The sequence below is a fragment of the Musa acuminata genome, chromosome BXJ1-4 (genome assembly GCF_036884655.1).
Source record: "Musa acuminata AAA Group cultivar baxijiao chromosome BXJ1-4, Cavendish_Baxijiao_AAA, whole genome shotgun sequence".
NCBI lineage: Eukaryota > Viridiplantae > Streptophyta > Magnoliopsida > Zingiberales > Musaceae > Musa > Musa acuminata.
The window spans coordinates 21705001-21847500 of record NC_088330.1 but is presented as its reverse complement, the minus strand read 5'-3'; the positions used below and the strand labels follow the sequence as shown (position 1 = coordinate 21847500).

The window sequence follows — 142500 nt, the reverse complement described above, 5'->3', positions numbered from 1 at the left end:
AATTTGATGTTGGTAGCAAGTCCTTGAACATGATCCTTGCTAATAAGGGCCACGTTCATAGAAGAGGCAGAATCGGATTTGTGAGTAGATCTCACCAAAATCCAACCACCTTTGTTAAAGGCCCTACCTTGCATGCGTCACCCTCCACTAAATGCAACTTTTGTTACAAACTCGGACATGTTGCTTATTAATGTCTATTTAAGAGATATAATCCACACAAATTGATTTGGGTTCTTAAATGAATCGTAAAAATGAATCGTAAAGAACTCTATGCAAAATGATAAGTTGAGTAGATTAATTTTTGAGGCATCCAAGGTAAAATGGGTACCTAAAAGTAAACTCTCTTTCTTGTAGATGTGTCTACAATCACAAGCTATGAGCAAAAATAATACCTTGATAATGGATGCTCAAGACATATGACCGGAGATCCAAAATACCTCATAAAGCTCTCTAACCAAAATAATAAAAAAAAGATCATTATAATTACAACTATCGGTTACAAAGTGATTTTGATTGAAAATGCTTTATGTTTGATGAAATCAATTTTGATGATTTAATTATGTATAATGATGCAATGATGTAATGAAAATATTAAAAGTTTTGGTACCATACTTGATGAATTTATACTATGTATGAGATTTTGAAGTTGCACATAATGATTTTTGTGATTTATGGTTTATTGATCTCAATGGTTTTTATGATAAATCTTATTTTTCAAGTTTAAATGATGATACATGTTTTGATTTGGCATAAAAAGACAAAGGCATGCTTGCATGAAATCAATCACAAAATTTGAAACAAAAAGAACATGAGCTATTTTTAATCTTATAGGAATCTACCTATGTTGCTTACATTGAATTATCTAAAAAGTAATTTTGATGATGATTTTGGATTTCTTTTAATATGATTTGTTTTAATAATGAGATGGAATATCCAATCGAATTATTTATCGATGTTTGCGACTTGAGATGTATTTTATATGAAACATTTTTCTTGATTCTCGTATGATTCACTCTCTTAAGAAAACATTCATCCAAATGAATCATGATTATTCTTTTGATCACAACGTGAAAGTTTTATTATGAATCAAGATTTTTCACAAATTGTCCTTCTATGATTCTATTCGTTATTTACTAAAAGGGAGATTTGTCAAGATGAATCATTCATGAATTGATCTTTTATATTAATATCTTTCATATCATGATTTTTATATGACTCCTTTGTAATTATGATTTGTATATCTCATGATATAATTGAATCATTGATAAAAAAAGGAGAGATTAATGAATATATCTTTTTTTTTGTGAATCTCTTGAAAATGATTTTGATGATTTGACGTTTTTAATTTGGATGAGTTTTATCTAATCATGATTTTTATCTTGATTTCTCGATATGTATAATTTGATATTTATTCTATATGAATCGAGATCTTTTATCTCCTATGTTCTTTTTGCTATTCACTAAAGGGGAGATTTTTTTTTTATCCAAATTAAGATCTTGATTCTTTGATAATTATAACTTAAAATTCCTATGAATCAAGATTGTTTAATATTATTCTTCTTTTCGCTAATTGATTTATCCAAAAGAATCATAATTTGTCTCTTGATATTCACAACTTAAAATTTATTTTCATGAATTGTATATCTTATCACCAAGTTGATTTTTCTTGATATATTTCATGTGATGAATTGAAAAATGATGTAACGAGAAAAGTTTGCACTATTGTAACCATCCCTTCTTTTTGATAATGACAAAGGGAGAGCAAAACTTACTAGCTTGCTCATCTCAAAAGATAAGCAAGAAGTGCTATCTAGCAAATCTCATGAGAAGTAAAGTTTGCTAACTTATAGATTTCAAGAAGATGCAAAAACATGTTATCTAGTACATCTCAAAAAATTAAAAAAAAATTTGCTAATTTTTATATCTCTAAAACTTGCTAAGTTTGCATGTTCTATAGTGAAGTAGAAATTGCATGTTTCAAAAATATACTAGTTGCACTTTTCTCCTTTTTTTGTTGATGACAAAGGGGGAGAAAGGCATGTTGATGATTTGAATCATGCATGATATGATGCACTTTGATTATGTATGCAATACTCATGATAATGATGTACCTTTCAATGTTATGCGCTTTTCAATAATGCACTTCTTGATGATGGTATAATGCATGCAACACTCTAAGAATTATGATAAATCTTTTGAATGCATAAATTCCTTGATACATTCTTTGAATTTGTCGATTTTCCTTTTAAATTGAGAATGTTTTTCTTTCTCGTGATATTTATAGAGAAAAGATTCAACTTTTGGTATTTACAACTTAATGTCTTATTTTTCATGTGATGATTGTTTGCAAAGTTAAGGATGTTAAATTGTCCAAATGCATGAGTTTGTTGTATATTTTTTTCAGACTTTCTCGATTTTTTTATAAATAAAACTTTCATGAAATTATTTTATTTCATAAATAAAGCTTTCATGAAATATGGAATATCAATTTACTTGGTATCAAATTTATTTCATACCCTTGCTCCATCACTTAATGATTTTTTATAGTACTTAGTCCATTCACTCATGTATTTCATTGCAAGAATAATTTCATTGAGAAATACATTTCTCATGGATTTCATTCGTGGATTTTTTATCTTCATTTGATGCTCCTTTCCCATGAATTCTTCTTTACTCTTCTCATAAAAGAAGAATTTTTATGGATGTGATTATCACTTGCAAGAATAAGGATTTGATTTTGTATGGGCATCTTGATCCTTTTAATGAATCCTTTCTCTTTGTTAAAATAGAAGCTTGATTTGATGAAACTCATTTATTGTTTTGGATTTGTCTTGGTTCAAATCCTTTCATAAATTTGGTTCTTGATGAATTCTTCCCTTACTCTTCTTCCTCTTCTTCTTATTTTTTATGACAAAGGAAGAAAGAAACTTCCACATCTCAAGAAAAACCAAAAGCTTTTGCGCATCTAAAGTAAAAATGTTAGCTTATCCGAAAGAAGTTATCATGCACAGTTTTTGCTTAACTTCTCATTTTTGCTAACTTGGATAAATTGGTGTTGAACTTACTTGAATAGTTTTTTTTAAACACTTGTCTTGTTGAATGTTCTCTTTTTTGTTGATGACAAAGGGGGAGAAAATGTGGCAAATTGATGACAAATTAACATTATGAATGTTTGAAATAAATGTGTAAAATGTATCTTATCATAAATGCTTTGCAAATGCTTGAAATATGATTGAAATCGTCAAATACGTCGCAACACATCACAAATACTTAAAACATATCAAAATATATTTCATATGCATCATATGTATCGTAGATACTTGAAATGTTTCATGAATACTTGATAATTGTCTATCATTATGATAAGGTATCATGAGCTTTATTTCCTACTTGCAATTGATATCATGCATGAATTGTCATCTTTAAATTTGAATTTTATTAAATTTTATATTTGAAATTTGTATCATACTTGAAAATGATGATTGTCTATCATCTCTCTATATTGGACTTGATAATGGATGTCATGCCTTGACATCATTTTTATTGAAAAATATGTGGTATCATATTTTGAATTGATAAATCATGATAAGTATCATGATGTGCATGTTGATAAGTTTAAATGAATATAACTTATCGGTTTGATGCTTAAATTCAAAGGCCTTGAATTTAAGGTTAACTCCATCTTTTCTCAAGTATGACATATAGATAGGGGGAGTTAATGTTAACTTCATCTTCAATTGATTGTCATCATCAAAAAGGGGGAGATTATTGAATCTCGAATTTTGATGATGAAATCAATTAGTAAATTATTGGATCAAATCTATACGTTGGGAAAAGTGTGCAGGATTAACTACGATAGCAATCAAGGCATAAAGCAAAACGAAGTGCCGGAGTAAAGATCGAGATTCGTTGGGAATTCGAGAGTTCGTCGGAAGTCCGGACATTCGTCAGAAGTTCTTCCGGAATTGACCGAGAAGTCCAGGGCCAAAGAAGCTTGTCGGAACTCACCAAGAAGATCATTGTGAAGTCCAAGAGCTTGCTGGGAGTCCGCTGGAATATTGCCGAGAGATCGTCGAAAGTTCATTGGAAGCTTGCCGAAAGAAACTTAAACAAACCGGACTTGTTTTGCTTAGTGTATGCCTTAAGAATCATAGTTAGCACGTAATTAAGATTAGGTTTGGGAGGTAATCCTCCACTAACTCTATTAGGGGCCAACTGTAATTGGACTGGTTTGGGTCGGATTCAAGGCCCAACCTGTCACGACCCCTGAATTTACTCCTCATTCAGGAGGTGTGAACCTAACTCAAAATCAATAATATTATAATTTAACAATAATCCAGGATCCAAACATATATTTGAAGCTACTAAGAAAACATTCAAGTCAGAATTCGCCTCTATAATCCACAATTCACAAAACCTGTGGAGTTTATAATCATACACCATATCACTTAATGATGCATAGAATCTAAAGCCAACTCAACTAAACCATAACCACATCATAAATCCATAGTTGTGGGAATCTATAAAATCACAAAAACTAATCTTTACCACATGTTCATATCATTACACAAATTAGTTTAACATTCCCAAAATCCTGATATGATGGGTACTTTTCAAATATTTACAAGATACATCAATCTAGATTTATCGTTGATACACACAAAAGGAAACTTATACAACATCAATTTATCAAGTACAAAAGATTTGCCCCAAAACCTGTTAGGATCGGAGCAGCACTAAGAGGGGGGGGGGGGAATTAGTGTAGCGGATTAAAACTTATAAATTTAAAAATGATTTCATAAATGCTTAGAGATTTCAATTCGTCAATGACTTAGAGAAAGTAGCTCGAGTAAAGTGAGAAGATGAAAACTGAAAGCTTGCTGCTATGTAAATAACGGTTTCAGAAAAGTAAATACTCACACATTCAAGGAACACACCAATTTAAAATGGTTCAATCAAAATGACCTATATCCACTTACGAAGCCTTCTTCAATGAGGCTCCCAACTTCCACTAGTAAATCACTTTGAAGAGGAAGGACAAATACCCCTCTTACAACCTTTTACAAGTGGTTCACACTCTTACAAATTTTCAAAGAGAAAGAGGGAGGTGAACACTCAAGCTATTGAAAACAAAACTTGCTAAAGACTTTGCTTAGGCTTTTATCTCAATCTCTTACTTCTCAAAAGTTGTTCTCTCTGTTGAAAATTGAGGATATTTATAGGCTCCAAGAGGATTCAAATTTGGGCTCCAAATTTGAATTACTTTTGGGTTCCCGGTGTTGGTGGTGCCACCGCCTATCAGTGTTTGACACTGACAGTATACCGGCGGTGCCACCGCCGGACCTCTCGAGTGCTGGGCAGTGCCACTGCCCAATCTGATAGTGTACTGGTGGTGCCACCTCCTGGACTTTTAAGATCACTGGTTGGGCTCCAAACATGGCCCAAACTAGTCCAAATTCGGGCCCAATTGGCCCCTAACCAGATTATAGAATTAACTCTTAATCCTAACCCTAATTACATGCAAACTATAAAATTAAGACATAGTCCTAAGCAGGTTTTTAACCGGCAACGTCGAGTTTCCTTCCGGCGAACTTCCGGCGGACTTCCGATACACCCTCGGATTTCTTCCAGCGGACTCCCAGTAGGCTCCTAGTCTTGTGGCGAGTTCAGCGAGTCTTTGGCAAGTGGCCGAACCTTCTCGATGATCTCTGCGAACCTCCGACGATCTCTCTGGCGGACTTTCGAAAACTTCGGCAAGTCCCCGATTCCTTCTCGGTTGGTTCCGGCAGCACTTCCGATGAATCTTTGGACTTTCGACGGACTCTCGAACACCCATCTAACTTGACTCCGGTAGACTTGCTTTATATCTTCAAGCTATCGTAGTTAATCTTGCACACTTAACTCAATAATATGGATTAGATCAATTAACCCATCAATTGATTTCATCATAAAAATCCGAGATTCAACAAAACCTTCTAGCTTTCCATTGTCGTAGCTCAATTTAAACATTCTAGCGAGTGATAATCTATCTTAAAAAATTTATATAGCAATGGGGTGAGCACATAGAGCTCAGCAAGTGACTAACGATCAATGACAAATAAATCATTTTGGAGCATATCAATGGCATATGAAGCATATCCATGACATATGAAATATTTCAAAGCATATCAAAGACATAAGGAGCATTTTGGATATCAAATACGAAACAGAAGCTCAAACATCATATATGACGTTGCATACATTTCATTCTTATTCAAAGCACAGATAGAAATATATAACCAAAGCTTTGGATATCATATCAAGCAAATAGAAGGTGAAGTGGGATCCCAAATATAATATGGTCCATCCATTTCTGAATGACCACCAAATATAATCTAGAGCATTGTGGGCTCTAAGCACATATCCTTTACCATTACTGGCAAAGGTCCAAATAATCCCTTTATCATTTCTGGCAAAGGTCCATATAATCCCTTTACTATTTCTACCAAAGGTCCAAATAATCCCACAAACACCAGAGTACAAAAGGGTATTGTGAAAAATAAATTAGGATATCGAAAACATATGCGAAACAACGGTATGGATGTGCCTATACGAAATATTACGATACAAACATGAAGTTAAACACATATCGATTGGTTTTATCATCAATAGTACCGCCAAACAGTGTCAGTGTTGCCGCCCAATGTTAGTGCTGCAAGCGGTAATATTGCCCAGCACAAGCGGTGGTACCACCAAGACCTGGGATAAGACATTTTTTTGCTTCAATTTTGAAGCCATTTAGGGTCTATAAATAGCACAGCTATTCCTGCATGGATAAGCAACAAATTAGTGTAGAAAGGGGTTGTTATTTTCAGTTGTAAAATTGCTAAAGTCCTCCTCCTTGCTTTCTAGTTTTAAGATCATTCAAGAGAGGTGTGAGGCTTGTAAGGGTTGTCTCCTAAACCTGTGAAAAGGAAAAAGAGTGTAAAAGGGTAGTTGGTCTTTGCCCATTGAAGGAAGACTGTTAGTAGATACCGGTGGCCTTGACGGAAAAGGAATCAGGAGTGGATATAGGTCATGACGACTGAACCACTATATATCAGTTTTTTTTTCTATTTTGCTGTTTATCTTTATTGCAAACTACTTTACTTCCTTATTACTTTAGCTGCACACTCTTATGAACATTTTTAAATCGAAACGATTTTATCGTATGAAGATATTAGTATCGACCTAATTTTTATGTACGCACTAATTCACCACCCCCCCTCTCTTAGTGCCAACTTGATCCTAATAGTTGGTATCAGAGCTAGTTGATAAGACCCTAAGGTCTTATTATGGAACAAAGGGGAGAAAAGGAAATGATAATGATCGTTTCGAGGGGATCAGCCTCCTACGGTTTGGTCCACAAACTAGAATAATATTTTATTGATTGATTGATTGATTCATTGATTGATTGATTGATTCATTGATTGACTGCCAAAAAGAAAGGGTTACATCACTATTTATAGAGTTCCACCTAGGGTCCACTAGGACTTGGACTCTTAATAATAAATAAATATTAAATAAACCTCTACCTAACTCTAATTGAACTAAACAGACTCAATAAACAACTGGACTAAACAGACTCAATAAATATTATTCAAAGGCTTAGAAAAAGGGTCCTAACAATTCCTCCCTCTTCAAATCAGCCTTGTCCTCAAGGCTGACCAACATCAAACTCAAGGAGCTTCTCTTTCAGTACTTCAACCATAGGCTATCTACAACACATCACAACCTGTTGATCAAGTAAGTATAGTCTCCACTTTTTGAGAGTGTAAGCAATAGGCCTGTCTTTTAGTGTAGTAATCATTGCAAGAAACACTTGGCCTAAATAGATTCAATAAACAATTGGACTAAACAGACTTAATAAATATTATTCAAAGACTCAGAAAAAGGGTTCTAACAATTCCTCTCTCTTCAAATCAGCCTTGTCCTCAAGGCTAAGCAACATTAAACTCAGGGAGCTTCTTTTTTAGTACTTCAGCCATAGGCTATCTATAGCACATCACAACCCGTTGATCAAGTAAGTATGGTCTCCACTTTTTGATAATATAAGCAATAGGCCTGTCTTTCAGTGTAATAATCATTGCAACAAACACTTGGCCCTGTATAATCAATTTTATATTTGAACATTTACTATCATAAGTTAAAATCCATCCATCAGCGATCTTTACTTCGAATTTGTCACAGTCTTCAATGTGGTAAGCTAATCGGGCTACAATTTTCCTATCCAAACAATTATTAGTGCTACCTGTACTAATCAAAATAGTGACAGGTTGATGCTTCAAATTTCCTTCGATTTTCATAGTTTGTGGGTTAGCGTAGCCAACCAATGCATGCACTGTATGTGTGATGGCTTCAATATCGTTATTAGTTTCCACACCTTCATGATCATAGTCTAACTCTTCTGCTTCTAGTTCCTCTTCAATTGGCTCAATCATTAGAAGTTGCCCTTGTTTACATCGGTGCTCCATACTCCACTTTTCATCATCGTACAAACCCTTTGTTGATCTTTCCTTGAGTTCTTCTTGGGTTAGTCTTCGGGTGTCAGGGTTTTGGTTGGGAATAGATGGGGCGGTTGGCTTGTTGACCATCTGGTAGTTGTCACTTCTATTTCCATGATTTTCCCTACTAATTTTTTTCTCATGTAGATGTGTGAATGTGATCATAACTATCATAGTGCGGGGTTGATGAGCCTTAACTTCACACTGGATCTCTAGAATACATAACAGATCAGGTATATAAATACTCATAGGATAAGAGTATACATAAATTTGAAACAATAATGTAAAGCTCAACTAAAGAAAGGATTTTTAACTGAAATCAATTTCCAAAGATACGAAACAGAAATAGGCGAAATCGATCAAAGCTCGATTTTGATAGAATTTGATAGGCACATTGTATAAATTGTTTAGATAATCATTTAGACTCCAATTTATATAAAATATAGGTTATTCGAAAGATGTATCAATCTAGTTTTTGATAACTCAAGTTTTGTATGAATCGAAGTTCCCAACAATGAGTTATAAACAATTTAGAAACAAAAGGTCAGAGAATATTATCTCTGTTTTGCAGAATTCATAGAGTTGATTTGAATAGATGATTCAATAGGTAATTTTGCTCCAAATCTTTCAAATCAGATATGCACAAAAATCATACTTTCCAATAAATCATACTTTGCATAAATTTGAGTTCCACCAGAAAGTTATAAGTAGTTAAGGAACAAGAGGTCAGAAATTACAGTCCCTGTTTTACAGAATCTGTAAGGTTAATTAAAACAAAGTTATAATAGGCATTTCGACTCGAAATCATTCAATCTAGGTATTAAAATAAAGGTCTTTGAGTCTACTTTCAAATGGATTAGGCTTTGCCTAAATCAGAGTTTAGTACTAAAAGTTAGATCCAAAAAAATGCATAGAGATCAAATTACCAAAAAATTATAAATTCATGGCTTTATATCAAAATGAAAGAAATGTCTAGTGCTAAGCTGAAATCTTTCAAAATATGTAGAATTAAAATAAAATCAGAGATCAAGAATTCTGTAGGAAGGAGTTAGAACACATGCCTTAAACAAATTTGAGTCCCAAAAGAAAACATCAAGCCAAAGTAAAGCTTTTTTTTTCTTCTTCTTCTTCTTCTTCTCTTCTTCTTCTTGATCTCAAACCAACGTTGGCTTGATCTCAAACCAACGTTGGCTGCAACTTCTTAAGTTTTCGTCCTTTTATTTCTCCTTTAATGCATTAGATTTAGCTAATATAGGGGTTGCAAGGTGGCAAACATGCATGAAAGGGGCTTAGGTGTCATCCATAGAATAAACATAGGTGACACCATTAGGTTTGCTAGTGACACATGTCCACTATTTTTTTTTTCTTTAACTTAAATCTGAATCTTTCATAAATCATATCAAACTTCTAATATTTACTCTTAGGTCCCTAGCCATAAACTTTTAATATAATATTATTTAATATAAATAATCATTAAATAATCCTCATATTTACTAAATTTTCAAAAATGGGGGATGTTACACAACCAGGTTGCTGGACCCTGTCTGGCAATGGCACCGCTAGACTAGGGTAGTGGAACCACCTATGGAATGGTCTCTCATGTGGTCTATGCGGTGGTACCACCTAGACTGAGTGGTGGAACTACCGGTAGTTATTACCTGCCAAGCGATGGTACCGCCCTGTCAAGCGGTGGTACCGCTAGTGCTTAGTATCCAAGATGAGACACTTTTTGACTCCAATTTTGAAGCCATTGGGGCTTATAAATATCCCACCCTTTTCTGCATGAAAGAGAAACAAAATGAAATCAAAGTATGAAAAGAACTCTAAGTGTTGGGGTGTTAAAAGTATTGTAAAAGTGAGAAGAGTCCTCCTCCTCCCTCTCTTTAGCTTTGTAATCATCCAAGAAGAGGTGTGAGGCTTGTAAGGGTTATCTCCTAAAACCGTGAAAAGGAGAAAGTGTTGTAAAGAGGTTGTTGGTCTTCGGCTATTGAAGGAAGATCATTAGTGGACGCCGGTGACCTCAATGAAGGAAGAATCAGAAGTGGATGTAGGTCACAACGACCAAACCTCTATAAATTTCGGTGTGTTCATTACTTACTATTTAATCTCTTTACTGCATTCAATTTTACTTCATTACAAACTGTCCATTCCGCTCTTCTCTACTCATTCAAGAAAAACAAAACGGTCTTTGTCGGATATATATACATATATATAAATATATACATTACTTCATTACAAACTGTCCAATCCCCCTCCCCCCCCCGCCCCTCTTAATGCCGCTCTTGATCGTAACATTATATATACATGTACATGTATATATATACATATATATAAATATATACATATATATATACATATGTATATATGTATATATGTATATATATATACTTATATATGCATATATATATATATATATATATATATATATATATATATATATACATACATATGTATATATGCATATATATACTTATATATATATATATGTATATATATACATACATGTATATATATACATATATATACGTATATATATATATATATACATATATATATATATATATATATATATATATATAAAGTGAAAAAATTTCATAATGATTATAGCAAAAAAGATTGTGTAGCATGTCACACATGTCATCCCTCACGTGACTGGCTTGTAGGGCACTTGTAACTTGCAACTACCAAGCATAAACAATAAATGACAATATGCTCCAAAAATAATATCTTCAAACCACATCAAATCCTTGATCTTCACTCTATCACTAGCTCTCCACTTGACCATATTGAATCCACAAGCATCACCCAAGTCTAAAAATATTTACATTGGCATAAAACCATGTGTATGGTATACAATACCCTACTCTATAATGTCACATAGACTCTTTTACCACCTCACCTCTAAGAAATTATCATCGGATGTGAGTTGATAATTGAAATTAAATGGAATTCAAATGAATCTATTATAAGATACAAAGCACGCCTAGTGGCCAATGGTTTTCACCAACGATCAAGTGTTGATTTCACATAGACCTTAAACCATTAATAATTTGATTTATCTTCGATTTAACTATCACTTAAAGTTGGTATATATACTAACTAAATATTAATAATACTTTTTTATATTGGATCTTAACTAAAGATATCTTTATATAATAATTCTCTAGCTTCATCCACACTTAATATTCAAACCATGTTTGTAAAGTACGAAAAGATATTTATAGACTTTGCTAAGCTTCAAGAGCTTAGTATATTGAACTTAAATTATTTTATATCAATCAACTTCATCAACTGCAAATTCGACACATCTTTATTCCTACAATAATAAAAAGGATGTCCTATATATCTACTAATCTATGTGGATGGCATTATCTTCATGACTAGTAATTCCATAGAGATTATGCAACTGATAGATCAATTTACATTCACATCTTCTAGACATTTCCTATCTCAAAGAAGTATATTCAAGATCTATTATCAAAGACGAATATACAAAATATGAAAGAAGTCGCCATCTCACTCTCCGCAACTAAGTCATTCAAATTATTTGATGGCAGCCCTACTACAAATCACACAGTACTGGCAAGTACTTGATTCATTACCATATTTATCTCTTATATGTTCAAATATTTTATTTGCAGTCAACAAATTATCATAATTCGTGCATCGACTCTCTACAGCGTATTAGTTTACATTAAAATGTATCCTATGATATCTTAAAGGGACCTGTAATATCGACTTCTTCTTCGTAAATAGTTATCACTTCATTTCCATGCCTTTTGTCAATTCTGATTGCATAGGCAATACTAATGATAAAATATCTACATTAGCCTATATTGTTCTTGGAGCCAATATTATTCTTGGAGCTAATCTAATCAGTTAGAGCTTCAAGAAACCGAATACAATCGTAAGATCCACCATTGAAGCTTAATACTAAGCCATCGCCACTATCGTTGTAAGACTCAATAAGGTCACCAATTTGCTATACGAACTTGGCATCACCCCTCAATCTACTTCTATAATGTGATAATGTTGATACCGTGATAATGTTGATACCACCTATGCTCTAATATGAACTTCCACTCTTGAATGAAATTCATTATAATCAATCTTCATTTTATTAGAGATTAAATTATCATACATCAATTACGTGTTTTTCACATCTATATTTTTGATCAACTAGCTAAGTCCCTCACAAAGCCTCTCACTCAGAATATTTTAGTTGCATCCATCCAAGATTTCCATCCTTGACGAAAGCTTCATATCATGGGAGCATGATGGAATATCATGATAGAGGAAAATATAAAATGATAGTTTTACATTTCTTACATGATTTAATTCTTAATCAATTTATGATTTGAGGATTAATCATAATAATATATATGCATGATTTAAGCATGAAAAATCTTTCTCTCAAATCTATATAAATATATATTATCTCAATAAATGAAATCATCCATTCGATAGTAAATTTTAAGTATGACAAGATCCAATGGCCATGTCCAATGTTGGGGCAAAAAAAAAGTTCCTCTGCTATTCATCTCTCATCTCTTCCCATCTCGAGTTCTTCTTTCACATCTCATCTAATTAAAGAACATAACCTCCTTCCTTGTACTTTTATAAGATTCGTTATGGATTACAGAGGATATTGTTGGGTCTAACCCATATGTGGGCTTAGACATTTGGGTCTTTTGAGCCCAAATCAGTCATTAAAAAGAGACATGCACGGCGTGTGCAGCGAGTGAGGGCAGCGAAGTTTTTTGAGGGCAGCGAACATGAGAGAGAGAAAAAGAATGAGAGCGTGCAGTGAACTGTGGTGGAGTACAGTGAGAGAAAAGGCTGAGAGAGAAAAAATAAGAGAAGAAAAATTAGGACTTTGAGTTTTTTGCTTGACGATCAATGGTCAAATATTGTCAGTTTTGGCCCAAATTTTATGCAAAGAATCCTTGTAGCAAGCTCTACAATCATAATAGTGTTGATCTATAGTTTACCCTCTCTGAGATACTGTCCTGCTATATCCACTTTGTGAGACCTAAAATTCTCTCATGATGAGATCTATCTATGTGATGAAGATATGCTATTCTTGAGCCAAGATACATGATCTTAGTGTTATTTGTTGGGATCGAGAGCACTAAGAGGGGGGGGGGTGAATTAGTGCAGCGGAAATCTTTCAGCGATTAAAAACGAAAGCTGCGTTCGTTCGATAAAAACTATTTTGATGCAAAAGCCGATTCTAAGATTACTTATGATTAAGTGCAGTTTACGTCTAAACACAGTTTGCGTCTAAGTGCAGTTTGCGTCTAAATGCAGTTTGCGTCTAAATGCAGTTTGTGTCTAAATGCAGATTGCGTCTAAGCTCAGATTGCGTCTAAGTGCAGTTTGCGTCTAAGCGCAGTTTGCGTCTAAGCGCAGATTGCGTCTAAGCGCAGTTTGCGTCTAAACACAGTTTGCGTCTAAGCGCAGTTTACGTCTAAGCTCAGATTGCGTCTAAGCGCAGTTTGCAGTTATAAATGGAATCAAAACGTAAACGTAAACTGCAAAGAAACTCGTTCGTAAAAGCGCAGAAGACAGTTTGCAGTTATAAATAGAATCAAAACGTAAACGAAAACTACAAAGAAACTCGTTCGTAGAAGCGCAAAAGACAGTTTGCAGTTATAAATAGAATCAAAACGTAAATGTAAACTGCAATGTAAAGATCGTATGAAAACACCGATTTACGTCTGAATGCAGATTCGAAAAGATCAGAACTTAGAAACTTGTTCGTAAAAGCGCAGAGAGCAGTAGCTATGTAGGAGGTTTGCAGTAATGATAAAGTGCTCAAAATAAAAGCAAACCAGAGATTTAGAGTGGTTCGGTCAGTCTTGACCTACTCCACTTTTGGCTTCCTCCACCGACGAGGTCACCGACGTCAACTAGAGGCCTTCCTTCAATAGGCAAAGGCCAACTGCACTTTTACAGTTTCACTCCTTTTGACGGGCTCAGGAGACAACCCTTACAGAACCTTTCTCTCCTCTCTTTACAACTCAAGACTTGAAGAACAGAAAGATGAGAACTTTTAGACTTTACACAAATTTGAGCTCTTAGAATCACAGAAAAGATCAAGAATTCGGTGTAGGTCTGTATCTTTTCAGTGCTGAATGGGTGGGGTATTTATAGGCCCCAACCCAGTTCAAATTTGGAGCTCAAAACGATCAAATCCCGGAATTCCGGGATCAGGCGGTTGCACCTCCTGACTGGGGTGGTTGCACTGCCTGGCAGAGCTCGAAGACTGAGCCTCTAGGCGGTGCTACCTCTGTCAGGGGTGGTTGCACCTCTCTGCCAGAGCTCGAAGACCGAACTCAGGCGGTTGCACCGCCTGACTGGAGAAGTTGCACCGCCTGGCAGAGCTCGAAACTTGAGCTCTGGCGGTGCTACCTCCTGACAGAGGAGGTTGCACCGCCCAGTCTCGCTCGGAGACTGAGCCCTGGGCGGTTGCACCTCTTGGCTGGGGCGGTTGCACCGCCCAGTCTCGCTGGGAGACATAGCCTGGGCAGTGCTACCTCCCTGCCTGGGCGATTGCACCTCCCACAGCAACCTGGGTCCGAATGGGTTGAACCATTCGACCCAATTTGAGTTCTACAGGGGCCCAATTGCCCCAGGATTAAGCTAATGGGATCACCTCCCATTTCTAACTTAATCAAAGTGCTAACTACGATTATTTCCTAAGACATATTCTGCAGCTTGCTTCGGTGCGTCACTCGCTTCTTCCGGCGAGTTTCCAGCGAACTTCCGTCGATCATCCGATGAACCCTCAGTGATGCTCCTGCGGACTTCCGGCAAACTCCTGGAATGCGACGATCCACTTGGCAAGTTCCGACGAGCTCCTTTGGCAAGCTTCTGGACTTCTCGGATTTGTTCCCGCAAAACCTCCGACGACTGTCCGAACTTCCGTCGAGCTCTCGAACTCCCAACGTGATCATTGTCATGACTCCGGCGCAACTCCTGCTGCATGTCTTACTTTCATCGTAGTTAATCCTGCACACTTATCTCAACACATACATTAGACAACAAATGACAATTGACTTCATCATCAAAATCCGAGATTCAATAATCTCTCCCTTTTTGATGATGACAATCAATTGATAATGGAGTTAACCTTAACTCCCCCTGTCTATATGCCATACTTCTTGAATTTAAAAACTTTATAAATTCAAGAGACATATTCCCATCATGATTCCTATCATAATGTATCTCTTTGAAGATGATGTCAAGGCTTGACATACATTTTCAAATATAACAAGTTTGAATGATGGTTATTGTAGCAATTCATCATATTGTAAGATATCGACATGTAAAGCTGTGAAGCAAGATTTTGATATCATTACATGATGTACACATTTCGAATATTTTAGCAAGTGTAGCATTGCATCACATGGTAAGATATCAGTTCGTACGATGCAAATTTTTGTTTGATATCTTGATACAGGGCATATGGCAATCATATATTTCTTGGTGATGCAAGTATGGCCTAATCATAGCATCAGTGATAGCAACCATATCAACATCAGTAATAGCAACCATATCATTATCAGTGATAACAGGTATGGCCTAATCATAACATCAGTAATAGCAACCATATCAATTCATATTTTTCTCCCCCTTCGTCATCAACAAAAAGCATGGTAGCATTATCAAAAAGCATGGTAGATGTGATTCCAGCAGGTTATCAAGCACATAAAGGAAGGCATGACACATATAATGCTTTGAATATCTCTTCTCCTTGTTATGTTGTAGTTCGTTGCTTGAAGGAGGAAACTCAGTTTTCAAAAAGTTTTCATAAGAGTGTACAGGAAAATCCTATTTTTAGCATTCAAACCGAAAATAAGATGAACTTCTTACATGCATTCGGATATGAGTAAGCTACTGATTTTCAAAAACATTTGTCACATAATTTCCAACATGTTATTTGATCAAGTGATACCAAGGCATGTAATAGTAATCAATAACGTCTGAAAAATAATTTTAACTAGTTTAAGTATTCGGACACATCAACATTCCTAATTCTCTTCTTATGAAATCAAATTGTTCTTCACTTAGAGGTTTTGTAAAGATATCAACTAGTTGATGTTTCGTATCAATGAATTCTATGATTACATCATGATTCGTAACATGATCTCGTATAAAGTGATGTCTGATATCAATATGCTTTGTTTTTTAGTGTTGTATAGGGTTTTTTGTTAGGCATATTGCACTTGTGTTATCACATTTAATGGGAATGTTTTTAAGATGAACTTTATAATCTTCTAAGGTATTTTTCATCCAAACAACTTGTGCACAGCATGCACTTGCTGCAATATATTCAGCTTCGGTTGTTGATAGTGCAACCGAGTTTTGTTTCTTAGATGATCAGGAAACAAGGGCATGTCCTAAGAATTGACATGTTCCTGATGTGCTTTTTCTATCTAATCTACAGCCAGCGAAGTCCGCATCAGCATAAGCAATTAACTCAAGCTTCTCTGATTTTGGGTACTATAATCCTAGATTTGTGGTACCATTAAGATATCTGAGTATTCTTTTAACTGCCTTGAGATGAGATATCTTAGGGTTTGATTGAAATCTAGCACAAAGTCCTACACTGAACATTATGTCTAGTCTAGTTGCAGTGAGGTAAAGTAAACTTCCTATCATACCCCTATAGGTTTTTTGATCGAAGCTTTCTCCACTTTCATCAATTTCTAACTTAGTGGAGGTGCTCATAGGAGTGTTAATAGCTTTTGAGTTATTCATATTAAACTTCTTTAGTAAACTCATAGCATATTTAGTTTGACTAATAAAGATGATATTGCTTAGTTGTTTGATTTGTAGACCTAAGAAGAATGTTAACTCTCCCATTAGACTCATTTCGAATTCAAGACTCATAGTTTTAGCAAAGGATTCACAAAGAGATTCATTCGTAGAACCAAAGATAATATCATCAACATAAATTTGAACAATGAGAAAATTATTTTCAAAGTTCTTGATGAATAATGTAGTATCAACCTTGCATTTTATGAAATTATTTTCAATAAGAAAAGAACTAAGTCTCTCATACCAAGCCCTTGGAGCTTGTTTTAAACCATAGAGAGCTTTAGTTAATCTAAACACATGATTAGGGAGACTATTATTTTCAAATCTAGGAGGTTGTTCAACATAGACTTCTTCGAAAATAAAGCCATTAAGAAAAGCGCTTTTAACATCCATTTGAAATAATTTAAAATTATTACTACTAGCGTAGGCAAGGAGCATTCTTATGGCTTCTAATCGAGCCACAGGAGCGAAGGTTTCTTCATAATCGATACCTTCTTCTTGGTTGAAACCTTTGGCCACTAATCTAGCCTTGTTTCTAACCACGATACCATTTTCATCTTGCTTGTTTCTAAAGACCCATTTAGTACCAATAACTAAATGGTCATTTGGCCTAGGAACAAGCGTCCACACCTCATTTCTCTCAAATTGATTCAATTCATCTTGCATTGCGATAATCCATGAATCATCTTTCATGGCTTCATCAACACATTTGGGTTCAATTTGGGAGAGAAAGGCGGCGTTGCACAAAAATTTTTAAAAGAAGATCGTGTTTGAACCCCCTTTGATGTGTCTCCTAAGATTAGCTCCTTAGGATGAGCATCTACATACTTCCAATCCTTGGGTAAGGAAATCTGGGAAGTGGATGCATCCAAGTTGCTAGTTGGAGACGGGGTTGCGTTTAAATTCAAAGAATCAAAATTAACATCATCGTCAAGATCATTTTTCCTAATTTCGGAAATCTCATTGAAAACAACATGGATGGATTCTTCAATAATTAAAGTTCTTTTATTGAAAATATAAAAAGCTTTAGAAACTGAAGAATAACCAAGAAAGATTCCTTCATCAGATTTAGCATCGAATTTTCCTAAGTTATCCTTTTCATTTAAGATAAAACATTTACACCCAAAGACTTTAAAATATGAGACATTGGGTTTTTTGTTATTCCATAACTCATAAGGAGTTTTGGTGAGTAAGGGTCTTACTAGAACTCTATTCAAAATATAGCATGCAGTGTTTACGGCTTCGGCCCAAAAATATTTGGGTAGGCTATGTTCATTCAACATGGTTCTTGCCATTTCTTGTAGATTTCGATATTTTCTTTCTACTACCCCATTTTGTTGAGGATTTCTTGGAGTAGAGAAGTTATGGTTGTATCCATTGAGTTCACAGAATTCTTGGAAGTCATGGTTTTGAAATTCTCTACCATGATCACTTCTAATTGACGAAATCATAGAACCCTTCTGATTTTGAACAAGTTTACAAAACTTGGTAAAATATTTAAAACATTCATTTTTTTGTTTTAAGAAGTAGGTCCATGTATATCTGCTATAGTCATCAATAATGACAAAGGCGTACTTGCTACCTCCAAGACTCGATGTAGAGATTGGTCCGAATAAGTCCATATGGATCAATTGTAAGGGCCTAGAGGTGCTTATTTGATTCTTAGCTTTGAAACTACCCTTAATTTGTTTACCTAATTGGCAAGCATCACATACATTATCTTTGATGAACTTGATATGAGGAATTCCTCTTACAAGTTCTCTAGATGATATTTGAGTGATTAGTTTCATGCTAGCATGACCTAATCTTCTATGCCATAGCCAAGCATCCTCATTCATAACCGCAAAACACATTTCATCACATAAATCATTGATGTCAATAGTGTATACGTTATTTTGTTTTAATGCAATCATAGACATGTTCTTATGTGGTTTTTCAATGATGCAAGCATTAGATTCGAATTTGACAGTGTATCCTTTATCACATAATTGACTAATGCTCAAGAGGTTATGTTTTAAACCATCAACTAACAAAACATCTTCAATAAAGAAGTTGGATTTGTTACCTATGGTTCCTTTGCCAATGATTTTACCCTTGTTGTTGTCTCCGAAGGTGACATAGCCTTCGTCTATGCTAGTGAGCTTAGAGAATTGAGATGGATCTCCGGTCATATGCCTTGAGCATCCACTATCAAGGTACCATCTCTTGCTCCTAGCTTGCGATGGTGTGGGTTTCTACAAGAAAGGATGATTTTTAGGTACCCATTTGCTTTTGGGTGCCTCAAAGATAGATCTACATTGTTTATCATGTTGCATAGAGTTTATCATGGTTCCTTTAGGAACCCAAATCAATTTGTTTGGACTAATTTTCTTGAATGGACAATAATACGTCTTGTGTCTAATTTTGCAACAAAAGTTACATTTTGCTTGGTGTTGAACATGTAAGATGGGGCCTTTTATAAAGGTGGTTGGATTTAGGTGAGGACTTCTCACAAATCCAATTCCACTTCTTTTTGGAACGTGACCCTTGTTTGCAAGGATCATGTTCAATGACTTGCTACCAACCTCGAATTTCTTCAATGTGTCCTTAAGTAGCAGGTTTTCTTTTTGGAGAGTTTCTAGATCATGACATTTGATACATGAATTTAAACTATCATGATATTCAATTTTTAACTTATCAAAATCACAAGTAAGACTATCATGCTCCTTTTTCAGCAATTTGTATTTTCTATTGATAATCTTGCATTCATCAAATAAGTCATGGAAGGCATTTAATAATTCATCGAAAGATAAATCAGCATCTAATAAATTCGTTACCTCCTCTCCGATGGCCATTAAGGCGTAATGAGCAACTTGCTCGGTGTTAGACTCCTCTTCTTCAGATGCGCTCGAATCATCCCATGTTGCTTTGAGCGCCTTCTTTTTTGTTGTTCTCTTTTTGGCTTGGGGACAATCACTCTTGTAGTGTCCCGGCTTTTTGCACTCATAGCAAATAACTTGGTCTTTCTTGGGTTCAAGTTTACTTTTAGTGTCATTCTTAAACTTGTTTCTTTTAATGAATTTTTTAAATTTCCTTGTTAGAAGTGCCAAGTCATCATCACAGTCCTCATCACTTGAGTTTTCTTTCAAGTGATCTTCCAAAGTTCTAAGTGTCATATCCTTCCTGTTCTTTGGAAGGATGTCTTCTTGCTCTTCATGAGCTTTGCAAGTCATCTCGTAGGTCATTAATGACCCAATTAGTTCTTCAAGAGGGAAGTTGTTTAGATCTTTTGCCTCTTGAATAGCAGTGACTTTAGGATCCCAACTCTTAGGAAGGGATCTTAGAATCTTATTTACGAGCTCAAAATCCGAAAAACTTTTTCCGAGTCCTTTTAGACCGTTGACAACATCCGTGAAACGGGTAAACATGTCGCCAATAGTCTCACTCGGTTTCATCCGAAAAAGTTCGAAAGAGTGTAACAAAAGATTGATTTTTGACTCTTTCACTCTACTTGTGCCTTCATGAGTCACTTCGAGTGTGTGCCAAATATCAAATGCAGTTTCACAAATCGAAACACGATTAAACTCGTTTTTATCAAGTGCGCAAAATAAGGCATTCATAGCCTTTGCATTAAGAGCGAAAGCCTTCTTCTCCGAATCGTTCCAATCGATCATTGGAAGAGAAGACTTTGAAAAACCATTCTCGACAAGATTCCAGAGTTCAACGTCCATAGAAATAAGAAAGATCCTCATTCGGGTCTTCCAATAGGTGTAGTCCGTCCCATTAAACATGGGTGGACGTGTAATGGAATGGCCCTCTTGGTTTCCGGCGTAAGCCATCTCTCTTGGGTTTTAATCCGTTTGAGAGTTAACCGGGCTCTAATACCAAATGTTGGGATCGAGAGCACTAAGAGGGGGGGGGGGGGGGGTGAATTAGTGCAGCGGAAATCTTTCAGCGATTAAAAATGAAAGCTGCGTTCGTTCGATAAAAACTATTTTGATGTAAAAGCCGATTCTAAGATTACTTATGATTAAGTGCAGTTTACGTCTAAACACATTTTGCGTCTAAGCGCAGTTTGCGTCTAAATGCAGTTTGCGTCTAAATGCAGTTTGTGTCTAAATGCAGATTGCGTCTAAGCTTAGATTGCGTCTAAGCGCAGTTTGCGTCTAAGCGCAGATTGCGTCTAAGCGCAGTTTGCGTCTAAACACAGTTTGCGTCTAAGCGCAGTTTACGTCTAAGCTCAGATTGCGTCTAAGTGCAGTTTGCAGTTATAAATGGAATCAAAACGTAAACGTAAACTGCAAAGAAACTCGTTCGTAAAAGCGCAGAAGACAGTTTGCAGTTATAAATAGAATCAAAACGTAAACGAAAACTGCAAAGAAACTCGTTAGTAGAAGCGCAGAAGACAGTTTGCAGTTATAAATAGAATCAAAACGTAAATGTAAACTGCAATGTAAAGATCGTATGAAAACACCGATTTATGTCTAAATACAGATTCGGAAAGATCAGAACTTAGAAACTTGTTCGTAAAAGCGCAGAGAGCAGTAGCTATGTAGGAGGTTTGCAGTAATGATAAAGTGCTCAAAATAAAAGCAAACCAGAGATTTAGAGTGGTCCGGTCAGTCTTGACCTACTCTACTTTTGGCTTCCTCCACCGACGAGGTCACCGACGTCAACTAGAGGCCTTCCTTCAATAGGCGAAGGCCAACTGCCCTTTTACAGTTTCACTCCTTTTGACGGGCTCAGGAGACAACCCTTACAGAACCTTTCTCTCCTCTCTTTACAACTCAAGACTTGAAGAACAGAAAGAGAAGAACTTTTGGACTTTACACAAATTTGAGCTCTTAGAATCACAGAAAAGATCAAGAATTCGGTGGGGTATTTATAGGCCCCAACCCAGTTCAAATTTGGAACTCAAAACGATCAAATCCCGGAATTCCGGGATCAGGCGGTTGCACCTCCTGACTGGGGCGGTTGCACCGCTTGGCAGAGCTCGAAGACTGAGCCTCTGGGCGGTGCTACCTCTGTCAGGGGCGGTTGCACCTCTCTGCCAGAGCTCGAAGACCGAGCTCAGGTGGTTGCACCGCCTTTCTGGAGAGGTTGCACCGCCTGGCAGAGCTCGAAACTTGAGCTATGGCGGTGCTACCTCTTGACAGAGGAGGTTGCACCGCCCAGTCTCGCTCGGAGACTGAGCCCTGGGTGGTTGCACCTCTTGGCTGGGGCAGTTGCACCGCCCAGTCTCGCTGGGAGACATAGCCTGGGCGGTGCTACCTCCTTGCCTGGGCGGTTGCACCTCCCACAGCAACCTGGGTCCGAATGGGTTGAACCATTCGACCCAATTTGAGTTCTACAGGGGCCCAATTGCCCCAGGATTAAGCTAATGGGATCACCTCCCATTTCTAACTTAATCAAAGTGCTAACTACGATTATTTCCTAAGACATATTCTGCAGCTTGCTTCGGTGCGTCACTCGCTTCTTCCGGCGAGTTTCCGGCGAACTTCCGTCGATCATCCGATGAACCCTCGGTGATGCTCCTACGGACTTCCGGCAAACTCCTGGACTGCGACGATCCACTTGGCAAGTTCCGACGAGCTCCTTTGGCAAGCTTCTGGACTTCTCGGATTTGTTCCCGCAGAACCTCCGACGACTGTCCGAACTTCTGTCGAGCTCTCGAACTCCCAACGTGATCATTGTCATGACTCCGGCGCAACTCCTGCCACATGTCTTACTTTCATCGTAGTTAATCCTGCACACTTATCTCAACACATACATTAGACAACAAATGACAATTGACTTCATCATCAAAATCCGAGATTCAACATTATTATGATCCTCTGGTTATTTTAGAGAAGACTTATTATAAACCTATTATCATTATTATTGATAGTGAAAATTTGAGATGGACTACGGTCCAATGGTTTTTCCCGCATTGGGTTTTTCACGTTAAAAATTTGGTCTCACTATGTGATTCATTTACTGCTCTACTGTTTATGCTGCTCTGGTTGATATTTTCATTTTGATATCAAGTTGGTATTTTGATAAGGAACCCATTTTGATACACAAAGAGGGAAAAGAATTATTCCGCTTTAATAGGTTTTTCCAAACAAGTGGTATCAGAGCCAGGTTATTTGGTGCTAGTTTTTCTTGTGTGATTAAAAAGGAGCAATCAGATGGTATGATTAGATTGAACTCATCAACTTATTCCACTTGGAAGCGTATGATGAAAGATTTGCTCTATTATAGAGATTTGTATAAGCCTATCAAGGTTAAAGATAAACCTTCTACTATGGACGATGAAGATGTTAGGATCAAGAGCACTAAGACGGGGGTTGAATTAGTGCTGCGGAAAACTTTCGATAATTAAAACTACATTCGTACGATAAAAGTAATTTTGGTAAGAAAGCCGATTCATAAATCAATTTAACTTGTGATCAAGCGAGATGCAGTTAAAGCAAAGATATAAAGGCAGTTTGCAGTTATGATGGAAATCAGAATGTAAGCGCAAATTGAAATATGATGTTCGTACGATAAAACTGATTTCTGTCTTAACGCCGATTCGGAAAATACTTAACTATGAAACACGTTCGTAAATGAGCAGAAGGTAGTAAGCTACTAAGGAGGTTTGCAGTAAAGATAAGATGCTCAAAGTCAATACAAACCGAAATTTAGAGTGGTTCGATCAATCTTGACCTACATCCATTTTTGGCTTCCTCCTCCGATGAGGTCACCGACGTCCACTAGAGGCCTTTATTCAATAGGCAAAGGCCAATCACCCTTTTATAGTTTCATTCCTTTTGACGGGCTTAGGAGACAACCCTTACATAATTTTCTCTCCTCTCTTGAAAGATCAAAACTTGGAAAAAAGAGGGAGGAGAACTTCTAGCCTTTACAACACTTTTGAGCTCTAAAATCACAAAGTAAGATCAAGCTTACGGTACTTTTGGTTGCCCTTTCATGCAGGAAAGGGTGGGGTTTATATAGGCCTCAAACTGGTTTGAATTTGGAGCTCAAAAATGTCATTTCCCAGATTTCCGGGGTCCTAGCGGTACTACCTCCTGACTAGGGCGGTACAACTGCCTAGCAGCTCAGAGACTGAGCCTCTGGGCAGTGCCACCGCCGACAGGGGCGGATGCACTGCCCAGTCTCGCTCGGAGACTAAGCCCAGGCGGTGCCACCGCTTGACTAGGGCGGTTGCACCACTTGGTAGAGCTCGGAGACCGAACTCAGGCGGTTCCACCACCTGTCAGGGGCGATTGCACCGCCCAGCCTAGCTCGGAGACTGAGCCCTGGGCGGTGCCACCATCGACCCAAGCGGTGCCACCGCTAGCTAAGAAATCTGGGTCCGAATGGGCTGATCCATTCGGCCCAATTTGGGTCTGTCAAGGGCCCAATTGCCCCAAGATTAAGTTAATGGGATCACCTCCCATTTCTAACTTAATCATCGTGCTAACTACGATATTTCTTAAGACATTTACTACAACTTGCTCCGGTGCGTCAATCGCTTCTTCCGGCGAGCTTCCGACGAACTTCCGTCGATCATCCGATGAACCCTCGGTGATGCTCCTACGGACTTCCGGCAAACTCCTAGACTTGCGATCATCCACTTGGCGAGTTCCGACAAGCTTCTTTTGGCAAGCTCCTAGACTTCTCGGATTTGTTCCTGTAGAACCTCCGATGACCGTCCGGACTTCCGTCAAACTCTCGAACTCCCAACGTGATCATAGTCTTGACTTCGTCGCAACTCCTACTGCATGTCTTACTTCCATCATAGTTAATCCTGCACATGTAAAATAAAACTTCGATCGAGACAATTAATCCTAAGTAATTAACCAAGTTGTTCGGCATGTCGTTGGTCCCTCGATGCTTCGTCCGATTATTCGGCGCATCGTCCTCTCTTGCGGCCTATTGCCCAATCGGCCAGTTGACACCGCAACTCTGATATCCTTGGCACAATACCCGCTCTTCTTGGCCCGATGCCCGAGTCCACGACCCGAAGCCTTCTGTTGATACGTCGACCGATCCACCGGCCCGACGTCCAATCTTCTGACATGTTCCTCCGGCACAATATGATTTTTCCTGCTTTAATTGTCTCATCCTGATCGAAGCATCCTGGGTCACTCAAAACGTAGATTAAAACATAAACACAATTATCAATTGGTTTCATCATCAAAATACGAGATTCAACAATCTCCCCCATTTTTATGATGACAACCAATTGATGACGGAGTTAAACTTAACTCCCGGAGTTTAAACAAACTCCCCCTATCAATATGTCATATTGATAGAACCTTGAATTCAAGTCATTGCAATATTCATCATGAATACTTGCAACACGTCATCATGAACTTATGCATAACATCATACTTCTCCCCCTTTGTCATCAACAAAAAGGAGAAGTTCCAACTCTAATGTGTTTGTAGTATTAATTCAACTTATTGCATGAAAAACATAATATCAAGTTTTATCATCATGCAGTTTTGAAGCTAGAAAATTTAGCAAGTGTTACATCATGCTTAGAACATTCAAGCTATCAAGTTTTAGATATGCAAGTTTTATAGCATACAAGATAGCACTTTTGGTAATGTTTAAAATAGCAAGTTCTACATCATGCAAGCTAGCAATGTTACAATATTTTAGAACATACAAGCTAGCAATTTAGAGATGTTCAAGAAAGCAACTCTTGCTTCTTGAAATATACAAGTTTTACAATATACAAGCTAGCAAATTCAAAGATATGAAAGTTGGCATATTTGCTTTTCTTTGCGATAGGTAAGATAGCACTTTTGCTTCTAGAAATATGCAAGTTAGCGATCTTTGATTCTCTTTTGATATGAGCTATTTTTTTGCTTCCTTTGCAAAGTTTGAGCTAGCAATTTTGCTTCCATTGCAAAGTGCAAGTTAGCATGTTTTGCATCTTGAGATAGGCAAGATAGCACATTTTTTCATTTTCTTGAGATTTCAAGCTAGCAATTCTTGGTGATGTTCAAGATAGCAATTTCTTCTATTTTGAGAAGTGTAATTTTTGCTTTCTTCTTGAATTGTGCAAGTTAGCTATCTCCCCCTTTGTCATTGTCAAAAGGAAGGGAAGACCCTTATATCAATTTTCAGATTATGACAAAGGTAAGTATCAATCTTATTTGTGCATCATTATATACATTCAAATTAAAACATGCAAACCTTATTTTTCTTGCACGATATCAAAAAATAAATCAATCATCATTAATGAGCATATCATACATGATACTCAAACATTAAAATTTTTAAGCATTTATCAACATGTTGATCATGATACCAAACATTCATCATTTAAAGCATTCATGATACACATCATATGCAATACATCATGTACATCATTGTCATAAGTATTGCATGCATCATTTCAAATTCATGAATATTTCATCATTGCATGCATCATACCAAATCATAAAATATAAAATCATCATTAATGCATGATTCCAAATCATCGTTTATTTCATATCATGATGGTACCAATTTTGTCAAATTACATCCTACCTTGCATGATCGAAACTTCATATTTGTATACATCAAAACAAATTAATGAATATTTCATGTATTCATATCATCACATAAGGAATATCAAGAAGAATTATTAGGTGACGAGATGTATTTCATTCATTCAAAGAATTTTACATAACAAAATTTAAGTCATAAGCCTTAAAAGATGTCATGAGAGAACATATAAATAATCTTGATTTATAAAATGAATACTCAAGTTATAATTTCGAAAAATCAAGAGAAACCTTAATTCATTTTAACAAATCTCCTCTTAAATAAATAACATAAAGAATTCTTAGGAGATCATGAAAAAGATAGAATTTATTCAATCTTGTAAGAGAATAAGATATTAATTCATGCATATAAAATCTTGATTTAAGCATAAGAATTCTCAATTTATAAATTTCAAAAAATCAAGATAAAGCTCATTTAAATCATCAAATCAAGATCAATAGATTTTCAAAAATGAGTTGTTAGGATCAAGAAAATCCGAAAATAAAATTTAACACTTTCATGCATTCGGACATGGTTTTGCTATAGATTTTCAAACACAATCATGAAGATAAAACATGCTCATGATCATGAAAATTTTTGTATCCAAAACACATAGTTTCCAACATGTTATTAAGGCATGTAATAGTGTAAAATTCTCATTAGAGCAATTATATCCTACCATGCATGATCAAAATTTCTTCTCATTTTATCATATTTAACATGATTGAAGCATTGAACATTATTCATATTTAAAATGTGTCTCATGTCATAAGTATGAATCAAGCATTTGTGAAATCTGAAATCATCCTCAAAGTCACATTCAATAAATTCATACATGACAAGCATAGATTTATTAAAAAGTCGATAAGATAGAGGATTGTATTTCGTTTTTATCAATTTCTATTCATGTGATTTGCTTCTTATAAGCATGCCTTTACCTTTAATAAAACAAGTGTCAACATTTAAGACGGAAAGGTAAATTTTATAAAACAAATCATCAAGCATGATTCCATGATAACATCCTTTTAATATCTTAATATTCATCATCAAGTATGATTTCAAAAAGTATGTCCAAGAGAAATCATTAAGACCAAATGCATGATACACTCATTTATTTTCAAAATATTCATCATGTTTATTTTCATGAGATTCACAAGATTGGTAAAATAAATTCATTAATTTCCTTTTTTGAAAAATCGATAAAGTCGAAAAAATAAATTTTTCAAGAAGAAACCTTTTCACTTTTTAGTTATTTTAATTTATGTGATTTATTTCATACATGCATGTTCTTTTCTTTTATGCCAAATAAAAACATGCATCAACGTTTAAGATCAAAAAATGAATTTCGTCATAAAAACCATCAAGACCAAATCATCAAGTATAACTTTTAAAATCTCATGCATAAAATCATCAATCATAGTATCAAAAACATCATTATGTATTACTTCAAATCAAACATGATTTCATTTAATCAAAATTAAGAAATTAGTTAATCAAACATGATACCATTCAACAATGTTAATCAAACATGATACACATTATTACTTCTTAACCACATATAGCATGATTTCATAAGGCATTTTTAATCATTTTGTTTATCATAAACATGTAATTTTTATGATTATTTTTAAAATTACTAGAATGATAAGCATGATTCCTAATTTTTGTATTTTCATTATAAAACATGTAATTTTCAAGAAAATTAATTCTAAACAAGAAAAGAAAATGCATAATGAAAAATATCAAGTAATTTCAAAATAAATTAAGGGGGTTTCGATTACCTCATCGTTGAATATGGTTAAGGCATAGTTTGCCACCTCATCTTTGTTGATTTTCTCTTCATCTTCGGAGAAGCTTGATTCATCCCAAGTTGTATTCTTTTTCTTGCATTCAAAACAAGTAGTTCCGTTCTTTTTTGCTTTTTAATTTTTGTTTTATGAACTTTTTAGATTTCATTTGTAGTTCTTGTTCACCATCACTTGAGCTTATGCTTGAGTGGTCTTCAAATGTTCTATGTCCCAAATCCTTCCTGTTCTTTGGAAGGCTGTTTTGTTCATCATGTGCATTGTGCACCATTTCATATGTCATCAACGAACCAATTAGTTCTTCAAGTGAAAAAATATTTAAATATTTTATTTCTTGTATTGCCGTTACTTTTGATTCCCAAGCTTTAGAAAGTAATCGTAAAACTTTACTAACAATTTCAAAATTCGAGAAACATTTGCCAAGAACTTTTAAACCATTGACGACATCCGTAAAACAGGTGTACATGTCAACAATGGTTTCGCTCGGCTTCATTCGAAAAAGCTTGAAATCATGCATTAAAAAATTTACTTTAGAATCTTTTACACTACTTGTGCCTTCGTGTGTGATTTCAAGAGCGCGCCAAATATCAAAAGCCGTTTCGCACGTAGAAATCCGATTGAACTCATTTTTGTCCAAAGCGTAAAATAAGGCATTCATAGCCTTTGCGTTTAAAGAAAAATACTTCTTCGCCAAATCCGACCATTCGCTCATCGGTTTAGAGGGAAGTTGAAAATTGTTTTCAACAATATTCCATAAATCCAAATTCATAGAAATCAAGAAAACTCTCATTCGAGTTTTCCAATAAATGTAGTCCAATCCATTAAACAACGGTGGACGAACAACCGATAAGCCCTCTTGAAAGCCATGAAGAGTCATTTCTCTCGGGTGTAAATCCGAAATAAAAAATACCGGGCTCTGATACCAATTGTTAGGATCAAGAGCACTAAGAGGGTGGGGGGGTGAATTAGTGCAGTGGAAAACTTTTGACGATTAAAACTGAATTCGTACGATAAAAGCGATTTTGGTAAGAAAGTTGATTCGTAAATTACTTTAACTTGTGATCAAGCGAGATGCAGTTAAAGCAAAGATATAAAGGCAGTTTGCAGTTATGATGGAATTCAGAATGTAAGTGCAAACTGAAATATGATATTCATACGATAAAACCGATTTCTGTCTTAACGCCGATTCGGAAAATACTTAAATATGAAACACGTTCGTAAATGAGCAGAAGGCAGTAAGCTACTGAGAAGGTTTGCAATAAAGATAAGATGCTCAAAGTAAATGTAAACCGAGATTTAGAGTAGTTCGGTCAATCTTGATCTACAACCACTTTTGGCTTCCTCCTCCGATGAGGTCACCGACGTCCACTAGAGGCCTTCCTTCAATAGACAAAGGCCAACCACCCTTTTACAGTTTCACTCCTTTTGACGGGCTTAGGAGACAACCCTTACAGAATTTTCTCTCCTCTCTTGAAAGATCAAAACTTGGAAGAAAAGAGGGAGGATAACTGTTGAATCTCGGATTTTGATGATATAATCAATTGGTGGGTTAATTGATCTAATCCATATTATTGAGTTAAGTGTGTAGGATTAACTACGATAACCAGAAAACATAAAGCAAGGATACCGGAGTCGAGCTCGATGGACGTTTAAGAGACCGAAGAATCATCGGAGATGCTGCCGGAACCATCCGAGAAGAAATCGGGAACGTGTCGGAAGTTCGCCGAAGAAATCGTCGGAGGCTCGCGGAGATCACCGAGAAGGCTCGGCTACTCGTTAAAGTCATCACAAAGATTGGGAGCTTGCAGGGAGTCCGTCGGAAGAAGTTCGTCGGAAAGCTCGCCGGAACAAGACTCGATGTTCGCGGTTGAAAATTTGCTTAGGATGTTTTTGTGTTATGTAGTTCACTTGTAATTAGGATTAGGATTAAGAGATAATCCTATATCCTGGTTAGGGGCCAACTGGGCCCAAAGTCAGATTTGGTTTGGGCTAAAATTAAGCCAAACCAATGAATCGAAGAGCCAAGCGGTGGCACCGCCTGGCTGGGCGGTGAAACCGCCCAGCACCCGAGAGCTGGGCGGTGACACCTCCTTGGCTGGGCGGTTGCACCGTCCAGCACCCGAGCGCTGGGCGGTGGCACCTCCAGCACTGGGAACCCTAAGAGAATTCAAATTTTGAAGCCCAAAATTTGAATCCTCTTGAGGCCTATAAATACCCCTCAAATCTCAGCTGAGGTTACAACTTTTGAGAAGCATTTTTGATTGAGAGAAAAGTCTTAGAAAGTCTTAGCAAGTCTTGTTTTCAATTTGCTAGAGAGTTCTCCTCCTCCTTTCTTATTGAAAATTTGTAAGAGGTTGAGCTGCTTGTAAAAGGTTGTAAGAGGGGTGTTTACCCTTCCATTTCAAGAGACTTGCTAGTGGAAGGTGGGAGCCTCATCGAAGAGGGGCCTCGCAAGTGGAGTAGGTCATTTGACCGAACCACTCTAAAAATCGGCGTAATCTCTGGTTTGCTCTTTATTATTGTCATTTACATTACTGCAAATCTTCTTACTGCTTTAGTTCCTTATTACTCTTGCTGCGCAACTTCAAGAATACGCCTTCAAGTTAAATTTCTCAAGTTTCGTTCTTAACGTACGAAAGATTTTGATTAAAATCGAAGTTTTAATCCGTTGCACTAATTCACCCCCCCCTCTTAGTGCCGCTCCGATCCTAACAAGTGGTATCAGAGCAAGGTTATCTCTCATATTTGGTTTAATACCCAAGAGAGATGGCTTACTCCGGCATGCAAGAGGGCCATTCTATTGCACGACCACCTTTGTTTAATGGGTCGGATTACACATATTGGAAGACTCGCATGAGAATCTTCCTCATTTCTATGGACTTTGAGCTTTGGTCTATTGTCGAGAATGGATTTCAAAAATCTTCTCTTCCGATGAGCGAATGGGATGAATCGGAGAAGAAGGTTTTTGCTTTAAATGCAAAGGCTATGAATGCCTTGTTTTGTGCACTAGACAAAAACGAATTTAATCGTGTTTCAATGTGTGATTCGGCTTTTGATATTTGGAGAACTCTTGAGGTCACTCATGAAGGCACTAGCCGAGTGAAAGAGTCCAAAATCAACATCCTTGTGCACTCTTACAAACTTTTCCGAATGAAACCAAGTGAGTCCATCGGAGACATGTACACCCGGTTTACGGATGTCATCAATGGACTCAAAGCTCTTGGTAAAGATTTTACTAACTTTGAACTAGTAACTAAAATCTTAAGATCCCTCCCTAAAAGTTGGGATCCAAAAGTTACGACCATTCAAGAGGCCAAAGACCTTAAACCATTCCCTCTTGAAGAACTCATTGGGTCTCTAATGACCTACGAAATGACATGTCAAGCTCATGACGAGCTCGAGAACCCCCTTCCAAAGAATAGGAAGGATATGGCACTCAAATCACAAGAAGACCACTTGAAAGGAACATCAAGTGATGAGGACAGTGACAATGACATTGCACTTTTGACTCAAAAATTTAAAAAATATTTAAGAAAGAACAGATTTAAAAATAATACAAAAAATAAATTTGAACAAAAGAAGGACCAAGTGATTTGCTATGAATGCAAAAAACCGGGACACTATAAGAACGATTGTCCTCAAGCCAAAAAGAGAACATCAAAGAAGAAGGCATTCAAGGCAACGTGGGATGATTCAAGCGCATCCGAAGAAGAGGAGTCCAACACCGAGCAAGTTGCTCATTACGCGCTAATGGCGTTAGGAGAAGAGGTATGTGATTTATTTAATGAAGATTTATCTTTTGAAGAACTATCTATCGCTTTTCATGAATTATTTGATGAATGTAGAACTGTTAGCAAGAAGTTAAGTATCTTAAAGAAAGAGCATGCTTTGCTACAAGATAAGTTTGATAGTCTTCAAACTCCTCCATGCTCTAAGTGTGAGCACTTAGAAGCAATAAAAAATGAAAATTTGCTTCTTAAGGAAACCTTAAACAAGTTTAAGGTTGGTAGCAAAGGATTAGATATGATCCTTGCACACAAGGGTCACATCGCAAATAGAAATGGAATTGGATTTGTAAAAGGATTACATCAAAATCCTACCACTTTCATAAAAGGACCTACATTACATGTTTCCTCTTATATGAAATGCAACTTTTGTTGCAAATCCGGACATATTGCCTACAAATGCCCATTTAGGAAAATTAGTTCACAAAAATTAATATGGGTTCCTAAAGGAACTATAAAGAATTCAATCATAAATAACAAAGTTAATGGGTCAATTTTTGAGGCACCCAAAATCAAATGGGTACCTAAAAATCATCCTCTTTTGTAGACAAACCCACAAGCTAGGAGCAAGAGATGGTATCTCGATAGTGGATGCTCAAGACATATGACTGGAGATCCATCTCATTTCTCTATGCTCACTAGCAAAGAAGAAGGGTACGTTACCTTCGGAGACAACAACAAGGGCAAAATCATGGGCAAGGGAACTATTGGTAACAAATTTAATTTTTCCATTGATGATGTCTTACGAGTTGATGGATTGAAACATAATCTCTTGAGTATTAGTCAACTATGCGATAAAGGTTACATCGTTAGATTTGAATCAAATATGTGCATTATTGAAAAACCAAATCATAACATGACTATGATTGCTTTAAAACAAAATAATGTCTATACCATCAATCTTGATGAACTAAGTAATGAAATGTGCTTCTCCGCCGTAAATGATGATGCTTGGCTTTGGCATAGGAGATTAGGTCATGCAAGCATGAAAACAATATCTAAGATCTCATCTCAAGAATTAGTACGAGGAATTCCAAATATAAAGTTTATTAAGGACAAAGTATGCGATGCATGTCAACTAGGCAAACAAATAAAAACAAGCTTCAAACCAAAAAATCAAATTAGCACTACTAGACCATTACAATTGATCCATTTGGACCTATTTAGACCAATTGATACAACAAGTCTAGGTGGAAGCAAATATGTTTTTGTGATTGTGGATGACTACTCTAGATACACTTGGACCTATTTCTTAGCTCACAAAAGTGATTGCTTCAAGTGTTTCTCTAAATTTTGTAAACTCACTCAAAACGAAAAAGGCTTCATGATTTCATCAATTCGGAGTGATCACGGTGGTGAATTCCAAAACCGTGACTTTCAAAATTTTTGCGAAAGTAATGGGTACAATCACAACTTCTCAACTCCAAGAAATCCTCAACAAAATGGAGTAGTTGAAAGGAAAAATAGAAACCTACAAGAAATGGCAAGAACTATGTTGAATGAACATAGTTTACCTAAGTACTTTTGGGCCGAAGCCGTAAATACGGCTTGCTACATCATGAATAGAGTCCTAATAAGACCATCCTTATCCAAAACTCCCTATGAATTATGGAATAACAAAAAACCAAACATCTCCTATTTTAAAGTTTTTGGTTGTAAATGCTTTATTTTAAATGAAAGGGATGCTTTAGGAAAATTTGATGCTAAATCCGATGAAGGCATCTTTCTTGGTTACTCTTCCGTTTCTAAAGCTTTTCGGGTTTTTAATAAAAGAACTTTAGTAATTGAAGAGTCTATTCATGTAGTTTTTAATGAAGTTTCCGATTTAAAGAAAAATGATTTTGATGATGATCTTGGTTTTGATAATTTGAATTTAAATGAACCCTCTCCTCAAAATAGCCATTTGAATGCATCTTCTTCCGAAATTTCTTTACCAAAAGAATGGAAGTATGTAGATGCTCATCCAAAAGAGCAAATTATAGGAGATACATCAAAAGGGGTTCAAACTCGTTCTTCTTTCAAAAATTTCTGTGCTAACGCCGCTTTCCTTTCTCAAATTGAACCTAAATGCATTGACGAAGCCTTAAAAGATGATTTTTGGATCATTGCAATGCAAGAAGAATTGAACCAATTTGAGAGGAATGAGGTATGGAAGCTTGTTCCTAGACCAAGTGACCACTTAGTCATAGGTACTAAGTGGGTCTTTAGAAACAAGCAAGACAAAAATGGTATCGTGGTTAGAAACAAGGCTAGATTAGTGGCCAAAGGTTTCAACCAAGAAGAAGGTATCGATTACGAAGAAACCTTCGCTCCCGTGGCTCGATTAGAAGCCATAAGGATGCTCATTGCCTATGCTAGTAGTAATAATTTTAAACTATTTCAAATGGATGTTAAAAGTGCTTTCTTGAATGGTTTTATTTCCGAAGAAGTATTTGTCGAACAACCTCCCGGATTTGAAAATTCTCTTCTTCCTGATCATGTATTCAAATTGACTAAAGCTCTCTATGGCTTAAAACAAGCTCCTAGAGCTTGGTATGAAAGGCTTAGCTCCTTTCTTATTTTAAATAATTTTACCAAAGGCAAGGTTGATACTACATTGTTTATTAAACATTTTGAAAATAATTTTCTTATTGTGCAAATTTATGTTGACGATATTGTGTTTGGCTCTTCGGATGAATCACTATGTGAATCATTTGCCAAATGTATGAGTCTTGAATTTGAAATGAGTTTAATGGGTGAATTAACTTTCTTTTTGGGATTACAAATCAAACAACTTAGTGATGGTATATTTCTTAACCAATCCAAATATACATTAGAATTGTTAAAACGATTTAACATGGATAATTCAAAAGCAATAAACACCCCTATGAGTACTGTGACTAAGTTAGATATGGATGAAAATGGTGAAAGTTTTGATCAAAAAACATATAGGGGAATGATAGGAAGTCTACTCTACCTCACTGCGACTAGACCGGATATTATGTTTAGTGTAGGACTTTGCGCTAGGTTTCAATCTAATCCTAAATTATCTCATCTTAAGAGTGTTAAAAGAATATTTAGGTATCTTATAGGAACTCCAAATTTAGGTTTGTGGTATCCAAAATCTGAAAAATTTGATCTAATAGCTTATGCAGATGCCGATTTTGGCGGATGCAGGATAGATAGAAAAAGTACATCCGGAACATGCCAATTTTTAGGACATGCACTTGTTTCTTGGACTTCCAAGAAACAAAATTCAGTTGCACTATCTACGGCGGAAGCCGAATACATTGCTGCAAGTGCATGTTGTGCACAAGTAATTTGGATGAAAAATACATTAGAAGACTATGGAATTCACCTTGAAAATATTCCCATAAAATGCGATAATACCAGTGCCATATGCCTTACTAAAAATCCAATTCAGCACTCTAGAACTAAGCACATCGACGTTAGGCATCATTTCATACGCAATCATGTTCTTAACAATGATGTTGTTCTAGAATTCATTGACACAAAGCATCAATTAGCAGATATATTTACAAAAGCTTTGAATGAAGACCAATTTGAATTCATCCGAAGGGAATTAGGCATGCTAAATTGTCCCTAAAATGAACTTCACAAAAAGGACTCGTTCTATTCCCTTCGTTTATGAATTTGAATTCTTCCTTCTTCTTCAATTCAAAATGATCCATTAAAGTATAAATTATGATCTTGAGGGAAGAAGCTAAACAAGAGGAAGAAAATTTTTTTTCTTTCCTCCGCATGATGCCAGCAGTGGCACCGCCAAATCCGGCGGTTGCATCGACTGGCGCTCGGGCGCCAGGCGGTGACACCGACCAGTTTGGCGGTGACACCGACCGAGTCACCCTTTTAACCCGAGGGGTTAGGGCCGGCGGTGACACCGCCCCCAACCCGAAGAAAGACCTCTCAAAACCCTCTCCCATTCCCTCTAACCCTCATTCTAATTCTTAGAAACATTGGAGAAGGATTCTTGGTGGTCCAAGCTTTCCATCTCTCAACATAATCTCCACGAGGTAACACTTGAAATCCCTCTTTTCTTTTCTCTTTCTCTTGCTTATTTTTCACAATTTCATCATCATGTTGTCTAGAAAATGGCTCCTAAGAGATCAAAAGGAATAAGGATTGAAGGAGATTCATATAACCATGACCTTTTTAGATCAAAAGAGGTAGCCCTTAGCTTTCCAAAATTTGAAACACGATGTGTCCATAAGGGAAAATATGTTGATTTGGATGAACTAGAGGACTTAGAACCCATTAGGTGGTTTGCACACCTAGAAGCTCTACCTCTACTACAAATAGATGAACCAATCTATCCACGGTTAGTGAGATTGTTCTAATGCAACCTATATGAAGACAATGATAGCCTAAGCACTTACATTCTAGGAACACCCATTAGAATATTTGACAGCACCATTTGTGAGCTAATTGGCATAACTGAAAAAGATAGGGGATGCTATTTTAAAGGTAAATGGGACGTCAACAAAATAGGAGCAACCTATTCCGAAGCCGTGAAAACAATTTTTGCAAATCCAAACCTTGACTTCCTACCCAAGAGCTGTGAACACTTAATGCCTTTCAACACTAAAATTCTTCATCACATTATCACAAGCATCAGATTCCCCAAACAATTTCATCTTGACGAAGTAAGTCAATTAGAGATAGGAACCATGTATTGGATTATGACCGGTCAGCATAATTGTTTCAGGTACTTGATTCGCCAACACATGTAGGAAATTATGACTAAAGATACTATATTGCCATATGGGAGGTTAATCACTAGAATTCTTCATGCCTATGACATTTGCATTCCACCCGATGAAGAATCTATTCAAAATGATCGATATAACATAATAAATAAAAATCTGCTAAAAAAACTTAGGTGCACTCTTAGCAATGGCATATGGGTTAGGCAGCCTAGAAGGACGGATCCAATTCCTACACCAATAGAACAACCCGAAACACCAATTCTTATGGGAAATGAATCTCCTCCTCCTAGTCCCTTTGGAGCAGCACCTTCAGCTCCTGTTTCCTCCTCTGAAGATATCATTATGGCGGAGCTATCTCAGATCAAATCACAGCAAGAACAAATTCAGAATCAACAAGTTAAAATTTTGAAGACACTACGATAGATGAATGAAAAAATAGATATCATGTATCAGCACTGTGGATTACCTCCTAAGGATTAAATTGATGTATCTTTTTATTCTGTTCTGTTTGCTTTTAAAAACAAGTTCATGTTTGTCATCGATTGTACGATAACTGATCTTTCCTTTAGACAACTACTGTCTTAATCTGCATAGATGATGATGTCTTTTGGATAAACTATTTCTGGCAAATTTGAATGATGAACTTTAATAAATGCTAAACCTTTTTCTATGATCATCAATTAGCTGGCTTGTCTCTTTTTGTTGATGACAAAGGGGGAGAAGTGATGACTTACACCAGAACGATAGCATGACTAATATGAATTACAAAAACTTATGTGATATGAATGTCTTATATGACTTGCAAATCCTTGAAAATATCACAAGATTGATATCATGAAATTTATATTGAAAATCTTTATCTTCTGTGTGATATGAATGTCTTATATGACTTGCAAATCCTTGAAAATATCACAAGATTGATATCATGAAATTTATATTGAAAATCTTTATCTTCTGTCGTAGCAAAATTCGTCCCGTATCATTTAACTTATGATTTTCATCGAAGTTTCGTACTTACTAATGTTTAATGAGGATAACGATAAAGTTCTACGATTAGAACTTATCGGGTTATGCTTGAATCCAATGGGATGGAATTCAAGTGTTTTTTATCTTCTCATAATATGGCATAGAGTTAGGGGGAGTTATGTTTAACTCCGTCATCAATTGATTGTCATCATCAAAAAGGGGGAGATTGTTGAATCTCGGATTTTGATGATATAATCAATTGGTGGGTTAATTGATCTAATCCATATTATTGAGTTAAGTGTGCAGGATTAACTACGATAACCAGAAAACATAAAGCAAGGATACCGGAGTCGAGCTCGATGGACGTTTAAGAGACCGAAGAATCATCGGAGATGCTGCCGGAACCATCCGAGAAGAAATCGGGAACGTGTCGGAAGTTCGCCGAAGAAATCGTCGGAGGCTCGCGGAGATCACCGAGAAGGCTCGGCTACTCGTTAAAGTCATCACAAAGATTGGGAGCTTGTAGGGAGTCCGTCGGAAGAAGTTCGTCTGAAAGCTCGCCGGAACAAGACTCGACGTTCGCGGTTGAAAATTTGCTTAGGATGTTTTTGTGTTATGTAGTTCACTTGTAATTAGGATTAGGATTAAGAGATAATCCTATATCCTGGTTAGGGGCCAACTGGGCCCAAATTCAGATTTGGTTTGGGCTAAAATTAAGCCAAACCAATGAATCGAAGAGCCAGGCGGTGGCACCGCCTGGCTGGGCGGTGAAACCGCCCAGCACCCGAGAGCTGGGCGGTGACACCTCCTTGGCTGGGCGGTTGCACCGTCCAGCACCCGAGCACTGGGCGGTGGCACCGCCTGACTGGGCGGTGGCACCTCCAGCACTGGGAACCCTAAGAGAATTCAAATTTTGAAGCCCAAAATTTGAATCCTCTTGAGGCCTATAAATACCCCTCAAATCTCAGCTGAGGTTACAACTTTTGAGAAGCATTTTTGATTGAGAGAAAAGTCTTAGAAAGTCTTAGCAAGTCTTGTTTTCAATTTGCTAGAGAGTTCTCCTCCTCCTTTCTTATTGAAAATTTGTAAGAGGTTGAGCTGCTTGTAAAAGGTTGTAAGAGGGGTGTTTACCCTTCCATTTCAAGAGACTTGCTAGTGGAAGGTGGGAGCCTCATCGAAGAGGGGCCTCGCAAGTGGAGTAGGTCATTTGACCGAACCACTCTAAAAATCGGCGTAATCTCTGGTTTGCTCTTTATTATTGTCATTTACTTTACATTACTGCAAATCTTCTTACTGCTTTAGTTCCTTATTACTCTTGCTGCGCAACTTCAAGAATACGCCTTCAAGTTAAATTTCTCAAGTTTCGTTCTTAACGTACGAAAGATTTTGATTAAAATCGAAGTTTTAATCCGCTGCACTAATTCACCCCCCCCCCTCTTAGTGCCGCTCCGATCCTAACAATAACTTCTAGCATTTACAACACTTTTGAGCTCTAAAATCACATAGTAAGATCAAGCTTTCAGTGCTTTTGGTTGCCCTTTCATGCAAGAAAGGGTGGGGATTATATAGGCCCCAAACTGGTTTGAATTTGGAGCTCAAAAATGTCATTTCCCGGATTTCCGGGGTCCTAGCGGTACTACCTCCTGACTAGGGCGGTACAACCGCCTGGCAGCTCGGAGACTGAGCCTCTAGGTGGTGCCACCGCTTGACAGGGGCAGTTGCACCGCCCAGTCTCGCTCGGAGACTGAGCCCAGGCGGTGCCACCGCTTGACTAGGGTAGTTGCACCGCTTGGCAGAGCTCGGAGACCGAGCTCAGGCGGTTCCACCGCTTGTCAGGGGCAGTTACACCGCCCAGCCTAGCTCGAAGACTGAGCCTTAGGCGGTGCCACCGTTGGTCAAGAAATCTGGGTCCGAATGGGCTGATCCATTCGGCCAAATTTGGGTCTGTCAAGGGCCCAATTGCCCCAATATTAAGTTAATGGGATCACCTCCCATTTCTAACTTAATCATCTTGCTAACTACAATATTTCTTAAGACATTTATGTTAGGATCAATAGCACTAAGAGGGAGGGGGGGTGAATTAGTGCAGCGGAAATCTTTCAACGATAAAACACGTTCGAACGATAAAAACGATTTCAGTGTGAAAGCCGATTCTAAGATTACTTTAACTTAAGATGATGTTAAAATCAATCTATGAAGGCAGTTTGCAGTTATGATGAAAACCAGAATATAAGCGCAAACTGAAACACGACGTTCGTACGAAGAAGCTGATTTACGTCTAAATGCTGATTCGTAAATCACTTGATTAGGCGAGATGCAATTTAAGCAAGGATATAAAGGCAGTTTACAGTTATGATTGAAATCAAAACGTAAACGCAAACTGAAATATAATGATCGTACGAAAAAACAGATTTACGTCTAAACGCTGATTCGGAAAGTGCAAAGCTTGAAACCCGATCGTATATGCGCAGAAAGCAGTAAGCTTTAGAGGAGGTTTGCAGTAAAGATAACATGCTCAAAGTAAATGCAAACTGAGATTTAGAGTGGTTCGGTCAATCTTGACCTACTCCACTTTTGGCTTCCTCCACCAACGAGGTCACCGACGTCAACTAGAGGCCTTTCTTCAATAGGCGAAGGCCAACCACCCTTTTACAGTTTCACTCCTTTTGACGGGTTTAGGAGACAACCCTTACAAAATTTTCTCTCCTCTCTTTAAAACTCAGAACTCGGAAGAACAGAGGGAGAAGAACTTTTGGCCTTTACAACAATTTTGAGCTCTAAGAATCATAGAAAAAGATCAAGATTTCGGTGTAAGTTCATGCCCTTTTAGTGCTGAATGGGTGGGGTATTTATAGGCCCCAACCCAGTTCAAATTTGGAGCTCAAAACTATCAATTCCCGAAATTCCGGGATCAGGCGGTTGCACCTCCTGACTGGAGCGGTTTCACCGCCTGGCAGAGCTCGAAGACTGAGCCTCTGGGCGGTGCTACCTCCTGTCAAGGGCGGTTGCACCTCCTGACAAAGCTCGAAGACCGAGTTCAGGTGGTTGCACCTCCTGACTAGGGCGGTTGCACCGCCTGGCAGAGCTCGAAGACCGAGCTCAAGCGGTGCCACCTCTTGTCAGGGGAGGTTGCACCGCCCAGTCTCGCTCGGAGACTGAGCCCAGGCGGTGCCACCGCCTGGCTGGAGCGGTTGCACCTCCCAGTCTCGCACGGAGACTGAGCCCAGGTGGTGCAACCTCCTACCTTGGGCGATTCAACCGCCTGGCAGAAATCAGGGTCCGAATGGGTTGATCCATTCGGCCCAATTTGGGTTTTTCAGGGGCCCAATTGCCCCAAGATTAAGTTAATGGGATCACCTCCCATTTTTAACTTAATCAACGTGCTAACTACGATTTTTCCTAAGACATTTACTGCAACTTGCTCCGGTGCATCAATCGCTTCTTCCGGCGAGCTTCCAGCGAACTTCCGTCGATCATCCGATGAACCCTCGGTGATGCTCCTACGGACTTCCGGCAAACTCCTGGACTTGCGACGATTCACTTGGCGAGTTCCGACGAGCTTCTTTGGCAAGCTTATGGACTTCTCGGATTTGTTCCCGCAGAACCTCCGACGACTGTCCGAACTTCCGTCGAACTCTCGAACTCCCAACGTGATCATTGTCTTGACTCCGGCGTAACTCCTGCTGGATGTCTTACTTTCATCGTAGTTAATCCTGCACACTTATCTCAACATATAGATTAGATAACAAATGACAATTGACTTCATCATCAAAATCCGAGATTCAACAATCTCCCCCTTTTTTATGATGACAATCAATTGATAATGGAGTTAACCTTAACTCCCCCTGTCTATATGACATACTTGAGATAAGTCATTCTTGAATTCAAAACCTAAGAATTTAAGAGACATATTGATAAGTTAAAATCATTTGAACTTATCAATACTCCCATCATGATTCCCATCATGATGTATCTCTCTGAAGATGATGTCAAGGCTTGACATTCATTTTCAAATATAACAAGTTTGAATGATGGTAATAGTAGCAATTCATCATATCGTAAGATATCAACATGTAAAGCTGCGAAGTAAGATTTTGATATTATTACATGATGTACACATTTCAAATATTGTAGCAAGTATTGCATTTCATCACATGGTAAGATATCAACTCGTAGAATTTCGATGCAAGTTTTTTGTTTGATATCTTGACACGATACAAACAAGGCATAATGCAAATTAATCATAGCATCTGTTCATATATCTCTTGGTGATGCAAGCATGGCATAATCATAGCATCAGTGTTTATAGCATCAATTCATATATTTCTCCCCCTTTATCATCAACAAAAAGCATGGTAGTTGTGATACCAGGAGAACAATATAAGCAAATTATCAAGCATATAAAGGAAGGCATGATACGAAGATTGCTTTGAATACTTCTTCCTTTTTTTGTTATAATCTTTTTGCATGAAGGAGGAAAGCCATTTGTGATACCAGCTATTTGTGAGTTTACTTTGAGTCAAGATATGTGTGTGAAACAGCTTTTTGTAAGTAAAAATACTATCATCCATATTTCAAGATGGAATTCATAAGCAGGAATCATTTCATCAAATCCATTTCAGAAAAATTATTTTTCATAAGAGTGTATGAGAAAATCCGATTTTTTGCATTCCAATTGTTAAGCGAATCCGAAAATGAAATGAACTCTTTCATGCATTCGGTCAAGACTATGCTACAGATTTTCAAATACAATCATGAAGACAACATTTTTGTATTCAACAGATAATTTCCAACATGTTATGTAATGGCAATCAAGTGATTTGATCATTTAATAAAGTCCAAAAAATAATTTTAACTAGTTTATGTATTCGAACATATCAACATTCCTAATTCTCTTCTTATAAAATCAAATTGTTCTTCACTTAGAGGTTTTGTAAAAATATCAGCTAGTTGATGTATAGAATCAATGAACTATATGATTACGTCATGATTAGTAACATGATCTCGTATAAAGTGATGTCTAATATCAATATGTTTTGTTCTTGAGTGTTGTATAGGATTCTTTGTTAAGCATATTGCACTTGTGTTATCACATTTAATGGGAATATTTTTAAGATGAACTTTATAATCTTCTAAGGTGTTTTTCATCCATACAACTTGTGCACAGCATGCACTTGTTGCAATATATTCAGCTTCGGTTGTTGATAGTGCAACCGAGTTTTGTTTCTTAGATGACCAGGAAACAAGGGCATGTCCTAAGAATTGACATGTTTCTGATGTGCTTTTTCTATCAAGTCTACAGCCAACAAAGTCCGCATCAGCATAAGCAATTAACTCAAGATTCTTTGATTTTGGGTACCGTAATCCTAGATTTGTGGTACCATTAAGATATCTAAGTATTCTTTTAACTGCTTTGAGATGAGATATCTTAGGGTTTGATTGAAATCTAGCACAAAGTCCTACACTGAACATGATGTCTGGTCTAGTTGCAGTGAGGTAAAGTAAACTTCCTATCATACCCCTATAAGTTTTTTGATCGAAGCTTTCTCCACTTTCATCAATTTCTAACTTAGTGGAGGTGCTCATAGGAGTGTTAATAGCCTTTGAGTTATTCATATTAAACTTTTTTAGTAAGTTCATAGCATATTTAGTTTGACTAATAAAGATGACATTGCTTAGTTGTTTGACTTGTAAGCCTAAGAAGAATGTTAATTCTCCCATTAAACTCATTTCGAATTCAAGACTCATAGTTTTAGCAAACGATTCACAAAGAGATTCATTCGTGGAACCAAAGATAATATCATCAACATAAATCTGAACAATGAGAAAATTATTTTCAAAGTTCTTGATGAATAATGTAGTATCAACCTTGCCTTTTGTGAAATTATTTTCAATAAGAAAAGAACTAAGTCTTTCATACCAAGCCCTCGGGGCTTGTTTTAAACCATAGAGAGCTTTAGTTAATCTAAACACATGATTAGGGAGACTATTATTTTCAAATCCAGGAGGTTGTTCAACATATACTTCTTCGGAAATAAAGCCATTATGAAAAGCGCTTTTAACATCCATTTGAAACAACTTAAAATTATTACTACTAGCATAGGCAAGGAGCATCCTTATGGCTTCTAATCGAGCCATAGGAGTGAAGGTTTCTTCGTAATCGATACCTTCTTCTTGGTTGAAACCTTTGGCCACTAATCTAGCCTTGTTTCTAACCACGATACCATTTTCATCTTGCTTGTTTCTAAAGACCCATTTAGTACCAATAACTAAATGGTCTTTTGGCCTAGGAACAAGCTTCCACACCTCATTTCTCTCAAATTGATTCAATTCGTCTTGCATTGCGATAATCCATGAATCATCTTTCATGGCTTCGTCAACACATTTGGGTTCAATTTGGGAGAGAAAAGCGGCGTTCGCACAAAAATTTTTAAGAGAAGATCGTGTTTGAACCCCCTTTGATGTGTCTCCTAAGATTAGCTCCTTAGGATGAGCATCTACATACTTCCAATCCTTGGGTAAGGATGTTTCGGAAGTGGATGCATCCAAGTTGCTAGTTGGAGACGGGGTTTCATTTAAATTCAAAGAATCAAAATTAACATCATCATCAAAATCGTTTTTCCTGATTTCGAATATCTCATTGAAAACAACATGAATGGATTCTTCAATAATTAAGGTTCTTTTATTGAATATACAGAAAGCTTTAGAAACCGAAGAATAACCAAGAAAGATTTCTTCATCAGATTTAGCATCAAATTTTCCTAAGTTATCCTTTTCATTCAAGATAAAACACTTACACCCAAAGACTTTAAAATATGAAACATTGGGTTTTTTGTTGTTCCATAACTCATAAGGAGTTTTGGTGAGTAAGGGTCTTACTAGAACTCTATTCAAAATATAGCATGCGGTGTTTACGGCTTCGGCCCAAAAATATTTAGGTAGGCTATGTTCATTCAACATGGTTCTTGCCATTTCTTGTAAATTTTGATTTTTTCTTTCTACTACTCCATTTTGTTGAGGATTTCTTGGAGTAGAGAAATTATGGTTGTATCAAAATGAGTTCACAAAATTCTTGAAAATCATGATTTTGAAATTCTCCACCGTGATCACTTCTAATTGACGAAATCATAGACCCCTTCTCATTTTGAACAAGTTTACAAAACTTGGTAAAATATTTAAAGCATTCATTTTTCTGTTTTAAGAAGTAAGTCCATGTATATCTGCTATAGTCATCCACAATGACGAAGGCGTATTTGCTACCTCCTAGACTTGATGTAGAGATTGGTCCGAACAAGTCCATATGGATCAATTGTAAGGGCCTAGAGGTGCTTATTTGATTCTTAGATTTGAAACTACCCTTAATTTGTTTACCTAATTGGCAAGCATCACATACATTATCTTTGATGAACTTGATATGAGGAATTCCTCTTACAAGTTCTTTAGATGATATTTGATTTATTAGTTTAATGCTAGCATGACCTAATCTTCTATGCCATAGCCAAGCATCCTCATTCAAAACCGAAAAACACATTTCATTACACAAATCATTAATGTCAATAGTGTATATGTTATTTTATTTTAATGCAATCATAGACATATTTTTGTGTGGTTTTTCAATGATGCAAGCATTAGATTCGAATTTGATAATGTATCCTTTATCACATAATTGACTGATGCTCAAGAGGTTATGTTTTAAACCATTAACTAACAAAACATCTTCAATAAAGAAGTTGGATTTGTTACCTATGGTTCCTTTGCCAATGATTTTACCCTTGTTGTTGTCTCCGAATGTGACAGCCTTCGTCTATGCTAGTGAGCTTAGAGAATTGAGATGGATCTCCGGTCATATGCCTTGAGCATCCACTATCAAGGTACCATCTCTTGCTCCTAGCTTGCGATGGTATAGATTTCTACAAGAAAGGATGATTTTTAGGAACCCATTTGTTTTTGGGTGCCTCAAAAATAGATCTACATTGTTTATCATGTTGCATAGAATTTATTATGGTTCCTTTAGGAACCCAAATTAATTTGTTTGGACTAATTTTCTTGAATGGACAATAATGCGTTTTGTGTCCAAGTTTGCAACAAAAGTTGCATTTGCTTTGGTGTCGAACATGTAAGATGGGGCCTTTTATGAAGGTGGTTGGATTTTGGTGAGGACTTCTCACAAATCCAATTCTACTTCTTTTGGGAATGTGACCCTTGTATGCAAGGATCATGTTCAATAACTTGCTACCAACCTCGAATTTCTTCAAGGTGTCCTTAAGTAGCAAGTTTTCCTTTTGGAGAGTTTCTAGATCATGGCATTTCATGCATGAACTTAAAACTATCATGATATTCAGTTTTTAACTTATCAAAATTACAAGTAAGACTATCATGCTCCTTTTTTAGCAATTTATATTTTCTACTAATAATCTTGCATTCATCAAATAAGTCATGGAAGGCATTTAATAATTCATCAAATGATAAATCTGCATCTATTAAATTTGTTACCTCCTCTCCGATGGCCATCGAGGCGTAATGAGTAACTTGCTCGGTGTTGGACTCCTCTTCTTCGGACATGCTCGAGTCATCCCACGTTGCTTTGAGTGCCTTCTTCTTTGATGTTCTCTTTTTGGCTTAGGGACAATCACTCTTGTAGTGTCTCGGTTTTTTGCACTCATAGCAAATAACTTGGTCCTTCTTGGGTTCAAGTTTATTTTTTGCGTCATTCTTAAACTTGTTTCTTTTAATGAATATTTTAAATTTTCTTGTTAGAAGTGCCAAGTCATCGTCACAGTCCTCATCACTTGAGTTTTCTCTCAAGTGGTCTTCTGAAGTTTTAAGTGTCATATCCTTCCTGTTCTGTGGAAGGATGTCTTCTTGCTCTTCATGAGCTTTGCAAGTCATCTCGTAGGTCATTAATGACCCGATTAGTTCTTCAAAAGGGAAGTTGCTCAGATCTTTCGCCTCTTGAATAGCAGTGACTTTAGGATCCCAACTCTTAGGAAAGGATCTTAGAATCTTATTTACGAGCTCAAAATCCGAAAACTTTTTCCGTGTCCTTTTAGACCGTTGACAACATCCGTGAAACGGGTAAACATGTCGCCAATGGTTTCACTCGGTTTCATCTGGAAAAGTTCGAAAGAATGTAATAGAAGATTGATTTTTAACTCTTTCACTCTACTTGTGCCTACGCGAGTCACTTTGAGTGTGTGCCAAATATCAAATGCGGTTTCACAAGTCGAAACGCGGTTAAACTCATTTTTATCAAGTGCACAAAATAAGGCATTCATAGCCTTTGCATTAAGAGCGAAAGTCTTCTTCTCCAATTCATTCCAATCGATCATTGGAAGAGAAGGCTTCGAAAATCCGTTTTCGACAAGATTCCAAAGTTCAAAATCCATAGAAATAAGAAAGATCCTCATTCGGGTCTTCCAATAGGTGTAGTCCGTCCCATTGAACATGGGTGGACGTGTAATAGAATGGCCCTCTTGGTTTCCGGCGTATGTCATCTCTCTTGGGTTTTAATCCGTTAGAGAGTTAACCCCGCTCTGATACCAATTGTTAGGATCAAGAGCACTAAGAGGGGGGGGGGGGTGAATTAGTGCAGCGGAAATCTTTCAACGATAAAACACGTTCGAACGATAAAAATGATTTCAGTGTGAAAGCCGATTCTAAGATTACTTTAACTTAAGATGACGTTAAAATCAATCTATGAAGGCAGTTTGCAGTTATGATGAAAACCAAAATATAAGCGCAAACTGAAATATGACGTTCGTACGAAGAAGCTGATTTACGTCTAAATGCTGATTCGTAAATCACTTGATTAGGCGAGATGCAGTTTAAGCAAGGATATAAAGGCAGTTTGCAGTTATGATTGAAATCAAAACGTAAACGCAAACTGAAATATAATGATCGTACGAAAAAACAGATTTACGTCTAAACGCTGATTCGGAAAGTGCAAAGCTTGAAACCCGATCGTATATGCGCAGAAAGCAGTAAGCTTTAGAGGAGGTTTGCAGTAAAGATAATATGCTTAAAGTAAATGCAAACCGAGATTTAGAGTGGTTCGGTCAATCTTGACCTACTCCACTTTTGGCTTCCTCCACCGACGAGGTCACCGATGTCAACTAGAGGCCTTTCTTCAATAGGCGAAGGCCAACCACCCTTTTACAGTTTCACTCCTTTTGACGGGTTTAGGAGACAACCCTTATAGAATTTTCTCTCCTCTCTTTACAACTCAGAACTTGGAAGAACAGAGGGAGAAGAACTTTTGGCCTTTACAACAATTTTGAGCTCTAAGAATCACAGAAAAAGATCAAGATTTCGGTGTAAGTTCATGCCCTTTCATTGCTGAATGGGTGGGGTATTTATAGGCCCCAACCCAGTTCAAATTTGGAGCTCAAAACTGTCAATTCCCGGAATTCTGGGATCAGGCGGTTGCACCTCCTGACTGGAGCGGTTGCACCGCCTGGTAGAGCTCGAAGACTGAGCCTTTGGGCGGTGCTACCTCCTATCAGGGGCGGTTGCACCGCCTGACTGAGCTCAAAGACCGAGCTCAGGCGGTTGCACCTCCTGACTGGGGCGGTTGCACCGCCTGGCAGAGCTCGAAGACCGAGCTCACGCGGTGCCACCTCCTATCAGGGGAGGTTGCACCGCCCAGTCTCGCTCGGAGACTGAGCCCAGGCAGTGCCACGGCCTGGCTGGAGCGGTTGCACCTCCCAGTCTCGCTCGGAGACTGAGCCCAGGCGGTGCAACCTCCTGCCTTGGGCAGTTCAACCGCCTGGCAGAAATCAGGGTCCAAATGGGTTTATCCATTCGGCTCAATTTGTGTTTTTCAGGGGCCCAATTGCCCCAAGATTAAGTTAATGGGATCACCTCCCATTTCCAACTTAATCAACGTGCTAACTACGATTTTTCCTAAGACATTTACTGCAACTTGCTCCAGTGCGTCAATCGCTTCTTCCGGCGAGCTTCCGGCGAACTTCCGTCGATCATCCGATGAACCCTCGGTGATGCTCCTGCGAACTTCCGGCAAACTCCTGGACTTGCGATGATTCACTTGGCGAGTTCCGACGAGCTTCTTTTGGCAAGCTTATGGACTTCTCGGATTTGTTCCCGTAGAACCTCCGACGACTGTCCGAACTTCCGTCGAACTCTCGAACTCCCAACGTGATCATTGTCTTGACTCCGGCGCAACTCCTGCTGCATGTCTTACTTTCATCGTAGTTAATCCTGGACACTTATCTCAACATATAGATTAGATAACAAATGACAATTGACTTCATCATCAAAATCCGAGATTCAACAATTTACTGCAACTTGCTCCGGTGCGTCAATCGCTTCTTCCAGCGAGCTTCCGGCGAACTTCCGTCGATCATCCGATGAACCCTCGGTGATGCTCCTATGGACTTCTGGCAAACCTGGACTTGCGACGATCCACTTGGCGAGTTCCGACAAGCTTCTTTTGGCAAGCTCCTGGACTTCTCGGATTTGTTCCCGTAGAACCTCTGATGACCGTCCAGACTTCCGTCGAACTCCCAACGTGATCATAGTCTTGACTCCGGCGCAACTTCTATTGTATGTCTTACTTCCATTATAGTTAATCCTGCACATGTAAAACAAAATTTCGATCGAGACAATTAATCCTAAGCAATTAACCAAGTTATCCGACATGTCATTGGTCCCTCGATGCTTCATCTGATTATTCGGCGCATCGTCCTCTCCTGCGGCCTATTGCCCAATCGGCCAGTTGACTCCGCAACTCCGATATCCTTGGCACAATACCCGCTCTTCTTAGCCCGATGCCCGAGTCCACGACCCGAAGCCTTCTATCGATACGTCAACCGATCCACCGGCCCGACGTCTAATCTTCTGACATGTTCCTCCGGCACAATATGATTTTTCTTACTTTAATATTCTCATCCTGATCGAAGCATCCTGCGTCACTCAAAATGCAGATTAAAATATAAACATAATTATCAATTGATTTCATCATCAAAATACGAGATTCAACAGAAGAATGGGAAGCTCAATATAGAAAAGTTATTGCCTATATTAGAAGATTGATTGATATAAACTTGCATGAGCATATTTCTGGTGAAATCAGAGCTGATGTTGTTTGGCAAAGGTTAGAAAACCTATTTGTGAAAAAGATAATGGGAAATAGAATTTCTCTCCTTAGAAGGCTTGTAAATATAAAGTATAAAGATAGTTGTAATATTGTTGAGCACATAAGTCTATTTCAGAGTCTTACAAATAAGCTGATTGCTATGAAAATGAATATAGATAATGAGATGCAAAGATTATACTTTTAACTCTTTACCAGAAAGTTGAGAAACGTATGTGGTGACAATTTGTAACTCCACGCCAGATGAGACTCTAACTATAGGTATGGTTAAAGACAGTTTGCTAAATGAAGATGCTAGAAGGAAAAAACAGGGTGAATCATTTGTTACTGAAAAATAAGAAAGACGTGGAAGAAGTCATAGCAGAAAGCCACATGGTTATAGAGGAAGATCCAAGTCTAGAAGAGATATCAAATATTTCCACTATAATAGGCCAGGTCACATGAAGAAAGAGTGTAGGTTTTGGAAGCGAGAATAGAATAAAAGGAAGAAAAATTAGAAAGAGACCAATACAGTTGCTGTTGAAGGTGATATCATTATTGTTTATGATGACGGTTGTGTCAGTCTTGCAGTTCAGGATAGTAACCGGGTGATTAACTCTAGTGCTTTATTTCATGTCACTTCTCATGGTGATTTTTTTAGATCTTACACTACTGGTAATTTTGGCAATGTCAGAATGGAAAACAGTGGTACATCTAAGATTGTGGGTATTGGAGATATTTGCTTGGAGACCAGTATTGGGAGCAAATTGATACTTAAAGATGTCAGACATATTCCAGATATTTGTCTTAACTTGATATCTACAAGCAAACTTGATGATGAGGGATTTATACATTATTTTGGTGAAAGCAAATGGAAACTCAATAAAGGTTCTCTAATTGTAGCAAGAGGAAAGAAGCTTAACTCTTTTTATGTCATGGAAGCTAAGCTACACAAAGAAGAGATTAATGCAATTTAGAAAGGTGAAAGTATAGATCTTTGGCACAAGAGGCTTGGTCATATCAGTGAGAAGGGACTTTAAACTTTTGCTAGAAAACAGTTCTTACCAGAGTTGCAAGGTACATCTCTTAAATCTTGTGATCATTGCTTAGCTGAAAAAACATGTAGAGTTGCACTTCATACATATCCATCGTCTAAAAAATCATATGTTATTAATTTAGTTCATATTGATGTTTGTACTATGCAAACTAGAATTCTTGAAGGTGCTCTTTATTTTGTTACTTTTATTGATAATCATTCTAGGAAAGTTTGGGCTTTTGCTTTAAAATCTAAAGACCAGGTACTTGATGTTTTCAAAGAGTTTCATGTCAATGTTGAAAGAGAAACTAATAGAAAGCTTAAGTGTGTTTGATCAGATAATGGTGGCGAGTATAGGGGTCCTTTTGAGAATTATTGTAGGTTCCATGGTATCAGGCTTGAGAAAACAGTTCTTATAACTCCTTAGTAGAACAGTGTGGCGGAAAGGATGAATATGACCATTAAAGAAAGGATTAGGTGTATGCTTTCTCTCTCAAGCTAAGTTACCTAAGTCATTTTGGGGGGAGGCTATGAGAACTATAGTTGACCTAATAAATCTTTCTCCATTAATTCCCCTGAAAGGTGATGTTCTAGAGAGAATATGGAAAGGAAAAAATATATCTTATAATCATTTGAGAGTCTTTGGGTGTAAAGTATTTGTTCATATTCCCAAAGATGAAAGGTTCTAGCTTGATAATAAGGCAAAAGTATGTATCTTCTTAGGATATGGTCATGAAATGTTTGGGTACAGATTATGAGATCTAGTGAACAAGAAGATTATTAGAAGTAGAGATGTTGTGTTTCTTGAAGACTAGTTATTTGATGATGGTGATAATTTTGAGAAGCCAAAAACCTATGTTTATATTCCTTGGAGTTTGGGTCCAGTTCCTTCACTTGTAGTTCATGATGATCATGGGGGAGATGAACAAGAATATTGTGGTGAGAATGCAAGTGATGATACTTCTACAGTTGATTATGCTGAACCAACTAAACAAGCACCTCCACCACCAGTTGAGATTCCATTGAGAAGATCCACTAAAGAGCGACAACCATCTATCAGATATCCTCCACATGAGAATATTATGCTTACTGACGGGGGAGAGCCAAAAACTTACCAAGAAGCTATTCTACATTAGCATAAGAATGAGTGGGTTAAAGCCATGTAAGAAAAGATGAGATCTTTGCATGAGAACCACACCTATGACTTGGTAAAGTTGCCTAAAGAGAAGAAAGCTCTCAAGAATAAGTGGGTTTATAAATTAAAGTCAAAGGAAAAGAAAATCTGGTATGAAAATAGCATTTCTTCGTAGTGACTTAAAAGAAGAAATTTACATGGAGCAACCAGAAGGTTTCAAAGTCAAAGGAAAAGAAAATCTGGTGTGTAAGCTTAGGAAAAGCTTATATGGACTCAAACAGGCACCTAGACAGTGGTACAAGAAGTTTGATTCCTTTATGATGAGCCAAGGGTATAATAAAACTACATCTGATCATTGTGTGTTTATGAAGAAATTTTTAGATGATGATTTTATTATTCTCCTGCTATATGTCGATAATATGCTGATTGTTAGTCATGATGTTGGAAAAATTGAAAAGCTTAAAAGAGAGCTAAGTAAGTCTTTTGCTATGAAAGACTTGGGATCGGTGAAACAAATACTTGGCATGAAGATTTTTTGTGATAGGAAGAAAAGGAAGATTTGGCTATCTCAAGAGACCTACATTGAAAAGATTCATGAAAGATTCAACATGAGTAAAGCCAAAGCAATTTATTCTCCACTTGTAGATCATTTAAAGCTTAGTTCGAAATAATATCTTACAAGTGAGAAAGAAAAAAAAAATGTTCAAAGTGCCTTACTTATCTGCAGTAGGTAGTTTGATATATGCTATGGTTTGTACTAGACTAGATATAGCTCATGCAGTTGGAGTTGTTAATCGATTTCTCTCTAATCCTGGTAAGGAACATTGGGCAACAGTGAAATGGATATTAAGATATCTAAGAGGTACTTCCAGATTGTGTTTATGTTTTGGCAGTGATGAACCTGTGTTAGAAGGGTATACAGATGCAGACATGGCAAGTGATACTGATTCTAGCAAGTCCATTTATAGGGGGAGCAGTCTCTTGGCAATCTAAGTTATAGAATTGTGTTGCTCTATCAACCACAAAAGCAGAATACATAGTAATTACTAAAGCCTGCAAGGAAGCTTTATGGATAAAAAAGTTTCTACAAAAATTGGGCTTGAAACAGGAAGCATATATTGTTTACTATGATAGTCAGAGCACCATTCGCCTCTCCAAGAATTCAACATATCATTCTAGATCCACGCATATTGATGTGAGATATCACTAGATTCGTGATGTGCTTGAGATGAAAGAATTACGATTGGAAAAGGTGCATACCAATAAGAATGGATCAGATATGTTAACAAAGTCTTTGCCTAAGGAGAAGCTTGAAGCATGTAGACAAAGAGCAGGCTTAGTACAACACACCATATGAGCTGAAGGGAGAGAATTATTAGGCCCAGCCCATATGTGGGCTTGGACAATTGGGTCTTTTGAACCCAAATCAGTAATTAAAAAGAGACGTGCCCGGCGTATGCAGCGAGCGAGGATAGCGAAGTTTTTTTAGGGTAGCAAACATGAGAGAGAGAAAAAGAATGAGAACGCGCAGCCAAATGTGACGGCGCATGGTGAGAGAAAAGGTAGAGAGAGAAAAAGAAGAGAAGAAAAATTAGGACTTTGAGTTTTTTGCTTGACGATCAGTGGCCAAACATTATCAGTTTTAGCTCAAATTTTATGCAAAAAATCTTTGCAGCAAGTTCTACCATCCTAACGGTATTGATCTGCAGTTTACCCTCTTTGAGGTACTTTCCTGCTATACCCACTTTGTAAGACCTAAAATTCTCTCATGATGAGATCCATCTATGTGATAAAGATATGCTATTCTTGAGCCAAGATATATGATTTTGATGTTATTTTGATCCTCTTGTTATTTTAGAGAAGACATATTGTAAACCTGTTATCATTATTATTGATAGTGGAAGTTTGAGGTGGACTACGGTCCTATGGTTTTTTCCACGTTAAAAATTTGGTCTCACTATGTGATTCATTTATTGTTCTATTATTTATACTGTTCTAATTGATATTTACATTTTGATATCAAATTGATATTTTGATGAGGAACCCAGAGGAAAAAAAATTATTCCGAGTTTTTCCCAACAGATATTAGATCTTCCGGATCTAGTTTTGTGAAGAGAAAACCGGCAGAATCCCGTGAACATGAGTTGCTCATCATCATCTTAAGGTACTATTGTGACTCGTCGGCATCAAAGATGTCCTTTACGTGGAAGAAAGCGGAGCTGCAGGCGATATATCGATCCTGCACGACACTCCATCGATGTCTTCTTTACATGAGTAAATATGCATGCATGAATTGTTCGGCAAAACCTAACCTATTCAATGTCGTTCGTCAACTACGTGTACGACTCTCATCATGCATGGTTTAGATCATCTATATTAGGGCTCGTCTCCCTTCACCGCAGTCATCCGAGAGCATGAACTCGGTCAGGACATGGAACAGCAGCAGCAGCAATCTGCGCCGCCCTCGGCGGTGGTCAACAAGACGGTATCGAGCGTGGCGAGCCTGGTGAAGCTGCTGCCGAGCGGCACCGTGCTGGCCTTCCAAGCCCTGGCGCCGCCCTTCTCCAACCGCGGCGCGTGCCGGCGCTCCAACAGGTACCTCACCGCGGCGCTGATCCACCTGTGCGCCGCCGCATGCGCGCTCCTCTCCCTTACCGACAGCCTCAGGGGCGGCGACGGCAAGCTCTACTACGGGATCGCCACCTTGGGGGGGCTGCACGTGGTCAACTACGAGGGGGAGGAGGAGGAGCGGGGCAGGGTGTTGAGGGACCTGAGGCGGTACCGGCTGCGGGTGCGGGACGGCGTCCACGCGGTGCTGGGGGTGGTGATGTTCTTGGCCGTGGCCTTCAGCGACGCCGACGTCGTCGAGTGCTTCTTCCCTGAGGTAGGGGCGGAGGTGAGGCAGCTGCTGGTGAACCTGCCGCTGGGGGCTGGGCTCGTGGCCAGCGTGGTGTTCGTGATGTTTCCGACGACTCGAAAGGGCGTCGGCTACGCGGACACGGCTCATCACACGGAGTTGTCGTGAGGACTGAGAACGAGAGATGAAAGAGAACAGAACACGAAAAACAAAGAAGAAGAAAAAGGATTAGACGACGTCGACAGCAGGGTTCGAACCTGCGCGGGCGAAGCCCAACAGATTTCAAGTCTGTCTCCTTAACCACTCGGACATATCGACATCACATATAGTCTCTTTCGTAACAATATTTAACTAATATTTTTAGCAAAGAAGGTGAAATAACTTGGATTAACGAGGCGAGGAAAAATAAAGTATTATAATACGAGCCAATAAGACTTGTTATTGTAGTTCTACAAAGTCCCGACATAGACACTAAGAGCCACGGCAGACAAATGACAAGATCCATCGTATCTCTAATTACTCTGAAAATGGATTATCAACCACAGCAAAATATGGTTACAAAGTTTATGAGATCCAAACTGAGATGTGCTATGGAGGGGAAGAGAGCTGAGTTCTATCAAGTTGCGCACTGGAAAATTGGGATTAAAAGAGGACAGTATATTGAATACATAATAATTTGTACAATAATAGAAAAATGACTGCATATAAATTATCTGAATCACGAGAAACAATTCTGCAGTTGCGTGGATGAATGACAATCGAGAAGTCATCTTTGACTACAAAATAGACATTACAAGATTTTCTAGTATATATCCGTATGATCAAAATTCAAAATACATATGACCGTACAAAAATGCGGATATTAAGTGCCTGTCCTTTTGCTCTTGGAGTGGGGATATTAAACGTATTCAAGACAGTCTCATGCACTATGTTTGACATCCAAGTAAGAAAAACAATTTCAAAATCCAATATCTTCAATAAATGTTCAATAAATTAAAAAAGTAAAATTCTATGTAAGATTCTCATGTCTACAAAGACAAAGGAATAGAAATCAAGGTCCTTGAGATCCCCATATGATTTCTATATACAACATATTACAACTGTACAGAGCAAGGTCACCGTAACATTCCGATATCGGCACCCTGGCAGTGAGTTATCCATCATAAACTCCGACTCATCTGCCAACAAAGAAAGTCCAGCATAATACCATGTGATCATAGCTTGGAGTAGATATAATAATAAAATTGCATACAATTAAGCAGCATTACATTTCAAAACTTCCAACTTTTTGCCTGCCGGTACTGTGATATTGTTCTCATTTTCTCTCCACGATTATCTCTTCCCAAAATTGGAACTCATCAGCTGCTTCCCTTTCAATCAGACTTGGTGTATTCAAGAAGCATGTGTGGAGATCTGTAGATCTTTACTAGGGTCCAATAAAGAACCTCTTCCACTTCTAACTCACCCTCTGCACGTGCGGCATAGATGTTCTCGCATATTGCTATAAGTCTACACCCAAAGAAGAAAATCTGATTAAAACAGAGTACAGATACTAAATGGACAAAAAAGTGATGAAACAATCCTTTATGCAATTATGGCACTGCAAAAGGAGCCAATGATTGTCAATCATCAGATGGAATGAGAAGCAAAAACATTTAGATATTTGCATCAACTGACAGACCATCTACTTCTTTTCGCAAGATTTAACTGTCAAAATTGAATCCCGGTACAGTCACGGGTTGAAGATGATTGCTGGTAACAGAGCATGCAATAGTAATGTGGTCAATATCAATATTTTCATATAAATGAACTGCCAGAGTTGGATGATTCATATCGCATGGATGGATAAAATATTCATTTATAACTGTGATGTGTCACATTTATGGAGGCTTCATTTCCGATAAACAAAGAAGTGCTTACTTTCCTTTCTTCTTTTGTCGAGGGACTTGGATGGTTGTTCCTTTACTATGTCACTATGCTGTCATAATCAAATGCAACGGAAATATGAGTGGCTTGTGTTGTTCATTTCATATTTATTTACAAAATTCCAGATGTGCATTCAGACTACTGGAAGATGCCTTGTATCCATGGAAAACATTTGGATGGAACCAATTGACTATTAAAAGAAGCATTTTTTTTTTACTATCAAAAGAAGCATATTTTGAGAATTTATAGGGGTTAAGTAGGAAAAGATGATAACCATTTCAAATGCAATTTATCTCTCATTCATCTCAATCCATATTCATAATATTGGATAGTGAAAGCACTAGCATACCTGTCACATGAAGGAAGATTCTCATAGGGTATTCTCATCCTCAAGTCAGAACACTGAAGTCTAATAAATCGGCCAACAGCTAGAACAAAAGTAAGGTAGAGACTCCAAATGCTGAACTTGCTTAGTGTTTCACCAAGGATACCCTCTGGAAATAAGAAACGACAAGCATATATCAATTAGAATTAAAAACAACAAATGACACTGGCCACTATGACAAAAACTACACACAAGTCAAGCAAATCCATCCACAAACAACAGAGATAGATGTCTAATTATATAATAGTGTGCATACAGGTTATTGCCTTATCTGATAGATTCTATCAGCACCAATGAGAAATGTTTCATGCAACCCTGAACCCATGTTAAAGAGCAAACATCTAACTGTTAGGCACCTGAGTAGTTGCCATCGCCTAGACAATAACCAGCTGAATTTTTAAGTTTCAAGATCACAGAAATCTCTCCTTTATTTAGTATATATTTTCACAAAGAAAATAATGAAAATTCACATTGTAATTAGAGTTATGACAAAATAAACTAGTCACATAGCAACCAGTTGACATTGCCTCCTCCTATGTTTCTTGAATACAAAGTTAAGGCACAGAACATCAATCTCTGTTCACATCTACAGTGTCATCAAATCTCATTGAAGTTGAAAAGTCTTCGATGGCAATGGCAGTGAGACGACTCAGTTCCGTTGATCGACAACGATAACCATCACTCACTTCTATCAATGCACAAGGATCGGGCAGCAGTAGTTATAGTATTAGGTAGTTGACTGTCCCTTTGCATTTGAGCAGGACAACTAGCATTAGGTACTCTAGGCTACAAGGTTATCAGAAGGCTTGGCAAGAGGACAACTCCTCGTGTTGTTTATTTGGATCCTCCTGCTTGCCTATGGTAGACAGCAAAAGAAACAGAATGATGATGCCGACAAGAAGGAGAAGGATGTTGGAAAAGGTATTGCAATGTGTTTCAACTTTCAATGAATCCAAGCACATACAGCCCACGATCTTTACTACCAAAGCATGACGTCATCCATCTAGAAGTCTGATCCCGACATATAATCTCCCATCCCAAAAAAGATACATGATATGTATCTAGATGAGGAGGTCCAAAAGCCTCAAGACTAGATTAAGCCATTCAAGAAGCAACACAGCAGTATGGTATTATTACAGTGATGTGTGTCCATTGATTCGGGCCAACAAGATTAGGTCATTCAATTTCCTTGCGTATTGGAACAGAAGGATAGTTTTCTGAAAATCAGTTGATGCCTCCAACAAGATCCACAATGTGGGGTTAATGGAGACAGCAGTTGTTGAGGTCAGAGTGAAGTATTGTAGATAGTAACAGATAATGAGGAAAATTTAAAGGTCAATCTGCAGTTGCTGGAGCATAGCAACCTTTATACCAGACACCATATGCACTACATTGTATAAACTACTAGTGGTCATGGCATGATTCAACAAAGTTGGACACCTTACCATCACAACAAGGGAAAGTGCTCAGAATAATAGTCAATTGATCCTCTAGACACAATTGAGGAGCAACAAAGTCACTTAAACTAGGAGAGACGTCTGCTTCGTAAGGTCTGTGGAGATAGTAGTGATGTGAACAGCGAACCATCATCCACGATGGTGTGGGGAATGGACCGAATAATATCTCACTTATACCATTCAAGATATGGATCACAGAGGATGAGCATCCTTGCAGCTTATTTATGGCCACAAATAAAAAGGGAAGGGGAAAGCAGTGGATAACTATGAGTATATGTGACAAAGCGATGTTGATAGTTGACACCAATATGAGTTCATCTTATCCACAACATTCCTATTACAGTGGATTTCATGGTTAATAGACATATGGTGACGAATGATTTTTTTTTTAAGATACATCTTATGACAACAATAGCAATGATGAGCAAGGACTGTTAAACCACCCGAAATGGTACGATATGGTGGGTACGTGCCGGATCGAGCGTGGGCCTATACGCAGACCACCCCTGTTTCGAGAAAGTGGTGGGGCCTGTCCAACTCAGCATTAAAAAATAAAAAAATTAAATTAGAGCTCACAAACCCGAGCCCTTTTCTCGCGTATGACCCTGCCACCATCGATACTGCCATTGCCCCTACCATTGTTCCTTCTTCCCATGTAAGCTCCCACCTCTTCTCCTCCTCTTCTTCCTTCTTCCTTTTTCTCATCCATCGCTTCTTCTTCCTTCCTCCTCCCTCCTTTCTCCTATGTTCCTCCACCTCCTCTTCCTCTTTTTCTTCCTCTACGAAACACCAATACATATCAATGTACCATGTGTCAGTACACCAATACAGACCGGTCTGATAGATCACCAAAACGAGTCTGGTACTTGAAATGACAATTCTTGGTGACGAGAGTTGTAACTCCAATGCACTTTGTCCCATAGAGTCGTATATGCCATAGTTGTACTAGCCTTAAGTGCCTCTTTCTAAATGGGTCATTTATGAAGATAAGACACGGCTACCACTTCATTGCATCAATGGCAAACAATTTATCACACTGGGAACAATTTCATGCATGGGTCATGTAGGCACACCATATCGATCTACAATTTCATCAGATATAGAATCATGATCTACCTGCCATTGACATACCTTCCATTTTGGTGGTAGGAAGGACTACAATTTTGTGCCAACTGATCGTGCCAATCTTTGGCCCATCTAGTACGTACCGGTTTGTAATGACGTATCGACACATGATCTGTCGGAATGTGCTGATAGTTACAAAAAAAAACCCAAAAACCCCAAAAATACATGAAAATTAAGGAAAAGCCTAAATTCACGTATTTTAATTAGAAGTAAATGCAAATTTAGTTCTATTTCAATAAAAAAATCCAAATAAGGGATAACAAATTTATCTTTTCCGAACATTGATGAGTAGCTTTGCGGCATGTTCGATTCTTCCATTGATATTGAACAAGAGTACAAATTTGTGAGAAAGAGAGTGATTGGTTGAGAAAGAGTGTTTGAAGATGTGAGATTAAAATAGGGTAGGGTGAAAGAGGGTGCGAGGAATGGGGTTAAATAGGCATTTATAAGGGTCCAATGATCAAATTGACCATTGGAACCAGTTCAACCTGGGCACGATCGAAATCCAACCATTACCAATCAATACAAGTTAGTAATGATCAAATTTTGACCAATTTACTTGGTACGAAGGGCGTATCACTCAATACACCTCCCCAACTACTCTATCATTTGGTACATGACAGTCCACATTCCAGTTAGTGTCAGACAATACATACCACTCATACCATACCATTTTAGGCGATACGTTAAACCATGGTAGGAGCAGCACAGGAAATTCACAACATTCATCTTGAATACCAGACCTGTGCTGGTCCTAGCTCGGACCGATAAGGGTCAGAGCATATATATGTTTATGTTTTACATCTCATATATTATACTAATATGTTAGTTACAACTCCTTCCTTTGTATTTTGCATATGTATTCGAATGATATTACAAATTACAATATATGTTACATTCCTTATACAATATATGTTACAAATTGGTATTATGTTGTTATATAGTTTATATTTACTTTATTGTCTCTAATTTGATTGTATATACCAAGAAAATGGGAGAAAGAACAATATAATTGGTTATTTTTCTTTTCAACCCTTTTAGGTATTTTTCCAAATCCAATATGCACGGGCGTACCAACACACGGTATGCTAGTACACCAATACTCATATCGGTTGGCTGTTGGGCCAAGATACTATCTGCATTGACATGGACAGATAGTTTTTACTTTTTAAAACCCTAATAGAGACTATATTGTTAATACTTAATACTATCTGAATTGACAAGTACAGATAGTTTTTAAAGCCTTAATAGGGACTATTGTTAATAGTTAAAACTATCTGCATTGACATGTACAAATAGTTTTTAAAGCCTTTATAGGTACTCTATTGTTAATACAATCTGTACATAAAATCTTGGCTAAGTGATACATTGCCTCAAAAACATGGGCTGGATTCATGTCAGAATAGCACCAAAAGCAAGCCAAAACAATAGCTCTACAAAGTAGACCTAAAATGACACTAAGTCATAGGACTTCCTATTATTCTGGTGGAGGAATTGTGGAGACGAAAAGACTATTGAATCAAATTAGGGTATAGGTTCTCTAACACAATAACCAATATAATTCATCGGTCATTTATGGATTTGTCTTGATAGCTGCTCATTAAATTTTATAAACACTCAGCAAAATACTTAAATATCAAGGAAGAAAAAACGCATACATACGTGGTGTCTCCTCAGATACCACAACAGCCATTGGTCCAGTGAATCCATCGCATTCTTCCACATCCAATGCATTACTAACATTGAAGGACCACCATGGTGGACTCCCATGATTCATGTAAATATCACCACTAATGTAGGTTACCTGCATAAAAATAAATCATGCTGAAGTTTGTGAACGATCAACTTATGGGGGAAAGGGTATAGAGAATAGTTGCATACTGTTGGTTCAAGAGGCCGCACTTCACCAGAGCTAGTAACCCGGAAGAATTTAGGATATGCATCAGTTATGTTAAAGCTGTCTGATGTGCCACTGAGCACTTGCTTGATGTCAGATAAGCAGGGACAATTTTCAACAACTGATTCATATTTAACAGCTTCCTTCCCCTTTGGTCTCTCCCTTATGAAGATCCATGTGAATATTATGCTTGTATTCAGATCAATGGATTTGGCATATCTGTTCTGAACAATAGGAGGGACCAGCCATACTGTGCTTGCATCAGCCTGACAGCAGATCAATTGAATATCCTGCACGTTGTATGTATCCAAATAATTGTGGGGGGTGAGTTTATCGTGAAACCCCAAACTTTTCCATGGAAACTTTTCGCATATGGAGGATTGATAAAGGGTAAGCCTCCCACCTGCTGATTTGATATCAATTTGTATACTCACATCAATAACAGGATTAGCTATGTTGGTTGGATTACCACTGCTATATATCTGTTAGGAAAATTTAGCATGTGTCACACTTGGAGAAGTTTATGACAAAAATCTTGAAAGACAGTTGAACCTCATGAAAGCAAGATAAGTAGGATCAGTAGTATGATTAACACTAAGTAAAAAAGATTAGTCGGAGGGGATCAAAGATGAGCAACATAACAAAAACCGATTTTGAGGAGAAAATTTTGAAAATTATCATAAAAATGACATACAAAATAGGTGGCATTCCGGTTTCTCCTGATGGTGTGTTATGAAATAGAGACCATGAATAGATAGATAATACCACATCATTTCAATTTTCAACCAAATCACAAACAAACATCTGAATTAAATATAAGCAATTCCTTTAGAGGTAAAAATAAATTGCAACAATGACCATCTAACTTGGAATTCTTTTAATTGATGATCTGTAAAAAAATGACCAAGGAAGCTTGGGGGTGCTGAAATTTAAAAGACATAACCCTTGTAAATGGTGGTGGAACATTCCGCTACAAGAGACTTGCCATTGACCAACATTGGTTAATCAATATATTTTAAAAGAACCTTGTCCCTGTGAGCTTTCTAATATGAGGATTATTATAGCGCCATCTCAGAGAGAAATTCTTGTGAAGCTCGTTTCTTGACCACATGATAATTTGAGTCAATATGGTGGAAATATAGTTGAATGAGCAGAACTTGTAGATGCATAAAAAGATGCAGCTGATAATGTACATTGTAAACATCATTAAATTAACAACATAGATGACACCAAATAAAATATTATGTATAACACAGAACATTTTCTAATAGCATACTTAGTTTTAAAAGATACTAGGGTAAATGTGGTGCTTCACAAGTTTCAAATGGATAATATGTAAACCCTCAACATTCCCTCCCTCCAAAAAAGTAAATATTTAAGTAAAAATCTTCCGGTGATAGCAGATAGAAGAAATGACAATAACTCGATTGCTCTATTCTCTGGTTATTGATGATAAGATCCCAAAGTGTTTGGGACACAAAGCAAAGAAAATATTTTAATTGAATGAACCAGCTGCGGAACTAAAAGCATTTAAACCACCTGGCCCTTTTTGGTTCAAGCTGTGTTACAAATGGATATATTAGATTCCATGTTTCATGGCTGATGGTTCTCTTGGTTTGACAGAATTTAAGAGGTGATAGCAGAATGGGAACTGTTTTCTTTTAAGAAAATTAACAAAAAGATTATGGTGGCAAGAAACAATCAAAATCCATACAGGACTCCTCGTAGAGAAGTAGGAAGATACTACTTTGGGAGATCAGAGTAATATATCAAAAATATTAACCAACGCCAAAAGCTAGTTATTAAAATCACAAATTGTGAGATCAACTATAAGTCTTGTCCAATATGAATAAATCAACATTCATCAAAAGAAATTCCAAAACATTTTGAAAATATTAACCAATTATACATTGAGCATTCAAGTTCTTATAATCACTTAAAATGATTATGTTAACCATAGAACTCCTTGTCACTTGAACCAGTATGTACCGACTAGTATTTATTAAACTTGGCATGAATTGGTACGTAGACCTAACCCATTTCGAACAATCCAATTCGGGTCATAGATATATAAGAAAAACATTCAAACCTAGTCGCCCTAAAAGCGAGCCTCGATGTGTGACCTCCTCGCCACCCACTGTGTGTTGTCGATCAGCTATCCTCCTCCTCCCCCACTGCCTCTTCTTCCTTCCCTTTTCTCCTCCTTCCTCTACCTCCTTTGTTTCCTCTTCTGCCCTCCACTTTCTTCTTCCTCTTCCTCCTTCTCCACCGTCTCTTCTTTCTTCCACTTCCTCCTCCTCTGATACCGGTGTGATGCAGAATGGGAGGGTAAAGTAGAATAAATTTCGAAAGAAAACCGATGGTACAGCTTTGAGCACATAAATATTCTCCACAGATGACATTGGACTGTGAACATGCTATAGATTTTTACGAATAAGTTGTATTAGCCACAACCAAAAATTAATTTTTGGACAGTACTGGTCGGTCTGGACTGTTTTTATTGGTTTGATGGCTGATGGTATATGGACTGTGTACAAGAGACAACCAAGCAATTTCTGAGATTACTTGTTTTGTTTTGCATGATGTGAACTTTGATTTCCCAATATCAGATGACCTTCAAAATTTGTGTGACAAAATGACATTCAAGTACAGATAAGGGAGTACCAGATCTGCTTACCAGCATAGGGGCCCAGATTACACATATTAGTATGAAGAATAAACAAATGCCACTGCAGAATTTGGTCATTTTACTTTGTCTTTGTCCTTGTTGGTGTTTTGCTCTGTTCAAATCCGCATCACACTTGACGAGAAACAAACTTGCATAGATGTCCTCCAACTATTAAGAAGAGATTGCATTATAAATGAAGAAGAGTACCATCATTACCAAAACTAGATATATGGTAACGAACATTTGCAAACAGAGACCAATCTGATAAAGCAAAAATATGTTTATTATAAAAAACTAATTTTAGAACACCAATGTCATTTCCTCTAGAATTATATGCTATAGAAGACCTATAAATCAAATCTTTAAAATAATTGGTTTGATAATATATGAATATTTAGGAAGCATGGAAATTCTGTTCCAAATAAGGATAATCACAAGAAGCAGAAAATGTAATTTTCTTCTGGTTGTTAGATAACTAAAAGAAAAAAGGTTGTACATTCCCATTCTGCATAGTCATTTGAACAATGATGAAAGCCTGAACTGCTGTCATTACATCATAGTGTCTGTTGTCCCTGTCTAAGATTAAAGGTAAAATGAAAAAGCAAGTAAAAACACAAATACAATCTACAAGACTCTTGATTTCAGTTTTAAACTCAAAGCCCTAAACTGCGCTATACATGGAAGAATAATCATAAATCCTTGCCTAATTGGATGAGATTAGGATAGAGTTTGCTTCATATTTACACTGATTTGAAGAGAAATTTGTATATATCTTGGGACTGAATCATCCTCTGTTAGAACCCTTGCAGATTCTAAACTTGGGGTTGATCTCTTTAGGGGATCGGCCTCCTTGGAACTCTATAGGGGTTCCTCCCTCCAAGTTGCTGCTCAAAGGCTGCAGAAAAGATTCATCTATTGCTTATGAAAAGAGGATGAATACATGGCTATTTATAGGGTTTCTAAACCTTAACTCCTAATAGGACTCCTACTCAAGACTCCTAATAGGACTCCTACTCAAGACTCATATTCCTTTACAACTCCTAATTTTTCTTTACAAAATAACCTCCAAACCCTAGCCGGCCTCTTCACCTCTTTAATAGGGGTCAGCTTATGTAGGTTTTACATGAATGCCCCTCTCAATTAGGACTCTCCTAGCTAGAGTCCTAATTGACCCGCCCTCTTCAAATCAGTCTTGTCCTCAAGGCTGACAATCCATGAATTCTGGGAATTTGATCTTCAAGTCGTCATAGTTCTCCCAAGTGACACCTTCTGCAGGTAAAAGTTCGCCCACTGTATTAGCACTTTAGTAGTGGGTCGTTGTCGTCGAGTCACGATCCGTCGATCAATAATGGCACTCGACTGGGTATGGAGTTCTCCTTGGGTAGTCATATTTGGTGAGTGGCTTTGGACTATCTCCAAGCACCTGTTTACCACTTCCGTCTAGCCGTCGGTTTGCGGGTGATACGCCGTACTCCTTTTCAATTTAGTGCCCTTATAGCGTAATTCTTTTGAGTCCCAATTGTAATGAGCCACGGAGCTTGGTGCTTCCTCCAATTTTTTTATGATATTACTGGTCTCCGGATCTTCCTGCCATTCCCTCTTAATATCCTTAGGGAAGTTGCTAGTCGAAAGTGAAATGGCCGAAAATTCAGCTAGCTTGGGTAGCCGTGAAAGCGCATCTGCAACAACATTCTCTTTCCCCTTTTTGTAAGTTATTTCATAATCATATCCAAGAAGCTTTGTTACCCATTTTTGCTGCTCGGGAGAAGATATCTTCTGCTCCAAGAAATATTTTAGGCTTTTATGGTCGATCTTGATTTGAAAGTATCGCCCGATCAAGTACGATCTCCATTTGGCCACCGCATGCACAATCGCGAGCATCTCCTTGTCGTAAATAGTCATCTTGAGATGGGAAGGAGATAATGCCTTACTGATATAAGCGAGGGGGTAGCCATCTTGCATTAGTACAACACCAATTCCGACTCCAGAGGCATCGGCTTCAATAACAAAAGTCTTGTCGAAGTCGGGTAGCGCTAGTACGGGCGTTGTCATCATTGCGGCCTTAAGTTCATCGAAGGCGGTGGTGGCTTTGTCCGACCATTAGAAAGCATCTTTTTTCAGCAAGGTAGTAAGGGGTGCACTAATCTTTCCATAGTTTTTCACGAACTTACGGTAGTAGCTTATTAAACCAAGAAAGCCACGTAACAATTTTATGTTCCTTAGGATCGGCCAGTTCTGCATTGTTTCAATTTCGGAGGGGTCCACTGTCACACCTTCCTCTGATATGATATGCCCAAGATATTCCACCTTCTGTTGAAGAAAGTAAAAATTCATAATGGTCGTTGTGTGTTCAAAAGGTGATTTTCGGTATGTCTTCTTCGCACACTCATATTTGATGATGCCCGGATCAAAAGTCCAGCTTTATGAAGATTTGTGCTCCCTTTCATCTAGCAATTCATCTACTATTGGAATAGGGTATTTGTCCTTGACGGTTATGCCATTGAGAGCTCGGTAATCAACGCATAATCGCCATGTTCCGTCCTTTCGTACGAAGAGTACCGGTGAAGAGTAGGGGCTGCAACTTGGCCGAATAACTCATATTTCGAGCATCTCTTTTACAATCCTTTCTATTTCATCCTTCTGGAGATGTAGATACTGATATGGCTGGGTATTTGCTGGAGGTTTGCCTGGAAGAATCGTTATACATTATCATGCCGACGGATAAGGGGTAGGTTACGCGGTTCGTCAAATATATCTGAAAATTCAGCAAGCAAAGGAAGTAGATTTGGATCTTCAAATTTTGTTGGCTCTCCCTTAGTTTGCTGCTCAAGTTGTACCAAAAAGCCGCTGCATGCTTTATGCAAAACCTTCTTCATTTTTGGTGTGCAAATCGTCGTTACGTCGCCCCTACGTTTCCCATGCAGTATCACCTGTTTCTCCTTACTGTAAAATTTCATAATTAGTTTCATAAAATTCCAAGAAACATCACCTAATATCGTCAACCATTTTATTCTGAGCATGGCCTCATGATCATCAAGATGGAGGAGGAAGAAATATGCAATTATCTCTTGGTCCTACAGCAACAGTTTCGCACACGGGCATCTTTGGTCGTACTTTAGGGTTCTGCCATCAACAACCTTTACATCGGACTTGCTGTAACCTTCGATGTGGAGTGCCATCCGAGCTGCAACCTTACTATTTAGGAAGTTATTAGTGCTGCCCATGTCGATGAGAACAGTGATCGATTGTTGTTTGAGAAGGCCTCCAACTTTCATCGTTTGCAGGCTTGAGTAGCCAGCTAGTGCGTGTACCGTAATGTCGGTCGATTGTGGCTCTTCTTTCGCATCTTCTTCTTCATGTTCAAGGCTCTCTTATGGATGTTCAATGACCTCTTCTTCTACTGGTTCAATCATAAGAAGTCTCCCTTTACTACAACAATGCTCACGGCTCCACGGCTCGTCGCAGTGCCAACATAACCCCTTCGCATATCGCTCCTGAAGCTCTTCTCTTGTCAACCTTTTTAGTGCAGGGACTCGGTCGACAGTAGGGGGGGCTGCGGGCTTCAGTATTGCTGGTCGAGGAGCGACCCTAGTCCTTCGAGCTTCATGGTTCAATCGCTCCTCTTGGTATCGTGCAAAAGAGATGGTTGTCATAAGCGTGTACGGTTGTCACGCTTTAACTTCTCCCCGGATCTCCGGCTTCAAGCCCTCAATGAAGATCCCCAATAGTTGTTTTTGAGACCAATCACGAGTTTGATTAGATAACCTTTCAAACTTGGTTTGGTACTCCTGAATGGTGTAGGTTTGTCGGATCTTTGCTAGTTGTCCGTCAATGTTCTCGTAATCGGTTGGTCCGAAGCGGATCAGTAGTCTTTCTTTGAATTGTCGCCATGAGAGGATTTCATGAGTGTGTCCTTCAAGATGTATAGCTGCAATTTTCATCATAGATGCGTTTACGGTTTTGTGGTACCGAAAATATCGCTCCACGCGCGAGATCCAACCAATCGGGTCTCCTTCCCATCTAGGGAAGTTCACCCGCATGTGTGGATAGTTAGGATCGATCATAGAACCTCCCCTCCCTTGGAAGTCATCTCTTCAGGCTTGGTGAGATTGGGCAGAGCTCTCTCTTTGATGTGATTTCTTCGAGCTTGGTGGTCGGCCCAATCTGAGTTCGGTAAAGAGCGTCCGAATCTTATCCTTCATTCGCGCCTCGAAGGCTTCGAATTTAGTATTGATTGCCTCCTCAGATGCCATAGTATATGCCTCCAAATCTGTGATGTTAAGATCTCTCTTTTGTTGTTGGGGTAAAGGCATGTATAGGTTGAGAGAAGTGATGGTCGAAAGGGTTGATGGATTGGTGGATGTAGGCTACGGTTTAGGCTTATTTTGTGGCTGTTTTGGGTGCAGTTTGAGGGTGTGGTTTGGTGGAGTTTTAGGGCTGTGGATGAAAGTTTTAGATCTGTGGTAGATGGCAGTAAAGGTTTGATAGAAATCAATGGAAGTTGCTGCAAGTATGTGTTATCCTGTAAGAGCAGAATTGTCGTCTAAGAAACAGCGGTTTCTCGATGAAATTTCCATCAAAAACTTGAGAAATTTGAGGAGGGAATTGATAGCAAAATCTTAGTTTATATAACAGCAAGGATGTCCAAGAAAATTTTGGCAATATAATAACAAGGAAATTGGTACAAGTTGCGATAGCAGAATTCTCGTCGAAAAATTTCAGCGGTTTGCGATGAAAATTTACAGCAATACAAAATCATTTTTAGAGATAAATTCCTTAATAGATTAATCTTAAATGGAAGCCAAGATGATCTATGAAGTGTATAAGAAATTTCATTCAAAAAAGATTGCAAATAGATGGGTTAAGGCAACAATATACGACGGAAATTTTCTGCAGCACAGATTTTCAAGTGTAGCAGATTGGACGTAAAAGATCAGTGGTTTATATTGAGAATTTTTCGACGAAACCAAAGGGAAATATACTGTTAGGAAGTATCAAAGCTATCACAAAAAATTTCATAGAGATTTGGACAGAAAAAACGTAGTAGCAAGATCAAACAAATTGTGTTATGCGGCTGGAATTTTACAGTGCAGATTTTCAAGTATAGCAGTTTAGACGTAAAAGATCAATGGTTTATATTGAGAATTTTTTGACAAAACCAAAGGGAAATCTGCTGTTAGGAAGTGTCAAAGCTGTCATAAAAATTTCGTAGAGATTTGGATAGAAAAAACATAGTAACAAGATCAAACAAACTGTGCTATGCGGTTGGAATTTTATAATGCAGATTTTCAAGTATAGCAGTTTAGACGTAAAAGATCAATGGTTTATATTGAGAATTTTTTGACAAAACCAAAGGGAAATCTGCTGTTAGGAAGTGTCAAAGCTGTCATAAAAATTTCATAGAGATTTGCATAGAAAAAACGCAGTAGCAAGATCAAACAAACTGTGTTATGCAGCTGGAATTCTGCAATGTATCTTTCGTCGTAGAGATGATAACTTTGCGACGAAAAGTTTATGCAGCAATATAGGAACATTTTTTTTTTTGGATTTTCGAATAAGGATAACTAAATTGCAGCAGCAGTAAGGTAGGAAATCATAACCTGTTGCAATTCACAGGGAGATCAAAGGATGATCCGTGGTGGTGGAGATGATGGCAGAATTTGGTTACGAGCTTTTAAGCAATTGTAGGAATTGCTTTGGGCGGCTGTGGAGAGCTGATGGATGGTTGTGGAAGGGCTGCGAGATGCCAAGAACACTGCTCTGATACCAGGTGGTAGAACCCTTGCAGATTCTAAACTTAGGGTTGATCTCTTTAAGGGATCGGCCTCCTTGGAACTCTATAGGGGTTCCTCCCTCCAAGTTGCTGCTCAAAGGCTGCAGAAAAGATTCATCTATTGCTTATGAAAAGATGATGAATACATGGTTATTTATAGGGTTTCTAAACCCTAACTCCTAATAGGACTCCTACTCAAGGCTCCTACTCAATTAAGACTCCTACTCAAGACTCCTAATAGGACTCCTACTCAAGACTCCTATTCCTTTACAACTCCTAATTCTTCTCTAAGAAATAACCTCCAAACCCTAGCCAGCCTCTTCAGCTCTTTAATAGGGGTCGACTTAGGTAGGTTTTACATGAATGCCCCTCTCAATTAGGACTCTCCTAGCTAGAGTCCTAACATCCTCTTGTGCAAATCAACCTACCACTAATGAATGGTCTTTAATGAATTTGGAAAGGAGCTGCAGGAGAATTAGGTGAATTTTGAGAGAAATTTCAAAGAAAATGAGTCAGAAAGAGAGGGAGTAAGAGAGAGTGAGAGAGAGAGAAGAAAGGGGCTTGTGCGGGTAATTTACAGGAAACCAAACAGGCCACAATGGCTTCCCAATGGTTAGTTGGGTAGTCGCATTAGCCCATATCAGGTGGTGTGCATCATACTAGGCTTGAACTGTCCGGTTTATCCTAGTCTGGTTTATCCTAATCCACTTATAAGTAGGCTATTAAACTAGTAAATACCGCTTGCAACATACCATACTAGGTAGGCAGGTAGTATCAAAAGCCATGTCACAGCCTCCTCTCTCTTTGCAACAGCAATAGCAGCCGCCTTCACCGCAAACCCACCATAGCCACAGCATCTACTGCCGCTTCTCTCATTGCTGCCACCTCCTCCTTTGCATTGCCATTGTCACTTCCTCCAGTGCACGTCACCTACTCGTCATCTTTCTCTTTTCCTCCTCCACCCAGTCCTCATCCTCATCCTCACCTCTTCTCAAGTCCAGGAAGTCCCGATATGTTGGTACATACTGGTACCACGCTAGTCTGCTCACTGGCCAATATTGGCACCAAACTGATCGTCAAATAACACAATCCCTATGCAGACAACTCTACTCAAAACAGTCAACATCTGGGCATCATTCAGTTAGTTCAAGTGCATCTCAAATTTGCAACTTGTCTGACTGACATATTTGGGACCTGAATTTAATCAGCAATTAGCATCGTCTTACTGCAGAACTAATGATCCAGTTTTACATCTACTTGACTTCTCTTTGATGACACTGGAGCGAAAGCAAAATATACTTCATAAAAGGTAATCTAAATATTTTAACTCCAACTATCAAGGTTCTGAATATCATGGAACCAGCTAGCATAATACTGCTGTCAGCACTGCAAGGTAAACTGTTATGCCTGCAGAAAAACGAGGAGAAAAATAAAACGGAATTAATACAGAAGTAAAAAATGTGCTACAGCTACAACATCCTTCTCTCCACTTGCTGCTTCTTTTCTCTTTTGAGCCTGAAGCTCCCTTTCAAGCTGACAAGGGTGAACAGAGGAAGTGGCTGGTTTTAGTTTTGTTCCTCCGAGAGAGTTTCCATCCAACATGTATCAGGAGAACAGAAGTCCTATACCCGATTTAAATGATCTATAGGCCAGTTGGGTCCAATAACAAAACCAGTTGATCCCATTTGGTTGAAGAAAGCTGGTTTTACGTTTAACAGAAATCATATTATGTCAAATCTAATTGTTAGACATCTTGTATTTGATTGTTTTGACAGTTTCAGGATCTATGCTATGACCAGAAGCAACAAGTATAGGACATCATGCTCAAGATAAAAGAAGAGAAAAACATTCCATAACCATGATAGATGCTTTTTAGTAGTCTGAAATCAGGTGTTCAGATGCTTTCTAATATAATTTCACCTTTTCCAGGTGGAAATACTTTCTTGAATTATTCATGATACAGATAGGTAGTACCAATTCAAAATTTTAAGAGAAAATAAGAAAAACATGTAATAAGAGAAGAAAACTGACAATCAAACAACAAGAACACGGATCCATCATATACCCTGGCTAGACATCTCCTATAAATGGAAGTACAATAGCTAAAACAAAACATGAATTCTTCATATCTTAATAAACAAATATGAAGTTGGTATCTTACCTTCAACCAATCATACATTGTCAGAGATGTATTGGTGCAAGACCAATCAAGTACACATCGTAATTCATACAAGAAAGGTATAACACGGTACAGTCGGAATCCCAAATAGTGTACTTGTGTAACTTTGCTGGTTAAAAACTGACGATACAAAGTGCTTTTGTTGGGGATCCCGTAGCGGATTTGTAATGCCTGTAATGCTAAGGAAACAGACTTTGTCAAGTATATAGCACGAAGAGCAAGTCCTCCTATGTGCTTGTGAGATGATTCCATATGCCAAGCATATTCAGTGACTGAATAGGTGAAGAGGATAAGATTGAAAATGTAAAATATAACTTTGCTGATGGCAAAAGAACAAAGGTATATAATGCGATCAAGAACAATTAAGAAAAAAAGAACCTGCAAGACAGAAAGACCAACATAAGGAATCATATCCAGAATATCTTGTATCTTAGATTTAGACAGTAAGATATATTCACTAACGAGGATCCATATACGAGCATGAAAGAAAAAGTACCTAAATATGCATATTCTTACCATTAATATGAAAACAAACTCCTTAGGAAATTGATCTTCAAGCTGATAAACATCTAGAAGCTTGCTATTGTTCTTGATGACTGATTGGTAAAACATTGCAACTAGAAAGAACACTGCCAAATCAGCGCCAAAAACATATGCGTATAGGTCGATTTCTCTTTTGCCTCCTCCAATCACAGAAATTATAGGATATGGTAAGTGAATTCCTTTTACAATTCCAGAAACATGAGAGTTAAGAATCTCTGCTGCTACATCTAAAGCTGGGGTTAGTGACCTGTACCATTCTACTGATGCACATCCCTCAGAGGGAGAAGCATACACAACTTCAAGAACAGCAAGAACAATATTTTTATTTTCTTGACTTCTTTCAATGCTTTGAATTCGAACTCTACTAGCAGAATGGCATGAAGAAGGATCTTCGGCATCACATCTTTCTTCATGAGCCTTACTAAGCAACTCATTTATTCCAGATTCTATCATCTCTGGTTGGATCCCATCCTCTGGCCATTGATCAACTTCCATCGATAGTTGAACAAAGTATGGGGGAGCCTCTAATCCTTGAGTTATCGACCTCCAATACCTAGTGAAGCTTCTTGATATCATTTTAAGTGGATTCATTAGTGATAAAAGTAATCGTTGTGCCCTGTCTCTGCAACCATCATTTGAGCTAGAGCCTTGTTCATAATGACTTTTTCTCAGTGAAATTTTAAAATCTGTTACTGGTGCCCATTCACCATCTTTAGCTGTTATTGAACTTTGGAGAAGAGTTGATATGTAAACCAGAAATAAAGGTAAGGTGCTGATAACAAATGATGCCTTTATTCTATGTTCAGGAAACCCTAACTTTTGCAATAAAGGTACTTTCATAGTCAATCCACAGTGCTGGATTATAATCTGATACATGTACTGAAGCAAAATATTGACCTCTGTGTAGATCAGCATGATAATCCAGAACATGAAAGTAGGGCCAGAATTTACACACAGGGCATAAAGAAAAAGAGCAGCAAGATAAAACATTGAAAGCAAACTAAAATTCCAGAGGAAGACAAGTATAAAGCAACAGTAGCAAACAACATCGTTATTCGAGCGCATTTGTGACCATATAAAACCAAAGATTCTTCCTATTTGCAGGCTAGCTGGGGCCATTGATGTACCCATACCAGAATGAACAGAAGACATCCCATCTAAATATCCATATTCTACATTCTTCTGACTCTTAGTTTCATTAAATGCCCTATCATCTGCATAGGAGTGCCCACTTGAATCAAACTCTTCAGGCTCAATGTTCAAGAAACTCACAATATTCGTTACTGCCTGATTTCCAAGGGACTGCACTTGAGAAACGCCATCACCAATCAGCTGCACAGCAGATACTAAAGGGTTATCCTTATTCTTGCCCCTTTGCTTCTCTCTTCTGTTTGCATTCCAGTGTGCTGCATCATCTGCATCTCCAAGTTCACTTATCTCACAAATAGAATCTGGGTTATGTTTCATATCCTCAGATAATGAGCTTCCACTTTTTGCACTAGTAGGTGAGTGTTGAATATCAGATATCAATGGAGGAGGTGTCATATTCATGTATATTTCAGGCAATGTAAAGTCAAAGGAATGGTATGCTTCTTTACTGACATCTTCATCCTGCTTTGTGGGTGATTTGAACTCATTATCTGGCATCTGACTAACATTTTCTGCACTTATGGAAGAGCTCCTTCTATGTCGAAGACCTGGTTGCATTGTACTGTTGTTAAGAGGCTGAATCGAGTTAATGCTGTCAAGCTGAACTTGTAGATTAAGCATTTCAGATTTAATCTTTTCTACTTGCATGTTACGATGACGTTTTTGTTCTTCTGATTTGCGGATATGCTGCAACTGTGCAGTTTTCCAAGCAGCCCTTTTCTCTTGCTCTCGGACCATGGCACCAATCTGCTCTGCTTCCAGATATCTTGCTACATACTCAAATTCTCCAGAGCAGAAGATATATGATTGAACAGATACTAGCAGAAAGATTATTATCTCGACTAATGCGGACCTTGATGTTATCCGAAACCCATAATCATATTTATAAAAACCAATAACCTCATATATGTAGTCAATCTGTTCACACTTGCCAGAGCTAAAAATCCCAAGATAAGGAGATTGATAGGCAAGAGAAAGCACAATGACTGTAAAATTATATATCCGCAAAAATTTAAAGATTTTGTTCTTCTTTTTCAGTATTTCAAGTCTCATTCGGAAGAAAACAAGTGCAAAACCAAGGTAACCGAGATGCAAAACATCATATTCCAGGGTTCCAGTCATCAAAATTAAGGCAAGGACAATGTCTAATAAATGACAATAAGAGTAAAGCCTCAGATAATCAAGAAAAGTCCAAAAGCTTTTTGTTTCAAATGAGAGGTCCCTCCAAACAAATGCACTTTTCCTCTGAGACATCATTTGAAAATAGGTATGTGATTCTGAGAAACCCACAAAACGATCTGAACGGAGTTTGAAAGAAGAAAAGATAAAAACCAAATAGTAGCTCACAAGCATTCGTGGATCATCAACAATTAACCCTGTGTTGCACAAGAAACACATGTTTCTCAGTTCAAAATTCATGATGGAAATTGCATGAAGAGAAAAAAAAACATACACATAATTGAATATACCCAGTCACACATGCATGGATGCAGACAAGTTTGAACAATGATTTATATGTGGCTGCAGATCTCGGCATACCTAGCCAACAGTTTGTGCAAAAGCTGAAGTAATGGTCTGAGCTTCTCCAGCAATCATGGCAGTGGATCTCTACCCCACTAGTTTCATGAGTCCATGGAATCAGAGCTCTCCAAATGGCAAAGTATTCAACAATGAGGACAGAAGCAAATATGAAAACAAACATAGGCCACAACTTACGAATAACTTCTCGTTTTAGAAGAATGCATGTGACGAGGCATAAGATATAGAACATTGAGATGGCATTCAGCACAGCAAAACTTGCCAGTAGTAACACAATCATGCTAATCTCAAGGCCTCGTAGTTTAAATAAATTTTCCATCCAAAATTTCATATAAATTTTTAGTGTAGTCTTCTGCATTTCAAGTCTCTCCTTTTTCAAAGCAAGGATGCGTTTTTTATTCCATTTGTGACTCTCTTTAGAACTGCCCCATATGTATGCAAATGAGTATTTCTTATTCTGCGAGCCTCTGATCATATTAAGAATCGAGTCTGATTTTCTGTTGAGGTTGGAGCCAAATGATGGACTCAAATTAGTAGCGCTTTCACTTGTAGATACTAAAGTTGAATCTAACAATCTCTTGTCTTCTTCAGTGTAGACCATAATACCACTTGAAGAATGCTCTGTTGATATAAACAACTGGCAAGGCTCCTCCCACTTACCCTTGTGTACTAGAGAGTCTGGCATCCCATCTAACCAATGAAAAACATTGTATTGTAGTGTGCATGCCACTATTACCAGAATCTTTCCCCTCAGTCCAGACTCAAGACCCCAAAATCCAGAGTCATAATATTTGAAACCAAGAAAAAGTGCTAAACCATAGAGCTGCTGACCAGGACACATATCTGCAAGTTTGCACCACATCTGGAAGAGATATTCTGACATAACAAGCAATCCTGTATAAAGCAGAAATGCTTTGGATGGAATTCTTGAAGCTTTTGGTAGAAGGGAACATATAGTAAGTCCCAAAAGATATACAAGGCCAAATACACTTATCGAAGACAAAGAAGCATAAAATAGAGCAAATGACAAGAGCTTGTCACTATGCCATATCAGGAATCTTCTGACAAAACCAAGAAATCCAGACTCTGATGCATCAGAAGAATCAACTGTCTTATACCTGCTCTGTCTCCTTTCATAGCTGTAGAGTTGCATTACAACCAAAACAGCCAACGATTCCCAGACATTCTCCAACAAAGAAACTTCAGGATTAAATCCCAAATCAGGGTACAGATTAACCAACTTGGATACCCATGATGATAAAACAGAAGAGATACTTAAGCTGTAGGTGAAAATAAAAACTACTGTGGCATAGACTTTTAAGGGAAGCCAAAGTCTCCTCCGTGTCTTCTCCACAAGCTGCCTTCCAATTATCCAAAACAGGAGGAAGAAAAGATAACCAAATGATATATAATTTGGAGTCACCAGATATAGAGTGCAAAGGATAGTAAGAAATGCCACATATGACCCATACGAGCGATATGTAGACAGAAACTTTTCACTGACTTTGCTGAGATATGTTGCTATCTTTCGCTCTATATAACACATGAAACAATGTTAAACAAAGTATTAAACGCCAAATATAATAACTTCTTGTGACCAAGAGCCTTGACAGTGGCAAAATGAGAAAAAAAAGGGGCAGGGTGAATGCTTCACAAAGAGGAGTAGAACAGAGGGAAGATAAGATGCAAATATAGTCAGAAATGAGATGCATGTGCCATATGAGCATTATGTAACAATTTTTTTCAATAAATAAACTGAGAAATTTTGCTGTTCATTGCATTATGTACCTAATTCTTTAATTATTTTATGGGTGTTTAACTGTGTATAAAGTGGACATGGGAAAGCACTTTTCTTTTGTTAACTTCCTGTAACCAAAATACACTGACCGGAAAGATAAAGATACGGTTGTTACTGTAGGAGACTTGTCAACATGCATGGATGCGCATGTGAATGTTTCCTGAAGAGAAAGATAACAGAAACAGAGAAAGAGAAGGTAACAAAGTAAAGGTGGGGGATCCATGCTAAATCTCTGTACATAGCTCAGATGAAGTAATATACCATGTGAAGAGCTGAAGCACTGTCTGTCTCTGGAGCTTGGTGAGTTGTACACTGATAGCAAAACTGATTTCTTCAGACCAGCTTTCAAGATACTAAATCCAAGTGGAGGACGTGGTGTATGCTGGAGAATAGCAGAAAATGAACAGAGGATATCAAATCCATGGTTCTGCAATGCACAAAAACACACCAGGACACCTATCTCCACAAAATCAACATAACTAGCATGCTGTGGCAATCCTGCAAGCCACAAGTAGCATTGATGTTTCTACTCCAACTGTGTAATGCAGAAAATGGAGAGAAACAAATAGCCCATGGACTGACAATCACATTTAATCATGAGATAAGACTTCAAGATGCAAGACGCAATGCATCAGACTATGAATAACATTTTTCCATCATGATAACTGTCATTATTCCAAGTTACAAGTAAAAAAACCAGGTCTCTAATTGAAGCAACTTTCACATACAACCAAAACAAGCCTCAAATACTGGAGAAGAAAATATTAAACAAACTCAAGCCTCATAAAAATGTAATCTTTATATAATATAATTTCTTGGCTATGCACTCCATTATTTTCCAGTTTGTTGTCCTATTTCTCTTGCATTGAGTAGTTTAAAAATTAAATTCAAATTAGTAAGTCAAAATCACATGTTCAAAGACTAGAACTCCTCTACCATTGCATCTCAATGGTACATGTCATCAAGCTACTTTCTTCTATGCCACAATTAGATTCAATACTCATTAATTATAAAGTGTGCCTGCTACAAACATTGGTAGGACAATTGTACATTTTGATCTGGTTTACATGCAGAAATTTTATATGCATCTGAGATTGTCTGCTAAAGCAGTCAGATGTAGCCACATAAATAATTAAAGGATCATAATTGGTCAAACAATAATTTAACCATGAATTCTTCATCAATAAAAATATACACATGAGAAGAACAATTTACCAAATGCAAGTCACTCAGAGGCATGATTGATAAATTATTAAGTTGCTAGACAATTGGCTGGATTGGATTGACATGATCATGATAGATCAAAATAATAATTCTGAAACTAAAACATGTAAAGAATCATAAAAACATAATATATTGACTTAATTTTACTAAAAAATAAAAATTCAGACAATTTATAATTTAATACCTATAAATCTAAAAGCATTTTTAAACATTGGACTGCCTGATTGATAATATGAGTGTCATCTGTTATTTATTTGTTAGTACAATATATTTCAAATATAAAAAATTAAAAAAATCAATATCTACAATTATATCAAGTATAAACTAAAATTTATAAGGTATATTAAGATATCTTATTACGTCCTTCCATAAATTTCATAAGACAGTTAACAAGTATTGTATTAACAAAAGAGACATCTAAAAGGGTATATTACATAAGGATTTTAATTTCAAATTAACCGCCCGTATCAGGCGGTATGTATCGGTCCGCCAACAGACTGGTACACGGACCACTCGCTACCGGGTGGTACCGTTGATCTAGCCTCGTACCGGACGATACGGGACTGTATCGACCGTTATCGCCCGAAACAGGTCGGTAACAGTTGATTTTGACCGTCGCCGCCCACTACCAGGCGGTATCAACCTGGCTGCAGTGAGGGAAGAAGCGTCGAGGGAGAAGAGGGAGAAGGTGCTCGATGAAGAGGGAGAATTTGGAGAACATCGACGCTTCCCGATCCGGCGCCGCCCTCCCTCGACAATCCCGATCCAGGAGGTAACTGAGAGGCGACGGCTCAACTTTTTCTTCGCTGCATTCTTCGCCCAATGTCGGCGATCTTCACCGAAGGCTGGAGGCGTCTACGGCCTTCGACGTCTTCGTCGAATGCCGCAGATGAGGAGAAGACCGCGTACGCCTCCTCATCTAAAGTGACGAGGAGAAGAAAAGGAGGCAACGTTGCCGAGGCAACATACGCCTCCTTTTTTTTATATTATTTTTATATATTGAGTTTTATATTTTTATATTATATATATATCAAGTGGTACACCTTGGTGTATCGCTCAGTACGCCAGTACCATACCATATCGAGCAAAACTTGAAACACCAGTACGATACGAAATTAAGAACCTTGATATTACATACATCAAAGATATACCATTGATTAAAACTTAATTATAAAATTAGAAGAGACTTTAAAGTTATACTCAAATGCTATGTGTATCAACTACCATTTGTCCTGTTGGTAATTCCCAATCAGTCTATCACTGTTTGTGCAATTATTACATGAATAGGTGAAGTGGGTAAACTACATATCAATAGAATAATACTTCAAAATTAGTCATAACCAAGGTTTTGAATACCAGTCCGTACCGACATACCGAGGTCTGCTCGGTACGATACATACCTGTATGTAGGCATATTGACGGTACCCCCTAAAACCTTAAAAATACCTCCACCTACCATGCCAGGGCGTACCAACTGATACACCTCGGTAACGGTCGAAATCTAGGGCCGTACCGATCAGCACGCCTCGGTACCGATCAAAACACTAGTATAGCCTAATAGATGGCAGTCCACGTATCGGTATCCTCTCGGATCGGTACATACCACCCATACCGAGCGATACACTTCGAAATTGAAAACCCACTCATAACTATTAAGCCACATGAAGTCGGATAACTCGTCCCAATCTGACTGCTCATCAGTATAGAATAACAACAAAGTATCACACAGTTTATTGGCAATTCAATTATATTCTTCTTAATGACATACCATGATATACCATAACATAGTCAATGTTGGTCCCAAGCCCAAATGAAAAAGATGGATCACATTAGGTCAACAACCATCACAAAAGTATGTTAAATCTTATGAACATGGATCTTAATAGCTTTTAGGACAGGACTAGATTGTCCCCTGGAAATGAAGGCACCTTCAACACATGGTTCCTCGAAGTGCAAAGGGTGGGCAATGAAGTTGCTCGAAAGTTGCCTATCACATTGGCACCTAGATGTGATGGAAAATGAGCAAGGGTTCTTGTATTATCTTGGACCTATAATAGTAAAAAAATTAGACCAAAACAACATAGAAATATTGTTATTATTATATATAAGAATCTTAAGGACAATGTTATTAAAGTGAAGATACTTGGGAATACAATTGTAGTTTTAAAATCTACATTAGGAAAAAGAGACTCTTAATTTTATTGTTTATGCCCCTCAAATTAGATTGGTGATCAAACCAAAATAAAATTTAAAAAGATTTAAATGAAATCATTCAAGGAACATTTTCAATGAAAAACTTATAATAAAGATCATGTAGGAAAAGGTATGGTGGAATAAAGGAGTTCTGGGGGTTCTGGGTATGGTGAATTCTAATGTCACTGTAATTTACTCTTGCAGCACCCACACAAATAGTATCAGTACTAAGTTAGAAAGTATTGAAGTTGATTGATGACACCAATAATTGTGAACAACTTATGGAAAATAAGAGAAGTACATCGATATGCATTACATTAGAATAAAAGTTAATTTGTGCCAAGTAGAACAAATAACATTAACACTAATAACTCATGTAAAAACCTACCTAACTGTGATAGAATTACCAATGTCAAGGAACCACTTCGTTCCAAGGATTTTGATATTAGATCGAGCTGCAGGATGTATAACAGTGAAAAATGCACCTCACAAAAGATAATTAAAGCTTGGCGCATCTTTTTGCTTATAGAGTGGCTCAATAGAAACACCAAGAAGAAGCACACTGAAATCAGAGAAAACATGAGAACTCTTTGTAAATTACCACAAAGAGCAAAAATACTAAATAAAATCACTTTTATAATCAAATTAGTCTTATGAATCATGAATAACATTAAATTTCCATCTAAGATGTCAATTTTAGAAGACAGAAACACAAATACAAAGTCAATGAGAGACTTAATGAAGACAATATATAAATGAATAATCCCATATTGATTTATTTTAAGTGTAATTCTGTAACAAGTAACCACTATAATTGGCTGTGATATATACTAGTCGGGCACCTCCATCAAGGAATAGTCAAGGAAAACATGATTAAGGTTTCGAGGATCAAGTTTAACATGACGTTGAGCATGAATATGGAACAATGTGACAACCAAATATCTTGGTGGTATGTGAGTAAAACCATGAAAGTTGAAAAACAATAACTAAAAGAGAGAACAGTGGTTGGAACTTCATTTTCTAAAACTTCATTGGGTAGCTGATTTATTAAATAATAGCATTAAATACCATTTCTCACTAGTATGCCTTAAGCACCTTTTTCTAAAATAGTAAAGTATGTGTTACCTCAAGGAGATGACTGACTCTTCCTTCTACACCATTTTTTTCATGGAGAATCAGACATTAATCATACTATTATTCATTCATTTTGTATATAGATATGCCCAGTGCCTACAATAACCAAGCTGCATGGCATAAATTTGAGATACAGGAGACACAAAATGAGACAACACCAAGTAGTCAAAAATCACCATGTGGCCCTCTAAGGTATCAGACTTGGTGAAATACAATTTCATGCAACAGACCACAAACAGTTAAAAGACAAGGCTTTGTTGTTCTTTCTTGCAGCAACAAGAATGTTACATGAACATCATAGAAGGCCATTACATGAACATCAAAGGAAGCACAAAAAAGCTATTCCTTTGTCAATTATTTATTTTCAAAATTTTCTTCTAAGAAACAAATAATCCTGACAACATTTAAAGCATCCCTCAGTTTTTAACCACCACTGATCAAAATTGTAAATATGATTTTGTTTAAAAAAATTATTGTAGTTGAATAAATCTATGTAAAATAGCATAAAAGTAAAAGGGGACAAAAAAGAAGGATGGTTCACCGTACTGTAAGCAGCATGAACAAGGCCAGGTTTTATGACAAGAAGAAAGAGAAGCAAAAGGGTGATTGCACGAGAAATTTTGCGTAGCACCCAAGCTACAGTAGCCACAATTAATACCTTTGTATCTTCTTTCTCTGCAAAAGGAAGTTATGAGAATCAACATTATAGTAATTTTTTTTAAAAGCAAAGATTGGCGCTCATGCATTACACATTTAGAAATTTATGAACTAAAGCAAAAAAATATGATAAGTGGACATGTATATCCAGAAAAGCCATCATCTGTCGACCAATTTGGATAGAAAATACTATTTCTAAAGCAAACACTATTCAAATTACACAAACACAATACATGGAATTGAAGTAGTCAACATTTTTCAAAAGAGCACTGATTGAGCTAATGTCAAAATAAAATTTTAAATACTGGTATAATATTTGTTTGAGAACCAATCACACTAGTACAACACCAAGATATCAAGTGATATATACCAGCCTTTACCTCCCAGTATCACAGAAATAAGTTCATAAAATATAAAAAATGAGCAGTACTTCAAGCATTATCAAGCTGTATAGTTTATCACCAGTGTTTGACCAGTATTTTAAATCACATCAAATATGAATTTACTAAAAGCATAGATAACAGAGTTTTAACAAACTATTTATCAAAAATTACTTTACTGGTGATATAACATGAAAATCCAAATTTTCAAATAAGACCTCAAAGCAGAAATTGTTTATCAGAAGCTATTTAGTTCAAGACAATTTGATATCAAGCAATACAAGTTCAGCCTGGAGGTGAATTTTGCTGATGCTTAAGAGCAGCTCAAACAAAGGGTAAAATATACTTTTATCACTGAGCAACAGTGTGTTTCAAAGATTGCCTATATGTAATAGCAACTGTTTTTAAGAAACAGAAATAGCCACTCACAACATAAAATTCACAATCCAAAACTAAGCTGAAATATTTCTTAACAATGGTAATATGACAAATTTAAATAATGAATAACAAAAAGCTGATACATAATTTAAACATATGGATAATAGTAAGTACATATGGCTTAAAAAAGCATAATATTCTAGACATTAAAAATTCAGAATGAAACAGAAATAAAGATCCAATCCTAGTCATGGTGATTTGGAACTAACATAGACTAGCAAACCTTTCTGGTCAACATTTTTAGGCAACCAATATCCAGAAAACTAGTAAAACTGATATGGTGTTAAGTTACTTGAACTGTAGGAAACTGACAAGAAAAACTCATTCTATTTCCTTTTCCAATAATTAGAATGTGGTGAAAAAACTTTGCACTTATTTTTTAATGATATTTCAGAAAACCATATCATTCTCTAGAGAGAATTTTGGAACATAAAATATTGACTTCTCCTGAAAGTTAGAAATAATTGTATACAATTTTCAATTTTCCTACCAAACAAGTATCAGGAGAATTTTTCCAAGTGAGAGCACTTTTTAAATGGATAATTGTGTGCAACAAAACATATACTAATTTCAATTCACTAAAATCAGACTACTCAAGGCATCAAATACCTTGATTGAGAATTTTTAGTTGAGACATGCTAATTAAGTAGACAAAAGTCTCAGAATTTAACATGCTTGCACACGTATTACAAGAAATCATAAACACATGCGACAAGATATTTAATATGGAAATCAGATGCAAATGCCTGCATCATAAATATGTTCACCTTCAACTATATTGTCATTGTTGGAAAACTGCCCACCCTCATCAGACAAGTACAAAAAAACAGAATTATTTACGAGGTTAACCAATGCCACAAGGCCTCCAAGACCAAATTGTGCAAGTAAGAAAAAGCCAGGAATAGGATAGTGCCACAGCCCAATAGTTTCCCAAATCACCATGTCCTGCATAAGTTTAAGACATGCTTGTTAGGTCTCATTAATATCACAGAGAAATAAATAAACAAGTGAATTACCTTCTGGATCTTTTTGTTAAGCAACGTGAATGCCACATTGAATACATATGTGCTAGTAGCCCAAAGAAGGATAAAAATTAGAAGCATCCCATTCAACCGGTGCAATTCGACCAAGGAGGGAAAGGAAAATAACACATAGCCAACATATGCCAGCAATCCAAAAGCACATATACTAGTGAAACTGAAGCTCCAAAAGGAAAGAGAAAATAACAACACCTGCCATTGTCAAATTCACAGTTTCAATAAACATATATAGAGGGTATCAGGTATCTTATAAGGTAATATTTAGTCAGCAAAAGAATCTACAGCCCAAGACACAAGCCATGATCTCCCAACTAATTGGGGTTGGCTACATGGCTACAAGAATCTAACAAAATGTGAGCCCAGTATCGATACAATACCATTTATTTCTATTATACTTCAAATTTTATTCAATGGTATAGACTATAGAGTAGTATAGATCCATATACTGCTCCAATATACCGATACCATAACAATCAATAGGTTCCTGAAACCGATCTTGGACCAAGATTTAAATCCTTAGTTATTAAGAATTTCTTATGTCTAAATCTACTACCACACACTAGCATTCATAATTAATTCACATCATCTAACTGGCCTTAAAGTCTCCTTTGAAAATTTCTAATCCGTTTGAAATGGCTTTCTACAACAATTAAAAACAACATTTGAAATGGCTTTCTCACATATGTAAATATTTCTTACCATATCTTTTCTGTTAACTCTACACATCAATCTCAACATCCTCATCTTACCACACAAACTTTTTGTACCCATTTATTGTGCAACCAATATAGGTTTTATACAACGCTCATGCTAGCATAAGGACAAATTGTAAGCTATATGCTAGTTAACTTTATATTCTGAATCATGCATTGACATGGAATGAGGATTACTCAAGGAAAGTACATTATGCTATATTCAGTTTTAATGTGATACTGATTGTGGGGCCTGTGGACTAACTGCTTGAGTTAAGAACCTGAGATTATTTTGGTTTTGTTGACACGATTACAGAACCAACATTCAATCATACTTTCAGAAAAGGGACTTAATGCTTATTTGATATAAGCCAGATGTCAATGATCCCTTGGTTAAATTTTAGTCCACTTAGCTTGGGAAGAGCTAAAAGATCAAAATGCCAACCTTAGAACACCCCCTGCTTGTAAGAATTGCATTAACCATTCTCCTAAATGTACGATAAAATATCAAAACAATTTCACTGTGGACAACGGAAGGAGCAAGATTTGCAATATCCCCCGGTACGGTTTGGAAGGAGCAAGGTTTGCAATATCCTTGCATTGAACCAGACCGTACACCTGGTACCAAACCTGTACCAAGTAGTACAGGCCCTGCACCACCTGATATGCTTGGTACAAAGACAATACTACTCGGTACAAGATGGTACAGACCAAGGTATGCAGTTTCTAATAATACCGCCCGTACCGGATGGTACGTACCGATCTGTCAGCTGACCGGTACACGGACCGGCCGTTATCGGACGATATAAGAGTATATATATATATATATATATATATATATATATATATATATATTTTTTTTTTTTTTTTTTTTTTTTTTTTTTTTTTTTTAAGGCGACGTCGCGTCGTCCGAAGAAGGATATATATATATATATATATATATAAACGAGGCGACGTCGCCCCGCCCGGGAGAAGATAAAGGTAATGTCGTCGAATTTTATATATATATATATATATATACCGAGCGGTATACCGCACGGTATACCACTTGGTATACTGTATCGTACCGTATCGAGCGAATGTCGAAACACCGGTATGGTATGATATTTCAAACCTTAGTACAGATTGTGTTTGACAGTTTCTCTTTCTTTCCGGCCTTTTTAGGATTTTTCAAAACTCAGTATATACCAACTTACTAACACTCAATATATTGATTCAAACCAATACAGCCTCGGTCCAAGCACTAACCGATGCACCAGTGCGCGAAATTACAAATCTTGGGTAAGACGATGGTTGTGTGCAAATTGTGACAAAAATTATATGCAAGAGAGAATAAAGAAGAATCTCAAAGAATGCAAGTTAACAAAAGGCCACGATACTTGATTATTTACTTCAAAAAATGTCTCCAACCAACATAACCTATAATGACTACAAAATAAAGGGAGTAGAAACCATTTAAATTCGCACAACAGAACAATTTGCTTCATATCTGACATCACCGAAACTAGAAGTGATTCATAAATAACCTTGCATGAAATTCCAGCAGGGGTTATCTCACTGATTAAATGCCCCTAAAATAAAAGCTAGAAAATGAAGAGACTAAATAGAGTGCTAGAAAGAACCTTTGAAAACTCTGGAGTGGAGTCAGAATTGCCTCACTATATAGACATTGACAGAATATCTAAAGATAGATTGTGCAAGCTTTATCAAGTAGGAATGATCAATGTTTTCTGCAAACAATTTTCCTAGGTTGCTTTACCAAGATTTGAGAAACCCATAGAAGACCCTCTGTGCTGGGTAGTATGCCATATACCAGTCCAACCATGGACCAGCACAGACCACCTAACATTAGTCAATATCAAGTGAACCAGCCCAGTCAGGTATTTTTCTCTAGTTTTCTTTGAATGGTACAGTCTTTAGATATATTTTGACCACAGCTGGGTTGATCCAGGTTCTAAGTCATGTATTTAGATATGTTGAAGAGTCAAACCAGTCTGAAAAGGAAGACGTGTCCATGTTTACCCTGCCCCCCATTTTTCCATGGTCCTGTGGATTTTCTTTCTTTATTTTTCTTTGCTTCTTTGACGAGTATCCGTTGGTATACCATCAGTATATTGGTACCATATTGGTCCCATCAAAGACTGAAGCAGTTGTTGGTACCAAAATTTGATTTCTTGCTTTTCACTTAAGGCCAAAGAACAATGAAATCTTTAGAACCAACTCACAAGAGGAAACAGTATAAAGTTTCCAATAAAAAATGAAGCATATTGACCAGGAATTACCGGGAAACCATAAGTGAAGAAGTTGATACTGAAATTTCTGAAAACTGATCCTCTCAATAAAACATTTGTATGCTTTTTACCAGACCTGAAAATGGAAAAAAGATTGCAAAACATGGGTAGTATGGTCAAATGAAGAAGGATAAATTGCAATGCAAAATATTACAAAGACATGTCACATACATTAAAATATAAGATTTTGGAGTCACACCTTATTTCCAGATACTATGTAGTATGTACAATAAGAACATTGCAATAAGAGCATCAATGTTTATGATGCAAATGATTTTGCCAAAATATCTTGACAAACTCCCAAAAAGACTCATGGCACATTAAATTCCCAAAGACACATTAAATATCTTGACAAACTCCCAAAGACTCATGGCACATCCCAAAAAGTATAAGAAGAAAACATCATTTCAAACCGCCTCTATAAAATGGTCATTCCACAAACTTAGCATACATGTAGGCGGTCTTGCTTCATTGTTTAAAAAAGGAGTTTAATGCTAGCCCCTACCAGTTACCGATAGACCATTATTCTGACATGGTACTATGTATCAACTATGATATCACCCTCTACCAATTGGCATTATTGTAGAAAATATAATAAAAAGGAAAACCTGTAGAAAATATATTCTGTTATCAATCAGCATATGTATTGTTGGCTTATAGCTGAAAATTGAGCTAGAGATGAAGACCAAAGAAGAGACAATTAAAGAATAAAGACTCCTGTTCTCTTCTCCTCTCCTCCCCCCTCTTCCTTTCACTGCACAGAATTGCAGTGAAAACTCTGTAAAAGAGTGACCAGTGTGGATCTTAAGATGTTAGGTCAACCTTGTCGACAATAAAAAAGGGTCAACAAAAGGAGGCTTTACCAAGGGTGGATCTAAGTAGAGTCAATATACGCAGCCTTACCCTTCCAAACATAGAAATCCTTTTCGCGACTTGGAACCTTAGTCACCTCAATGATAAAGGAGCAACCTTACAGTGGTCAGTCAACACCATAGGGGCTCTTTGTTAGGCCAATAATACCTACTTAACAACAAAAGTTAAAATCTTGCAGTTATACCTACTAAGGTAACCATACAAGGCAAAGGAGGAGGTGGCCGAGAAATGACATGGAGGAGGGAAAATAAATTGCAGGACAGAGAGAAAGGAAAGAGAGAGTGTGTGTGAGGAGAAAAAAGAGAAAAAACAAAATAAACATACAGTTGCCAAAAGCTGGAAAAATTTTGAAAAATATATAGATGTATCAAGTGGTAGGCTTACCTCTTGGTACCCCTGCTTTTCACAGTTAAGATAAGATCAAGGTAACCATAATGGACAGCAAGCCCAATATAAACTGAACCTGACCAAAAGTTGTAGTTGTGGGCATATTTCAACAGGTTTGGTATGGTACGGCTGGTATTTACCGATCCAACTGTCGAACAATCCACTGACCCTAGACATACCACCCGGTTCAAGGATGGTACAAGCACAGTGTATTTCATGTCTACCAGGCGGACCACAGTGCTAACTGATAGAACCAGGTTCTATCAATATTCGATTGTTAGCGACCTGTACCGATCAGTAACAGTTGGATTTGGGTCTTTTCTATTCATCCAACCATTGGGGCTCCTTTGTGGATATTTAAATACGCCTTCACCCTCTTCTCCTCCTATTTCATACTCAATCTCTTTCACAATCTCATTCTCAACCTCATTTTCTTGTTTTCTTGGCTAAAAGGTTTAGATCCCGAAACAATTAGGGAAGGTTGATTTGCATCTAAAGAGAAATTAAATCTCAAAATCTGATCCAAATTATCTTCAAATCAAAGTAATTCCAAACCTAACCTCTAAGTTAATTTCATGTAATTAGGTTAAGGAAAATATGCTTATTCTTGTGTGATTAGGGCTTATTCTTCCATCTAAATCTAATAAAGGACTAATTAGAGGTAATTAAGGGCTCATTCTAGTATGTTACTTCTTGTTTATTAAAAAATTAAGAGACAATTAAGGGTTTATTCTTCCATGTACACATGATTTAGGGCTGCGGTGTGCTGAAATCAATAAGTTCCAGTTCTAGAAGGATAATCCTAAACTGGCTTAATTGGGTTCATACTTCATAATGCAAAGAACTTGAGTGATCCTCTACCAGATGAGGTGGGGGACCCCCACATACATCAAGTTTCATTACCAAGGCAATACAAGAAGAGGAACATGGGTCAGCGGAGAAGCAGCAGTTGGTGTCAAACCGTGGCCGGATTTCCAGCATTCAATCTACTAGTGGTCATGGCATATCACAGCAGAGTCGGACATCAACCAATCGTAGCAAGGGATCACAATAGAGTCAGACATCCACCTATTGCGGCAACGGAAAGGGACAAGCTTTGCAGTTGATTAATCATGTGGACATTGGACAAAAATTAGCATCATTGAGACACCTTCTCCCTCATGGTTCATGCTTCATGAGGTCCATGGAGATAGTAGCAGAATGACAATAATGTGTCAACCAATAGTTGCGACGATGATGACCAATCGGTTGTTCCCACTACTTAGAGTTGGGGTGGCATACGAACCAAGACCAATATTTTACAAATGTCGCCCAGGATACAAGGCACAAGCTCGAAAGTCCACACACCTCTTTTGTGACTACAAAGATTATAGGTGAAGCAAGGTTGTCAAACTTGCTTTCCTACCTATGATTGTAAAGTGATCAGAAACTTGAATCGTAGGATCAGATTGTAGAATCATTAGATCCTACAATTTATGCAAAATAAATTTTAAAATATATACATATACTTGTAGAAATTTATAAATTTTTTTGTCAATATTTAGTGACTAGCATATGTTCTTAAGTTAATAATTGTATTTTTTTAAGTGAATGCATAATTCAATAGTATTCTCTCCTAATAGAATGAACAATAATTTATATTTTGTGTTTTTATTCAGATCTACAATGATTGGATTGGTCTCTCCACTTAAGCAACTCAACTCAAGAATGCTACTTGTTGAGCAAAAGTGCATATTTGTATTTGTTATGATATTTCTATTATAATGATTAAATAAATTTCAACTGAAGGACTTTTAAGCTATCAATATAATATTATGGTTTCTTTGGACTTGAACATTTGTATGATACAGATACATCTAACTAGGCGCTTGTCACATTTTTTTTTCATTTTTTTCTAAATACCAACAAATGCTTTATGATTTATTTTATTACACAATATGCTTAACATACAACAAAAAATATGCTTAAGAATAACAATTGCACAGCCACTGTATACAGTGGATCAAAATATATAATATTAATGTACTTTTAACCAAGGATTGCCTTTTCGGGTACCGAACCCATGTCGACAATCTGTCAGACTGATACATAACAGTCCGTACCAATGAACCAACACATGGTACGCCGGTGCATACCGGTGTTTCGATGAGGAAGAAAAAGATGATAAAGAAGAAGGGGTGATGGAGGAACAAAGGAGGAAGAAGGAAGAAGGAAGAAGAGGAAGCAGTGGAGGAAGAAGAAGGTAGAAGAAGAAGAAAAAAGAGGAGAAGAAGCAGCAACAGCATACCTAGGAAGCAACGGTAGCAGCAGTAGCAAGCAATAACATTGCAGCGGCAACGGTAGTGGCTCAATGGAAGCGGCAATGATGACAACAAAGGCATTGTACGCGAGAAGAGAGCTCACATTCGCAAGCCCTAATTTATTTTTTTCTTTTTTAACGCTGAGTTGGATAGGTGCCCACCACTTCTTTTTTTTATTATTATTTTAACTGAACCATCCAAAACGGGGGTGGTCCATATAGCAACTCACACCCAGACTAATATGTACCACCCATCCTGTACCATTTTAAGCGGTACAATAGTCCTTGCTTTTAACATCAAAAGCTACACAGAAGATCAACATATACAACTATGACATCAATGTCATCTTTTCACTTGGTCAATCATCCAACAAATATATTAAGTTTGTTGCACCAACAGTGCACTGACAGCAAGTAATGAAGCGTTACAGAGACAAAGGCATTGAGACTTTGGGACGGGAAGAGAGGAGAGAACAGGAGAGGGTAAGAGAGGGAAGGAGAGGAGAAGAGAGAATAGGAATAGGGAGGAGAGGAGAGAACAAGAGTGAGGAGAAGATAAGAGAAGAGAGGCAGGAGAGTCGAGGAGTGAAGAGTACAAGAGAGGGATCAAAATAGAGATCAGGAAAGAGGAGAGGAGAGAAGAGTGCCAGGGCTCGATAGAGGGGGAGGCCAAGAGAGGGCGGACACTTGTCAAGAAATAAGAAAGGAGGGAAGAGTATCAAGGCTTGGCCGAGGAGCACTAAGCCGACATGCAAGTTGACCCAAGTCAACTCAGATTCAATGACTGCGCCAACGGTAGCGGGAAAGGGAGCGGGAGTGTAAGGAGGCAACGGTAGTGGGAACGAGAGCGGGAGCGGCGACAGCGGTATCAGCGAGCAGCGGCAGCGGGAGCGGGAGCAGGAGCGGGAGTGGGAGCGGCGAGCGGCGATAGCGGCGAGCAACGAGCAGCGACAGCGGGAGCGAGAGCAGGAGCGACGAGCAGCGGGAGCGGCGAGCAGCGACGGTGACAGCGGCAGCGGTAGCGAGTAGCGACAGTAGCGAGCAGTGGGAGTGGGAGCGGCAACGGCAACGAGCAGGGTTAGGGTTGGGTAGCAACAGCTGATATCGATGCTCTAGTTGGTTCGATTGAACCAACTAAAGCACCGGAGACCGAACCAGACCTAAAACGCTGGTTCGGTCGCCTGGTTTAACCCAAGCGCTCGCCCAAAGCGCCCAACGCCTGGGCTCGGGCGAGCGCCTGGGCTCGGATGAGCGCCCAGGCGACGCCTCTTTGAAATGCATCGCCTGGAAGTGAAGCGAGGCGCTCAGGCCTCGCCTCGCCTCGCCCGAGCGCCTTTTTAAATCACTGCTTATAGAAACACTTGGAATACAAACATGGGAGACCTAGCAGAGCTGCGTTGAGGGCAGCCAGCACGTGCGACCATTTAGGGGAAACCGGGCATGGAGATGTAGGGAAAAGGAATCGCTTAGAGGAGCGGACATCTAAGATTAGCATTCAGAGGAATGATCAACCTTTCGTGCAAGAGGCACCACGAGAATAAGCAAGCTTGGAAGAATGCGTAGCACACAAAGGTTGGGATGGCTGAGTTTGAGCTACGGCTCAATGTTGACAACCATAATAAATGGTGCTCAAGGCAAGCGAGGCACTTGGTAAAGGATGAGACCATGCAAGGTGGAATGGGTTGCTCAACGATTGAAAGAATTGTGCAAAGCTCACAGAGGTGAGGGGAATTGCTAACTCGAAGAATTTGGTACTCATGCAAGGGCTTGTATGCGGACGATGGAATGTTCACGACCATCTCAAGGCGACCGAAACTCGGCGCCATGGAGCATTGAAACTTTCTCTTCGGCATGAGAAGGATACGTCCATAGGAGGCTGAAGTGTGCAGTGAGTTCAACATGTTGCTAGACCTTGAGTGGTGCAGAGGGGGCTGTATTGACGTGGAGTCGCAATCTAGCAAGTGCGTTTGCATGAGGCAAAATAATGCACAGTTTGTTCAACAAGTCGGAGTAGTCCAAGGGGATGGTGGTCTCCAAAGCTTTCAGAGGGAAGGAAACGAAGAGAGATGTTGCTCCAACGGGATAGATACCCAGGAGGGATAAGTCCCGACTCTCTAGAGGGAGAATCATGTGCAACAGACCGCACATGTTGAGGAGTACCTCAAAAACAACAACACGGAAGTTCAATGGACTGAGTGAGCGGCGAGGAGTCGTCGCATGATCTCGCTTGAGAGAATGCATTGGTGGATGCATTGCGAGATCAAGTGGGGGAGCGACCCAAAGCAACACAAATGAAGGCACACTTAGAGTCGATATAGAGGAGATCAGACTCAAGGGAGGGCTAACCCGTGGAATGGTGGGCGGGAGAGCCACCATCAACTCAATGCAAAACGAGGAGCGAAACAACTTGGGTGTAACTTGGAGAAGTACCCAAGCCGCATGAAGGGAGCCAGCATAAAAGATGGAACATGGAGCGGAGGCACAGAGCTTTCCTTGGACAGGGGTCAAGGACATGAACTCTTGCAGAGGCAAGAGCGGGATCATGTCGTTTCATGGGTCCTTCATTCGGATAGAGCGGTCTCATCTTGCATAGTGCTAAAGACGAAGGGAGCTTCTGGGCATGCACCTTATCTCGGAAAAGCATTTGATGGAGGAACCAAGGCGACTCAACTTGCAGGCAAAGTTGGGTTCAGAAGAACTTAGCATGGGGCAAGAGGACGTGGAGGCGGGTACTCTTGAAGAATATGCCACAGTGTTGCCATTCAAGTTGCCATGAAGGAAGCGGTGCGCCGTGGAGATTGTGCTGGTAGGGGTAGGGGCAGAGGCCCAGGATCCAGACAATGGTGCAATAATTTCACCGAAGTTGGTGGACTTCGGGAGCTACTAGGCGATGGACTGTCCTAGAGCGGTGCTTTGTCTAAGTGTGACCCGAGAGCGGGGGGCACGAGGGTCGATTGCTAAAGGAGCGAACAAAATCGAAGGTGGAAGAGACCCTGCGATGTGTTGGCAAAGGCCACACAATGAGGTATCACAATTCGAGTTCATCCCATAAGGATCAAAATGCAATGGAGATGTCACTAGGAGGCGACTTGGTGCAGTGGATCGTGGTGGAACAATTCGTGGCAATGCGATACACACGAATCTAGTCCCGTGAGGGACTATATCATACGGAGGTAATGATCGGGAGCTACTGGTAGCTCCACTTCGGTGAACAACACGACGGCAAGAAGGGCTATGGATTCAAGGAATGAAAGCCATGGTACCGCAGAGGCGGGTCTTCCGTGCGTGCATCGAATTTTGCATCGGATAAAAGCTTTGGTCATCAGCATATAGGGGTTATGTACCACCGAGGGAAAAGTTCGAATGCAAGTACCAGTGAGTCCCATGGGAGGGACTTGATCATGTAGAGGTATGATCAAAGCAGTTGGAGAGTTGGATTGCTCCAGAGCCTATATTCGCTTAAGGGAGCCTGGCAAGTCAGAGGACAAGGTCGAGTAAGCGAACGTTTCTACCAAGGAAGCTAAGAAGAAAAGAATCGGTGCAAATCCTACAACATGATGGCAGGGGCCATGCATGAGAGTTGCAATCTGTCTTTCCATCGACCAAGGAAAACTGCTTGGAGAACACAAAGGTATTGAAGTAGGGGGTCGAAACGGGCGAGGAAGCGGCAACGAGTCCAAAGGGACTTAACTACCCAAAACAAAGCATCGGTTAAAATGGAGGTGGACTCGAAGGAGTGACACAGAGGTAGATCTACCGATTGTGAAGAAAATAGATGCAGATGCGAGGTGACGGATAATAGGGTCATGGGCATGGCAGCGCCATGGTACCGCAGAGACGGGACTTCCGTGAAGTCATCGATCCCTTGCTCTCATGGAGGGAGAGTGCTTGGTCGTGAAAGGGGCCGAGGAGGTGGAGCATGCAGAGGCAAACTCCAAGTATCGAGACAAGGCTGAAGGGCAGAGGCCAAGGAACTTCGTAAGACCGGTGTCAACGAGCTTTTCATCAAGATAGCCGAAAGTGAAGGACTTCGGGTCGTGCAAGAATGCACGACCAAGGAATGAAGCAGGCAGTACGCGGTGTCATACCTTTGCTACTCAGTGGAGTAGGCGGCAGGGTTAATGGAGAAGATGGTACAATCCCAGAGGTGACCAAAACTATTAGAGATTTACTCTAAGTTGGGGTGAAAACTTCCTGCATTCCAGAAGTTCGATGGCATTGAGAAAGTGAATCATAGTAGTTAACTCAATGCAAGGAGTGACACTTCGAGTGCTTCAGAAGTGTGAGCAAAGAGCAGGCGAAGGTTAGTAACTAGCTCGATACATGGAGTACAACCCTTGAGGAGACGGGCGAAGTCAAATAACCATTGCCTTCTCAACTCTTAAGAGAATGGGCGAAACCGAGCACCCCAGTTCTCTTATCTATCCAGCAGAGGAGCTCTACACAGGTTCGAAGACCCTTCGAAGATAATGGAAGACAATAGTTATCAAATCCTCACCGATGGTGATTAGTGCTACTGAAAGTAGATTATCCGCTTCATTTCCCAACAGAATGTCAATCGAAAGCGGAAGTGATGCGAATCTACTTGGAAGTGACAACTAAGTGAAAGAAGAGTCGATGGGCAAATTTTGTGGAGGAAGGACCCAAAACTTCAGAAGTTTGCGAGGCGATGCTCGTTAAAGCTCCAACAAGCATCCACCCAGTTCAAGCAGCATGAGGCATTTGAGAGACTGGCGCATAGTAAGGATGGTCTTTTCCTTCATCTGATGGATCCGCAGGAACCAATAGGGATCAGCACAACTCAGCCAACCCCACACTAGAGTCAGAGTCATTGGCGAGTTGAAGTAGCATGGCGGATCAAAAGTTCTACTCAACAACAACAGCGGAGAGCAACTGGGAGCCAAGAGGCGCATTGCAGCTAGAGCAAAAGATTGAAGACTCAACGAAGGCGAGGAGTTACAATATCAACAAAGGCTTCGACGAGGACGTCGAAGGAATAAGTGGGGGAGAATATCACGGACAAAATTCTAAACAAGATGTTTGATATAATACTTATGTATGTCCGTGTCTTTTGGTTCGTTCATGCTTTGCACAACATGCAGAGGAACGGTCGAAGGCTTAACAGCCCCATTTTAGTTGGGTTTGGTATCCATTTTAGGCTTGTAAATAAAGATTGTGTCATATAGACACTTGTGAGAGATACTCGATCTGTAGTAGACCATTTTGACCCTTTGTTGTGCAACCGTTCAGAGCTTGTAAAGTCTGTTTGTAATTTGCATTGTCTATGAAGTGTTTCCTGAAATGTTTGCTTGTGGATCCCGAGTGAGGCGCTTTCTCTAATCCGTTTTCTCTTTTGTAGTCCCTAAGGGACCATGGGAGGTTTCGGGGAGGCTGACCTTTGCGGACGGACACGCAAGGGTGCCGCACGACTTAGGCAAAGTCCATGATAGTACGTACCATACAGTTTCATTAAATCAAGAATCCCAATCCATTGGCCCATGACTCAGGTCAATCATTCTGGTGGTAAAAGCACTACAAGGGCTTTAATTTGGGGTACTAGACCTATACAAGTCATAGATGTACTAGTATTAGTCTAAACAAGTATATGTCTTCGTTTTACATCTTATTTATTGTTTTATAGTCTAGATTCAGTTTATAGCAAGGACTGCAGTACCATGTCGACCGGTGCTGCTGGTCCAAGCTTGAAGTCCATACCGATACATATCGATCGGTATGTTGGTACGCGTTAATCATATCAAAATTTAACTATATAATAAAAAAGAATACATACCTTTTAATTAAAGTAATCCTCCTCTAAATGATTTGTTATGAGTTCATCCTCCCAAATGAAGTATTGATCACCAAAGATCAGCTTTAATTAAGAAAGAAAGTGAGAATGTGTAAGAAATAGAGTGTGAGAAAGAGTTTTAGGAAGTTGTGATAGTGAGAGAGGGTGAAAGAGGGGAGGGAGAAGGTTTAAATCAGATTTCCAAGTAGCCCAACGATCAAATTGACCATTGAATCATGATAAATCTCAGTCGTTGATTAATATCAATTGAAATATGACCGTTACTGACCGGTACAGGTCGGCAACGATCAAATTCCAACTGTTGCGACCCCTTGTATATACCGCTCGGCACAGGTCAGTTCGTGTCTCGGTCTTTTGTCGGACTAGTACATACCGCTCGTATTGTATCATTTCGGATGTTTCGTCAATCCTTGGTTTATAGTTATCTAATTTGATTGTATATAACCACAAAAAGGAGAAGAAAAATATTGGGCTAAAATAAGGTTTTTTTTTCATGAATTCCATTATTATTTTAGGATTTTTCCAAAATTTGATATGTATTGGATCCCACCTTGATTGGTACAATAACAATTCGCAAAATTTTTAACCATAGTATAGATTCACTTCAAAAAAATGTAAGGTGCTAATGAAGCACAAACATGTTGGACAAGGTGATACAATTAAAATGGGTGATGTGTGAAGAGATAGAGGAAGGGTGGGCTAAGACAAACTTATTATAAAGAACAATAAAAGACTCAATGGCACATAATATGACCACATTAATATATGCAGCCACATAAACCACATTTTAAAACCCTACAGATTATGCAAATTTACCAGTTTGAATGTACCACGAGCAAAAGAATATACATCTTTAATCTAATACTTGACATACCGAGATTCTCGGATGAAAAACGAATGCCTTGATGGTAGAAGTTGCTCCACCAAACTGTTATTCTTCATAGACATTATAAAATCCATTTCTTGCAAATCACACTTGACAGAAGACAACTACCACAAAATGCAGGAAAGGGAAGTGAAAGAATCAGATAGACAAAGAAACAAAAACATGCTTACAATAAACAAAAAGAGAACCTAATAACAGAATAATTTACCAGATGCATCAAATTAGCCATTCAAAAGTGCACAAATTGCTGCCACATAGGTAGTTTAGTTTTTCCTCTATCAATCGATAAAATTTGTTAATTCAAATTTCAAACCTTATATAAGTAAACAAGCAGGAATTTCCACTGTATCCAATTTTTCAGTTTAAGACATGATCTCGCCACCAAATACTTGGTAATTAAATTAATTGTTAATCAGTTTCAAGCAATCAAGAACATGTATTTTTCTTGCACATTAACTTTATTATTTGATAGAGTAGATTTGCTCCAGCAAACTGTTATCCTTGATTTTAATAATAACAAAGTTATTTAAGGCAAAGTTCATCGTACCGTAGTATATCGTTCGGCATGTTGGTACATACAAATCCGATAAGGGACCAGTATGAGCGATACATACCGGTTTATCGATATGCTCCACCATACCGTGTGTTGGTATATCAGTAATCGGTATGGTTCGGTACATACTGTACCAATGGCCAATCAATACACTGGTACGAACCAATAAGACAAATCATGATTTAAGGACTATATAAAACTCGAAAGCTTTCTAGAATTTGCCATGATAAATAATGCTTCAATTATGTATCATTTACTAAAGTTAATAAAACTTGAGAGGAAAGAGTTGGTAGTTCAAACCAAGGTTTTTAATTTCGAATGATACCGCCTGTACCGGGCAGCACCGTCGATTGGGGCTGTTTCCGCCCCGTTACCATGTGAAATCGGTCAATGACGGTCGATTTCAACCGTCGCCGCTCGTTACGGGGAGGTATAGCTGAGGAAGAAGGAAGAAGAGGGAGAAGAAAAGGGAGAACTTGGAGATCCGACGTTGCTCTCCTCGACGATCCTGATCCATCACCGCCCTCCCTCGTCGGACACCGCGGATGAGATGTCGCCTCCTCGTCTGAGGCGATGAGGCCTCAACGTCGTTGGTGACTTCTCCTCATCCGCACAAGGAGAAGAAGCCTCGGCGACGTCGTCAAGGCTTCGCGAGGAGAAGAAAACACTTCTCCCCACGTGGGGAGAAGAAAACGCTTCTCCCCATTGAGGCGACATCGCCTCGACAACGTCGCCTTTTTCTTATTATTATTATTATTATTATTATTTTTTTTTTTTTTTTTTATTATTATATATATATACATACACACACACACCGAGCAGTATGCTAGAGTGTACCGCTCGGAATACTCGTACCGTACCATACCGAGCTGAGCTCGATACTCCGGTACAGTACGAAATTGCAAACCTTAGTTCAAACATAAGCAAATTAACCTATTTCAAGCGTGATCAATCAAATTCAACATGAAAAGTTATAATCATGTTTTATGATCATGTGTAACAAAAGCCAAAATCTGCTGACTCAAAGCAATACAATCATTCTTATTTACATTAAGTTACATTCTGAATTTGGCCCATCACACAGCTATAATCAGGAGTTGCCATGATGAATTTGAAGTGACTACCAAATAAATCAGCACTAACCTCCAAGATTAAACTATAATAAACTGATGGACTAGTGTAACATACTTTTGTTGTACATCATCAATAAGTTTGAACTTTTAAGTTGAATAAAACCACAAATTTGTAAAGAAGCATCTAACATGGCCTGCAGAAACTACCAAAACCATTCCCATCCTGATCAGTGTTAAAAGCTCTAAGCGCTATAAGGCGGCAAGGCCTTGTATAGCAAAGTGCTAGGTGCTCACCATGACACTTGCCCGAAAAAGTAAGGCGCTTATCGTAAAAACACTATGAAAAGGTGAAAACATTATTATCGAAACAAATTTAAATCAAAATATGAGTTATATTATACATGCAAGATGTTACCACCAAAACATCAAATTAAATAATCAAAAAATATAATTATATTGGTTCATATCTAAATAACAAAAGAAAAACAATTCAAATATCAACCAGTCCTAGACTTTAATGATCACCGAAGGTCCATCACATTTGTCATCATCCTTCATGTTCTCTTCTTTTTCACCTAATCATGAAAACAACCTCTTTAAATATTTAAAGTTAAAGCTGCATACATTGACCCTCCCTATAGTCTACATTGGTGAGAGCCTCGTGCACTAGGTACACTTTTATTTTTTTTAATCTCTTCTTTTTCACCACAATCAACTTCCTCCTCTTCAACATTTCGTTGATGCCTTTGCACTCACCTTTAGACTTCTTGTTTGGTGGATCTCCTTTGATCACTGATGCTCTTACTATACATCACCTCATGTCAAATTGTGATCATAAAAGAACAAATCATCTTCTGCATTTGACATGTTAACATCATCTCTCCACCCATCATATTAGTTTTCTTTTTTTTTTTATCCACCAACCAGTATTTGAATCATTAATATCATTGTTCCGGAACAATAACATTTTTTTTTTCCTCCACCAAACAGGAACAATGTTATTCCACAAGTCATGATGAAACAGTGCTTAATTGTTCTTAATATAAACCACACTATGTAGTCTTTAATGAACCAGCTGTTTTTCCTTTTATAAATATGTTGCATCAATATAAGATCTACTTAGCATTTATGGATTAGATAAATAATAAGAGACTCATGTATAGATAGTGTGTGGTATGCTTATTAGGCAGAAGCTTAGGCGAGACTCAGAGATGTTTAATCATCTAGCGCCTCAACTGAAGCACTCGCCTAGTACCTAGTAAAACGCACCTTGTCTTTCCTTGTCTGAGCACCTAGGTGAGTGCCCAAATGCCTCTTGACAACATTGATTATTGTCATGATCAAACAAATTTAATACAAAAAAAGACTTCAATTGTCAAGGGACCATCAAAATTAGTTCCATGCCCCCATGAAACCATGGGATCCCACTAAGCTTCTGCCTTATTCCAATAGTTCTAGACTACATATGAACCAATTGGACCATTTCTGTCCAATCCTAGAGATCCTAGGTGATGCCATGCATCCTTTACAACAATCCAATTACATCATACGATTTTTTACCAGTCTAGATCAATTTCCTACCATAAAGAAAATAGGGGGGAAAAACTTCAATCCCATAGTTGATCCTGCCTAAAATCTAATCCTGATGCTAATCTTGAAACTGATCAAAAACACAATCTTGATCCAACAAAGGTTTTCCTCTATAGGCAAGAACATATAAATAGATTACAATAACATCAAATTAGAATATGTTCAAGGCATGAAGAAAATAGCATCAAAAAGAAGTAGCAAGATAAAGGGTGATAAGAGTAACAGTCAGATTCATATAAGAGTGAAGCTGGACATGGCTATATAAATGTCTCTTTAATATTTAAATACAGTTACCCAAAGTTTTGTGGACATGGTAACAATAGGGGTTATGGCCTAACTATATTTTTTAATATAGGATTGAATATACCAATATTAACATTTGTTATTTTATTTTTTATATGCAGTAATTTTTTTTTTATGCATCCTTGTTTTTCACATTAGCCTTAAAATATTCCAATATATGAAATGTGATTTATAGATTTCTATAGTTTCTTAATTATTTGTTTCATGTTATCAAAGATTTACATGATATTAACAATTCTATCTGCCTGAATCTTATTTGAATCTATATCCTTTATATATCTAGTTTGTACTTGTATACCTCTTATGTAAATTTGGTTATAGAAATTAGTACTCGTTTGATACCTGTATCCAGACTTATATCCACTGATTAAAAGTAGATACAGGTATGACTTTTGAGTTGTCTAATCAGTATTCATTTTTTTTGTTCAGCCATATGCCTTATGTGATATTCAAATATTTGCCCTTACAAAACCACAAACCATATTTCCTAGATTGCTGATATCATAATTTTAAAATTTATTTAATCTTGATGGAAAATGGACATAGTTAATCTTGAAACATAAAAAGAACTGATTTCACCTGAACCTTCAAGATCCCCAGCCAATTTAAGAAGATAAAAAGGAGGAACAAAAGAATTAAGGCTATACAAGTTATGGTGAATAGGTCAGCATCTCCAGCAATATTGATGCCAAGACATAATGTTGGCTCAATGCTGTTTTCAATAAACCATCAGACAAGTATGTACTGGTTTGTACATTATTATTACCACCGATATACTTCAAAAAACTATTAAAATATTTTATTGTTTGAAACATTTTTGGAGCTTTGACTGTTTGATACACCGCTTTAGTCCCCAACAGCCCAACCATAGTAGTACCATAAGCAGGGAATACCACAAGACTTCAGATCATAATTGATGCTATCCCATTAAGTTGTGTGACTTGTCAACACCATCACTTCTTACTGCAAGATTGTAGAAGCCAAACAGATCAAGAACACACTCCCCAAAGAATATGCCTATTTTTTGTTTAAGCAATGGGCTATAAAATCTAAATTCTAAAACAACCAGAAAAATGAAAAGCTACAATAGACTTGAACCTTGCAAAAGATGACTATCCCAAGCTATGAAACCATGGCTCCAAACTTTCAGTTGTTCATATTTTGTCATATTACTTCTCTAGTTTCAAATGAATTAACAAATTTGTTTTTTTAACTTTTTATCACCATTGGCCATTATGATCAGATTATATGTGGATTCCTAGAATAGTCAGTAGGATATATATATGTACACACACACACACACACACACACACACACACACACACACACACACACATATATATATATATATATATATATATATATATGTATATGTATATATGTACATATATATATGTATGTATAAATATGTATGTACATATGTACATATGTATGTATGTACATATGTACATATATATATATATATATATATATATATATATATATATATATATATACACAAACACATACATATATATAATATCATGCTTATCATAGAATACCATTGAATTATCTTAATGGACTCATAAAAGTACATACTAAAGAAACCTATTTTATGAATTCCAGCAAATACCACACTATTATAAAGATTCAGCAGATATAAAAAAATCTTTCACTTAATCCAACAGTGATCAGGACACAGACTTATACAGAAGAATTTTAAAAAGAAATTTGTGAATAGTGAAATGACCAAAAGAAGGTTAGGGATCTTAAAAACCATAGTCCCAATAAAAGTTAATAGCACCAAAAATATAACTATATGCAAATGAAGGCTGAAGACTAATAAAATCCTGAGACAATGAAACTATATAGTTAAATACCGTAAAATTTTGAAATTATTTTAAGCAAAAGATATTTAATATTTTAATTGTCATGTAGATGAATAAATTAAAAGTATGAAATAGACATTTAGTTTCATAATACCATAATCCTATAACACAGCAGATGCTAAACAAGAAAAACATCCAGGTTCACTCAATCTTCAAATTGTGAATACAATAAAATTTTTTGCATTCATGAGTAAATTCATGAAAAATCAGAATGGACATCAAGTCAAATGCTTACCATGAAATAATATATTAGAAGGGAGACCGCAGAACAAAGTTCAGAACAATCTGATCTTCTGTTTATTTTGTATAGACCAACAAAATCAGCAAAGACAAGGAACATACTGGGAAAAACCACCGGAAGCTGGTAGATATAAATAATAAGAATACTGAAGCAAGCATATAATAGGAGAGGCCTCCACCACCTTTGAGTGTCGTAATTGATGGAAAACATCATGACATGAAAATTTATATGTCAGGATCCATTATTATGTCATTTAAAATAATTGAACATAACACCACAAACAGGATGGTGTGGAATGCTCACCGAAAGAGGCCAAGAAAGTTGCTAGTTAGAGACCAATCAACAATGCCAACACAGCTACAAACAAAGAAGGGTAGAGATATCCAAGAGGGATGACTAATACCCACAACCAACTGCATGGCTGGAAGAACTAAGCAGCAGACCACCCTTAGGTGATAGCCTTCAAATGGAAACAGAAAAAAATCAATCTCCAACCATTATAATACAGTTATTGACATTCATATATAAGAAACAGATGTTAAGAATGGTCCTGATTAGTTGATTGATGAAAAGAACTAATATTGTAGCTCCAAATTATAATATAAAAAACAAAAATGTAGATATCACATAGAAGTAGCAGACATTTGCCAATCAATTCACAAATGTCGCAAGATTTATTTCCGCTTCAGAAAAAAGGAACAATTTTTCTCTTATTTGATATATTATGAAAATTTCCATTAGCTTATTCATATTTCATAATTCTCTTTTTAAATATTTCAAAAATGAGCTTATATTTTGAGGAAATAAAATTATTGTGCCCATATGGTAGTATGGAAGGTGATAAATTGTTATATCATTTCAGTCATAGTACCAACTCAAGTTCTCTAAGTATGGGAAGCATCAGCTGGTCTATAAAGGTCATATTTGCTTTTTTTCCTCAATTAGTCACTTCTTAATTAAGTTAAACGTAAACACAAATCCTCCATCCTTTTAGAAAGATAACAGAAAAAAGAAAAAGAGTATGTTTATTAATGAATAAGCACATGACATCTTTGTTTCTGTCTCATGAGGTATCAATAAACTTTCTCCTCATTATTGCAGTCATCCACATCCTGCGATGTCAGTGTCTCCTCTAAACTTGAATAAACACTAAAAGCTGCAATCATATTTGCATGTTCTACAGTAGATAAAGATGACAGACACTAGAAAATTTTCTATGATCAGAAAAAAGTCAAAAACACAATTTCTTTTCAAAATATTCACCATTAGTTGCTAAATGAGGAAAGATGAATGTGAAGGACATATTTTCATTCATGACACAGCTCATTCTTCAATTATATAAAACTCAGCTATCACAACATTCATGTTACACACAGACATCTAGACATAAGCATTCACCATCATCATACAATGATAAATATGAGGAATCCATGACACATGGATGGTGGACACCTTGAAAAACACACCAAGATGTAGTCATAAAGTTGTTATATATCTAACACACCTTGAAAAGCAGACAACGACACACTAATCCAAGCTCCATATGTTGCAGTGTATGACATGATTTTTTATGCCATCAACAGCAGAATCACTATAGACAATTTTGAGGTCCAACAAACAAGACATCTTCCAAATGATAATTGGAAGTTGAATGCTGGGTCAGTCAAAAGTTTCTGGAAAGCATAACCATTACGACAAATTGCATTTATCAAACAGATACACCACTTGATGCTTTATCAAATTCACTATTTTGAACACCCACTGATTCTAACCAAGGTCTGCCATACCGAATCGTATCGCCCGGTACGGGTGGTACGTACCGGCCCGACAGGCTACCGGTAAGCGGACCGCCCGCTACCGGGCGATACATTCAAAAAAACCTCGTATCGGATGATACGAGGTAATATCAGGCGGTAACGATCGAAATTTCGACCGTTACCGCCCGGCACAACTCGGTAACGGTCCATTTCGACTGTTACCGCCCGGTACCACTCGGTAACAGTCGAAATCGACCGTTACCACACTGTAGCAGTGCTACAGTGCTCCAACGGCCCTTTCTCATTCTAGTTAAGCCATTCTTCTCACCTCTATTTAAGCCAAAGGGGAAGGCAGTAGCATCAGTTGCATCGTTAGAAAGAATCGAGTCAGGCGACGAGACACCTTCACAATCACATTCTCTTTCTCGCTCGGTCCAGAGACATGATAGCAACACGGACAGTAGTGCCTCAACAGATGATGGCGGTGATGCCGGGCAGTCGTTGGTCTCGTCTACACAACTTGAGAGTGGTGAATGGACTGAGAAGCAATATTTTATACATGTCACTCAAGATTCAGATCATGGAACTCGACAAGGTACTGGTCAAGTTTATGCGCGGAAGGGGAAGGGGAAGGCAGTGGATGAATATGAACAAATGCGACAGAACATACATGATATAGACACAAAAAGAGGCTCACCGTATTCACAGCCATCGTATTATGTAGAATCATACGGGCAACAATAATCTGGTGATAGTTGGTCATCCTTCTCTGAGCAACAGTATGATACAGAACAGCAGATCAGTAGCGAAAGGAGAAGCTCTGACATTCACCAATATATGCCTCAAGAGTTGCCTCGGACAAAGATGATTCATGACGATCAGTCTACGATCAGCACCACATTGATGCATCAATGGCAGACGATGTATCAATACACTATGTCACGGGATCAATTTCATGATTGGGTCCAACAAACGTATCATATTGATATGTAGATGTATCAGATCGAGGACCCCGATCCACCACCTGTGGAGGCCCATCGTTCGTTTTGGTGGTAGAATCAAGTACTCAACAATCAGGTATATCTACATATGTAATTATTTAATTCATTTGAATTTTAGAGTTTATATTGTAATAAAATAGTCTAACAATTCAACTGATTTTTCTGTAGATATTTCAATCTATAACGAGCTGAAATACGAACCTCGAACAAGACTACCTCAAAGCCCGAAAAAGATATGTGATACTATTCTTACCTAATTTACATTAATTTTGCTAAACATATACTATTACTATATTTATTTGTAACTTGAAAACCCTATCTTAACTTTTTTTTTTATTTTCAAGTATTTTCGGAGGGTTAAATCTGTGAAATCAGGTGTACCGCTCGGTACACCGTACGGTATCGTACCGAGCCCAGGTCGAAACACCAGTACGGTACGCTAATGCGAACCTTGATTCTAACAACTGCATATCAAAACTAACCCATGAAGCAAAAACTGGTTCCCACAGGGTCATATATCAACTTAACAATGAGCAAATAGGAGACCACAAACACAAACATCAAGAAAATACCAGCCAGATTACCACATTCAAACATAAATGATGTAGCAATGCAGAACATAATAGGACAAAAGAATAAATCGATACATATCTTCCAGAATAATTTGTATTCAGAATCATAAGCCTTTTGGGGAAAAAAAATTGCAAAACAATACTTAAACAGAAGATAAATGATCAATAAAATAAACTCAAATAGGCAAACCTATATTATTAGTTGCCGATAAAAAGTTTAGCCAACAAGAGTCTTGATGGAATCTATTGCTGAGGACTTCAACTAAAGCAACAAAAGCTGCTGATATTTGTATAATAACAAAGTAAATAACAGATGTCGATCCCCATGGCTGGTCTCTGCATAAAAGTGCAATAATGATCATCAACTAGAGCAACTCTAGCCAAGGTAATAAAAGTTTGTTTTTTGAAGCAAAGTTAAGGTAATAAAAGTAGACAAGATTACATTAATAACTACATATGTTGTGAAAGACAGCATATATGAAAGGGAGACTTCAGAAGATGATGCTCATATCATACAGTTATTCTGTAAATCACAAATGCTGGATTGAATGAAATATGGAACTACTGTAGTATATAGCAGAACAAGTACACTAATCAAAGTATCAAACTATTCCAATTGTGCAGTGATCAAGGGTGATTTGCATCTTTTGATTTTGCTAGTTTAAATAATAAAAAAAGTTTTTAAGAGGCTTATATTTGTCCGTGAAGTAACATTCGTACAGAGACAAATGACTGCATACAATTCAATTATGCAAGGTAGTCTAGATGCAACAGCACCTTAAACAAAACCAACAAGCAATATCCCATTACATGTTAGACAACATGCCAACAACAATATGCTGAAATTGGACAAGTCAATGAACAAAAACAGAATAACAAGGTGCATTGCACAAGCTCAAGAAATGAAAATAGCTCATTTAGTAACAAATGAGATGAAATATTGGAAGTTTGTAACCAAGTCGCATCTAAGTGATTTTAGACTCATTACTAACCATCGGCATAAACAATGGTCAATGGGATCTTATCTAGGAAATTTCACTAACTCAAATCTTCAGCAAGTGTGAAATTTGACTTTTCTTTTATGCACTGGCACTATAGCGGCTATCATGTGCAGAACCAATGAAAATCATCTAATATGATGAGTGACATTGAGCATGAATTCTGATTTCCTTGAGCTTCACTATTTGATATTTGTAAATATAGAACTTCTGCAAGCATTTTCTTCACAACATACTATTCAAGTATTCATCACTGTTGACAATAAAGAAAAAGAAAACACTCAGATTCTCAGGTGCTTATTTCCAGGCAAAAGACATATGCATGCACCATTTAACAATGTACACCTAGAATTAAAATAAGAGTAGTCATACCTGAGATGAACTCACACATAAAAAGAGTATATTACAAAAAATCATTCTTCCTGCTAATGAACTAGAATTTTACTACCTGATGGCAATTTGGATTTGAAAATGTGCAATAGTCATGCATATGTCTTAAAAGGTTCACACTCTAGGAGAATCCAGACATCTAAATTAATGGCTAGTGGGGTCCAATCAAAATGACAAGCTTTGTATAAGTATTCAACGTCACCAGACATTTGCATTTGTAAATTAGACATGCCATCGCTGGACCAGGAATTATATTGTCAATAGACTCAGTACCAATCACTATGATACAAACATACACATCCACGGTTAAATAAGTGCATTGTGTCATACTAACATTTAAGAGCCGTCATCTAATTCATTAATAAGAATGTAGCTCAACCCTGCTATAGTTTATTGTCTGTCCTCCTTTTCTCCCTATCATATATGCACACATTCTTATGTATTCCTAATTGTTCCAAATTTTAGTTCCACAAAGTTTTCTTAAATTCACAAAATGATCTCACAAGAACAAATGTCCATAGCTTAAAATTTTGCTTATATGCTTTATTCCAACAGAAGGTTCTGAGTGAAACTTGTCACAATTGGAAAACTTGGCAAATGAGAACCACATATACCCACAAACCAGTTGTACAAAAACATCTCTCATATTGACAAACACGTTTTAGACCTCTATTGAATATAAAAATAGAGATACCAATCTGAAAGCCCTTCAGATGAACAAAGAACCAAAGCGATGTACTGATGCCCATCGTGCTTTTCAAGACTAAAAATAACTCAATCATGCCTTTAAAAATTTATGAAACGTTTATTGCATTAACTTTGGTTCTATGACTAGTAAGACTAAGGTTCTGCTTCTCCATTAAAAGACATTCCCTCACTTTGAAAATATTAGAATGTTTAAAGCAAGGCTCACCTTTTCAAGTACCTGACCCGTCTCAATGATCTATCGGACCAATATGTACCAGTCAATACCAATGTACCAACACATGATACACCGGTATGTACCAGTGTTTCGGTGAGAAAGAAAAAGAGGGAGGAGAGGAAGGGGTGGTAGAGGAACAGAGGAGGAAAGAAGAAGGAAGAAGAGGTAGCGATGGAGGAGGCGGAAGAAGAAGGAAGAAGGAAGAAGAAGAAAGAAGAGGAGAAGTGGTGGCGGCGACGACGAAGCGGCAGTAGCAATGGCAGCAACAGCAAAGTGGCAATGAGGCAACAATGGTGAAGCGATAGCAAGGCAGCAGCGGCAAAGATACACTAGCAAGGCAGCGGCAAGGGCAGCAGCATCGTACACGAGAAGAGGGATCGCGTTAGAGAGCCCTAATTTTTTTTCTTTTTTTAATGCTGAGTTGCACAAGGCTCCACCACTTTTATGATTTTTTTTATTTTTTTAACTGGACCACTCGAAATGGGGGTGATCCGCATATCGGCCCATGCCCAACCAATACGTACCACCTGTATTGTACCATTTCGAGTGGTACAGCAGTCCTTGGTTTAAAGGTTGGTCCTTCATGCTCCAGAAAGGTGTTACATTAGTGGCCCGCCATGCACTTGCACTTATGACCTATCACAAAGAACTATATTAAAAAACAGCATATTTTTTAAGATTAGAATTTTAAATGAGCAAAACCTAAAATACTGAGTGGATCATTATCTAAAAGAATATGAGAAAACAGCAGATTGAACAGCTAAAAGTAAACATAATAAGTTCAAAAAAATGGTCCTATAGCTTGGTTGTCATGCAGCCATGTGATGGAGAGAAAATATTTAGTTGACTTCTCTCTCACTAATATTCATGCTGACAAGTAGCAATATACTTGTGTCTCTCTAAACTGATGCAATCAATCAATAGTAAATTTCCCATGGATTTTAAAATAAAAAAATAAGACTAAGATAGCTGACTTCCACAACATCAAGGTGCTTGTTAGAATGTCAGAAAAAACTATGTTTCAGACAAATTATTAAGAATTTGAATTTCAAGCATTTAAGAATTGAGATCTCAGCCATCAGGTTCAGTATAGAACAAATTACACATAAAGACCAGAACTATAAACCAAGAAGATCGATATTAATGCCAAAATCACCTTACTAATCCAATTAGCTTGGCCCAATAAGCATCTGCTATAGGCCATTTGTCCCCTTCAATACACCAAACAAGATGAAAAATCATTTGCCCTAAGAGCATAAGCATTGAAAAGATGATTGTACAGCATGCTGTGGTATATACTGTCCAAGAACTGAATCCTGCCAAGCCAAAAAACCAGAATATAACATAGAGAATATTATGCTAGAACCAACTATATTCTTTTCAAAGCTACTAAGCAAATAAATCTGTACCATGATAAGTAAATTAAAATACTCCATCAGGACTAAATTTGTAAATTATTTCGAAAATAACACCGTCCAGACAAAAGAAATTGCAAATTTTCTGAATGCAAAAGGCATAAATTTATTCAGAACAAATTCACAACAAAGCAGTAATTGAAGGCATAGTTAGAACTTAGAAACCTCCAGCATCAGATTAACTTAAGACTCTGTGTCAGCTAAAAGCAACTAAAGTACATAATTGAACTAAGATACAATAGCAAAGAAAATAAACATTAACAGCTTGATGATTCCCCTCACTTCTCTAAAATGACAAATCCTATATGAAAATTCAATTTGCCATTGACAATTTAAGTTATGTATTGCTACTTATACCAGATAAGTCCATAACAAATAAGGACTCGTTTATCCAACATATAAGGAAGATAATCATATTCTTCATACATTTTTAAATTTGGCTCACAACAAGAAAATGAAATAATAGAATGCATGGCTTCGTTAAAAAATGTGTCCACGATAAAAACCTTATTTTATGTCATTGATGAAACAGAAACTACTAAGGCCCCCATTCATTCCATAAAGATGATTATGGTAACTAATTACTACAATAATGTATAGTTTTATCGAATGATTTGAACACCGTACCATACCCCTCGGTACGGGCAGTACGTACCAGTCCGCTAACAGACCGATACACGAACCACCTGCTACCGGGTGATATCAAGTATTTGGCCCTGTATCAAACAATACGAGGCTGTACCGGGCTATAATGGTCGAAATTTCAATCATTACCGGCCGGTACCAATCGGTACAGGTCAAAATTCTTTGTTTATGTACGAAAGGGGAAGGGGAAGCTAGTGGATGATTTTGAATAGATACGACAAAGCCTACACGATGTAGACACAGAACGAAGCTCATCGTATTTATAGTCATCGTATTATAGAGAATCTTACGACCAACAGTAGTACGGTGATAGTTAGTCATACTTTTCTTAGCAAAAGTATGATATGAAGCAGCAGATCAGTATTGAAAGTATAAGTTCTGACATTCACCAATACATGCATTAGGAGCTGCCTCTGACACATGTGATTCATGACGATCAACCTACGATCATCACCATATTGGTGCCTTTGACACATGTGATTCATAACGATCAACCTACGATCATCACCATATTAATGCACCAATGGCATACGGTGTATCTGTTGAATCTCAGATTTTGATGATGAAATCAATTAATGAATTAATAATCTAATCCATATGTTGAGATAAGTGATGCAGGACTAACTACGATCATGAAAAAGGCAAAATAATTAATGAAGAATCGAATGTTGGGCCGGAGTCAATGATCGGGCATCGAGCCGGATAAATCGAGGGATACACCGAAGGATCGGACAATGCAATGAGAGTTCGCCGAAAGCTCGCCGGAAGATCGTCGGGAGCTCGCCGAAAGCTCGCCGAGAGCTCGCCGAATGTTCACCGAGAGTTCGTTTGAACAATTGATGTGCCGGACAACTTAGATTGCTTGTATCGTAAATTGTTTTAGCCTTAACTATCGTAGTTAGGACTTTAATTTGAGTTAGTTTTGGGAGAAATCCTACTAACTCAATTAGGGGCCAATTAGGCCTAAAACAAGGCTGAATTAGGTTGGTTGGATGGCCCATTCAGCCACTTGGAGTCACGTCAGGCGATGGCACCGCCTAGACTGGGCGGTGGAACCGCTTGAGGCTCGGCCTCCCAAGTGGTCTGGGTGGTGGTACCACCGATAGTTAATGCTGCCAAGCGATGGTACCGCCCTATCAGGCGATGGTACCGCCAGAGCCCAGTCTCCAAGGCTCTGTCAGGCGATGGTACCACCAGTACCCTGGAAACCCAGGATGAAACACTTTTTGGCTCCATTTTTTAAAACATTGGGGCCTATAAAATCCTCACTCTTTCCTTCATGAAAGAGCAACGAAAGTGTGAACAAAAGTCCTGAGATTTTGAATTGTAAAAGTGCTGAAAAAGTGCTAAGTGTCCTCTTCCTTCTTTCGCTTTGTGATCATTCTAAGAGAGGTGTGAGGCTTGTAAAGGTTGTCTTCTAAACTTGTGAAAAGAAGAAAGATTTATAAGAGGGTAGTTGGTCTTCGCCCATTGAAGGAAGATAGTTAGTGATCGTCGGTGGTCTCGGAGAAAAAGGAATCGGAAGTGGACATAGGTCACGATGACCGAACCACTATAAATCCGGTTTGCACTTTCTTTCTGCGTTTCATTGCTATTACATTCTGAGTTAATTGCTTAGTTCACTTACTCCAAGTCAAGCACGCTTTCATTATCATTTTCGCTCGGTACAGTACGATACAGTATACCGAACGGTATATATATATATATATATATATATATAATTCGACGACATCGCCTTGTTTTTATATATAAAATATTTTTTAAATATTTTTTATATATAAAAGATTTTTTATATATAAAATATTTTTATAAAAGACGACATTGCCGAGGCGACACGACGTCGCCTTTTTCGGTGACGTCACCAAGGCGACGCGGCGTCGCCTTTAATATATATATATACATATATATGTATATATATACATATATATGTATATATATATACATATATATATATATATATATATATGTATATATGTATATATGTATATATGTATGTATATATGTATATATGTATATATGTATTTTTTTTTCCTTCTCCGATCGACGGCGAGGTCACCGAGGCGACGCGACATCGCCTATATATATATATATATATATATAGCGTTCGGTAACGACCGGTCCGTGTACCGGTCAGCTGACGGATCGATACGTACCTGATAAGACCCTAGGGTCTTATCATGGGAGAAAAGGGAGAAAAGGGAATGATCACTTCGAGGGGATCGGCCACCTTGATCATTTCGAGGGGATCGACCTCTTAGGGTTTTGTCAAAAGACTGAATAATATTATTTTATTATCTCCCAAGAAAAACGGTTACATCACTATTTATAGAGTTCCACCCAGAGTCCACCAGGACTTGAACTCTAATAATAAATAAATATTAAATAAACCTCTACCTGAATCTAACTGAACTAAACAAACTCAATAAACAACTGAACTAAACAGACTCAATAAACATTATTCAAAAGCTCAGAAAAATGGTCTTAACAATTCCTCCCTCTTCAAATCAGCCTTGTCCTCAAGGCTGAGCAGCATCAAATTCGGGGAGCTTCTCTTTTAGCACTTCAGTCATAGGCTATCTGCAACGCATCACAACCCGTTGATCAAGTAAGTATGGTCTCCACTTTTTGATAGTGTAAGCAACAGGTCGGTCTTTCAATGTAGTAATCATTACAAGAAACTCCTGGCCCTGTACAATTAATTTTATCTTTGAACATTTGCTATCACAAGTTAAAATTCGTCCCTCAGCGATCTTTACTTCGAATCTGTCACAGCCTTCAATGTGGTGGGTCAATCGATCAATAGTTTCACTGTCCATAAAATTGTTAGTGCTACCAGTATCAATCAAAACTATAACATGCTGATATTCCAGAGTTCTACCAACTTTTATAGTTTGTGGGTTAGAGTGGCCGGTTAATGCATGCATTGTATGTATGGTAGATCCAACATCTTCATTAGAATCTATACCTTCATGATCGGAGTCCACACTCTTAGCTTCTGGTTTCTCTCCAATTGGTTCAATCATCAGAAGTTGCTCTTGTTTACATCGGTGCTTCATACTCCACTTGTTATCATAGTACAAACCCCTTGCTGATCTTTCCTTGAATTCTTCTTGGGTTAGTCTTTGGGTGTCAGGGTTTCGATTGGGAATAGATGGGGCGGGTGGCTTGTTGATCATCTGGTTGTTGTCACTTATGTTTCCATGATTTTCCCTACTAATTTTTTTCTCATGTAGATATGCGAATGAGATCGCAACCATCATAGTGCGAGGTTGACGAGTCTTAACTTCACACCAGATATCTAGATTAAGTCCTTCGATAAATGTTCTCACCAGTTGTCGTTCAGACCAATCTCTGGCTTGATTTGACAATCGTTCAAATTTGTTTTGATATTCTAACACTGTAGAAATCTGACAAATTTTGGCGAGCTGCCCATCAACATTCTCGTACTCAGATGGTCCAAAGCGAATAAAAAGTCCTCTCTTAAATTGCACCCACGAGGGGACTCCGTGGCAAGTTTCGTACCAATCATACTACCGGATTGCATCTCCCTCTAGTTGGATTGAGGTTATTTCCACCTTGGATTCTTCTGGAGTTCTGTAAAAACGAAAAAAAAAATTCTGCCTTAGAGATCCAACTGGTCAGATCTCCATCTTCCCATCTCGGAAATTCCACCTTCATGTGTGAGTAGTTTGTGTCATAGTCTTGGGGTCCTTTTCCTGTATTTCCATATCTGTGCAACGTAGAACTTGAGCCCCCATCTTGTTGAAATTTGTTGAGACTCTCCAGTAGGCTCTTTTTGAAATCATTGTTTCTTGCAGTCGATTCTCAACTCTGATTTCCAATGCTTTCATTTGTGCTTTCATTGAGTTATCGGTGGCCATTGCGTAAGACTGCAAATCTGTAATCTCAACTCCTGTTTCTGGTGTCAGGACTAGGGCATTAATCACTGCCCTATTCGGTGTTGTTGTTGTGACGCGGTCGGTGGCAACACTGTGGGAATGAAGGGTTGCTGCGAGGATGCGAGAATGTAGCTACGGTCGTTGCGTGGGAGGCAGCGATGCTTGTTGCGGTCGTTGCGTGGAGGGATCACTGCTGCTGAGGGCTGGGAGGCAGCGATGGTGGTGCAGCTGGGGGTAGCGCCGCCAAGGACTCACTGCTGCAGTGGCTACGACGGCGCGAATGGAAAGCAGCATTGCTCTGTCTCTATGGCACTGCGGAAGGAGGCGTTGGTGACGCCGAGGGATCGCGTGCGGTTGAGGAAACAACGGTGGCTGCGGCGGTCGTGGTTGCCTTGTTTTGATCACCGTGAGGGATAGTCGAGCGACTGCGGCTGCCACCCAAGGGGAGGCAGCGATGGTGGCGCGGTTGGGGGCAGCGTCGTCGACGGTAGAAGCGACGAGGGGGTGGTCCGCTGGCTGCGAAGTAGCGGCCGTTGGGTCATAACAAGGATCGACGGGGGGCGACGGCAACAAAGGGAGCTCTGTTTTTGTCGCACCGCAGAAGGAAACGTTATTGCCGGGGTTGAGAGGCAGTAGTGGCGGTGCGGTTGGGAGCAAGGTCGTCGAGGGCGAGGAGCAGCAAGGGGCGCCGAGGCTAGGCGCTGCCACTGTCCGCTGGCCGGAAATAGCGGCGGCGGCCCTTTCTCAATTGCCCTGTTTTGGTCGCCGCGAGGAGGGGAGGTCGAGCGTCTACGGCTACGACCCAAGGGGAGGCGGGCGACGGTAGAGAAGGAGGCAACGGTGGTGGCACGGTTGGGAGCAGCGTCACCAACGATCGCCAAGGAGGGGAGGTTGAGCGGTTGCGGTTGCGACCCAAGGGGAGGCGGGCGGCAGTGGAGAAGGCGGCAGCGGTGGTGCGTGGCTACGACTTCTTCTTCCTCTCTTCTTTTTTTTTTTTTTTTTTTGACTGATAACTGCAATGAGAACACCGAGGATCGCTGCTCTGATACCAATTGATAAGACCTTAGGATCTTATCATGGAAGGGGAGAAAAGGGAATGATACTTCGAGGGGATCGGTCTCCTTGATCGCTTCGAGGGGATCGGCCTCCTAGGGTTTTGTCAAAAAACTGAATAATAATATTTCATGGCCTCCCAAGAGAAACGATTACATCACTATTTATAGAGTTCCACCCAGAGTCCACCAGGACTTGGACTCTAATAATAAATAAATATTAAATAAACCTCTATCTGACTCTAACTGAACTAAACAAACTCAATAAACAACTGAACTAAACAAACTCAATAAACATTATTCAAAGGCTTAGAAAAAGGGTCCTAACAGTACCATCCGGTACGGGCAGTATTATTCGAAACTGCATACCTTGGTATTTAGAACCTTGGTTTTATCAAATAAATCTGTAAGAACCATGGGGTTTAGTACAGTTTGTAGGTTATCGCCCACTAACTTGCAGAAAGCTCACCACCCAGTTTGAGTTTATTTTCCTTTTACAAATTTGACAGTTCACGTTTTTTAGGTTTTAATACCTCTTTATATTGGTTGATCTCCCTCCTTGCACCATCTGCCAGCCTAATACTCCCCTCCTCCTAATCCTCCTCAACCTCCACCTCCTCCTCCCCTCCTCCTCCACCCCCTTTTTCAATGTCCAAAAGTAAGCCAGCATATGGTATGTTGAAATGCTGGTACATACCAGGCCCATAGTGGTCCAGCCAACAATTGGTAGGGGGTCCAGTATAAATATTATAAAACCACAGTAAGTACTATTTTTTAAAAGTATATAAGAATTCCATTGCCTCTAAAAATGCATAAAAATTACAATAACTGTAAAACAAAAGATAATCATTTTAGATAGAAGACAACCAAAGGCCTACGAAATTAGATCCAATGGTAAAATAATTTCTTTCCATGAAAAAGGAAAAATCATCAATTAAAAAGAAAAACAATGGTAAGATAGCAAAAATGTACTTTCTCCAAGAAGGACTTTCTGAAGTTTTCAATCTAAGATTATTAAGAACCATGAACTACTACAGTAGCTCTAGAAAAAAAAAATTTCCATAACATAAACAAGAGGACTAGATTATTGTTATCATCCAGGGGTGGTCATTCCCAACCTGTACATGCCAACCCACCCAAAGATCAGGTTTCAGCAAGGAAATCCAGATAACACTGTTTGCATGCCCAAATCGGAATCTGATGGCACTCAAAATTTCCCTCGATGACCACTTGACGGTGATGAAATCTGCCGCTAGTTGCATGCCCAAATCAGCACCAAATTGAGCCTCCTCAAGGTTCATGATTTCTCGAGCGTCAACAAGACAGCCATATGATTTCTTGATTCATAGTTAAGTAAGATTCAGTGAGATCTAATGGATATATAATGATTAATACACCACAAATTTGGTCAAGATGTATAAAGTGAGGATAAAGGGGCTTTAAGGGCACCGGGAAAGGTCCATTTGTAACCCCTCCTTACTTAGTGTAGCACTTAAAAAAATGCAATCCTGGGTAAATAAATTACCTGTTGAGGACCTAAAATGTGCTGCCACTTGAATCAAAATCAATAAGACACTTTCTCACCAAATTTTGTCACATATTGAATGAACTTAATTTATTTTAAGATATGATACACATTGTTGTTAGAATCCTACGATTCAGTGATTAGGATCATACAATCTGAATAAACAAGACAATTTCTAAACAATCCTTATCCTACCTTGGATCAAATCCCATAGAATCATCGATCTAATTTCAATTTTTTTGAAAAAAAAAAAAACACATGACACTGACATACCACAGTGTACCACTCAGTACAAGCGGTACCAAGGTTTGACTTACTAATCCGAGTCTGTGTGCCAGTCGACCGCTAGCACGGCTCGCGTTTCTCTGTACCACCGTACCGACACATGGTACATCGGTGCGTACCGATTTTTCGACTAGGAAAAAAAAGAGGTTGAAGAGGAAGGTCCAATAGAGGAACAAAGGAGGAAAAAGGAGAAAGGAAGAAGGAAGAAGAAGAAAGAAAAGGAGGAGAAGAAGTGCAGCGATACCTAGGAAGCAGCAGCAACATCAAAGGGAAGCAATAGAATCACAACAGTGAAGAGGCGGTGTCGCTATAGCATCGCAACGACGAAGCGGTGAAGACGCAACGCCGCTGCAGCATCGCAACGATGAAGCAACAAAGAGGCAATGTCGCTGTAGCATCACAATGGTGAAGCGACGAAGAGGCAGCACCGCTGCAGCATCTAAGTGGCGAATCAGCCAAGAGGTAGCGTCGCTACAACAGCGAAGAGGTAGTGTCACTGCAACATCACTGCGGCGAGGAGGCAGTGTCATGGCTTCGTACACGAGAAGAGCTCTGATATGTTTTTTTAATGTTGAAATGGACTAGGGCCCACCACTTTTTGATTTTTTTTATTATTTTAATGTAGACCGCCCGAAATAAGGTGGTCCGCGTATCAATCCACGCCCAGACCGGTATGTACCGCCAAAATTACATCATTTCGGATGGTACAATAATCCCTGGGCGATACATACCCGTCCAACAGGGGATCGGTATGGGCGATACATACCAGTCTGTCGATACACCTCACTGTAACACGTGTCGGTATACCGATACGGACCGGTAAGGCGAACCATGCATGAGAGTATTCAACTTGATTGTCATACTCTAATAAATCAATTTTGTCTTGTAATTTTTTGGGTGTTGATAATGACAAGAAGATGAGGGAAGATGGAGAAACTATTTTTACAAGTTATTTGATAGAGATTATATAGGCAATTTACTTTGAGGTAGCACATATTCATAAGTATGGCAAACATATATTTGTTTATGGAATCAGAGATATTCATAACTCATAAGTATGGTAATCATATATTTGTTTATGAAAACAGAGCAAGTTAAAAAGCTTTAAAGAAAACAAAAGGGCAAGAGTATAGAACCTAATGGCGCTCCTATTATTATTTGTTGTCTAAGAAATCTACTTGTCATTTTGTTATTTATCAAAACTTTGAGAAGCAAAAAATGCCTGACTAATAAATATATATCATTTTCGTATTTATATCCATAAAAAAAAAAAAGATATTCATGTTGCTCAATTATAGAATAATTAAGCTAATGAAACATATTCGAATCAACCAAGAGGTAGTGTCGCCGCAACCGATGAAGAGGCAATGTCGTTGCTTCGTATGCAAGAAGAGCCCTAATATATTTTTTTTTTTAATGCTGAAATGGATTGGGGCACACCACTTTTTATTTTTATTATTATTTTAATGCAAACTGCTCGAAACGGGATGGTCCGTGTATCGGTCCACGCCCGGACCAGTATGTACCGCCAAAACTATCATTTCAAGTGGTACAGCAATCCCTGGGCTGTACATACCAGTCCAACAAGGGATCAATATGGGCGATACATACTAGTTTGTCGATACACCTCATTGCATCATGTGTCGGTATATTGATATGTACCGTACCGCCAGTGGATCGGTATATCGGTACGGACCGATAAGGCGAACATGCTTGACAGTATTCAACTTGATTGTCATACTCTAATAAATCAATTGTCTTGTAATTTTTTAGGTGTTGATAATGACATGAAGATGAGGGAAGATGGAGAAACTACTTTTACTAGTTATTTGATAGAGATTATATAGGCAATTTACTTTTTGAGGTAACACATATTCATAAGTATGGTGAACATATATTTGTTTATAGAATTAGAGATATTCATAACTCATAAGTATGGTAACCATATATTTGTTTATGGAAACAAATCAAGTTAAAAAGCTTTAAAGAGAACAAAAAGGCAAGAGTATAGAACCTAATGGCACTCCTATTATTATTTGTTGTTTAAGAAATCTACTTGTCATTTTGTTATTTAACAAAACTTTGAGAAGCAGAAATGCCTGCCTAATAAATTTAAATCATTTTCATATTGATATATATAAAAAAAGAGATATTCGTGTTGCTCAATTATAGAATAATTAAGCTAATGAAACATATTATGTTGGAAGAGAGTGATTCAACAAAGTCGTGATAAATTTTGAATCATTTTAGTATTAATATATAAAGAACAAAAGAGATATTTGTGTAGTTCAATTATAGAAGAATTAAGTTAATGAACCATATTATGTTGGGAGAGAGTAATTCAACAAAGTCTAACATATAAGACACATACTTCTGTAAATCAGTTTGATTTTGTGATTGAAAAAGAAATCATAGAAGTTGTTCATTAACTACGAAAATTAATGAAAAATGCAAAGAGAAAAATAAAGAATTGCAGATGGGTTCTATTGATGAAACCTATGATGGAGTTCTTAAGGATATATTATGGTGGGTTTTAGAAAAGAAAGGGATAATCTTTTAGCAAATTTAGCTATGACAAGAAGAAGTAAAAATATATATAGTTAAGACAAGTAGGCAGGAAGCTCTAAAAGTAAATGTTTTGCACATTTTAGATAAATACATTAATCATAGAATTAAAGCAGAATGCTGAAGTGCAGAGATCATCAGGACCTCCATGCAACTGTTGTATACCCCTTAGATTAAAAAGAAATTTCATAAAAAAGTCATATGAAATTGCATATAAAAAAATAACAAGTATATGATTGTCTGATAGAAAATGTTCAAGGAATTAAAGAAGCCCCATAAATATGGTCAAAAAGTGTAACAATATATATTCTGAAAGAGACTTACTGGATTAGAATATAAAAACTGTTGACATGAGATCAAGATGGCGTGTGAGAGGAAAAATCATACCTCCTCTTGGAGAAACAAATAGAATCGCAAAAAAAAGTAACATATCGATCAGAGAGATCAAATTCCAACCAAGCAAAGAAGCTGCAGAAAAACAATGGAAAGCTTTTATATAGCGAACCAATAAGAATAATCTACTAAGTTCATCATGACTTCCCATGATAATCAATAAACTGACAAATGAACATATGCAACTAATATACTTTCAAAAGCAGGGTGAGTTTGTCCTGAAGAATGACATCATTTTGAACTTTGGAAGTGTGGTACAATATTTTGCAGTTATTCCAACATAAATAGGTTGCACAAAGTAAACAGAGTTTTGATGAATGTTATAGAATGAATTAAATTTCTATTTTTTCAAATTATGTGTAAGTGCAAGGCCACATTCTCAAAGGCGTACATTAGATTTAAATTATGCCTTCTTATTTCACTTTGCAAGTGATGTCCTATCTTTAAAACATGTCCAACCAACCCGGCCACCTACATCTACTTATTTACAAGCATTATATTCAATAGCCTGCACAACAGCCTTGCTGTCTTACTCCTTCCCTAGTCTCCTTTACCCATAGAGACCAACAATCCATACGATAGAGTATCTGGTATCACTAGAGCACCAATCTACATTGGAGACAAGCTAAGTAACCTCAATAACAACTTAACTATTTAAGCATCCCATCAATTATTCTATTTCTCTACCCAAGTTCCAGGACTCCTGTTTGAACATGCTTTGGTTGTAAATTTTAGTGCTAACATTATACTCCTACTGATCAAGTGCGCTTTTATCAATTCCTCTTCTCCATAACTTTTATGTTTTCCGTTCCATTACCGACCCCCCCAAGCTTTAAAACACCAGTAGATTGTGAAAGTTTCATCAAGAGGTTTCATGGACGTAGCGCAGGAAAGAGTCGTGAACTTTTTCTTTTCTCAAAAGTCAAAACTATCCATGCAATCCACTCATCCATCCTTGAACTTTCTTGCTCTAAACTATCCATGCAAGCTCCGGATTCAGCTAGAAATTACCTTTTCGTTTATGGCAAGAAAAACCCTGCAGTAAATCAAAGCTCACACCAGCCTTAATTCTAAGCTACAGGTCTGTGGTAACCTAATATGCACCGCAAAATTCCGGTTAAAAACCTTACAAAACAATCGCACTCTAACAGTCAAACATCTAACTGATTAACAATTATCTTCTTCAACCAATCACTCCCTCGCAAGAAACAAAAACAATTTGACCCCGTCCGGGCAACTTCTCGAAACCGAATACGAAGCAATCCTCCGCAATCACGTGAGAAATTAAGTCATTGTCGTGAAAGCAACGGAAGCGAGAATGAAAATTCCGATGAATTACCTGCCAAGAGCAGCAGAGGCAGCAGGAAGCTGCCGAGAAAGCCACCCATCGGTGCTCTCCGAGTAGGAGATCGCCTTATCATCGGTCATGGAAGGCTGGTGGAATCCCTAATTCCTCTCAGAGACATTTAGAATCTTCCTCTTAAGAATTCGCTCCTCGGGATCAAGAGCTCGAAGGCGAGAACGAGAATCGAATCCAGGAGATGATGCTCGTTCTCATGAAAGGATCAAAGAGGGGATCGAACGCTTGGGGGCAATTTGGGATCCGGCCTTCAGTTTGGTCGGTCCAAAAGGGCATCCAGCGACTCCGAGGGGGACGTTGCGTCGTTGGAAGCAACTAAAATACCACTTCTACGTGTCTCTCCTACGCGACCTGTCTCCTGGTGGTCCCCACGTTTTCTATCCAACCATAAGCGAGGTACAATGGCACGTTACAATAAATAAGTAGAAATAGTATAAACACTGCGAAAAGACGGCAACGGTCTACTGGAGTTCGTCATTTCATGCGGACGTGCGTTCAAAAATTTCTATAACTACGTGAAATCTACCGTTCCGATCACGTGGACGGATGACTGGTGGGTAGCTGGGACCCGCCAGGTTGGCAGCAAATCGACGGCTGAGGGTGAGCCACGATGCTCATGGAATGGTTGATGCTTCTTCCTGACAACCCGGACACTAATGGCATTAACGTTGCTGCTCTGTTTCAAGAAGTAAAATGAAGTATTAGGAATCAAGGAACTGATGGAGATTATTTTTTGTTAGTTCTTATTTTGCAATAGAGATAACTCAATAACGTGATATGTATTCGAGGATGCGTGTGTTATTTTACTTCATAGAATTCGTTCAATTTGATTAATTTTATTAGTTATATCACTTTACCTTTGTCGAGATACAAGATTCACATTAGTCGTATGAATTCTTTCAATTAAAATTAATTATCTTTATACTTTCAAAATGGATTCCAAAATATCTTGCAGGGAGATAACGCTAGCCTTTTTTTTACTTTTTAATTAATAAAAAAATTACATAATCTCATAGTCGAGAGATAAAATGTTTTCTAATGGATATCATTTGATAAGTTTCACACTAGATATCATTCATAATTGATCCAAAAATATCTTATGGAAAGATTCAATTTAGTCTTTTATTCTTCAACTCCTCAACTAATAAAGAATTATATATGATATTATTAGAACCTCATAATTGGGAGATAATATATTTTTAAGTATTTTAATAGACATCATTTGATAAGTTTCATACTATATATCATTCACAATGAATCTCAAAAGTATCTTTTGGAGAGATATTGTATTTAGTCTTTTATTCTTTTACCTCTCAATTAATAAAGAATTATATATGATATTATCATAATCTCAAAGATAATATATTTTTTAGTGTCTTAATGAATATTTTTTTATAAGCTTCACACTAAATATCATTTACAATGGATTCCAAAAGTATATCGATGAGATATCGCATTTAACCTTTTATTCTTCAAGTCCTTAACTAATAAAGAATTATATATGATATTATTATAACCTCATAGTTGGGAGGTAATATATTTTCAAGTATCTTAATAAATATCATTTAATAAGTGTCATACTATATGTCATTCATAATGAATCCCAAAAATATCTCTCGGAAAGATATCTCATTTAATCTTTTATTCTTTAACTCCTCAACTAATAAAGAGTTACATATGATCATGAGATAATATATTTTTGAGTGTCTTAATATGTATTTTTTTAATTAGATAAGCTTTACACTAGATATCATTCACAATAAACTCTAAAAATATGATATCATATTTAGCCTTTTATCCTTCAACTCCTCAACAAAACATTATATATGATATTATCAAAATCTTATAGTCGAGAGATAATGTATTTTCAAGTGTCTTAATAGATATCATTTAATCAGCTTTACACTAAATATCATTTGAAACGTGAAGAATCGTCCAATTTCAAAAAAACATTATCAAAACCCCATAGTCATGCACGAAGACGTGCGTCCAATAAAATGTGATGACGCCAAAAAAACGAATAGAGAGAGAAAAAGTTAGCTTTTGGAGCTTTTGCTATATGATCGAGTGGCTAAACTTTATGTAAAGAATTTTTGCAATAAGCTCTATAATCTTAACGGTATTGATATGTAGTTTATTCTCTCTAAGGTGCTTTCCTACTGTACCTACTTTGGGAGACCTAAAATTTTTCTTTTATGAAATCCATAATGATAATATGTTATAGTCGTGTGGAGATATGTGTTTTTGATGTTATTGTAATCCTCTGGTTATTCTGGAGGAGATTTACTATAAACTTGTTATCATTATTGGTAATAGTAGAAGTTTAAGGTGGACTACTATCACAGACAAACTTCTAAACGTGATGTTTGATATAATGTTTATATATGTTTGTGTCTTTTGGTATGTTCATACTTTGCACAGTATGTAGAGAGACGGTCGAAGGCTTAATAGTTCTATTTTAATTAGATTTGGTGGTCGCTTTAGGCTTGTAAATAAAGGTTGTATCATGTGGACACTTGTGAGAGATTTTTGGTCTATAGTAGACTATTTTGACCCTCTGTTGTGCAACTGTTCAGAGCTTGTAAAGTCTGTTTATAATTTGCATTGTCTGTGAAGTGATTACGGAAATGTTTGCTTGTGGATCCTGAGTGAGGCGTTTTCTCTAACCCGTTTTCTCTTTTATAGGTCCTACGGGACCATAGGAGGCTTCGGGAAGGCTGACCTTTACGGACGGACACGCAAGGGTGCCGCATGACTTAGGCAAAACTAGCTAAGTCCGTGACTAATGGTCTCAGAGCAGGACAAGCACTTATAAAAACACTTGGCATGCAAATGTGAGGGACCTAGCGGGGCTGCGTTGAGGGCAGTCAGCATACGCGTGACCGTTTGGGATAAAACGGGCATGGAGATGTAGGGAAAAGGAGTCGCTCAAAGGAGTGAGCATATGAAATTGGCATTCAGAGGAATGACCAACCCTTCACGCAAGAGGCACCATAAGAATAAGCAAGCTTGGAAGAATGCGGAGCACACAAAAGTTAGGATGGCTGAGTCTGAGCTACGGCTCGACGTTGACAACTATACTTGATGGTGCTCAAGGCAAGCGAGACACTTGGTAAAGGATGAGACCATGTAAGGTGGAATGAGTTACTCAGCGACCGAAAGAGTTGTGCAAAGCTCACAAAAGTGAGGGGAATTGCTAATTCGAAGAATTCGGTACTCATGCATGGGCTTGTATGCGGACGATGGAATATTTGTGGCCATCCCAAGACGACCGAAACTCGATTCCATGGAGCATTGAAACTTTCTCTTTGATATGTGAAGGATACGTCCGTAGGAGGCTGAAGTGTGCAACGAGTTCAGCATGTTGCTAGACCTTGAGTAGTGTAGTGGGGGCTGTATTAACGTGGAGTCGCAATCTAGCAAGTGCATTTGCAGGAGGCAGAACAATACGTAGTTTGTTCAACAAATTGGAGTAGTCCAAGGGGATGGTGGTCTCCGAAACGAAGAGAGATGTTGCTCCAATGGGATAGATATCCAGGAGGGATAAGTCCCGGCTCTCTAAAGGGAGAATCATGTGCAACAAACCGCATATGTTGAGAAGGAGTACCTCAATAAACAACAACTTCATGAAGCTCAATAGACCGAGCAAGCAACGAGGAGTCGTCGTATGATCTCGCTTAAGAGAATGCATTAGTGGATACATTGCGAGATCAAGTGGGGGAGCGACCCAAAGCAATACAAATGAAGGTACACTTGGAGTCGATATGGAGATTGGACTCAAGGGAGGCTGACCCATGGAATGGTTGGTGTGAGGGCCACCATTAACTCAATGCAAGAATGAGGAGCAGAGCAACTTAGGTGTAACTTGGCGAAGTACCAAGGCCGCATGAAGGGAGCCAACATAGAAGATGGAACATGGAGCAGAGGCACAGTGCTTTCCTTGGACAAAGGTTAAGGATATGAACTCTTGCAGAGGCAAGAGCAGGATCATGTTGTTCTATGGGTCCTTCATTCTGACGGAGCGAACTCATCTTACATGGTGCCAAAGACGAAGGGAGCTTCTGGGCACATGCATCTTATCTCGGAGAATTTGATGGAGGAACTAAGGCGACTAAACTTACGGAGGCAAAGTTGGGTTCAGAAGGCCTTGGCACGGGGCAAGAGGACGCGGAGGCGGGTACTCTTGAAGAATATGTCATAGTGTTGCCAGTCAAGTTGTCAAGTAGGAAGTGGTGCGCAGCGGAGATTGTGCTGGTAGGGGTAGAGGCCCAGGATCCAAACAATGGTCCACTAATTGCAGCGAAGTCAGTGGACTTCGGGAGATACTAGGTGACGGACTGTCCTAGAGCGGTGCTTCATCTAGGTGTGACCCAAGAGCGGGTGGATGAAGGTCGATTGCCAAATGAGCGAACAAAATCGAAGTTGAAAGAGACCCTGCGATGTATTAGCAGAGGCCACACATAGAGGGATCACAATTCAAGTTCATCCCACAAGGATCAGAATGTAATAGAGATGTTACCAGGAGGCGACATGGTGCAGTGGATCGTGGTGGAACAGTTCGTGGCAATGCGACACACACGACATAGTCCCGTGAGGGACTATATCATACGGAGGTATGATCGAGAGCTACTAGAAGCTCCACTTTGATGAACAACACGACAACAAGAAGGGTTATGGATTCAAGGAGTGAAAGTCATGGTACCGCAAAGACGGGTCTTCCGTGCATGCATCGAATTTTGCATCGGATGAAAGCCTTAGTCATCAGCATATGGGAGTTGTGTTCCACCAAGGAAAAAGTTCGAATGCAAGTACTAGTGAGTCCCACGGGAGGTACTTGATCATGCAGAGGTATGACCGAAGCAGTTGCAGAGTTGGACTACTCTAAAGCCCATATTCGCTTAAAGGAGCCCGGCAAGTCAGAGGACAAGGTCGAGTAAGTGAATGTTGCTACCAAGGAAGCTAAGGAGAACAGAATTGGTGCAAATCCTACAATGTGATGGTAGAGGCCATGCATGGGAGTTGCAGTCTATCTTTCCATCGACTAAAAGGAGTTGCTTGGAGAACATAGAGGTGTTGAAGCAGGGGGTCGAAAGGGGCGAGGAAACGACGATGAGTCCAAAGAGACTTAGCCACCCAAAATAAAGTATCAGTTAGAATGGAGGTGGACTCGAAAAAGTACCACAAAGACATATCTACTGATCGTGAAGAAAAGGGATGCAGATGCGAGGTGACGGATAGTAGGGCCATGGGCATGGCAGCGCTTGTTGGGAAATCATGGGGGCGACATCACATGCGCAGCGGAAGAACAAGAAAACAAAATCCCCGATTCCCAAAAAGATGTTCGTCGTCGTGCGAAGATTGGTGCGCAAAAATCCGCGAAACATGAAACTGCGAATAGAGTAGATTGTGTTACCTAGGGAGATCGTATATCCCTGTTTCCTTGCAGATCCTTAGGAGAGGGTAAAGGAGGTCAAGCGTCCTCCTCTCTAGCGGTGATCCACACAGCAGGGTTGCGATGACGCTCCTCAAAACTCCAGGCCTGATCTGAGGTGGAGAGGAAGAGGAGAATAGGAAAGGCAAGCAAAGGCTCTGGCCTATGAGGCTCTGAATCCCTCCTATTTATAAAGGTCCCCTGTCAAACCCTAATGGGTCCTCCCCTAGTGGGTATTGGATCTGCATCCAATAAGACAAGGGCTCTGTCGGATATCTCATATCCGAACCTCTACTCATCGCAATACCTACCATATGTGTGTGACCCTCTAGGCCCAATATCGAGCTGGCCGTGAGTCATACCTGTCAGAACTCCTTCTAACTCGGTGAATTATTATCTCTGTAATAATTCACTTGACTCATCGACTACGGAAGTACTAGGCCACTACGCCGTAGTCCCCAGACGATACAGGGGAATCCAATCCATTGGACCTATTTGTCCTCAGTTACCGTGTACCTATAGTCCCTCATCCATCTAATATCCCAGAGACCGTATATTGAGCATGGTGCTGTCAGACCCATACGGTTTCTACTCGAGTCTCGCTCTAATCGGATTCTCCCGGAGAACTCTTTCTCTCTCAACCCGAATGACCCTGGCCAGGGATTTGTCTGAGCAAGATCACATGAGATATTCCTCTCATGACGCCGAGAGTGGATGATCCTCTATCGACACTCAATAGCCCTCGTAAGGTCGACTACCACTCCCAATGACCAGCTGTACTAGATCTGGGACAGCCAAACCTATAAGTCTGGTATCAAAGAGTGGAGCACTCATACATGACATCCTTGGTGTCTCAAGTCTAAGGACCAGATACACCACTAGGACTACGGAATCGCTGTCTGACAATAAGGCATCATTAACCATCCAGCATTCCGTAAGTGGATCAATCAGTGAACTCATTCTCCAATGAGCACCTGTACTGTATCCCTAGTGTCCCTACACGAGCAGCTATGAGACCAGCTGCATCCATCATATGGACGGGTATACAGCACACCAGTCTATCCGGTTATCACGATGTCCCTCTCGAGTAACCTATGACCGGGATTATTTAGGATATGTGTTTAAAGGTGAATCGATCTCATTATCGTGATCTCATCACGATCCGATTCTCACTGCACAAATCCAAGGACATCACAATATATATATATATATATATATATATGCACATATGCAATAGTTATAAAGTGATATACGCCAAAATATAATAAGCAAAAAGATTCTGTATCAAGTCACACGTGCCATCACTCACGTGATTGGCTTGCTGGGCACCTATGACTAGCAATCTCCTACTTGACCTAAAGCCAATCACCTGTGTCTGATCCCCATCAGACCCTTGTGACGCTCAAAGACAAAATGAGACAACGACTTTGTCAATGGATCTGCAATGTTATCTTCGGATGGAACTCTTTCCACTGCTACATATCCTCGGGTTACGATCTCTCTGATAAGTTGGAACCTCCTCAGAACACTTCTGATGAGACCCGGGTTCCCTTATTCGAGTAATCATCCCATAGTTGTCGCAATATAAGGAGATCGGCTCCTCGCTACCCGGCACGACTCCCAAATCTGTGATGAACTTCTTCACCCAGACTCCCTCCTTTGCTACATCTAATGCAGCAATGTACTCTGCCTCTGTGGTCGAGTCAGCAGTGGTATCTTGCTTGGAACTCTTCCAACATACTGCTCCTCCATTCAAGGTGTACACATACCTTGAATTCGACTTACTATCATCGACATCAGACTGAAAACTTAAGTCTGTGTAGCCTTCAACCTTAAGGCTATTACCTCCATATATTAGTAAAAGATCCTTAGTCCTTCTCAAGTACTTAAGGATACACTTTACTGCTTTCCAGTGCTCCAAGCCTGGATCCGCCTGATACCTGCTCGTGACACTCAGAGCATGCGCTATATCAGGCCTAGTACATAGCATGGCATACATGATAGACCCTATTGCTGAGGCATAAGGTATCATATTCATGTTTGCCCTTTCTTCTGAAGTCTTTGGGGACATACTCGTAGAAAGCGATATCCCATGTCTCATCGGTATGAGACCTCTCTTGGAATTTTCCATGCCAAACCTTTTGACAATGGTTTCTATGTACCTGGACTGGGACAAGCCAAGCATCCTCTTGGATCTATCTCTATAGATTCTAATCCCCAAGATATAGGATGCTTCCCCTAAGTCCTTTATGGAGAAGTGTCTAGATAACCAAGTCTTTACTGTGGATAGCATTCCTACGTCATTCTCAATGATGAGGATGTCATCCACATATAACACCAAAAAGGTGATAGCGCTCCCACTTACCTTCCTGTACACACAAGGCTAATCTTCGTTCTTAATGAAGTCATAAGATCTGATTGCCTCATCAAATCTTATGTTCCAACTTCGGGAAGCTTGCTTTAGTCCATAAATGGATCTAAGCAACCTACACACCTTATCTGGGCAGTTCTTGGACACGAATCCCTCAGGTTGCATCATATACACCTCCTCCTCGAGGTTCCCGTTGAGGAATGCGGTTTTCACATCCATCTGCCAGATCTCATAATCATGGTGTGCTATAATAGCCAATAGAATTCTGATGGATTTTAGCATTGCTACGGGTGAGAAGGTTTCGTCGTAGTCAACACCTTGCCTTTGACAATACCCCTTAGCCACTAGCCTTGCTTTATAGGTCTCTACCTTTCCATCTACTCCGATCTTTTTCTTAAAGATCCACTTGCAACCGATGGGTACAATACCTTCGGGCGCATCAACTAGGTTCCAAACCTTGTTGGAGTACATAGAATCCATCTCATAATTTATGGCTTCTTGCCACTTCCCGGAGTCTATACTCATAATAGCCTCCTTGTAGGTCTGAGGATCAATATCCTCAACATCCTCTCCTCTAATATGTCCCACATATCTCTCAGGAGGATGAGATACTCTATCAGACCTGCGTAAAGTTAAAAATTGTGTATTAGGTACCTGAACAGACTTGGGCTGTAGAGTGGTGCTTGAGCTTGGTTCTCCAACCTCGCTCAATTCTATCATTCTCCCACTGTCTCCGCCAAGAATGTGTTCCTTCTCAAGGAACACTGCTCTCTTAGCTACAAAGACCTTTTGATCCTCGAGATGATAGAAATAATACCCACAAGTTTCCTTGGGGTGTCCCACAAATTTGCATCGCTCTGTCCTTGATTCTAACTTACCGGGGTTGTGTCTTTTAATGTGGGCAGGGCAGCCCCAAATCTTAACAACCTTAAGATCAGGCTTCTTCCCTTTCCATATCTCATATGGTGTAGACACTACCGACTCAGTTGGAACTCTGTTCAGAAGGTAAGCTGCGGTCTCTAGGGCATATCCCTAGAATAAGATGGGTAGGTCAGCGAAACTCATCATGGACCGTACCATATCTAATAGCGTACGATTCCTCCTTCCAAAGACACCATTGAGCTGAGGTGTATAAGGAGGTGTCCATTTGGATAATATCCCATGGTCCTTGAGGAACTGAGTAAACTCTGTACTTAAGTATTCACCTCCTCGATCTGATCGAAGAGTTTTGATACTCTTTCCAGTCTGGTTCTCCACCTCATTCTTATACTCTCTGAATTTCTCAAAGGCCTCGGATTTGTACTTCATTAAGTACACATATCCATACCTTAAGAAATCATCAGTAAATGTAATGAAGTAGGAGTAACCTCCAATGGCATGAGTTGACATGGGTCCACATACATCACTATGTATGAGTTCCAACAACTCAGTGGCTCTCTCTCCAATTCCACTAAATGGAGAGTTGGTCAATTTTCCACGAATGCAAGGTTCACAAGTTGCATATGACACGTAGTCTAATGGATCTAGATATCCATCATTTAGTAACTTTTGAATCCTTCTTTCATGGATGTGACCTAGCCTACAATGCCACAGGTCTGCACTGTTCACTTCATCTCGTTTCCTCTTAGACACATTTACATTCATGATATGTGGAGTAGTGTCTAACATAAATAAACCATTATGCAATGTTCCTTTCGTGATGATCTTATCATCTAATAATATCGAACAACCATTGTTCTCAAAAACAAATTTATATCCACTAACTGTTAAACATGAAATGGAGATAATGTTTTTGATAATAGAAGGAACAAAATAACATGCATCTAATACAATAAAAGCTCCACTAGGCAGATGTAGGGAGACCTCGCCAACAGTTAATACAGCAACTTTTGCTCCATTACCCATCTTGAGGTCCATCTCGCCTCTCTCTAGTCTCCTAGGCCTTGTCAGAACCTGCAACGAATTGCATATATGATAAGCACTACCGGTATCCAATACACATGTGTTATCATAAGAGTCTGACAAATGGAGATTAATCATGAATGTACCTGAAGCTTCATCAAGCTTTTGTTTCGCCCTTTCTGCAAGGTACTCTTTGTAGTTCCTCTTCCAGTGCCCATCTTTACCACAGTGGAAGCATTGGCCTTTGTCCTTTACTGGGTCTTTCTTAGCAACTTTTGCTTTACCTGGTCTGCCCTTGCCCTTTCCCTTCTTAAGGGACCTTTCTGCTTTCCTTTTCTTTCTGGTCTCACCAGTGTAGAGAACTGGCTTCTCTTTCTTAATAGTACTCTCTGCCTCCCTCAACATATTGAGGAGCTCTGGGAGAGTCACCTCAAGCTTGTTCATATTAAAATTCATTATGAACTGTGAAAAGGAATCTGGTAGGGACTGAAGCACAATATCCACACACAAGTTACCCTCTAGGACCATTCCTAGACTTGTGAGTTTCTCTATCCACTCAATCATCTTTAGGACATGGTTCTGAACCGGTGTCCCCTCAGTCATCCTAGCGCGGAAAAGGCTCTTGGATATCTCATATCGTTGAGTCCTTCCCTGTTCCTCAAACAATTTGCGAACATGTAGGAGAATGGATCTGGCATCCATATTTTCATGTTGTCTCTGTAACTCAGGAGTCATAGAGCCCAACATATAGCACTGAGCAAGAGTGAAGTCATCAATGTACTTCACGTAGCGAGCGATCTCATCCTCGTTTGCCCCTTCTTTGGGCGTAGGTATCACTGTATCAAGGACATACACGATTTTCTCCGCTGTGAGAACAATTCTCAAGTTACGGAGCCAATCCGTATAATTTGGACCAGTGAGGCGGTTGACATCAAGTATGCCACGTAAGGGATTTGAAAGCGACATTTTCTGAAAATAAAGATACAGCAGAAATGAATAACATGCAGATTTTGCAAGAAATAAACTATCAAGATATGAACTTCTATCTTAATATGCTCCCACTATTTTACTAACGAGTCACGCGACACCCTCAGCACGTGAAACGGAAGTCTCCGGCAGACTTCTAGTGGGGATCAGGATCCGATCAGCGTCTAAGTGTAACCTCGAGGGACTCGACCAATCACACTAAGCCTAAAAGGTAGGCAACTCTTACCAATCACAACTCCTTGTGATTCCTGTCCTGTTCGGCCTCCGAATCACCATGGCCTCGAGGGACTCGACCAACCATGATGCTCGGTTAAGTCAACACCTTCGTTACAAGATGAGTCTGATTTGATGATATACCCTCGAGGGACTCGACCAAGTATACCATGCCCTCAGGTCACCGGTGACATCTCTATGTCGTAAGCAAGATAGCGAATCGCGATATAGGTGAGTCTCGAGGGACTCGACCAACTCAACCTACACCGGGAATCGGTTCATACTTATAACGATGGAAGGCCACGTGGGTCAATCTAATTGCCTCACGTTTACCGACTTAATATTATCGAGAGATGTTTCTAAGATTTGGTCTCCTAATATTACATGTCACACATATACATATTTAATATATATCTACATCGCATGCAAATATATATACTTATCTAGTATGTGTATAATCAATTACACCAGATGATCATGGACCACAACCTAATGTGATTAGGCCCGAGCCAGTAGGCCTAAATCACTCACATCAAGATCTATGTGTGCAACGGTGCATCTTCATGCCCTGTGATCGTCCATCTCGTCCTCGTCGGTTCCGTCGACATCTTGATGCATCTCCATCTTGATGCATCTCCATGCATCACAATCATCCATCTCGTGGGTCCCGCTATCGCATCCACGCTCCCACTGCGCCTCCTCATGTGATTACAACTTAATCATAGGCACGCATGCCCGACAATAAACGAGAAATATAATGGAGGCTCGCAGACTTCAATAATAATAATCACAAGTACACACATCACACGGTTCATGATCATCCGTCCACACATCATACATCACATGTATAAATAATCATCATAATGTAGGACTACTAGATAATAATAAAAATAATAATCAACTAAACCTTTTAATTAATTAATATTTTCTGAAATCAGGGACATGTAGGGAATTTCTGAATTTATAGGGGTATTTTCGTAATTTGGACAAAAGACAGAAACTGGAATTTCTCAAATTCCGAGGGGCAAAACTGTCTTTTGCCCAGAAAACCCTAACGCCCTTTCCCCTGTGCGGCGAATGAGGGCACTGCCCTCGCCTGCAGGCGGCACGCCCGCTGGCGGCGCTGCCGCTGCGGGTGGGCGCCCCCTTCGGGCGCCGCTGCCTCCGCAGGGGGTGCTGTCCCGCCAGGCGGCCGCCCCTGTGGGGGGGATTTCGCCCGCGGGAGCAGCGGCGGCAGGCGCTGCTTCCTTGCGGCGGCTCGCGCCGCTGCCCTGCGGCGCCTCTGCCCGTGGGCTGCCAGCCCCGCCGGCAGCAAGCCTGCTGCAAGCAGGCCGCCGGCCGGCTACTGCAGACGCAGCCCTTGTGCTGCCCGCCTTCGGTTGCACTTCACGCACGCAGATCGAGGGCAGCAACTGTTGCTGCCCTTTCTCGCTTTTGCGTCAACGATTTTGACGTCAAAATTCTTCCTAAACACAACACACGCAGTTCAAAACCAATCATTCGCACGAACAACCTGGCTCTGATACCACTGTTGGGAAATCATGAGGGCGACATCACATGCGCAGCGGAAGAACAAGAAAACAAAATCCCCGATTCCCAAAAAGATGTTCGTCGTCATGTGAAGATTGGTGCGCAAAAATCCGCGAAACATGAAACAATGTATAGAGTAGATTGTGTTACCTAGGGAGATCGTATATCACTGTTTCCTTGCAGATCCTTAAGAGAGGGTAAAGGAGGTCAAGCGTCCTCCTCTCTAACAGTGATCCACATAGCAGGGTTGCGACGACGTTCCTCAAAACTCCAGGCCTGATCTGAGGTGGAGAGGAAGATGAGAATAGGAAAGGCAAGCAAAGGCTCTAGCCTATGAGGCTCTGAATCCCTCCTATTTATAGAGGTCCCTTGTCAAACCCTAATGGGTCCTCCCCTAGTGGGTATTGGATCTGCATCCAATAAGACAAGGGCTCCGTCGGATATCTCATATCCGAACCTCTACTCATCGCAATACCTACCATATGTGTGTGACCCTCTAGGCCCAATATCGAGCTGGCCGTGAATCATACCTGTCAGAACTCCTTCTAACTCGGTGAATTATTATCTCTGTAATAATTCACTTGACTCATCGACTATGGAAGTACTAGGCCACTACGCCGTAGTCCCCAGACGATACAGGGGAATCCAATCCATTGGACCTGTTTGTCCTCAGTTACCGTGTACCTATAGTCCCTCATCCATCTAATATCCCAGAGACCGTATATTGAACATGGTGCTGTCAGACTCATACGGTTTCTACTCGAGTCTCGCTCTAATCGGATTCTCCCGGAGAACTCTTTCTCTCTCAACCCGAATGACCCTGGCCAGGGATTTGTCTGAGCAAGATCACATGAGATATTCCTCTCATGACGCCGAGAGTGGATGATCCTCTATCGACACTCAATAGCCCTCGTAAGGTCGACTACCACTCCCAATGACCAGCTGTACTAGATCTGGGACAGCCAAACCTATAAGTCTGGTATCAAAGAGTGGAGCACTCATACAGGACATTCTTGGTGTCTCAAGTCTAAGGACCAGATACACCACTAGGACTACGGAATTGCTGTCTGACAATAAGGCATCATCAACCATCCAGCATTCCGTAAGCGGATCAATCAGTGAACTCATTCTCCAATGAGCACCTGTACTGTATCCCTAGTGTCCCTACACGAGCAGCTATGAGACCAGCTGCATCCATCATATGGACGGGTATACAGCACACCAGTCTATCCGGTTATCACGATGTCCCTCTCGAGTAACCTATGACCGGGATTATTTAGGATATGTGTTTAAAGGTGAATCGATCTCATTATCGTGATCTCATCACGATCCGATTCCCATTGCACAAATCCAAAGACATCACAATATATATATGCACATATGCAATAGTTATAAAGTGATATACGCCAAAATATAATAAGCAAAAAGATTCTGTATCAAGTCACACATGCCATCACTCACGTGATTGGCTTGCTGGGCACCTATGACTAGCAGCGCTATGGTACCGTAGAGGCGGGACTTCCATGAAAGTCATTGATCCCTTGCTCTCATGAAGGGAGAGCGCTTGGTCGTGAAAGGGGCCGAGGAGGTGGAGCATGCAGAGGCAAACTCTTAAGTACCGAGACAAGGCTGCAGGGCAGAGGCCAAAGAACTTCGTAAGACCGGTGTCAACGAGATTCTCATCAATATAGCCGAAAATGAAGGACTTCGGGTCATGCAAGAGTGTACGACCAAGGAACGAAGCAGGCAGTACTCGGTGTTGTACCTTAGCTACTTAGTGGAGTAGACGACAGAGTTGATGGAGAAGACGGTACAATCCCAGAGGCGATTAAAACTACTAGAGACTTACTCCAAGTTGGGGTGAAAACTTCCTGCATTCCAGAAGTTTGATGACATTGAGAATGTGAATCACAGTAACTAACTCAATGCAAGGAGTGCAAACACTTCAAGTGCTTCAGAAGTGTGAGCAAAGGGCAGGCGAAGGCCAGTAACCAGCTCGATGCATGGAGTACAACCTCGAGGAGGCGGGCAAAGTCAAGTAACCTTTGCCTTCTCAACTCTTAAGAGAATGGGCGAAACCAAGTAGCTCAATTCTCTTATTTATCCAATAGAGGAGCTCTGCACGGTTCAAAGACCCTTCAAAGATAATGGAAGACAATAGTTGTCAAATCCTCACCAACGATGATCAGTGCTATTGAGAGAGATTGTCCGCTTCATTTCCCAACGAAATGTCAATCGAAAGCGGAAGTGATGCGAATCTACTTGGAAGTGACAACTAAAAGAAAGAAGAGTCGATGGACATTTTATGGAGGAAGGACCCCAAACTTTGAAAGTTTGCGAGACAATGCTCGTTAAAGCTCCAACAAAGCATCCACCCAATTCAAGCAGCATGTGGTATTTGAGAGACTAGCGCATAGTAAAGATGGTTTTTTCCTTCATTTGGAGGATCCGCAGGAATCAACAAGGATCAACATAACTCAGTCAACCCCACACTAGAGTCAAAGTCATTGGCGAGTTGAAACAGCATAGCAGATCAAAAGTTCGACTAATCTACAACAGTAGTGGTGAGCAGCTGGGAGCCAAGGAGCGCATTGCAGCTGGAGCAGAAGATTGAAGACTCAGCAAAGGCGAGGAGTTTTAGTGTCGGCAAAAGGCTTCGATGAGGACATCGAAGGAATAAGTGGGGGAGAATGTCATGGACAAACTTGTAAACAAGATGTTTGATGTAATGCTCATATATGTCTGTGCCTTTTGGTATGTTCATGCTTTGCACAACATATAGAGAGACAGCCGAAGGCTTAATAGTCCCATTTTAGTTGGATTTGGTGGCCGCTTTAAGCTTGTAAATAAAAAGGATGTATCATGTGAACACTTGTGAGAGATTTTCGGTCTATAGTGGACTATTTTGACCCTTTGTTGTGCAACTGTTCAGAGCTTGTAAAGTATGTTTGTAATTTGCATTGTCTATAAAGTGCTTTCGAAAATGTTTGCTTATGGATCCCGAGTTAAGTGTTTTCTCTAACTCGTTTTCTCTTTTGTAGGTCCTAAGGGACCATGGGAGGCTTTGAGGATGCTGACCTTTACGGACGGACACGTAAGGGTGCTGCACGACTTAGGCAAAATTAGCTAAGTCCGTGACACTACGGTCCCATAATTTTTCCCGCATTGGGTTTTCTATGTAAAAATTTGGTATCTCACTTTATGATTGATTTATTATTCTACTTTTTATACTGCTTTGGTTAATATTTGATTTTGATAATAAGTTGGTATTTTGATACACAAAGAGGGAAAAGAATTATTCCGCTATAATAGTTTTTTCTAACAAGTGGTATCAAAACATTAGGTTGTTTGGTGCTTTCCTGATATGCCTAATTTGTGAGACCTAAAATTTTTTATTTATGAAATTTATTTATATTGATGATGATATGTTATAGTTGAGCTAAGATCTGTATTCTTGATATTATTATGATTCTCTAATTATTTTGGAAAAGACTTATCATAAAACTATTATCATTATTGGTGATAGTGGAAGTTTGAGGTAGACTATGGTCCTGCGATTTTTCCCGCATTAGGTCTTTCATATAAAAATTCGGTGTCTCACTTTGTGATTGATTTATTATTCTACTGTTTATGTTGCTCTGATTAATATTTATTTTTGATAACAAGCTGATATTTTGATATGCAACCTATTTTGATACACAAAGAAGGAAAAGAACTATTCCGCTATAATAGTTTTTCCCAACATAATAGACATTAATTGATAAGCTTCACACTAGATATCATTTGATAAGAATTCTTTTTGAACGTGAAGAATTGTTCACTTTCAAAAGATATTATCATAATCTTATAGTCGGGAGATAATATGTTTTAAGTGTTTTAATGGACATCGATAAGCTTCACATTAAATATTATTGATAAGAACTCTTCTAAAATATGAAGAATCATCCACTTTCAAGATGAATCCCGAATGACTATATATGTGATGGGAGTTATTTTTTAGGCTATCTATGGAGTTATTTTTGACTCTTTATTAGATATTTTTAATTCTCTAATTTCTCTACCAATGTAGAATTAAAATAATATTATTGAAGGCCTTAGTTGATGAGTAAATATCTCTTGAGCAATTTACCAAATAGCACCCCCCTATTTGTTTTTATCGGACAGCACCCTTATGTATTGATTTGAATGAAAATACTCTCATTTTTAGATTAAATGACATCAAAATGTATGTAGATTTTTTCGTTTCTTTGTTTACTGGATGCGTTAGATTCAATTTATATTCTCCTCTTCCACCATCCTCTCTCCCTCCTCTTCCACCTCTACTTTGCCTCGCCCTTCTCCCACTTTAAGTTAGTATCTCGTTTGCCTCCTCCCCCTCTGTCATTATCCTTCTTTCCCTTTGCTTTCTCCTCTTTTTTTTTTTCTTCTTTTTTTTCTTCATTCGCTTCCTCCTACTACGCCTCCCCTCCATCTTTACCTGATCTTCTTTCTCTCTCTTTGACACTCCTCCACCTTCCTTTGGCTTCTTATATTCCTTCTCCGTCGCTCCCTCCCTCTCATTCTCTTCCTCCTCATAATTTACATAGAAAATGCTCAGTTATGCTCTTATTTATAATATATATATATATATATATATATATATATATATTATTTAATATAAAATATAAAAAAAATATATATATATTCATCATAAAATAAATAATTAGTATAATTCTGGTTAGAATCATATTCTAATTAAATTGTGTAAAATTTAGTAATTAATTATTCTACAATTCTCTAAAAAAAGTATTACTAATTTTAAACTTAGTTACTGATCGAGTGTAACTATGTCAACTTTAATTTTAAGAAGACAATAAATAATGAGACATGGAAGGATGTAGAGGAGGAGGTCAAGGGGAAAGGAGAAGCGATGATAGAGGGGGAGGTAAGCTAGGAGGAGAACAATGACATAGAGGGGGATGCGATGCTGAGTGGGAGGAGGATTGGGAGGATGGATGACGTGAACTGGTTGATTGGATTAAATTGGTTCAAAAAATTTTAAAATTTATGATAAAATTAATATTTAAAAAATATCATTCGATAAAAATGAATATAGAGGTGTTATCCAATAAAAAATCAATAGCATATATGTTGTTTGAGCCATATTTAATTATTTATTATATGCTAAATTCTGAAATTAATTTTTATACAATAATAAATAGATTTATAAATTAATTTATAAAATTTTTTAAACCTAACAAGATTTAATCATGGAAGCCATAGATAAAATCTAATTATCAATTTTACCAAATATAAATATCACATTTTTTGCTATAGTTTCAATGTTTTGACTTACGATTTGGTTTGACATTAAAAATGAGACGATGATCAATTGCTATCAACTTGACTATTGATCACATGCATTATTAACATCATTCAAAGCAGTAAATAATCTTTATTATTATCTAAAATTTAAAAACAATTCCCTTGAAAGAATATCATTTTTATTTTTTTAAGAGTACATTTTTTTTAGTGCCTCATATTTTTTTTTAATCCCATAGATGCCTTTCCTTTTCTTCCTTTCTCATTTGTCACTTCAATCGCCTTCGACGTTGCTCGCCCTTGTTGCACTCGTTGCCTCTACCTCCATCCCTTGCTTCTATTTTCGAGGTCTCATTGTTTTTGTGTAGTGTCTTTGCCACTTGTGATACTCATTATCTTTGTCTATACCCTACCTATTACCGTAAGACCTTACCCTTCCTTTACTCCATGGGACAAAGATAAAGGACTTATGGTGAAGATGTTTCTACGCCCTTCATTTTCTATGGGGTGAAAAACTAAAATCTCACAATGGAAACCTTGCGATACAGATAACGAACAAAGAAACATAGAGGTAACATGCACGACACTATCATTAATAAAAAAAATGAGACCAGACGATGATAGATAAGGATAGATGTGATGGATATGATTGATAAAAAAAATCATCACATAAAAAATGATAAAACGAAAATAGAGGGTAAAAGCGAAGAGCGCGTAGGTGCCAGACAAAAAATAAAAAAAAATTATGTGATTATAAAACATGAGACACTATATGAAAAAAAGAACAGGGTGCTTGAGAGAAACTTTTTTTTTTTTGGGCAAATGATCCAAAATTAAATGTGTGATATATAATTATATATGACAGTTTTTTTTCCCTTCGATAACCACATTAATTAAATGGGGAAGTAAAAGCGACGCGGTGTGCTGCGGACCAGCAGCGGGCCCACCGATCCGAGTAACGCGGCGTGTAAGGGCAACCTGTGCGGCCGACAAGGAAGCCACGCTGACGCCGTGACTGCCGTCACCGCTCTCCCGCGACCTGTCGTTTGCCCGTCAGTTGACGCCGTCGCCATGCGGCAGCCTTCCGTCAATTCAAAAGCGCGGCGATAGAGACGTCGCCGCCCAGCCACCCCCAACGCCCAACGCTCGCCGTGCTCCGCGTGCCACGACAGCGCCGCGTGCCACGTGGCCTCCGACTAAACCAGGAAACGAAACTCTAATCAACGTCATCTTCCTAACGTTACCCTCGTCTTTTCGTTATACGCACTCCGCTTCCACCGCATAAAAAGATGTGTGCACGGAACCTTTTTTTTTGCTTTGTGCACGTGAAAAGAAGAATATCGGTGTACGTTTACCAAATCCCTGTGCATCACTAATCCAATGCGCTGGGCGGCGGCCGAGTGCGGTCAAACCGCCCGTGGACTCCGCCCCATCCTTGCCCATTTCACCGCTCCCACCGCTTTCTCCCCTCCTCTCTCCGCCTCTATTTATACTTCCCCGCCCACTCCTCTGGAGAGCCAACGACTCACTCGTCTTCATCTATTTCTCCATCGATCGTAAGCGCTCGAGAATCACATACAACGATGGCTCCCAGAGTTTCCAACCCAGGTGGCGAGGGAGGCCATGGCGCTGTCGTCGGCGGAGATGGAGACTGGAAGGGAACGCGCTACCGTGGCGTCCGGAAGCGGCCATGGGGCCGGTACGCGGCGGAGATCCGGGATCCAGCCAAGAAGTGCCGCGTCTGGCTCGGCACCTTCGACACCGCCGAGGAGGCCGCGCGCGCCTACGACGCCGCCGCTCTCAGGTTCCGCGGCCCCAAGGCCAAGACCAACTTCCCTTGCCCCGTCGACCCCGCCGCCGCCGTCGCAGCAGCCCCAGCCGGATTCGGTTCCATAGCGGCGGCTCCCGCCACCACCAGCAGCAGCACCGTGGAGTCGTCTACCCCGTCGAGGCAGCGGGCCGCCAGACACCCACCTCTGGATCTCGACCCCGGGCAACCGTCCGCCCGGTTCCTCTTCCCGCACGCCGCTGCGGCGGTGGCAGCATGCCCGCGTCCGCTGGTGCTCTTTGATCCGATCGCCGCTTCAACGAAGGCTGCAGCGGCGGCAAAGGCTGTTCGGCCAGCGATGGTGAAGGTGTTTCGGAGTCTCAGCGGGGTCGAGAGTGACTCAGACTCGTCGTCGGTGGTTGATTGTCCTTGCTCGCCATCGGCCTCGCCGAAGGGGAGGGTTCGCTTCGATTTGGATCTCAACATGCCTCCTCCGCCGGAGGTTGCCTGATCCAAACGCCCGGAAACTATTATAGTTTCTTTGTAAATATATGCATCTTTTTTTCCTTTTGACAACATAGCATTGGTTTTGCTGATCCAAATAAATCTAATTTGTCTTTCTTTATAACA

General features: G+C 38.7%; 3 protein-coding genes and 1 non-coding gene across 5 annotated transcripts in view; 2 read left to right on the top strand and 2 right to left on the bottom strand.

Moving 5' to 3' along the window:
* The first annotated feature begins 54556 nt into the window (after positions 1-54556).
* LOC135672464 (protein DMP5-like) lies at positions 54557-55557 on the top strand. The gene has a single exon (XM_065180946.1). The coding sequence runs from the start codon at positions 54793-54795 to the stop codon at positions 55384-55386; it is 594 nt and encodes a 197-aa protein (XP_065037018.1). The 5' UTR covers positions 54557-54792; the 3' UTR covers positions 55387-55557.
* TRNAS-UGA (transfer RNA serine (anticodon UGA)) lies at positions 55455-55536 on the bottom strand. The gene has a single exon. It is a non-coding gene; the product is annotated as a tRNA-Ser (tRNA).
* A 605-nt stretch (positions 55558-56162) lies between the features above and the next one.
* Positions 56163-122663, bottom strand: LOC135650281 (piezo-type mechanosensitive ion channel homolog). Of its 2 annotated transcripts, XR_010501492.1 has the most exons (22): positions 122347-122663; positions 121002-121082; positions 110385-110544; positions 107109-107254; positions 103892-104048; positions 103583-103769; positions 97949-98064; positions 87698-87782; positions 84700-84915; positions 84451-84628; positions 82755-82883; positions 81463-81636; positions 77919-78155; positions 75860-77392; positions 73145-75696; positions 72611-73006; positions 64686-64844; positions 61993-62490; positions 61774-61915; positions 57494-57638; positions 56487-56727; positions 56163-56396 (listed from the first exon to the last, which is right to left on the bottom strand). XR_010501492.1 is itself a non-coding variant. In XM_065169575.1 (21 exons), exons 1-21 carry the CDS (start codon positions 122426-122428, stop codon positions 56592-56594), a joined length of 7509 nt encoding a protein of 2502 aa, XP_065025647.1. In that variant the 5' UTR covers positions 122429-122663; the 3' UTR covers positions 56163-56591. The 2 variants fall into 2 exon arrangements, 1 of the variants encoding a protein (XP_065025647.1); XM_065169575.1 differs by having other exon boundaries at positions 56163-56727.
* An 18884-nt stretch (positions 122664-141547) lies between these two features.
* LOC135650275 (ethylene-responsive transcription factor 11-like) overlaps positions 141548-142500 on the top strand; it is a 958-nt gene continuing 5 nt past the window's right edge. Inside the window, exon 1 of the mRNA XM_065169564.1 lies at positions 141548-142500. This exon is cut by the window's right edge and continues 5 nt beyond it. Within this exon, the coding sequence (XP_065025636.1) occupies positions 141686-142381 (696 nt within the window). The 5' untranslated portion in view covers positions 141548-141685 and the 3' untranslated portion in view covers positions 142382-142500.

Excerpts from the sequence above, each read along its gene's own strand:
- LOC135672464 (XM_065180946.1), top strand. The coding sequence starts at position 54,793 with ATGGAACAGCAGCAGCAGCAATCTGCGCCGCCCTCGGCGGTGGTCAAC.
- LOC135650281 (XM_065169575.1), bottom strand. The coding sequence starts at position 122,428 with ATGATAAGGCGATCTCCTACTCGGAGAGCACCGATGGGTGGCTTTCTC. Across the intron at positions 110,545-121,001 it reads ATTTGTTTCTCCAAGAGGAG|GATTCAGTTCTTGGACAGTA; the intron begins GTATGATTTTTC and ends TTGGCTTGGCAG. Across the intron at positions 103,770-103,891 it reads AACTTTCTTGGCCTCTTTCG|GTGGTGGAGGCCTCTCCTAT; the intron begins GTGAGCATTCCA and ends CGACACTCAAAG.